At 41.7% G+C, this 112,856-nt stretch overlaps 4 protein-coding genes and 1 pseudogene across 15 annotated transcripts in view; 3 read left to right on the forward strand and 2 right to left on the reverse strand.

Annotated features, from left to right (window-relative positions):
- LOC125176692 (glycine N-phenylacetyltransferase-like) overlaps nt 1-5,233 on the reverse strand; it is an 18,235-nt gene extending 13,002 nt beyond the window's left edge. The window contains exon 1 of the mRNA XM_047878483.1: nt 5,109-5,233. The gene's annotated coding sequence lies outside the window, so the exon portion shown is untranslated. The remainder of the gene's footprint in view (nt 1-5,108) is intronic.
- Nucleotides 5,234-9,366: 4,133 nt separating this feature from the next.
- LOC125146581 (beta-enolase-like) lies at nt 9,367-52,011 on the forward strand (annotated as a pseudogene).
- Nucleotides 15,163-85,424, reverse strand: GLYATL2 (glycine-N-acyltransferase like 2). 4 transcript variants are annotated; one of them, XM_047878479.1, is made up of 7 exons: nt 85,046-85,424; nt 24,957-25,252; nt 22,971-23,088; nt 21,735-21,842; nt 19,395-19,521; nt 19,130-19,301; nt 15,163-15,858 (listed from the first exon to the last, which is right to left on the reverse strand). In XM_047878479.1, the coding sequence occupies exons 3-7, from the start codon at nt 23,046-23,048 to the stop codon at nt 15,450-15,452; spliced, it is 894 nt and encodes a 297-aa protein (XP_047734435.1). In that variant the 5' UTR covers nt 23,049-23,088; nt 24,957-25,252; nt 85,046-85,424; the 3' UTR covers nt 15,163-15,449. The 4 variants fall into 4 exon arrangements, with proteins under 4 accessions (XP_047734435.1, XP_047734437.1, XP_047734438.1 ...); XM_047878481.1 differs by lacking the exon at nt 24,957-25,252; XM_047878482.1 differs by lacking the exon at nt 21,735-21,842.
- On the forward strand, nt 64,789-74,795 carry FAM111B (FAM111 trypsin like peptidase B). The gene is made up of 3 exons (XM_047878477.1): nt 64,789-65,560; nt 66,733-66,899; nt 72,505-74,795. Exons 2-3 carry the CDS (start codon nt 66,819-66,821, stop codon nt 74,641-74,643), a joined length of 2,220 nt encoding a protein of 739 aa, XP_047734433.1. The 5' UTR covers nt 64,789-65,560; nt 66,733-66,818; the 3' UTR covers nt 74,644-74,795.
- A 5,355-nt stretch (nt 85,425-90,779) lies between the features above and the next one.
- On the forward strand, nt 90,780-103,427 carry FAM111A (FAM111 trypsin like peptidase A). Of its 9 annotated transcripts, none has more exons than XM_047878891.1 (6): nt 90,780-91,320; nt 91,882-93,047; nt 94,188-94,211; nt 95,601-95,690; nt 96,203-96,357; nt 98,694-103,427. In XM_047878891.1, the coding sequence occupies exons 5-6, from the start codon at nt 96,277-96,279 to the stop codon at nt 100,422-100,424; spliced, it is 1,812 nt and encodes a 603-aa protein (XP_047734847.1). In that variant the 5' UTR covers nt 90,780-91,320; nt 91,882-93,047; nt 94,188-94,211; nt 95,601-95,690; nt 96,203-96,276; the 3' UTR covers nt 100,425-103,427. The 9 variants fall into 9 exon arrangements, with proteins under 9 accessions (XP_047734847.1, XP_047734849.1, XP_047734852.1 ...); XM_047878893.1 differs by having other exon boundaries at nt 92,693-93,047; XM_047878896.1 differs by having other exon boundaries at nt 92,693-92,751.
- Nucleotides 103,428-112,856: the final 9,429 nt, after the last annotated feature.

Consider the following 112,856-nt stretch of genomic DNA (forward strand, 5'->3'; position numbering starts at 1 on the left):
ACTGTTGGTAGGAATGCAAACTGGTGCAGCCACTTTGGAAAGCAGTATGGAGGTTACTCAAAAAGTTAAAAATAGAACTACCCTATAATCCATTAATTGCACTACTAGATATTTACCAAAGAAAACAAAAATAATAATTCAAAGTGATATATGTATCCCGATGTTTATAACAACATAGCCAAATTATGGAAACAGCCCAAATGTCCATTGACTGTTGAATGGATAAAGAAGATGTGGTGTGTATATATATATATGTATATATATATATATATATATATATATGTATATGTGTGTATATATATATGTGTGTGTGTTTGTACACACACACACACACACACACACACACATATATGTAATGGAACATTAATCAGCCATAAAAAAGAATGAAATCTTGTCATTTGCAACAATGTAGATGGAACTAGAGAGTATTATGCTAAGTGAAATAAGTCAATCAAAGAAACACAAATGCCATATGATTTCACTCGTGAAATTTAAGAAACAAAACAAATGAACAAAGGGGGAAAAAGAGGGAGTGAAAGAAAAATCAAGAAACAGACTCTTAACTGTAGAGAACAAACTGATGGTTACCAGAAGGGAGGTGTGGGGGTGGGGGATGATGGGTGAAATAGGTGTTGGGGATTAAGGAATGCATTATTGTTATGAGCACTGGCTGTCGTATGGAACTGTTGAATCCCTATATTGTACAACTGAAACTAATATTACAGTGTATGTTAACTAACTGGAATTAAAATATTGTTTTTAATGTTTATCTTTATTTTTGAGACAAAGAGATACAGAGCATGAGCAGGGAGAGGCAGAGAGAGAGGGAGACACAGAATCAGAAGCAGGCTCCAGGCTGTGAGCTGTCAGCACAGAGCCCAAGGTAGGGCTCGAACTCGTCAACTGCAAGATCACGACTTGAGCCAAAGTTGGACGCTCAACAGACTGAGCCACCCAGGCACCCCTTAACTAACTGGAATTTAAATAAAAACTTGAACACACACACATAATACCCTTCAAGTGTGTAAAGCAAGAAGATGTGTAGAGGTAATTCTCAAGGCAGGCCAAGAGACTGAGATCAAAATGTATTTCAATAAATACAAATCTCTGAGGGACTTACAAAATGGTGTTTTACCCAAGTCCTTGTTATACTGGAAAACAGCAACAGCTGAAGAAATCCTTCCACCTACTTTGTGTTTCTGGAATGGCTAACTGCAAGGAATCTTCCTTCGTCCCATCTGCTTTAATAACATGGATTGATGCCCCACTTGTTTACCTATGACAAAGCCAGACACTGACCCTCCAAATTCCCAGTATTTGCTCTGTAAATGATTAGCTGAATTCTGAATCCCCACTGATAAATCAAAACAAGCCAAATGTTGGTTAAACTTCTCTTCCTCCTGTAGGCTGAGTCAATATGTAACCCCTTCTTAACAGCCCCTACAAAGAATAGGCTGAACTCAGTGTAAAACATTCTCTGAGCTATATTGGTCCTGCCTCTTCTACATCCCTCTTCCCCAGATTGGATTTTCTCCTGCCCTGTTTACTCTTCATAAATGGTTGGGTTGACTGTTTATCCCTACTAATCCTTCAGAACAGTTGACTAAACTTCAGTTAAGCTTCTTCCCTTAACATAGGAATCTGGACTTTGACCCACCCTCAGCCTGAGCCATCATCTGCTTGCAGAAAAACACTCCATGAACTTTGCTTACTCCTCTCTATAAAAGAATATCCCTTCTCTGCTTGACCTTTCATCCATTTGTAGATATTGTGGCCTGAGGATTCTCCCTGTTCAAATTGATCTATTATTCATCCATTCATTTATTCAAGATTTATTCATTAAATCTTGATCAAAAGCTCACTCTAGTGGCTTTGTAGGGCAGTCGCCTGACCTAGGCTGAACTGCCTTTCCTGGAATTCCCTGCCTTGCATATTGCCCTCTAGAGTGGGCCACATGAGAGTTCCTAGGGGAGATTTGTAGGGCAGAATTGAAGCATCGGGCATTTAGTTGCTAACTTCATGACATGAGGCTGCAGCTGGGCTGGCAAATGTTTCACTGTCCCCTGGGTTTACCTTCAGTTTCTCTGTCATCTGGGCCAGGGTGTTTAACTTCCTAATGAAGGAATCTGTCCTTCAGGACATTCAATCTACCAAGGCCAGAGTCGGCAAGAACTAATAAGATTCCTGTCTCTCTGAGCTTCAGCTTTAACATGGTGAGTAATAACGTTTTGGTTTTTTCATATGTGCTCCTTTTCCCCAGATTCTTGTCAGCTATTTGGATTTTTGCCAGTGAAACAGTCCTTTCACTTAACTTAAAGAATTCCTTTTGTGATTTGAAGGGAGAGTCTTGACCAGAACCACTAAGGCAGTGGTTGTATCTTTGTTTTTTCTTTTTTTCCCCTCAGCTTTACTGAAATATAATTGACACTAACATTGTGTACATTTAATGTGTGCAATGTGATTATTTGATACACAGATAACTTGTGAAATGATTACCACGATAATGTTGGTTAACACCTCCATTATATCACCTAATTACCTCTCTTTGTTGTAAGGACATTTAAGATCCACTTTATTAACAACTTTCAAGTATATAATACAATATTAGTTATAGTCCCCATACTGCACATTAGATCCCCAGAACTTATTTATCTTTTTCTAATTTTGTTTTTGTTTATTTATTTGTTTTGAGAGAAAGAGTGAGAGAGTTCATGTGAGCAGGGGAGGGACTTCATGTGACAGAGAGGGAGAGAGAGAATCCTAAGCAGGCCCCACACTGTCAGTGCAGAGCCTGACTCAGGGATTTATCTCACAAACCATGAGATCATGACCTGAGCAGAAACCAAGAGTCAGACACTCAACTGACTGAGCCACCCAGGTGCCCCTATCTTACAACTGGAAGTCCGTACCATTTGACCAACATCTTCCCATTACCTCCAACCCCCAGTCCTGGCAACCACTATTCTATTCTGTTTCTTTCATTTTGGCTTTTTTTAGATTCTACACATTACTGAGATCGTACAGTGTCTTTCTCTATCTGACTTATCTCACTTAGCATAATGCCCTCAAAGTCCATCCATGTTGTCACAAATGGCAAGATTTCCTTCTTTCTCATAACTGGATAATATCCCATTGTCTTTGTATACCACATTTTCTGTATCCATTCATCTATCTCTGGACACTTAGGCTGTTTCCACATCTTGGTTATTGTCTATAATGCTGCAGTAAACATGTGGGTACAGATATCTCTTTGATATTGTGATTTCATCACCTTCAGATATATACCCAGAAGTGGGTTTGCTGGGTCATATACGGTAGTTCTATTTTTGATTTTTTGAGGAACCTGCATACTGTTTTCCATAGTGTTTTTACAACATCTGAGACATAGTAAGGACTCAGTAAATGTCTGTTGAATGATTGAGTGTATGAAGTATTTATATCAACATAACCATCTAATTAGTCTCTCCACTTACCAGGGGCAAAGACTCATTTATTCATTCAGCAGGTACCTATAGACGGCCTACTATGTTCTGGGCATGCAAGCTTGTACCAGATGCTTCTTTGAAAAAAGCCTCAGGCCAGAATAGATGCAGCCATGCCGTATCTTGGAAGCTATCAAGGCAGTAGAAATATAACATTTCTGAAGATTAATCTGACGCTAGATAGAAGCAGCTCACAAGGGGCACCTGGGAGGCTCAGTCAGTTAAGTGGATGGCTCTTGATTTCGGCTCAGGTCATAATCTCATAGTTTGTGGGCTTGAACCCTGCATCGGGTCTGTGCTGAGGGCATGGAGCCTGCTTGGGATTCTCTCTCTCCCTCTCTCTCTGCCCCTTCCAGCTCATGTTTTTTCTCTCTTTCAAAATAAATAAACATTAAAAAAAAATTTTTTTAAAGAAGCAGCTCACAAAAAGATCACATGTCACTACGAAACCAAGTTGAATTTGATGCCAGATTACTGAGGATATAATATTAATGCCCAATACTTTTGTGACAACCTTCAGCGCACACACACACACACACACACACACACACACACACACTAAAAACACATATGATGTGCAACAAATGCATTTGACTGAAACTGAGGAGATTCAAGGGCACTGGCACATTTTAGTGGTTGCCAGCACTGATAATGGACAAAGTCCTATAAAGGACACTTTGAAACCTTTGATGAAACCATTCCAATATTTGGAATTTATCCAAAGAAAACAACTCAAATGAAGAAAAATTCCCTATCAAAAATTTTCTAAAGCCATACCAACTTGTGGAGAAGTACCAGACACAATCTCAGACAATTTACATAAATAATTGTCTATTATTACTTTACTACTCTAAGACTCATTAACATAGAAGTTATGATATATATGCTGCTATATGAAGACTTAAGACAAACACAAAAAAGGCAGAAAATGACAATATATAAATTCTAATCAGATATGTAAAGTCTTTTTATGTGTGTGTTTATATGTCACATATATAATATGAAAATATAGATGGAAACACCAAATAATATCATAGGAGTGTTACAGCTGAGACTTTTTTTAAATTACATTTTTTATGGTTTTAAATTTACAATTAATCTCATCTGTATTACAGTCCCCTTACTACAATCTACCTTGTCCCTTTGCACCTCTAAGCAGGGCACTTAATTTCCTTGGTCATCATTTATCCAAGGCAAAAAATTTGACTACCTTACAATGTTACTAGGGGGTTAAATAGGATAATGTTTACATAGTGCATCTATAAATTGTGTTATATGTCATCCAAACCGGCAGATTCCTTCTAAAGGCTGTTAGATTTTCTGTCATCCCTCTACCAAGAGCAAGCTCCCAGATCTCTTCACAGTTATTTACCAATTCAAAACAAGAACCTGGTTTTACCCTGTCAAGAATTTCTCTCAGAAGTAGGATATTGCCCTATGCACAGTAGGTGCCTGATACATGTTTCTGAAATGAAAGAGCTTCTTTTTTGTCTGGCATAATTCTCAACACAAACAAGTTGAGAAATTCTTATTTACATCCAACAGTAGCATTTTGATTCATTCTACTTCTGTGGGGAAGCAAAAGGAGATGAGGGGTCCCAGAGCAATGATTCTCCTCTTTCTTACCTGCAAAGCTGTCAATCTTAGTCTCTGGAGAGATCCCAAAGAAAAGACAAGAGGCTGTAGGCTATTCTAGAAGATTAAATATACTATCTGTACAAACTTCTGGCAACAGGGTATGAAATGCAGTCCTCTCATGTTCAGAGAGGCGGCTCCCTAATGTTGATAGGTTGGCAGTATGCCTCCTGAGTCTCTTTCCCCAGAAAGTTCAACTGCTTTCTGGTGGTAAAGTTCCTGTCACTCAGGGCCATGAAACCAGCTGGCCAAACACAGGGAAGTAGGTGGACCTCTGTAAGAAATAACTCTTTCCTTCCCTCCCCTTTCACAAGCACCAACAAGATGAGACTGCTATTGTTCAGAGTTGATGTATAGAATCAGAGTTCTTAACTGTAAATAAAGAAATTCTTTATTTGGAAAGACTAAAGGATTTAGGATGCTCCCCTTTTAGAATAAGCTCAGTGAAAGTCAAGCAAGATAAACAGAAAGAAAAACACACCCAGACACATGATGATTAAACTACTGAAAACCCCGTATAAAGAGACAACCTTAAAAGCAACCAGAGAAAAAAAAGATGTATTACACATAGGGCAATAAAATTACAAATAACAGCTGATTTTTGGAAGATGCATAATATGAAAGAAAAATAACTCTCAACCTAAAATTCCATATCAAACAAAACGTCCTTTCAAAATGAAGTCAAAATATAAACATTTTCAGATAAATGAGGCAGAGCTGCCAAACAAAAGAGAAAGTCTGTAGGCTAGAAGGAAATGAACTTCCACAACATTTTCGGAACTACAGTTAGGAAGGGGGAGCACTGAAAATATTCCATGACTTAAAACCTGTATTTCTTTCTTTTCTTAAATTCCTTAAAAACAATTCAGTATTTTTAATTCAGATATAATAACTGTATAATAACAGCATAAAATATTTAACAATGGCACCAGTGGGGACAAATGGAATTATACTGTTTTTAAATTCAGGCATCGTATGTGAAGGGGTGTAACATTAACTCAAGTGAAAAAATGTGATAAGTTGGGAATGCATATTCATAATTATTAGAGAGCCACTCATTTAAGCCACGAGAGCGTGACTTTCCCCTGGAAAGTACACGTCTAATGGGATTTTCCCTGTCTGTGTCTCTCTTGCTGCATGTTAACAAGGCCCTCTACTGGCAGCCAAATCACAGTCATAAGAAGAAACAACCCTAGGATGAAAGCCATGGTAATCAGACAAAGAGAAAAAACCCAGCTCCTTGATAACACCATTGAGCCTTAAACCAGATTTGGACTGAATTTGGACTCTCAGTTTTGTGGGATAACAAATTTTCTCATTACTAAAGCCATTTTGAATCAGGGTTGTGGGTTTTTTTTCCTTGCTTGAAGCCAAAAGCATCTAAATTAATATATGATGTGACAATATCATGGAGTCATTTGAATTGCGCTTATCAAAAGACTTAAATAATATGAAAAATATATAAGTTGCAACAAGAAGTATTAAAAAGTTGAATATAAAATGTTAATACTTTTCTTCTGAGGGTTTGAGAAACCAAGGAATCTAATATTATTTCATAAGCTTCTAATATATGTCATTAGGCATTGTGCATGTTAAGCTAACATATATCCTTTCTTATTTCATCTTAACAACTACCCCATGAAGTTTCATTAATTCATTTATTTTTATTTATTAATTTATTATATATATTCATTCATTATCCATTTGTTCAGCAGGTATTAACTGATAAGTTCCTGGCTAGGTCTTTGAGCTAAAGTTTCAATATATTTTTGCAGCCTTGAATTTTTCTTTCCAGTGTTGAGGAGAGAGCAAGCATTTAACACATAATTGTACAAGTATTTAATTGTATTTGGGACAAGTTATAGAAGGAGAACTACACGGTTCTAAGAGAACATGCATCGGGGAAAATGGATCTAGGTGAGGTATTAATGGTGGGTGAGTCATGGGAAACTTCCCTCTGGAAGTCACCCATAAATCCATATCTGAAGGCTGCACAGGGGCTTTTCAGGGATTGGGTAATAGCAGTTTTAGAGAACCAGAGGAAAAACCTAAGGGGATTGGAGCAGATAGTTTCTGAGGTCTGTTCCCAGTGCAGACATCCTATGATGTGTCTTAATCATTTCTAAGCTCTGACCTGCACATAATTGGTCTCATTAACTTAGTAGACAAAAGGAAGGGGAAGATGTGATCAAGGTATGTAATAAATATTTTTTAATTCCAAAATATTAGGATGCTTTGGGCCCACCAGTTGGGATGACCTAATCAGGGGCACATTTCCACTGATGCCAGGCTTGGGAAGCAATTCAGAAACCTGAGTGTTTTACGATCCTTAGGGTTTGTTCAACTTCCTCTGCCTCATGTCCATAAAATGGGATGCCTTGCTGAATGAAGTGTTTCACCATGTGTCCTGTGACCTGCCCTGAGAAACTGTGAAGGTGGATACTGGATGGGTAAAAGCCATTCTCCCTTCTCAGGACTGCTGTGTTGCACTCCAGGAGATGTGTATCTCTCAGTAGAACAGAAAGCACTGGGTTCAGCACTAGTTAATACTCAGACTCCATTCATTCTGACCAAATTTTCAGTTACTATTCACCAACCCTGCATGGGAGACCATTAGCAAAGACATTTTGAAGTCCATGTCTGCTCTGCAAAGAAAAATTTTCAAATGAGAACCATATCATACAGACATGAAGAAAGAACACTTGGATTCTGGCTCATTCTGCCAGATGTCCTGCATGTAATACACTGGATGTTAATCCCTGCCATACTGACCCTCAAAAAGGAAGAAATGTAGGCTAGGCATTAATTTCAGGTCCTTCTCTGTCTCCTATCCCACATACCCGTACATCTTTTTATGGGCCAAGAATTTAGTTTTAGCCTATCTTGAAACTTAAAGACAAAGTTCAGTCCAATTCTGCCAACTTACTATAACTGCTTACGACTATCCATCACACCTCAAATACATGTCTATTTGTTCTTTTCCTCTCTTCTTGTCTTAATAAAGACAGTTAAGTATGTGTGTAGGTGGAAAGGTGTTCAGTACACTAAGACAGGACTAGTAGTGGCAAAAATTCAAAATATTTTCGTTTTCTTTGGTATTATCCCTTTCAGTGCTCTTCTCCTAACTCATCCTCTGGGAAACCATCCTCTCCCTTCCTCCTGCTACTTTCTCAGAAATAATTTCTGTCTATTCCCTCATGGTGCACTGTGTCCATATTCCAAGTGTTTCCTACTTATCTCAAATCCCTTTTGTGCTAGGTGTTAGGAATGCAAGCTATGTACATCACACTCTTACAGCAGACTGAGATACAGACCAGCTGTTTGTATTTCGCTAATTGACTCACCTGCACCTCTCCCCCCATTCCTTCTCTTCTCACCAGCTGCCACTTTTAACTATGGCTTTCAATGTTCTTTGGGGAAGATTTTGTTGCTTTGTTGGTTTGTTGGTTTCATTTGGCTTCTGTTATTAGAGAAAGAGATGATCAGACACAGCAAACCCACAAAACCTATCCATTTTGATTTTCTTCCTGGAGTCCCTATACTCTCAGTCATTTTGTGCTTTTGAATATTAGGTCCCTCTGGCCAGCTTGTAAAACAAAACTAGTAGGAAAGAGGAGGAGGCTTCTTGAGGGGCCTCAACTTCTCCCATCTCCCAGCATACACTTTTTTAAAAAATTTTTATTTATTTGTTTTGAGAGAAAGAGACAGAATGAGCAAGTGGTGTAGGGGTAGAGAGAGAGAGAAGGAGAGAGAGAATCCCAAGCAGGTTCCGTACTGTCAGTGTGGACCTGATACAGGGCTTGAACCCACAAATCTCTGAGATCATGACCTGAGCAGAAACCAAGAGTTGGATGCTTAACTGACTGAGCCACCCAGGCGCCCCACCCAGCATACACTTTCTGAAACCCTGGCCCACAAGTGGTTGGTCTGCTCTACTGACATAATCCTCACTATTTTCATGTATACAAATTAATGTTTATGCCAAATTACTGTGCAATTTAATGAGCAACATACATACTTTAAAATGCATGTCCTACTTTTTTGTTGTAGTTATATCTCAACATTAAGCTCCACACACTGTCAGCCTTTACAGTCTATGGCAGGTGGCAATCCACTCACAATCCACAATTTGAGCAAACCCCAAGATGGAGCTGGAGGACTCTTCTTCATCCATCCATCTGGTTACCCTGCATTTGGAAGCTTGTTTCAGATGACGACCCTGTGAGAATCCAGGATTTACTGGAGTTTCCAGGATGCCCTGATGAAGATGTGGTAGGTGTTGGTGTAGAAATTTAAATGATCTGTCATCTCCTGAATGATGTGGAGAATAGAGCAGGGGAAGTGTGAAGTAACTGTCACTTCTCCCTCACTCCACATCTATGGATCCAGACCTGTCCTTGTCCATTAGGTCACAGAGCCAGGATTTCAAACAAAATGAATATGAGGAGATTAAAGAGAAAAGGCTCTGTTCATGGAGGCAGTGTGTCCACTCTTAAGCCCAGAGAGCCTAAAACACTGCTTGGCACATAGTAGGCATGCAACAGGTGTTTGTTTTAAAAAAACTTGAAACATTTGCACTAATAATAGTGCATTGAGTGCTTGTTATGTACTAGGCACTGTGCTGAGCAAACAATGTCTGGAGGAGGCTGATTCCCATTTCACATCTGAGAAAATTGAGACACAGAGGGATTTAAAGTACTAGCCCAGGGCTCATAAATATGTCTAAAACCCACTGGTCTGACTAGAACTCTCCTCAATACTGCTATTTCCATGTCAGCTCTGGGAGCTGATTTCCTTCCATCTCTTGAAACAAACTCCTTCCATTCTTTCCATGAGAAACATCTCTTCTCTCATGGTTGCCTGTTCTTCCCAACATCTTTTCCTCTAATTATTTTCTAATTTCCAAGTAATGTTGAATTTCCTGAAACTGTCCTATAAATGCCTTAACCCTGGGTTTGTCCATTCAAGGGGATTTTTAATAATGGGCCATTTTCACTGTGTGCACGGGCTTTGGAGCTTGGCCATCACATAAATTGTGATAGAGATTTTCACTAAAACTATAGTTAACACCACTGTATGGTATAGGAGAAAGTTGTTAAGATAGTAAACACTAAAATTTCTCATCACAAGGAAAATTACATCCTTTTCTTTACCTTTTTCTTTTTGTATCTCTGTGAGATGACGGATGTTACTAAAACTTACTGTGGTAATCATTTCACAATATAGGTAAGCCATTCATTTTATACACACCCTAAACTCATATGGTACTGTGAGTTAATTATATCTCAAAAAAACTAGGGGAAAAAAGTTAAACAGAACTACTGAAGATCCAGCAGTTTCACTTCTAGTATGAACCCATACCTCAGCTCATTTGTCAGTGTTTATTAAGTCTTAGCCATTTGTTATATACCCCAAAGAACTGAAAGCAGGAATTCAAGCAGATAATTTGTAACACCCATGTTCACAGCAGCATGAGTCACAATGGCCAAAAGGTGCAAACAACCCAAATAAATAACCGTCAACAGATGAATGATAAACAAAATGTGGTATATACATACAATGGAATATCATATAGGCATAAAAAGAATGAAGTTTTGATGGATGCTACAACATGGATAGACTTTGAGAGCATTGTTAAGTAAAATAAGGCAGACACGGAAGGACAGATGTTGTACAATTCCACTTATATGTGGTATCTAGAACAGGCAAATTAATAAAGACTGAAAGTAGAATAAAGTTTACCAGGAGCTGGGGGACAAGGAAATGGGATGTTATTGTTTAATGGGTCCAGAGCTCGTGATGAAGATGATGAAAAATTTTGGTGTAGGTAGTGGTGATGGTTAACATTGTGACTATATTTAAGGCCACTGCATACTTTCCAATTACAGATAAGAAAACAGACAGCGGACAGGAATCCATATGTCAGCTTATTTGTCAGTGTTTATTAAGCCTTAGCCATTTGTCATAGGTGATAGCCCAGAGGTTAAGAGTACCAGCTTGGGAGCCACACAAACTCAATTCAGTTCCTGAGTTGGCTATTATAGTTGGGTGGCCTGGGCCTTAGACAAAGATGTAACACTCTCTAGTGTGGTTTTCTCTTCTGATCCTGTCAATCGATGCAGAAAAGGCCTTCGACAAAATCCAGCACCCTTTCTTAATAAAAACCCTTGAGAAATTCGGGATAGAAGGAACATACTTAAAGATCATAAAAGCCATTTATGAAAAGCCCACAGCTAACATCATCCTCAACGGGGAAAAACTGAGAGCTTTTTCCCTGAGATCAGGAACACGACAAGGATGCCCACTCTCACCGCTGCTGTTTAACATAGTGCTGGAAGTTCTAGCATCAGCAATCAGACAACAAAAGGAAATCAAAGGCATCAAAATTGGCAAAGATGAAGTCAAGCTTTCGCTTTTTGCAGATGACATGATATTATACATGGAAAATCCGATAGACTCCACCAAAAATCTGCTAGAACTGATACATGAATTCAGCAAAGTTGCAGGATACAAAATCAATGTACAGAAATCAGTTGCAGTCTTATACACTAACAATGAAGCAACAGAAAGACAAATAAAGAAACTGATCCCATTCACAATTGCACCAAGAAGCATAAAATACCTAGGAATAAATCTAACCAAAGATGTAAAGGATCTGTATGCTGAAAACTATAGAAAGTTTATGAAGGAAATTGAAGAAGATTTAAAGAAATTGAAAGACATTCCCTGCTCATGGATTGGAAAAATAAATATTGTCAAAATGTCAATACTACCCAAAGCTATCTACACATTCAATGCAATCCCAATCAAAATTGCACCAGCATTCTTCTCGAAACTAGAAGAAGCAATCCTAAAATTTGTATGGAACCACAAAAGGCCCCGAATAGCCAAAGGAATTTTGAAGAAGAAGACCAAAGCAGGAGGCATCACAATCCCAGACTTTAGCCTCTACTACAAAGCTGTCATCATCAAGACAGCATGGTATTGGCACAAAAACAGACACATAGACCAATGGAATAGAATAGAAACCCCAGAACTAGACCCACAAACGTATGGCCAACTCATCTTTAACAAAGCAGGAAAGAACATCCAATGGAAAAAAGACAGCCTCTTTAACAAATGGTGCTGGGAGAACTGGACAGCAACATGCAGAAGGTTGAAACTAGACCACTTTCTCACACCATTCACAAAAATAAACTCAAAATGGATAAAGGACCTACATGTGAGACAGGAAACCATCAAAACCTTAGAGGAGAAAGCAGGAAAAGACCTCTCTGACCTCAGCCGTAGCAATCTCTTACTCGACACATCCCCAAAGGCAAGGGAATTAAAAGCAAAAGTGAATTACTGGGACCTTATGAAGATGAAAAGCTTCTGCACAGCAAAGGAAACAACCAACAAAACTAAAAGGCAACCAACGGAATGGGAAAAGATATTCGCAAATGACATATCGGACAAAGGGCTAGTATCCAAAATCTATAAAGAGCTCACCAAACTCCACACCCGAAAAACAAATAACCCAGTGAAGAAATGGGCAGAAAACATGAATAGACACTTCTCTAAAGAAGACATCCGGATGGCCAACAGGCACATGAAAAGATGTTCAGCGTCGCTCCTTATCAGGGAAATACAAATCAAAACCACACTCAGGTATCACCTCATGCCAGTCAGAGTGGCCAAAATGAACAAATCAGGAGACTATAGATGCTGGAGAGGATGTGGAGAAATGGGAACCCTCTTGCACTGTTGGTGGGACTGCAAATTGGTGCAGCCGCTCTGGAAAGCAGTGTGGAGGTTCCTCAGAAAATTAAAAATAGACCTACCCTATGACCCAGCAATAGCACTGCTAGGAATTTATCCAAGGGATACAGGAGTACTGATGCATAGGGGCACTTGTACCCCAATGTTCATAGCAGTACTCTCAACAATAGCCAAATTATGGAAAGAGCCTAAATGTCCATCAACTGATGAATGCATAAAGAAATTGTGGTTTATATACACAATGGAATATTACGTGGCAATGAGAAAAAATGAAATATGGCCTTTTGTAGCAAGGTGGATGGAACTGGAGAGTGTGATGCTAAGTGAAATAAGCCATACAGAGAAAGACAGATATCATATGGTTTCACTCTTATGTGGATCCTGATAAACTTAACAGGAACCCATGGGGGAGGGAAAGGAAAAAAAAAAAAGAGGTTAGAATGGGAGAGAGCCAAAGCATAAGAGACTGTTAAAACTGAGGGTTGATGGGGGGTGGGAGGGAGGAGAGGGTGGGTGATGGGTATTGAGGAGGGCACCTTTTGGGATGAGCACTGGGTGTTGTTTGGAAACCAATTTGTCAATAAATTTCATAAAAAAATAATAAAATAAAAAAATAAAAAATAAATAAAATAAAAAAAATTAAAAAAAAATTTTTTTTTTAGTTTTGGAGGGGGAGGGGCAGAGAGAGAGAGAGGGAGAGAGAGAGAATCCCAAGCAGGCTCCATGCTGTCAGTGCAGAGCCCAACGTGGGGTTGATCACATGAACTGCGAACACTTAACCAACTGAGCTACCCAGGCGCCCCCTGCTTTTCTCTTCTGCAGTAACCATGCCTGCCTCTCAGAGCAGTTGTGAGCTCCAAGTGAGTTAAAGTGTGCCAAGCACGTAGAATGCAGCCTGGAACCTGTTAAGTAGGATCTAGATATAAGCTATTATTAACATGTGCCCTTTCTCCCTCATTTTATTGTGTCTCTGATTCCTTTGACACTGTCTTGAATAAGAGCTTTCTACTTTCTGTTCTACAGCCAAGATGAGTTGTGGCTGCCACAGAGATTGATTACAAGGAAGGACCCAGTCAGTTCTGGAGTGTAAATTAGGGCAGGAAAAGTGGTGTCCAGAAGGAATCTGAATTCCTAAGGTGTTACCTTAGTGTATAGGTAGGGTGGCTGGAAGCCTATCTCTGCTCAGAGAATGCTGCTCATGGAGTCACAGGGCTGTTAAGGCCTTTGTCTATTGTTAATGTGTGACTCTATGATTTTTTACCAACCTGGGTGGGCATCTATTTTCAAGCACTAAGGGCATTTTCAAGATGAAGATGTTGGTTCTTTTTTACTTAGATTTAAGTAAACATTATCTGTGGTGCCTTTGTCCCCAAATCCCTTATATGAATGGGCCCTCCATATCAATGTTTGTACATGGCCTTGACCTCTAAGTCATAGTTGATAGAATTTTTGATAGACACAGGGTTCAAACTAGAGTAAGTTCTCCCATGAATATGGACCTAAGATATACAAATGCTAGTCAGTCTCTGACTGAGAACATATGAGTTCTGAACGTATGTGGTGACTTTGCTCATAGAGTAACATAGACCTGACACTCATATATGGTAGACTGGATAATGGCCCCCAATGATAGCAGCTCCTAATGCCTAGAAGCTTCAAATGTTAAATTATATTGTAATAAGGACTTTGCTGATGTGATCAAATAAAGATCTTGAGATGGGAAGACTATCCTGACTTACCCAAGTGGGTTCTGAGTTTACTGACAAGTGTCCTTGTGAGAGGGACATGGAAAGAGATGAAGGGTACAGGGGGAAAACAGAAATAGTGGGAGCAAAGGGATGCCGGACCACAGCCAAGGCATGAGGGCAGCTTATTCAAGCTGGAAAAGACCAGAAAATGGATTCTCCCCTCCAAACTCCAGAAGGTACTGACCTTGCTGACACTTCGATTTCCCAACAACAATAGGAAACCATACAGAACAGAAAAGTCATATTGAAAATATGAAGTTAAGACACACAAGTCAACCTACCCAGCCCCTGTGATTAAAAGCCAATCAGAAAACCAAATGTTCACTGATGGCTACATAATTTAATTCAGTAAAATATCTCAAAACTCTTGAGAGGGCATGCAGGATCAAAAGCTGAGGGCTTTTCAAGGGTCCTTTGGAAAATTTTGTCAGAGGAGGAAGAGAATACCAGAGGACACACTTCTCAAAACAGTCTTTTTATTCTTAAACATAGAAGCATGAAAAAGTAGTAGACTTTCATGAAAGAAGACTTCAAAGAGGAAAATGTTGCTCTGAAAGGGTTATCTTGGCACTAATGATTGACATTGGATGATTTTAATTCTGAAATGTCTGTCACCATAAAGGAAAAACCTAACACGGAAAGTTCAAGCTTCTAGTTCTCTGTAATGTGGAGGAAGACAAAAATGTTGTACAAGCGTGGGTTAAGTAATGCACGGAACCAAAATAATTGGATGTTTTTGTGCTAATACAAATTATCATGATTGTATGTGAACTAATACTTTTTTTCACTGATGAGGAAGGCTTGCAATAGAAAATGGCACTAATCAACAATATTTCTCAGGACTGCATTTCCACTGATGCCAACCACAAGAAGCAGCCTTAAACTTCAGATCCCTCAGTGCCTGATTGTATTCTTCTTTATGTTCTGACACATGAAAATAACATGGCACTTTTTTCTGAATAACATAATTCATAAGGTGAACACTGGTTTTCTTCATATAGCCGTGCTTTCGGTATTCAGGGACAGTGTAGCCCATTCTCATCTCACAGGACTGTTCCATCACAATCCAAGAGATAAGGCGCCCCTCTGGACCCAGCACACCAAATCCTGGAAAATTCTGGAGGCAGCGTTCAATATATTTCAAGCTCCTATCATTTTTCCCGAATGCCCACTGTTCATTCACAAGCCCTGCATGGGAGGGATCCAAGGAAATGTTCTGAAAGCTTCCTTTCCTGTAAAGAAAAAAAATGTGCATTTATTCAGCCAACATTTACAAAACACCAGGATTGTAGAAAATGAATATGACACCAATCCTTTCCTTGAGGATCCCACAGCCTAGAAGAGGAAACAGGTGGACAAAAAACTAATTCTTTGTCCCCTTGAAAATGTTCCCAAATAATTAAGAGGGCTATCATCCTATGTACTTAATGATACATTTCATAACAGAGAGTTAGCATCATATAGTACAGTACATCTCAGAAAAGTCTAACCATTTATCCCAAGGAAGAAGATAAGCATATGTCTTAAAAGAGGAAGGCTATAGATACACCAGAGCAGTCCTCAATTTTGTTCAAAGATGCATGTGTGAAATATGTAGTTTGAATTCTCTCCCACAAAATATCTAAAGACACAAGGTAATACTTCTTTCAACAGATATTTCCAAAAAACGTGTATCACCGGAAGATGAGAGCCATGTTGATCTTAAGCTTCATGTGTCCCAAAGCCCATCACCACATACCTCTAGGAAAGTACCAAAAATGAAATTTAACAAGCACCAATACAGGAAAAGAATATCAGATTTTTTGGTGATAACAATAGGATTTCATCCTGATTCTCTCACTGGACAAGTTATCTGAGACTGAGTCTTCTCATCTGCAAAATCAGAATCACATCCTCTGTGGGTAGGGGAGGTTGGGACAGATGGAAGAGCCCAAAGAAGTTTCAACTATCTGCTCCCCGGGAGAAAGAGTTTTCAGGAATTCATCAGTTTTAAGGTCACTTTATGTCTGCCAGTAAGTGGGGTTGCTGCACACTAAATTGTCCACACATGGGTGGGGCCTTCTTTTCTCTTTGCCTGCCTGACCTTTCCTGGCCCTGCTTCTTCAGAGATCTCAAGCATCTCACCTGACCTTGTCTTGTGGCAGAGCCAAACTGAGGCTGGCAAGATATCAAGATATGCATTTGGGTTTAGAGGAAAGAAAGATCACCTTAGGGCAGGTACTCCATTCCAGATTTTCAGAGTTACAGTATTATTGAATCCCCATTTACCACTTTTCCCTATGCATATGTTTCTTCTAAGATTCTCATGGGAACACAGCTGGGCCACAGCAAGATTTGAATATTGTTGGCTCTCCTGGCTAAATTTTTTTTTTTAATTTTTTTTTTCAACGTTTATTTATTTTTGGGACAGAGAGAGACAGAACATGAATGGGGGAGGGGCAGAGAGAGAGGGAGACACAGAATCGGAAACAGGCTCCAGGCTCTGAGCCATCAGCCCAGAGCCTGACGCGGGGCTCAAACTCACGGACCGCGAGATCGTGACCTGGCTGAAGTCGGACGCTTAACCGACTGCGCCACCCAGGCGCCCCAATCTCCTGGCTAAATTAGTTGCATGTGTGAGCATATGTTTTGATTTTATTTTATTTTTTGAATTAGCAATATAATTATACAGCATAAATGGATATTAATGAAAAATAATTCTTTCTTTTTTCTTTGATCTCCTATTATCCAGTTACCTTCTCTAAAGTCTACCAGGAATGCAATATATTTATGTAACCTTCCAGAGTTGTTTGATGCAATTTAAGATGTTTACATACTATGATAGCATACTGTATATATTATTCTATTTGTTGTGTTTTTTACTTAGCATTATATTTTGGAATTCTTTCCATATTAGTTCCTATAGAGCTGATTCCTTCTTGTTAATGGCTGCATATTATTCTTTTGTCTGGATTATACCATAATGAATTGACCTGCATTCCTATTGATGGACACTTTGGTTGTTTCTACGTTATGCTATCACATATTGATTTTATCAAAGTCTTGGGGCGCCTGCATGGCTCAGTCAGTTAAGCATCCGATTTCAGCTCAGGTCATCACCTCTCAGGTTCATGAGTTCAAGCCCTGCATTGGGCTCTGTGCTGACAGCTCAGAGCCTGGAGCCTGCTTCGGATTCTGTCTCCCTCTCTCTCTCTGCCCCTCCCCTGCTCACACTCTCCCTGGCTCTCAAAATGAATAAACATTAAAAAAATTTTTAAATAAATGTATCAAAGTCTTAAAATCCAATTTGAGAATATCTTCCATTTAATATATACATTATGTCACCCAACAATTCCAACTCCAGGATTTATCTTTCAGAAATATTTATACAACTTGTGCAATGATCTGTTTACGAAGACATTTCTTGTAGAATTTTTGTTATTAGGAAGAACTGGAGATAAATCAAAAGTGTGTTAATATGGGAATACATAATTGTGCATCTCCCTCTTATGGAAATCTATGCAGCTGCCAAAATACATGAAGATGCCCATATGAGCTTACATGAAAGGTTTATATAACATATTGAATGAGAAAGGTTGCAGTACAATAATTTCCTATGTTGTAAAAACAAAAGAAAAAGGAAAACAACAAAACCAATTCATACACACAAAGTACTAAAAGCATACACACTAATATTAAGAATATTTACACCTGGGGGCGCCTGGGTGGCTCAGTCAGTTAAGCATCTGACTTCGGCTCAGGTCATGATCTCATAGTTCATGAGTTCAAGTCCCATGTTGGGCTCTGCACTGACACTGCAGAGCCTGCTTGGAATTCTCTCTCTTTACCTCTCTCTCTGCCCATCCCCTGTTCTTGCTCACTCTCTCAAAATAAATAAATAAACTTAAAGAAAAAATTTACACCTGAAAGAAAGATTGCAGAGAATCTAAGTGGGCAAACTTTCACTTTTTACTTTGAATGCTTGTATACTGGGTATAGTATGCAGTATTTTTTTTAATGTTTATTTATTATTTTTGAGAGAGGGAGAGAGACAGAGACAGAGAGACAGAGCACAAGCAGGGGAGGGGCAGAGAAAGGGAGACACAGAATCTGAAGCAGGCTCCAGGCTCCGAGCTGTCAGCACACAGCCCAACACTGGGCTTGAACCCATGAACCTGAACCAAAGTCTGATGCCTAACTGACTGAGCCACCCAGGCACCCCTAGCATGTAGTATTTTTGCAAGAAATTGAAAATAATCTCAGTAAAGATTCTCTATGTCACCATGATGTCCTGTACCCTCCCAGGAAGGCTCCAAGTGAGTTAAATATATATATAGAAATAACCTCATCTAATGAAGACCCTGCCCATGCTCAGCAAACCTCAGCTAATATAGTTCCCTCCCTTTACCCCTACAACTGTGTACCCCATAATTTAGTTTCAAATCTTGCCTTTCCAAGTCTGGCCCTTACGACAACTCAATGATTTCTTATCAGGAATTTGGGAAGCAAAAAGCAAAATCTCACTTGGTATCATCATCCACTTTGGGCATTTTAAATGACTCCATCACATCCACCTGGTCATCATTGGGTTCCACCGGCATTTCTGTCATAATGAGTATCGTCTTCACGTAATCCACCCGCACTGATTTTGAAGCCGAAATCTTTCTTATTGCCTCTTGCAAGCTCTCTTGGCAACCTGGAGAGAAGAGAAAGACAGCCACTGTCTGCCCCCTTCCACATCTGCTGTGAATGAACCAGAGGTCTTTGCTTCTTAACTCAGATCAGTTACCTTGGATCTGGAAGACTTGGTCCCAATTGATAAGCTGGGGCTGTGCCAGGACTTCCTCTAACTTGTCAGGAGCTTTGGTGAAGATTTGGTAAGTGTTGGTATAATGATCCAGGTCATCCTTCATCTCCTGATACAACAAACGGTCAACCTTATTTACACAGCAGTACAATTTACAAAATGCTCTTGCATATGCCCAGAACGCTGGAGACTCCATTGTTTGATACCCTCTGTTTTTCCCAGAGATGTGGGCAGAAAATGGCCTTGGAATCCCTTGAGAAATGAACCACTATTCACAGATTTATGCTGGTCGCTTTTGGATGGTACCCTGAAGGCACCTGCTCTTGGGATGGTGCTTAAGGACCTTTCTTGCCTGGGATGGGAGGTGCACCAGCAGGGTGTGTTAAGGGTCTAAAAGAGAGAGTGTCTACCTTATAGGGAGAAATAATGGGAGCAGGGTTGGAGTCAAGACTGTGGGTCTGTGAGAAAGCCATGCCTGGGCTAATTCTGACTCAGCACTCTGGTGCTAGCATGGTGACTGGCCCTTGCTGTGCAAGTGAACAGAGAGGACTTTTAGAAAGAGCCATCACAGCGGGTTCACAGCAACACCTGGAGGGGAGAGCCCAGTCTCTCACTGCCCTGCATTCTTGCTCACCTTCTGCAGCAGATACTCCCCTGGGGGTTTTTACAGGTAAGGTTGGGTTCTAATTCTCCTGATAACTATGTAAATGGAGAAGTGTGGGAGGAGTGGTTAAAATATCTGGGATATTTTTAAAAATTTTTAAATTAAAAAAAATTTTTTGAGAGAGACAGAGACAGAGCTTGAGCGGGGGAGAGGCAGAGAGAGAGAGGGAGACACAGAATCTGAAACAGGCTCCAGGCTCTGAGCTGTCAGCACAGAGCCTGACACAGGGCTTGAACCCACGAACTGTGAGATCATGACCTGAGCTGAAGTTGGATGCCCAACTGACTGAGCCCCCCAGGCACCGCTAAATTTTTTTTTAATGTTTATTTTTGAGACACAGAGAGACAGAGCATGAACGGGGGAGGGTCAGAGAGAGGGAGACACAGAATCTGAAGCAGGCTCCAGGCTCCAAGCTGTCAGCACAGAGCCCCACACGGGGCTTGAATTCACAGACTGCGAGATCACGAGCTGAGCTGAAGTTGGATGCTTAACCGACTGAGCCACCCAGGCGCCCCTATCTGGGATATTTTAACTCTGGGATGGAAGGGATTCAATACTTACACTCCCCAAATCTGAAAGATGGGAAAGACATTTTTATTAAATAGACAGTTGGCTCTACAACACAGGTTTGAACTGCATGAGTTCACTTTCAAGCATTTTTTTTTAATTCGGTAAGTGTATTTTCTTTATGATTTTAAGGACATTTTCTTTTGTCTAGCTTACTTTGTTGTAACAATACATATATAATACATGTAACATACAAAATATGTGTTAATAGACTATGCTATCATAAAGTCTTCTAGTCAACAGTAGTCTATTAGTAGTTAAGTTTTAGAGGAAGTCAAGAAATATATGCAGATTTTTGACTGAATGGGGGCTGGCGCCCCTAACATCTGCATTGTTCAAGGGTCAACTGTACATGATGTATCTGTAGTTTAACAATACTCTGACATAGTAATTTCTGTCAACTTCACTTTTTATAGTGAAGAAAGCAGCAGTCTTTCCATGCTCACACAACTTGACAGATTTAGATCTCAAACCCAGTACTGATTCAAATGTTATTGGATTATGTTCATTCAGATCCAAGGAAAACAAAACATTTCCTAACCATTTCCAGCCACAAACATCTTGAGGTATATGCCTGTGATTAGAATCTCAATGGAAAAGAACTGACCAGGGCCACCTGCATGGCTCAGTTGGTTGAGCGACCAACTCTTGATTTCAGCTCAAGTCATGATCTCACACTTTGCAAGACTGAGCCCTAAGTCTGGCACCTCTATGAGTGTAGAGCCTGCTTTAGAACTCTCTCTTCCCTCTCTCTGTCTCTCTGTCTCTCTCTCTCCCTCTGCCCTTCTCCCATGTGCTCACTCACTCTAAATAATAAAATAAAAATAAAATAAAATAAAATAAAATAAAATAAAATAAAATAAAATAAAATAAAATAATTGACCAGATGGGATCCCAATGTTATTAATAAGCCCTGCATCACTGGCCATTTGGTTTATACCCATGCCTTATTTCACTGCAGCCATCCAAGCAGCCATTCCAAAATCTATATGTATCGGGGATGCCAAGATTCTCAGCTTCAGCCCCCTCATTTACACACAGAGAACATCCTGAACATGACTGGCTTGGCATTCAGTAACTAGTGCTCTCACCTCTCTCTGAGGCCAAGTAATGACTATCTGATAATCTGGCCAGGCATCCACCAGCACCTCCATGTTGAATGGATTTTTATTTTTAATGTTGAAAATGGCACCATATACCTACAAGAGCAACAGATCAAAACAGGAGGAGATGAAGTTTTTCTTTGAGGTAGGGTCTTGGAGGTGGTATGGGCAATAAAGCCAGGAGACAGGAGAACTTGACAAGATCAATCTAGTGCTTTCAGGATGGCTCACTGAACTATCCATCAGGAAGTATGCTGCAAAAAAGCCCAGGAAGGGTCCACAAAAATCTAAGTTAATCAGTGAATCATTAGGAAATGGCTCATCTGACATTTTTTCATTCATTTTTTAAAAATTCATACCATCTTTTTCATTTCATACTATACCATTTTTGGCACATATTATGTGTCAGATTTGTGTCAAGTGTGGAAAATCCAAAGGTGAGTATGATATGGCCACTGCCTTCAAGTTTACAAGGATGGGGAAGTATATAGTTTGATCATAATAAGACACATATTCTGATAGATGCATGCATATGGTTGTGTGGGATCTCAGAGAGGAAAGTCACTACCTCTCTAGGAGTGGTAGGAAACTTACAGATAAAGTAATATTTGAATTCGGTCTTCAGAGATAAGTAAAATATTTTCCTGGCAAAGCAGAGAAGAAAGGCAAGTAATTCCAGGTGAGAGAAAAAGCATGCATGAGTGCTTGAAGTTGTGGCAGATTATATCATCCCTGATGAGCTTTGAGGGCTGGGTGATTGTAGCATGTGGTATATGGAAGAGGCATGTTGGGAGATTAAGCGGAAGAGGCTGGGACATTTTGTGATAAACCTCAGAATTAAGGAGTGTGGACTTTTGTGCCTTGGACATGGACCACTACTGAAAGTTTAAAACAAGGGAGTGGTATGGTCATATTTGTGTCAGATAGATGACTCCAGTTACCAAGTGTAGGTAAGCTAGTAATATTGTAGAAAGGCAGATATTGTAATAGCCTGGAGCAGATAAGGAATTCCACTAGAGATAGCAGTAGAATGGATTCAAACAATGTATAAAAGAGGAGAAGGAGAAGGAGTAAAGTAAGTGTCTGGATATGGGTATTAAGATCATCCTTGCCAAAGGAGTCTGACTTTAGACTTGTATTTCCATCTGCCTGGAAGGTTCTGAGCCCTGAACCTATATCCCCACACTTTACCCCTCTCTCCCAGATTTCTCCCTACTCTCTAACCTTCAAGGACTCAGGGATGCTCTTTTCCAGGGATTCATACAGAATATGCAGCTTCTGGGATTCATGAAGCACAAACATATTGTATAGCACCTGAGCCTCCTTCTCCCAGGAAGATGACCTAAGGAAACAAACATACAAACAAAAATACCTGGAAAGATGAGACAGGTGTCCAGCAAGAGGAGAAAGGAAAAATCACCTAGGACATCATACACTGCCAAAAATAAAGGGCTTTAGAAATTTTCAAGTCCAAACCTTTCATTTTGCAAGTGAGAAACTAAAGCCTGGAACTGCAGCTAGACTCAGGGTTCATTGGTGATCTTTCTACAATTCCATGGAAAGTACCGTAACATATTTGGTGAAACAAATATGATTTGAGAGAGATTTGATTTTATTTGATTTGATTCAAATCAGGCCAAGAATCTGAGGAGCAAATGTCTTCAGCTGTCCAGATACAAATGAAGAACAACGAATCTTTTCAGAAAAACTATCCCAAGGGACCCTGAGATCCCTGGGCATTGAAACACTTGTGCTAATGTTGTCATAGGATCAGTAGTATTTTCAGACATCATGAAAGAATGCAATCTTCCGGAAAAGGTCCTAGAGACTATATTGAGTATAGTCACTTTTTCCTAAGGAACAAAATCATAGGAAGGAAAATTTTGTTGATCAGGAATGAAATTACCCAAGTATAAATTGGCAAAATCTAGAAACTTGAATTATACCCTAGAAATCTTAAAAATAGAGCAAACCCTTTTATTCAACAATTCTGCTTTTAAAAACTCATCCCAAGGAAGCAATAATAGATATCTATAGATATGTAAATATAAGGAAATTCACTGCAGTATTATGATACTATAAATTTAGAAATTATTCCAAAATGGGGTGTTTTCTGTCTCAGTCAGAAAAACATGTGACTGTTGATCTCGGAATCATGAGTTCATACCCCATGTTGGGTGTAGAGATTACTTAAATAAGTAAAACTTTAAAAAGTAGAAATGATCCAAATCCATTATAGAGGAATGCTTAAGTTAACGATGGCATATCTAAATTATGGATCACTGGGCAGACATGAAAGTAATGTCTACAAAGTGTGCTTAATGACAGAGGAAAAAGTCTGTGTTAGAAAGTCAGGAAAATATCTAATATAATGCCATGTGGGTAATATAAAGATGGATAGGTAAAATGGTTAGCCATGTATGTGTATGTGTGTGTATATTCACCTCGAAGTCTTTCTGAAATAAAGTAGTATATAAATAAGATACACATAGGAATTTTTTTCCATTCTTATACCCATGAATATGTATATATATTTATATTACATATACCCGATCGAAGTATATATGATACTTAAAGACATTTATAAGAGTAGCCATATTTTCTAAAAACTAACAAAAAAAAAACCTCAGAGCAATTTTGATGGCTTATAGAGGAGCCATCATTTTTTTTTAAATCATAACTATCCTGGAAAAATCTAGCACCTATCATATGGTATTGGTGTATGTAGCCAAAATCAAACCAAAAGGAAGTACAGCGATTAAGAACATGGTCTTTGGAGTCAAACAGACCAGGACCCAAACCTTGGCTCCTCTACTTGCTAGCTGGGTCACTTTAGGTATATTACTTTACTTGAAACTTTCTGAGATTTACTTTCTTCATCTATAAAATGGGGATAATCATACCTACTTTGTGGGTTGTCCTAAGGATGACATCATGAAATGTATATGTATATGAAGGGCTTAGTGTTCTGTTGGATGGTGTACAGATGTGCTTCTGAGGGAAATTGTGAATACCTGAAAACCCAATCAAGGGGACCATTCTATTGGACAGGAGCATAACCAAACAAAGCTTCAAATATGGCACTAAATATAAGTTCTCTAAGTAAATCTGTTAGCACGAAAACCAAACAAAAGACATCTTGAGGCAAATCACAGCTCTAGAACAAGCCAGTATATTTCTGGCCCTGTCTAGGACAATGGACATACTAACCAAATGGCAGATTATTCTGCTCATTCTTCAGGCCTTTTGTAGCAAATTTCTCCAGAAGAGTGTAATCTCCTTGGAAAGTAGGACCATCTCTTATTCTTCCTTACAGTTCAAGCATCAAGCACAGCACTTGGCATAGTATAGCCACCAATGAACTTTTTGTTCAGTGAATGAATGGAATCAGTGAGGCATAGAGAGGGGACTCTTGGGATATTTTTTGGGGAAGACTGAGCAACAATTTTCTTCACTCTCCAAGCTTTCAACTCCAGCTCTGAAGACAATGTGGCTGCTAATGGAAGCTTTCAAATAAAGAAGAAAATGTTCAATGATGAGTTGGTTTTAGTACCTTATGTCAGATATATAAGATGTAGGGGGATGCATTAAGAAGGGATGGGAGAATGGTTGTGCATAACTTCCGTTCCCTGCTGCCACATCCCATCATTCACAGCACATGCTCTTCCATTTCTGTGCCATGTTACAGCCAAGTGCCCTTCAGGGCAAGACCCTTGCTTGGCTCCCACCAGTTGGAGACATCTATTTCCAATTCACTCTGGGGCCTCCAGGTGATAGAATCCTTCTGACTTAACCTAATCCAATAGACACTCTGTTATGATCATCCATAAAAATATGTAGAAGAACATAGATGTTTAATGAAATTAGGAAGGTTCCAACAGAGGAGATTGGGGGAAAGTGGCCAAAGAAGAGTGTGAAAAATAAGATGAGAGGCATCTCAGAAGTCAAAAGAGGAGAAAATTTATTTAAAGGTGGGAGTGATTAGAAGAGTCAAATGCTGCTGGGAAACTAAGAGATGAGTACTAAAAATGCCACTGCAATATGGAGTTGGGAATTGATTACTGATCTGGAGAGAGATAGACCAGGAAATGATGGAGAAGAAATCAGGTGAAGAGAATTAGAGACTAAATGAACCATGAGGAAGTGAAGATAAGTCTTTAAAGAGCTTGGCCACAAAAGGAAGGAGAAGAATACAGGAGTATAGAGGGAGGAAGGAGACTGTGGGAGCTCAAAGGAAGAAATTTCTTATTAGATGAGAGTCGTAAGCATATTTATGCTAACTACATAAATCCAGGTATGATGGAGAGTAACTGGATAGGCCCATGGATAAAACAGGAGGTGGAAAGAGGAAAGAAAAATAGCTAAATCCACTGACCAGGCACTGTTCCAAATCCTTTGTGTTTATTAGTTCATCTAATTTGTAACCTTATCTCTAAGAGTAGGTGTTGGGATTAGTTTTGGGTGGGAAGAATACCTCTTCCACTGAGGTGGAAGAGAAAGCTTTTAGTTCAGGCGTATGCACGTGCATGTGTGTGCATTTACTTGGGGTGAGACAAAAGAGCAGGAAGGTGACAAGTTATCTTTGTCCATCTTCTGGAAGAAATAGAATGACAAGTCTTTCTTTGGAAGTGAGTAAGGTGGGAGAGTGTGCCAGGAAAGCATAGAGAAAAAATAGTAAGTTTTTATGGGAAATGATTAGGGATTGAATGGCATCTGATGTTAGCAGGAGAAAGCACAGACAATGAATACATACAGGGATCTCCAGGCATTGCTTTGGACTAGGTGCAGAGGGAAAACCACTATTTGGGAGTGATATTCATCCACACTTATGAGCTCACCACCCAGAGAGTAGAAGCAGAGAAAACAAATTGAAATGAACCAGGCTAGAGCAGAAAATAAATAAATAAATAAATAAATAAATAAATAAATAAATAAAGGAGGCGAAATATTTGAGAACAAGGAAATAAATTTAAATTGTAGGATTTAGAAGAGAGAAGGAAGGAAAGAAGGTAGGATAGAGACCAATCAAGGGGGACAAGATGGAGAGAGCACACTTTATAAGGTCAAAGAATAGCAATGGTGATAGGGAAAATGTATGCAGACTACATGAGAGCAGAGTCAGAAATTAGGCTGTCAGAGGTTAGGATTTCAGAGGTAGATTAGTTCTGGATATATGGCTGTTGGCTCCAACTTCAAGTCAATAGAGTAGGAGCCAGTAAGGGACTAGGAGTATCATGTATGATAGGCATCACCATGATGTGGCAGGAGTTTGATGAGAGAAAAGTCAGATGCTAAATGCATCCATGAATGGAGAGAAATTTGACAGAAAGCAACAGGAAAGAGGAAGACTTCATCTTAGCCATCTGGCACAGCCCTCAAAGGTTTTTCTATTCAAATGGACAAGTAACACTTTAGAAGATGGGTTAGAGGCCAGGAGAATGCTGATTCTTGTCAAATACTTGATCATGGTATTTTTGTGGATGTCTGGAGAGTGCAGGGACAGGCATATATATCAGTAATTTATGGTTCAAGGAAAGCATTTCTACGGCTTACCAGTTCAAAATAACACAACACTAGCATGGGCAGATTCTTAAGGTATTTTCCAGGTTCAGAGACCTACAATATTTTCGAGATTTGGTTCTCAACATTGGGACTTGTGAGCGCTCCTTCCAAGGATTTGCATGTGGCAGGGGGCAGGGGGGAGTCAATTAACAAAATACTAATTATTTAGAACCAGGATTCTGATTAATTGAAAGGCTTAGAAAAAAAACTTTGGCTGTCCAAAATAATTCTGCTTACCTGAAGTTTCTTTGTAAACGTGTATACACACCACCTTCTGTCGTTGCTTAATGTGGCAGTGGAGAGGCTTCCGTAGCTACTAACTTACAGTCATCCACACTAAAACTTGAACTGACTCATGTTGTCACTGGTCAGCATAAAGCTCCAAGAAGCTGTGGGTTCCAGTAAAGCACACTGGAGGTTCTGTTCTTTGACATTAAGTCAGACGCTTTGTGTGGACCAGAGGAAGACCAGGAATATGTTCTGTATGAGCAATTTCTATGATTGTAAGAAGTTTCCCGCTGAAGTTTTTTATTTATATGCTATCACTTATAGCTGATTGGCTATTTCCAAGCAATAATGATGAGGCAACTTTAGAGTTAGCAGAAATGGCTCAGCTCCAGCATTATTCAGGTAGTATCATTAGGGCAAACAAAAGATGTAGAAAATTTGGCTTCACTGCAAACCTCCTGGTTTAATGTCTTCAACCTGGAAAAGCTAGAATACCCCTGGGCATTTGCTGTTAGTATAAGAACTGAGCTCATACACCTTGTCCTTTGTATTGTTTACAGTGAAAAGGACAAGTGAGGGGGGTATAGTAACACAAGAAGAATAAACAGCTACCAGACAGAAGCATGGATGGGGCTGGAATTCATTTTGGAGAAGAATGGTGGTAAAATGGTTTCTCAAAGCACTCTCCTCACACCGTCAAGATCATCTGTGCTTGCTTGTTAAAAATACAGGAACTTTTCCAAATCAGTTGAATCATGGCCTCCCAGAACACTTGGGAGTCTGTATTTTATAATAAGCTACCTAAAAGATTCTGGTCTGCATTAACATTTGGAAACATTGAGAGAGAGGAGAGGGTAAAAAAGCTTTCAAAATTTTACCGACTTTCTGAAACGGTGTGGAACAACTTCAAAAATTTTAATCATTCATGAAGTGAGAAAAGCAAGAGGTATTTTCACACTAATCAGGAAGATGGTGTTGAGAGAGAATGAATGCCTTCCACAAAGTCACAAAACTAGCCAACAGCAATGCCTCAACTGAAGCCAAAGACCAGATTCTTTTAATGACACCATGATTCTTCAATGAGTCATTCCTTACCCTTGGCCAGTTTCTGTCTTCTTACAAACATACTTCATTCATTTAGATAACATTTTAAATCCCACAGATGAGGATTTAGCACTATGCATGTGCTTGTTATATAAGGCCTTAAAGTTTTAGTAATTCCATTTTTTGAACCAAAAAAATTTGACATACTTGTAGTGTTTTATGATTAATTTGTTCACAAAATTACATTAGTTACAATATGTTGATTCATCCTCTTTTTTACATATGTTGACCTATTTCCTGCCAATAAAAGTATACTTTCTTTGATAGTTGAGATCATATTGTGGATAGTCGAGATCATACAATTTTTATGTCCCACACTGAGTATCACATAAGTGATTTCTCAAGCCATTAAAATTTTTTTCTAAAGATAGTTTATAATGGTTGCACAATTGAATTGCCCACTTAAGAAAGAATTTTATTTCATGATATTTGGACTCTCCTAGAAACTCAGTATGTAAGAGACATAATTACTAACATTAGGTTCCTGGATGCCCTCTCCTTACTTCTATAGAACTGTATGGACAGTCACTTTTTCTTTCTTATTGTTTGTTCTACCAAATATTCCTACCCCAAATAGAATCACTGTTATTACTTGTGCCTTTACGCAACCTGGACACTTTGGGATCTTTTATATGCAAATTGTCAGTCACCTATAAATGTGTAGAGAAAGAAAGTTGAAAACAGAAAGGGGGGAAGCCAGATGGTAGAGTAGTATAATGAGAGATCTTGTCATTGAGATATTGAAAAGATAAGTGTATCAGTCAGGGCAGGCCACTCCAAAATTTCAGTGACTTAACATACAAGTAAAGAAAAGTTTTACTTCTTCCCTACATCACAGTGCCATATGAGGTTACCCCGTCCCACACAGTCCTATCAGCACGCAGGCTTTTAAAATTTTTTTAAATTCCAGTTAGTTAACATACAGTGTATTTTTAGTTTCAGGTGTACAGTATAGTGATTCATACATTGCCCTGTGCTCATCACAACAATGCCCTCCCTAATCCCTTTCACTGATTTAACCCATCCCTCTACCCCCTCCCATCTGGTAAGGATCAGTTTGTTCTCTGCAGTTAAGAGTCTGTTTCTTGGTTTGCCTCACTTTCTTTAGGATGCAGGCTTTTTTCCATATTGTTATTCTGTCTTCCTCTAAGACTTCAGAGTTCTCTCTGGTCAGCTCATAGTGAAAGAGAGGAAGGGCCAGCCACAGAAATGGTGCCATCACTTCACTAAAATTTCACTAGCCATAATTCAGGCACACAACTATACTTAGCTACAACTGATATTGGACAATAGTCTCTAGCTGTTGTCTCAAGATAAAAAAGAGAGAATACGGTATTGATGAGCACATGCAGAACCTACCACCATAAAGGAAAATAACCCATTGTGATAAGGAAGGAAGCTGGGAAATGAATCAAGAAGCCCAGTGGAGAAGGCAATCAACATCTTCCAAATCCTAAAATCAGAAAGGCGTTGGTGCATGGATGGAAAACCAAACACAAGGAAATATGTGTTCCCTACAACAGACTTCAGTGATGCTATCTTAGGGAAAATGGAAAGGAAAGAAGTAGTGATTCTGTCCAGGGAAAGGCAAATAGAAATAACTGCCTTAAGTCCTTTAGTGAACATGGCTAGATACAACAAACCATTCACTTGCCATTCCTTTACTTATCACAAATACTAGTTGAATACCTACTCTGTTACACTGTCCTAGACTGTGAGGTTCAAGACAGCCAGCCAACTGAAGGAGAGTAGGGATGTTGAAGTTGATGAAGACCATACTCCAGATAGAGGGACAGTATCTGTGACTTCTCAGAGCAAGAGAGAATAGAGCACTTTGGAAGATGTACTTGAAGAACTCAGGTAAGACTGGAGCACAGATGGGAGGGTGAAAGAGAGTGCCAGAGGGAAAGGCACTAATCAGCCCTGTTAAGAAGGACTTTCTAATTCATCCCAAAGGTGATGGAAGGCCATTGGAAAGTCAAGACTGGAGAAACATGGCTGGGAGGGGGATGTCTATTGGTGGGATGCACACAGAGGTGATGGCCACCTGAGCTGATACACTAGCCATTGTCATGGAAAGAGGTGGGTTGTTTTGAGATAATTCAAATGTAAAACTGAAAGTATTTAGTGACTGATTGAGAAGGAGGAAAAAGCAAAAGATGACAGAAGGATCTGTGGACTGATCTAATGGAAGCATCAATAATCTTAATTATTTTAAAGGAAAAATATGTGAGTAAGAAACAATCTTACTTCACTTGAACTCTGTATTATGGTTTTTGAACAACTATAAAAACAAATCTTTCTCTGTATTTATGAATGTCCTTACTTTGGGTAGGGCTTTCATGGTATCAAACCTTCTAAATCCAGTTTCCTCCACCCCATTCTTTCCATGAGACCACACGTTTCTCCACAACAGATTCTGCAGTAGAGGTTATCAGATGCCCAGCCACCTATCCACCCTCCCATCATGCTTCATGAGGAAGGATTTGCTATTTACCAAGGGAACCTTTTAAATCTGCTTATGGACATTCCATTAGAGAACAGTGAGAATGTAAACAACATAAATTTAAAGATGTTCAAGAGTTTCCAGGAATTGCCAGGACTGTAGGTTTAGAATAATAATGGTTAACATTGATCAATTAACAAAATACCAAGCACATTCTAACTGATTAACATACTGTTTTATTTGATCCTCACCTATGAGGTAAGCATTACTAATTTTACTATCACACAGAATGGAAATAGCTGAGCCAGAACTCAGATCTAGATAGTTTGGTTCCAGAGCCTAACACCCCAAAACCTTTGCTAACAGCCTCCAATGAGATGTGGAGGTAAACCTCATTATTGTGCTTCTGATTGCCACCAGCTATTTGAGACCGCATTACCTGCCAGTTTCCTCAGGGATGTGGAAAAGGCAAAGATATCCAGAAAGGCATCAAAAAGGTAAAAATAGATAAATAACTATTCAGAGATTTGTTTGACTAGTCTTATTGAAAGTGAATTGCCAAAGGGATAAGACAGCACTTGTCTCAAGAATATTCTCAGATCAAAGTAGGTTAGAGTAAAGGTATCAAGGTCCACAATGTTCAGGGGTGAGTATTTGGGGGATATTGGCAAGTAAGCCAGAAGGAACTTGGGCCAGAGGCTACTGTATCCTCCTTTTCCTTTGAGTCTCCCCCACCCACTATTGGTAGAGATGCAATACAAAATAACAGTTAAAACTGGGAGTTTTTGGTCATTGGGCCTAGGTTCTCAAGCAGATCCTGCAACTTAGCATCTATGTGACTTTAAGCAAGACATTTAAACTCCCACAGCCTCAATATACAGAGCAGTGACATTTAAACAATGATACTATCTACCTCACAGAGTTATTGATGATAAAATAATTCATGGGGTGCACTAAGCACACTTTCTGGAACCTACTGCGTGTTTTTAAATCATGGTTATCTCCCCCATGATGCCAGTGTCCTGGTATTTATGGTTTTATCTGGTTGCCTAGTGCCCATCCTCTTTTCCTAATAATGTCACATTCTTAATTCAAGAAAACATTCTGTTCCTCCGAGCCTCTGGTATGGATGCAACGTCAGCATCCCAGGTACTTTCACTGGGGATGTTGAATCCTGAGTGGATGGTGCAAGGCAGATACGTGCTAATCAAAGGGCTGCTTGTGGGAGAATGCTGCTGTACTTCTTTCTTCCTGGGCCTCCGGAACTTTCCTTAGTTACTCTCTATTCCCAAGGCTGGTTCTAAGGTCTCTTCCACCACTATGAATTCCTTGTTAGCTTGTAACCAATAACCCTTATGATGAGGCACCTGTATGTGATAGTGGTACATTTGATATTCATTCATATGTTATACATTCATTTGATTCAGCATAATTTGTACATGTTTTCAAGAATTCCACTCATGTCGTCATTTACTCAAACCCAGTTTTAGCTCTGCCATTTACTGAGCTGTGTGGCTCCAGGCAAAGTGACCTAAATCTCAGCTTCTTTCTCTAAAGTATGGATAATTAGACCAGCCCTGAATGGTTGCTTGCAGGATTTCCAACTATATGAATATATGTAATTTTTAAATACCATGACAATAGTATTAACTTGAGCTTCCATACGTTTGGGAGAGAAAAGTCTTTTTTTTTTTTTTAGAAAAACAATGCCATGAAGAAGAAAGAATTAATGTTTAGTTTCTTTTTCTCAAGCATAGGACTATGTAGCAAAGCTTTTTTTCTTTCCCCCCTCTTTATCATCTCAAAAATAAAGCTGAAAGACTCCTCAGAGACATCTTCCGTTCTGTTTACGGCATCAAATCCTATGATGTGCTGCCCTGTGGGAGAAAATAGGATGACAATGAAGACACCTCTGGGCCCGCCAGGCCTGTGAGAATAAAGGAAGAATGAGGTGCAGGGGGAAGCCAGCCATCAGACCTGTGATTTTTTCCCTAACGGGCTTTTGCTTTGGAGAAGGGACAGGGGGTGTTGAGGAGGAAGGATAATATCACAGGTGAGGGATTCTTGGCTCCACTTCCACGGTTGGTACCTGGGAAGGTCACGTTGTGGGATTCCCTGTACAACCTTGGGAACAGACCATGACAGTGCAGTTGGTGTTGCATCAAAATCACAGGGAGGCCTTGAAGCTAATTGTATCTGCACAAAAGAAGCCCCTGGCCTGGGCACCATACTTCATTTAGAGAGATCAGCATATCACCACCATTCACAAAAATATTAGTTTACTCAAGACCACATAGGCTCCTTCACTACTTGGGATCCAGTTCTGAGTGCTGACATATTTCCCCCTATAAATTTAAACACCCGTCCTTGTGACTAACACTATTCAGTCCCTGGGGAAATGCTTCTCTGCATTTCTAGAACAAAAGGGTACCAATCCAAATGCCATGAAGGATAGTAGGTTGTGCTGTTACTGAAACATTACAAGAAAAATGACTTAATTTACATTGCTTATTACTTAACTTACCAAGTCCTCTTCTAAAAGAGCCTAAATACAATATATGATGACATAAGGTAGCCCCTGTTGCCCATTTTCTTTGCACTCCAAGTCATGGGTCTATAGGTTCTAATGCATTAGTTAAGTATCTATAATAGTTGCATAAAGGAGATAAGGGATATTTTGCAATATTAAGTAATTAATATTGCTCTTCAATTTGTATTCATGTCAATGTAGAAATAATATGCATGAATTGTGACATCAATTCTTTATATTGTTTTAAGGATCCAGGTGTTGCTTTAAGAGATGATAAAAATAATTATGTAAGTGATTGGGATATATATATATATATATATATATATATATATATACATATACATATACATATATATATATACACATATATATATATATACTGAAATTAAAATAATTTGGAGTATTTCTACAATAATAATATCTTACATGACTACCTTATTACAGAATCTGAACATAATATATAAAATTCATGGTTTATTTCTGAATTTAGGAACTACTTTAAGAATTTTAATACCAGTTGCTATTGCCTCAGCAGAGCAAGGTTTGATTGATAAAAATAAATCTCGGAGCTATAATGATTCAAGAAAGCTTATCTAATTTATCAATTGTCAAAAGAGCAAAAATTATGTGAAAATTGTTCGTAAAACATATTTTGTAATTTTGATTAAATGAAAGTAAGGGAAATAAATTTTATTGAATAAGTTTGTAGTAACTTATAAATCATATAGCTCCTTATTGTATCAATCACTTAAATATCACTACTCCATGATACAGGACACCCAAAGATATCCAATGTAAACAAATCCAGGTATCTTTGATACATTGTCAACTTTTAGTCATCTTAAAATGTATTTACTAGGGTTCTTTTTATTGTGTCATTATGCAAGTATATTTGTCAAGGTGGGAGCACAAAATGTTACTTAATAGTTTGATTACTGACTTATAAAATATAAATATTTAGACATAGACATACATATTTACACAGTTAGGCATGTGGTCCTCCATCTGTCCCCTTGCCCTCAGTCCTATAAGCGTGGGGGTGTGCCTGCTTGAAGCTTACCCCTCCCCAGCGGTGTTCAGTTTTTGCGCAGCAGGGATACTGAGTTGATTAAGACAGGACTGGTGGAGTCTTCTAGGTAAGAGCAGGTAGAAGAAGGACATAGGGGCAACTATAGGGTCTGCAGCCAAGCAGATGATGCAGGAGGCACCAAATCAGTAAGAAGGAGGTTGCCAGTATTCCCAAGGAGCATTGCATGAGTCAAATAATGGCCTACCAGTTCCCCATATAGTAATGCCAGAAGGGAAAGAAGCTACCAGATAGATGGGGTCTAGAAAATCATGAAACTGCCAGCCCAAAAACTCTGTCTTAAGTTGCAAAAAGCTACTCTCCTCCTCCTGTACACTGAGACAGCATCTTGTAAAATTTCAGGAAGAGTTGAAAAAAATTAGAGACTGAATAACCTAACCTTATACCTAAAAATTAGAGACTGACAACCTAACCTTATACCTAAAGTAGCTGGAAAAAGAACAGTAGGTAAAGCCCAAAACCAGCAGAAGAAAGGAAATAAAGATTAGAGCAGAAATCAATTATATAAAAAAGAAAAACAAAAACAAAAAAACAGTGGAGCAGATCAACGAGACTAGGAGCTGGTTCTTTGAAAGAACTAACAAAATTGATAAACCCCTAGCCAGATTTATCAAAAAACAAGAGGAAAGTACCCAAATTAAAACAACAACAACAACAACAACAACAACACGAATCACAAAGAGGAGAGATCACAACCAACACTGCAGAAATATAAACAATAACAAGACAATAGTATGAGCAATTTTATGCCAACAAATTGGGCAATCTGGAAAAAATGGACAAATTCCTAGAAACATACAAACTACCAAAACTGAAAGAGGAAGAAATAGAAAATGTGAATGGACCCATAAGCAGTAAAGAAATTTAATCAGTAATCAAAAATCCCCCAACAAACAAGAGTCCAGGGCCAGGTGGCTTCCCAGGGGAATTCTACCAAACATTTAAAGAAGAGTTAATACCTATTCTTTTGAAAGTGTTCCAAAAAATATAAATAGAAGAATACCTTCCAAACTCATTCTACAAGGCCAACATTAATTACCTTGATTGCAAAACCAAAGGCACCCTAAAAAGAATTACAGACCAATTTCCCTGATGAACATGGATACAAAAATTCTCAACAGGATACTAGCAAATTGAATCCAACAATACCTTAAAAGAATTATTCACCATGGTCAAGTGGCTGCAGGGCTGGTTCAATATTTGCAAATCAATCAATGTGATACATCACATTAATAAAAGAAAGGATAAGAACCATGTGATCCTCTCAATAGATGCAGAAAAAGCATTTGAAAGAATACAGCATCCTTTCTTGATAAAAACTCTCAACAAAGTAGGGATAGAAGGAACATAAAAGCCATATACAAAAGACCCACAGCTAATACCATCCTCAATAGGGAAAACCTGGGAGCTTTCCCCCTAAGGTCAGGAACATGACAGGGATGTCCACTCTCACCACGGTTGCTCAATATAGTACTAGAAATTGGCCGTGGCAATCAGACAACAAAAGGAAATTAAAGACATACAAATTGGCAAGAAAGAAATCAAACTTCCACTGTTTACAGATGACATGGTACTCTACATGGAAAACCTGAAAGATTCCACCAAAAAACTGCTAGAACTGATACGTGAATTCAGCAAAGTCATAGGATATAAAATCAATGCACAGAAATCAGTTGCATTTCTATAAACCAATAATGAAGCACCAGAAAGAGAAATCGAAGAATTGATCCCAATTACAATTGCACCGTAAGATACCTGGGAATAAACCTAACGAAAGACGTAAAAGATCTGTACACTGAAAACTACGGAAAGCTTATGAAAGAAATTGAAGAAGACACAAAGAAATGGAAAAACATTCCATGCTCATTGATTGGATAAGCTTTCTGTTTTGATTCGCAAGCTAGATGCATCAGAGAAGTTGATTTGAAGTCCTTCAAAGAGACTACTTTCTATGAGATAGTAGATGTTCTGAAGAAAAGAAGCATAAGGATCTGGAAGCCCTAGCCCTCTGTACCCCATAAGCCTAGGCTGAGCTCCAGAGACTCCAGAGATGATTGTAAGGGCTAGTGCAAAGAAGACTGGTCTGGCCAAATGGCCAAAAGGAACTGGAAAATTCTGCAGCCCTGCAAACAGTGTGGGAGCCCATAAGGAAGTTATTCTCCTGGCCAAGTGCCTGAGATACTGTATTCAAGAAACTCAGGCAGCCTTGAGGCAGATAGGAGCTAATGCTGGGGTTGGAAATACACAAGATGGTGCAGATCTTGTTACCACCACTGTCTTAATCAAATGACCTTGAACAATTCACCATTTGAGATTTGGTTTTCTCATCTGTAAAATGAGAATAACTTGAACTATAAAGAATATTAAAGAAGATATTGTATGCAAAGGTTACTAACACATAGCAGAGGCTGAATAAAGGCTGGCTCTTACATGTTTCTAGAACAAAATATTAACTACTTGTGATTCCCAATTTCCATTCTTGAAATGTAATTAATCTAAGGAAATAACTGTGGCTATTTACAAAGATTTGGAAGTATGGAAGATTAATTACACAGATATTTGGGAAAACGAAAACCCAGAAAAGTATTTAAATGCCCAACCATGCGGAGGTGGTCAAATAAGTTTTGTTGTACTCATCAGTAGTATTAAGTAAAAAGTGCTCGATGTCAAGAGCCTATGTTTTTGAAAATACTGTTAAACGAAGAAAGCAGACTGCAAAACAATATGGAGAGCATATCATTCTTACAAAAATGTTACCTATGTGAGTTTTGTTTCTCTTCAAGGACCCCTGTCTGGATCCTGTCCCAAGCCCAACACATTGCCCCTTTACCAAAATTAGGAAGCTGCCCAGACACATCTGGACCCCACAAGTACATATGCTTCCTGGTCACACCTCTGCCCTATTGCTGAGATCGATCTGTGGACAAGTCCGTGTCTCCCGCTGGAGGACACCCTAACATTTGTGGCACTCAGGACAAAAATATAGGTGCAAATATAGATACCATGTAAGGTACTCTAAATATTCAGGCTCTTAGTGTCAACCTTGACAGTTTTATTTTCTTTTTTGTAATGCAAGTGTCTGACCTAAGCTTTGATTGCTGAGGCATCCATTTCAAAGAGGCATCCACTTGAAAGAAGGCTATTTTGAATATACACATTGCCCTGCCACACATCTAGATAAAGAGCCAGGCCACCTACCCTCACTGCATTTCCTTCATTTTAGAGATCCTGGTTGATTTTGATAACTGACCTTTTGAGCCACTTGCTTTTTCTCTTCTTGTGCTTTAAATTCCTGCTCTTCCCCAAAAACTTAACTAATAGCCTACTATTGACTGGAAGCCTTACCAATAATACAAACAATTAATAGATATTTTATTGCATGATATGTGTAATGTATATTGTATTTTTTACAATAAAGGAGACTAGAGAAAATAAAATGCTATTAAGAAAGATCACAAAGAAAATACATTTACAGAAAAAAATTCCTGCTCTTACATTATAAATTCACCAATGAAGAGTGAGATCCTTAATTCCCAAGCCCCCAAACCTTAACCCCTCAAAAAAGCAGAACCCCAGGCATCTGTTCTCTCTCTCTCTATCTCTCTCTCTCTCTCTCTCTCTCTCCACCTTGACCTCAAGTTGTGGCCCCCAGTGTGTAATTCCCAGGTCCATGAATAATAAGACTCTACTTCTTTCAAAGTTCCTTGATGGTTATGGCCGAGGGCATCTTGGAATCATAATAGGAACCACAAAGGCCGGTCCAACCACAATATTGGTTATTGATAGGCTGATACCGGCACAAAACAAGGCTACAGAAAAACCCTGAAAACTGTTAAATAAAATGTCTCTCCCCTATCTTGACAAATATACCTTCATAACTAAAGTATCAATCATGGACAATAACACTGGAATAACGTACATCACAGTGTTCGCAGTAGCTGTCTCTAGATAGTGGGGCTGTGAGTGGTGTATTGGTCCCACAATTGCCATATTGTGTGAGGAACTTGACACCCAAGAGGTCACATGGCCATTGTGCAAAACAGTATGGTGATTCCTTGAAACCTTTAAAATAGAATGACCATATGATCCAGCAATTCTACTCCTAGGTATATACCCAAAAGAATTGATAGCAGGGACTCAAATACATACTTGTACACCAATATTCCTAACAACACTCTTTATAATAGGCAAAAGGTGGTAGTAACCCAATGTCCATCAAGAGGTGGATGGTATGGGGCACCTGGGTGGCGCAGTCGGTTAAGCGTCCAACTTCAGCCAGGTCACGATCTCGCGGTTCGTGAGTTCGAGCCCCGCGTCAGGCTCTGGGCTGATGGCTGAGAGCCTGGAGCCTGTTTCCGATTCTGTGTCTCCCTCTCTCTCTGCCCCTCCCCCGTTCATGCTCTGTCTCTCTCTGTCCCAAAAATAAATAAACGTTGAAAAAAAAATTTTTTTTTAAAAAGAGGTGAATGGTAAAAAAAATGTGTGTGTGTGTGTGTGTGTGTGTATTCATACATGAATACACACACACACACACAATGGGACTTTTCTCCACCTTAAAAAGAAATGAAATTTTGAATGAAATTTTGAAATGAAAACATGGGTGAATTTTGAGAGCATTATGCTAAGTGAGATAAGCCAGACACAAAAGGATAAATGCTACATGCTTGCAGTTATATGAGGTATGGAGAGTAAGCAAGATCATGGAGACTGAAATAGAAGAGAGCTTACCAGAGGTTGGGGGAGGAGGAATGGGAATTATTGCTGAATGGGCACAGAGTTTCTTTTGGGGATGATGCAAAAATTCTGGAAATGGATAGTCATGATGTGGTTGTACCACACTGTCAATGTCCTTAACATGGCTGAACTATAATATATCCTTAAAACTTGTTAAAGAGATGACTTTTATATTAGGTATATTTTACCACAATAAAAATAGAGAGTTTAGAAAAGGGTCTACTCAGGGGTGCCCGGGTGGCTCAATCAGTTAAGTGTCCAACTTCAGCTCAGGTCATGATCTCACGGTTCGTGGGTTCAAGCCCCACATCAGGGTCTGTGCTGACAACTCAGAGCCTGAAACCTGCTTTGGATTCTGTGTCTTCCTCTCTCTGTGCCTCCCATTTGCCCTCTGTCTCTCTCTCTCTCTCTCTCAAAAATAAATAAATGTTTAAAACATTAAAAAGAAAAGAAAAGGGTCTACTCAGATTTTTCAGCAGTTTTCTTATTTAGAAAGAAAAATCTGATGGTGAAGCTCAAGAAAACTTGTATTTGGGTAAATGTTGGAGGCAGAACCAATGTGAGGAGGTAAAGGGTATATCTGATGTAAGGAGGAGGCTCTGGACTGAGGCCAGCCAGGACAGAGTGTGACGGAAGGAGAGGGTATGCAGGGCATCGTGGAGGAGGACATAACTGCTGACAGATGTGTGTGGGGAATAACGCTCTGTTCTCCAGTGTCAGCAGGGGCCACCATGTTCTCGGCACAAATGGAACCACAAGTTCTTTTTGCAGGCTGCACAAGCATGATGGACCTGGAATTAAAACTTCTAAAACCTTGGGGCGCCTGGGTGGCTTGGTCGGTTAAGCGTCCGACTTCAGCTCAGGTCACGATCTCATGGTCCGTGAGTTCGAGCCCCGCATCGGGCTCTGTGCTGACAGCTCAGGGCCTGGAGCCTGTTTCCGATTCTGTGTCTCCCTCTCTCTCTGCCCCTCCCCTGTTCATGCTCTGTCTCTCTCTGTCTCAAAAATAAATAAACGTTAAAAAAAATAAAAAAAATAAAAACTTCTAAAACCTTAACCGAAAGTTAGAAGGAGAAACTAATAGCGAAAGACATGGGACTGGGCAATTTTAGATAAATTGAGGGGGAAACGGAGCGAGAAAAGTTCATGGTGGTGGAAAATAAAGTAGCTTTTTCCAACAGCTACAAGAACAGCGTAGGAAATTTGGTTCAAGCATTCTGAAATTCTGAGGTCCAGCAACAGGATGTGTTTGTTTAGAGATTGCTTCATCAAGCCACAGCGTATACCACAACCTTAGCCCCAGGGGAGGCAAGGTATATTTAATCTTGCTGGTCTGTTAACACATATTTGTTAACTATTTCACCTCCAAGACTGAAACATTTTTAAACATCTATATTAGCTAGTTGGCTAGTGATTGCTTTACATATCTGGTCCCTGGGCTCTTTCTCTTATGTTGAGTAACTTAATAAGTTTCTCACATTTTTAACAGTTCTTCGCATTACTGAATATAAATGCTGACTCTATAAATTAGCATGTTGATGATGTAATCAATGCAAGGATATAACATATGTTAGTTACCAGGCATAATGCTAAGCATTTTACATGCGCTGCATCGTGTAATACCATACTTCTGAAAAGCCTGCACTCTCATTTTTGGTTTACTGATTAGAAAACATTTTGAGACTCTGATTGGTTAGGCAACAAAATCTGAACCCATCTTGAACCACCCTCAGTTACGCCAGTGGCCTTCTCCAAGTAATTACTAAATTGTTGGCATGTTTCCGACAACTGTGAATGTCATTTCAACCGAACTTCATAGATAAGGGTCAAAATTTGTCCTTGTATGTAAAATATTGTCATGGAACAGGCAACTTCTGAAATGGCCACTAGGCCTTAAATATTTACTAGCTGGACCTTTCAGCAAATGTTTGCTAACCCTAAGTTTTCCTTTCTCACCTGCCCATGGAAAGCTGACATTCTCTATTCCCAATAAAAGAAGGCTTGTTAGACATCGGGGACCCAGTTATAGGAAAGGGGTTATGGAGGTGGCAGAGGGTTCTGTTGTGGGCATTTGGGAACCTCATAGAACATTTAATGCTCCCTTTTAATATTCACTCCTTTAGGGAGGAAGAGCGTGGGTTTCAGTCGTTCATACGTGGTCTCAAAATCTGCCTCTGCCCCTTCTTTCTGGATGAACTGAAGGAAGTTGCTGGGTATCTCTGAGCTGTGGTGTCTTCAAAATGAGGATGATAACAGCCTCATGAGGGTTACTTGGTGGGTATGTGTCAAGTGCAGTCTTCAGTCCCTGAACACTCTCCCTTTACTTACCTTGTCAGAGTTTCGCCTTGAAGAGCTCAGACTGAAGCATCCATCCCACAAAGTGCTTCTGCTGCATGATTCCCAGAAGCTGTTGACCTCATGCAAATTCCTGGCCAGAAGCATCCCATAGTCCCCAAAGGTGAGGCAGTGGTGGGAGGTCGGGGTGTTGAAGTGTGATATTGAGGGTCAGAAAGTAGCAGGCTTATAATTCTGGTCCTTCCCCACTGCCTTTCTGCAGAGGGTTGGAGCTGCTAAGAGGATGGTGGGGGAGGCCCATCTAGACCTAATGCTGCCTCTCAGCGCATTCTCCCAGTTCTGTCATTCACCTGGGGAAGCAGCGGAGGATGACGGCTAAGGGCATGGGTTTTGGAGCCAGACTGAATGGATATGCATCCCAAGTCTGCCACCTTCCGATTGGGTGGTTTTGGGTGTGTTACTTTACTTTCCTGTGCCTTGCTCTCTTCCCATGTGAAATGGGAATAAAATTAGCCCCTTCCTCTTAAAGTTGTTACGAGCACTACAGTCTGTAGGATATAAGTACTAAGAGCCTAGCAAATGCCTGCTCAGCGCACACTGGCTGTTCATGATCATGAAGATGCCTGTGAGTTCTTCGACCTGCTTGCTGGTAACTTCACTTCCATCAGTGTGGTCCTGGAGACACGGCTCATCTGTCCTGTCACTGACTTGGTCCCAGGACCCTCTCCTGACCTCTGTGTCTCCCTCACTCATCACATCCAGGCCCCCATGTCTGAGGATGCCAGTGCTACCTTCCCAACCCCTCCTATTCCCTTCTGCTCCTCCAGGCATATGGCTCTGTTTATCACATCAGCCATGGAAATCCCTTCAACTTGGATGTGCTGGTGGACTCCTGGCCTGAGTATCAGATGGTCATCATCCAGCCTCAGAAACAGGTAGATGCACCAACCAGGACAGGTGGGGAACTGGTCAGCATCAAAAGGCTGGAAGAGCCAACCCCAGTTCAGACTCACCATGGCTGCTTGTAACATTGAAGAGAAGTTGGAGTGTCTTAAAGACACTTCATCAATGCTTGGAACCTTGGATGAGTGCCACATCCCCATGCTTCCTGTCATGGCATAGAACTCATCTAAGCAATGGTAGGATGTGAGGAGAAGAAGGAGGAAGAGAAGGAGGAGGAGGAGGACGAGGAGGAGGAGGAGGAGACCGGCACTGGAAGGTCACCTCTAATCTGATGGAAATTTGGGACTTACTGAGTAGCAGGTGTCAGTGACAGGGGCTGAGACAAGGCCAATCTAAAGGGAAAGGTGGATGTCCAGGATATCAGAACAGTGACTTGGAAACAAACACCAGGCAGAAGTCCACTACTAAAAAACTGTCTCTCAGAAGCCAGAGACAAGACTCATAATGACTGCTGTCAATTATGTGGAGACACTTCTCGTGTTAGTGGGTGTCATCCTCAGGACAACCTTGGAAAGTGAGCCTTAATATCTCTAATTTAGAAAGAGAAAACAATGCCAAGGGAGGGGGTGTCAAGTCACATGGCTGCGGGAGACCATGTGTTAAAGCATGGTCTTTGGCTTTGTCTAGTGTGACCTGAATTCAAATTTGAATGCCGATTTTACTAGGTCTGCCACCACAGGTGCAAATTTTTCTGAGCCTCAATTTCATCCTCTATAAAATGGAGATAGTAATTTCACAGAATTGAGTAGTTTAAGTGAGAGACCGTATATCAAAAACTTAAGTCTATGGCGTATGCTGGTAAATATTATTAGTGGTACTGGCTGAGGACCCACAAGGAGCAAATCATTACACTGACGTGCAAACCTACATCGGCTTTTGTCTGAAAGCCTCTGAACTTCGCCAGACATGCAGTCAGTGAACTGACACTTCAAGGCCAGCTGACTTTATTGTGGGTGCAGAAGTTGGGCCCCCAAATATTAATAATCTAAGCCAGGTCGAGCTGACCTTGCAAACCAGGTTGGGCCTGGGATGCCGAAGGCAATGAAACTGTCCCAGCTTGAGGACACCAGGGAAGCAGACTGGATCAGGTGTTCTCCACATCCTCTTTGTTACTTCTTTCCCTAGTGCTGTGCCTTTGGTCTCCTGCTTCCTGATAGTATGGGTTTGGAGACTGACACTCAGTTTAGTACATTCCATAGCCCAATTCCTTCAGAGTGTGAAGGGTTCCTATTCGTTTTTATTTCAATAATTTCATATTTGGGATGTGTATTAGAGCAATAGAACTATGGCATCAAACCCATGCTTTCACTAGAACTATGGCATCAAACCCATGCTTTCACATCTACGTTGCTTTGGGCGAGGCCAGTTTTTAAAAAGTGAGTCAATAGGGGCGCCTGGGTGGCGCAGTCGGTTAAGCGTCCGACTTCAGCCAGGTCATGATCTCGCGGTCTGTGAGTTCAAGCCCCGCGTCAGGCTCTGGGCTGATGGCTCAGAGCCTGGAGCCTGTTTCCGATTCTGTGTCTCCCTCTCTCTGACCCTCCCCCGTTCATGCTCTGTCTCTTTCTGTCCCAAAAATAAATAAACGTTGAAAAAAAAATTTAAAAAAAAAAGTGAGTCAATAAATAACAATACTGAATATGTGCAAGTGCCATGATACACACATGTGACAAAAATTGAGAAGATTCTAAGACAATACAATTTATTTTGAAATCCATTTGCCTAGCCTAATTCCATGACATATGATGTTCCTTTTGGTATTAAAAGTCAACCCAATTGTCATGAGATTATGACCAATTTTTTATTTTTATTTATTATTTTTTTAATGTTTTATTTATTTTTTGAGAGCGAGAGACAGAGTGTGAGTGGGGGAGGGGCAGAGAGAGAGGGAGACACAGAATCCCAAGCAGGCTCCAGGCTCTGAGCTGTCAGTGCAGAGCCCGCCGCGGGGCTGGAACTCATGAACCACGAGATTGTGACCTGACTGGAGCCGAAGTCGAATGCTTAACTGACTGAGCCACCCAGGTGCCCCAAGACCATCTTTCTTTATTCACTGGGCCAAATTCCTTTTACTTTATGGTGTTCTAAAAATTCAAATTTACATGCAGAGGCGCCTGGGTGGCTCAGTCGGTTAAGCATCAGACTTCGGCTCAGGTCATGATCTCGCGGTGCGTGAGTCTGAGCCCCGTGTGGGGCTCTGTGCTGACAGCTCAGAGCCTGGAGCCTGCTTCAGATTCTGTGTCTCCCTCTCTCTCTGTGCCCCTCCCCTGATCACACTCTGTCTCTCTGTCTCTCTCTCTCTCTCAAAAATAAATAAACATTGAAAAAAAATTACATGCAGATACCTTACTCAGACTATCAGAGGACGTGTCCCACAAATGTTAGTGGTGTTATCCAAAAGAAGATCAAAATCCTGTTAAACACTGAAGTACTTAAGGATGAAATCATCCATTGGAGGGTCCAGATGAAACAAGGTTGGTCCTAGGTTGCTAATCACTGAAGCTGGGTCATGGGTTCATGGGGGTTTATTACACTTTTTTATTTTTGTCTCACTTCCACATTTTCTATTAAAAAATGTAAAAAAAAAAATTAAAAGAACCAAAAAATCTGTTAACTTCCTCACCACTTTGGAACAGTAGCCAGAAGAGCAGAACTAACCCTGGTCCAGTCCTCCCTCTAAGTTGGCCACTCACTTACTAGTTGACCCTGGGAATCTTTCCACTACACAATCTTGTTACTGACCTTCCTTCAGTCTTTCATTTGAAAAACAGGGGGTCCTCGCCACATCTGAATCCAGTGAGATGCTAATTTAAGCTACAGGTTTTGAAGTCTTCCCCAGATGTAATGACTAAGAAGCTTTAGAGAGGCGGGATGCAGCAGAATTCATGTAGATAAGGTTCCAATTTTTCCTTTGTTAATCTTTTTTTTAAGTTTATTTATTTATTCTGAGAGAGAGATGGACAGGGAGGGAGGGAGAGAGAGAGAGAGAGAGAGAGAGAGAGAGAGAGAGAGAGAATCCCAAGCAGGTTCCATGCTATCATTGCAGAGCTGGATGCAGGGCTCAGTCTCACAAACCGTGAAATCATGACCTGAGCCGAAATCTAGAGTCACATGCTTAACCCACTGACCCACCCAGGCGCCCCACTTTTGTTAATCTTTAATCACAAAGATAATGTATGCTGATTATACAAGAGGGACAATCCTGTATTGCTTTAAGAAGCTACTCTCTGACCTCTTCTCTTCCCCTCCTTTCCTACTCCCTGAGGTAATCAGTGCCCTACCTCATTCCAACACACATGGGGGTATTGTTATCTCTTCTGCCAAAACTTTCTGGTTTGTATTTAACTCAGCATGCACATCCCTCCAAGTCAATCAATGCAATAGTAATTCTTTTCAATAACTATGTAATATTCTGAAGAGTGAATGCACTGTCATTAAGTCAGCCATCCTATTGCTTCAAATTGCCCATGGTTCTTTGCCACTACAAACTGTGTTTCAACAAACATCCTTGTACCTGTATCTTTACATCCTGAAAATCATTTCCTCAGTAGAACTGATTCCTGAAAGTGGTCAAAAGGTATGTGTATTTCAAAGTCTAGTAAGTGCTTCCTGATTACTTTCCCAAAAGATTGCTGCTCTTTAATTTTGTTAACCATGACTAGAAGAACTGTTTCCCCAGCACTGGATGTTACCCTCTTTTTAATTTAGGCCAAATTCGTGGATGAAAAATAGCGTGTTATCATAGTTTGCATATCATATCATAATTTGCATTTCCCTAATGAGATCGGACATATTCTCATATGTTTATCAGTCATTTGGGGGTTACTTCTGAATTGTCTGTTCATATCTTTTGAGCATTTTTACACTGAGTTTTTGTGTCTTTCTTAAAATTCTGTAAGAATTTTTAAAAGTTAAGGGTACTAACATTAACGGTGTATGCCACAAATTATTTCCCAATGTATCATTATTTTTATTTTATCAATGGGGCTTTTCATTCCAAACTTTGTGAATTTTCATGTCATCAAATACACTTTCCTTTCGCTATGAGTTCTGAGGTATTTTTTTTTAATGAAAAGGATTTTTCCTACTCTAAAGTTATACAAATATTTAAAATGTTTTTCTTACTGTAGGCTTCTTTTTACATCTTATGTTCCAATCTTTATTTCATCCAGAATATATTTTTGAATAGCATTAATTAAGTTTCTGCTACATCTTTCTTCCATATGGCTAACTAATGATGCTAGTACTATGTATTAAATAAATCATCCCACTGAAACTTAAATATCTCTTTTTCCCTATAACAGATTTGTATATTTTGTATCTATTCTTGTACTGGAGTTTAATCTTTTGTTATGCTGTGTCAGTGGCTTTATGGTAAGTTGTAATATCTCATCAAGGACATCTCTTTTCACCATTCTTTTCCTTTATTTTCTTTGTTTTTTCTTATGGATTTATGTTCTGTGTGAACTTAAATTGAGTTTTCCAGTTTCCCACCAACTATTCCAACTACCTACTGCAATTGTCATTGGCACTGGACTCATTTGTTAAAATAATTTTGGGAGGATTCAGATTTTCATGACACTAAATCTTTTCATCTAGAAACATGATATGTATTTCAATTTTCTGTTTCTGTTTTAATACCATTTGGCAAAATTTAGTGTTTTCCTACAGTAAGCCAAATGAAATAAAACCCATTCGGGGCACCTGGGTGGCTCAGTAGGTTAAGCATCCAACTTCAGCTCAGGTCATGATCTCACAGGTGGTCAGTTTGAGCCCCGGCACTGGGCTCTTTGCTGACAGCTCAGAGACTGAGACTGCTTCAGATTCTGTGTCTCCCTGTCTCTGCCCCTCCCCTGCTCATGTTCTGTCGCTCTCTCCCTCTCAAAAATAAATAAACATTAAAAAAAAACACATTCAGTTTACTCTTGGGTATTTTATGCTTGTCACAACTGTTGGTGGAATTATTTGCCTTTTCCATTTCTGAGTACTATTACTTTGCTATTGATTTTTATTTCTGTTCTTAATTTCTAAACATGCCTCACAAGATTCTTTAAGATCCTGTTTATTTGTTTTTGGTTGGAGTCTCTTGGACTTTGTAAACACATAATACTGTAATATGCAAATACAGATCATTTGCTTCCCTTTTCCTATATAGTATTGGTTTTCTAGTTTCTTGCCTAATTATTACATGTGCAGAACCTAGCAAAATAATACCAATTAAGAGCAGCAATATCTCCATCCTTGTCTCATTCCTGGCTTTAATGTGATGGCTTTAATAATTCACATTTGTAATTATATTTGGTCTGTCTTTACATGGTTAGAGTATTTTCCTACTATTCTTATTTTCTTATAATTTATATTTGGAATAGCGACTGAAATTTTATGGGTTTTTTGGTATATGTTTCTTTCTATGAGAAAGTTTCTTTTTGGCAATTGATACACTCACACAATTTTTCATCCTTTAACTTAGACTACACTGAAAGATCTTCTGAGTCTTTGCCATTCTTGCCTTTCTAAAATAAACTCTATTTGCTCCTATCTACTATTCTTCTGATTTACTCCTGGATATTTTATTCAGAATGCTTGCATCTGTATTCATAAGTGAAAAGGTTCAATAAATATCTTTTATTCCTTTTTTTTATCAGATTTTGGATTGGGGTGGGGGGGGGGTCTTTCCAGCTGTTACCATGGCTTAATATTTAAATTGTGTGTTAATTTTTGGTTTAGGTAGAAGTTAAATATAAAAGAATCTGATTTGGGCCACTTTTTAAATGGTAAATATTTCCAGTTATTTCTATCAGTCAGCTGAGGTTATTTATTTCTTTGAAGATTAGTTTTGAACATGGAGGGAAATTATCTATTTCTTTTATTGGTAAACATGTTGCCTAGAGTCACATCTAAACTTCTTTTATATTTCTCTTGTTCCCTTTGCTATCTCCTTCCTCATCTCTAGCACTGTCTGCTTTTTGCTTTTGTTTCTCTTGTTTTTTCCGTAAAATGTCTTTTTTTTGCCATTTAAATTTTTTTTTTCAACATTTATTTATTTTTGGGACAGAGAGAGACAGAGCATGAACGGGGGAGGGGCAGAGAGAGAGGGAGACACAGACTCGGAAACAGGCTCCAGGCTCTGAGCCATCAGCCCAGAGCCCGACGCGGGGCTCCAACTCACGGACCGCGAGATCGTGACCTGGCTGAAGTTGGACACTTAACCGACTGCGCCACCCAGGCGCCCCTTTTTTTTGCCATTTAAAAAGGAGTTTATGGGGGCGCCTGGGTGGCGCAGTCGGTTGAGCGTCCAACTTCAGCCAGGTCACGATCTTGCGGTCCGTGGGTTCGAGCCCCGCGGCGGGCTCTGGGCTGATGGCTCAGAGCCTGGAGCCTGTTTCTGATTCTGTGTCTCCCTCTCTCTCTGCCCTTCCCCCGTTCATGCTCTGTCTCTCTCTGTCCCAAAAATAAATAAACGTTGAAAAAAAATTTAAAAAAAAAAGGAGTTTATGGTTTTGTCTATTCTTTGTTCTATGTCTCATTTTCCACTTCATTATTTTCAGCTTTGATTTTTATGAACTGTTCCCTTTGCTTTCTTCTGGTTCACTTTGATATTCTCTTTACAATCCCTTGAATACTTTGTCTATCTCCAGTCATTCTTTCAAAATGAGGTTTCTTAACACATCTACTATTCTGAATATATCAAGGTTTTGCTTTGAGCCACACTGAGGAATCTGCATTTATTTCTACTAGCACCCCCCAATTCTTGAAGGATTATTTTTTAATGTTTATTTATTTTTGAGAGAGAGAGGGAGGGAGCACAACAGCAGGGGGAAGGGAATGGAGAGAGGGAGACAGAGAATCCCAAGCAGGCTCCATGCTGTCAGCACAGAGCCAGACACGGGGCTTGAACTCACGAACCATGAGATCATGACCTGATGACCTGAGACAAAATCAAGAATTGGATGCTTAGCTGACTGAGCCACCCAGGCACCCCTTGAATGATTCTTTAAAATTAGTTACACTACTTTATGTTTCAGTTTTCAGCAATATACTTTTCAACAAAATATACTTCCAGCTGAAACTCTCAGCCTTACTGTTGATATTTACTTTCAGAAACAAATATTATCTTTCCATGGAAGCTGTGGCTTGCAAGAATGGGATTCCAAGTCTCTTTCTTCCAAGTCCATGAGAAAAATATGACAGCAAACCACCTAGAGTGCTACCAAAACTCCTGATGACCTTATTCCTCTACTTCTGGCTTTGAATGAGGTGTTCCTGTTCTCATAGGTTGATAGTCCTTTCTTTGACTCTGGGCAAGGGTGATGTCTTTGGGCAAGGGTAATGTCTCATTCAGGTTTATTTTCGCTAAAGCATCTTGCCCATGCTTTAGACACTGTAGATTCTCAGTACATGAAAGCTGAAGAAAAAGTTCAAGGTCATGAACTGACCTTTCACCATCCCATACAGGAGCTGACATAGATACTTCATGTTCTCCAAAGAGCCTCAATAATTATAAGAAGTTCTGAAAAATTATGAAGTCATCGGCCTGAAGATGCTCCAAAGCCATGGCAACTAGTCAGAGGCAATGGGTATCTGCATTGGTGACCCAAAGTGGGTTCCCAAGAAACAACATCAGCAGCACCTGAGATCTTGTTTAAAAATGCCAATTCTCAGGCTTCCTGAATCAGAAACCCTGGGAACCAGAAGGGGAACCGTAATCTTTGGTATAGGGAGTGCTCCATTGGATTCTGATACAAGCTCAAGATTGAGAGCTACCAAGCACCTGTAGTGAGTTACTAAACAGGTGGAAGCTGAAGAAGCAGAGAGCTCTGAATCACTGACAGGGCTGCTTTCTTACCTTTCTTCCCAGGTTGTCAGGAAAGTTTGGGTGAGGAGACAAGAACTTTTATATTATCAAAGTCAATGACAGTGAAGGGCACTGTTCCAGCTGCCATCTAGACTCAGAGCTCACCCTAACCCCCCAGTGAAGACATCCCAGCTATGGCCATGCAGAAAATCTTTACCTGGGAAATCCTGGACTCCAGGGACAACCCCATGGTAGATGTGGTCCTACACATGGCCAGGGGCCAATTCCAAGCAGCTGTGCCCAGAAGAGCCTCCACAGGCATCTATGAAACTCTGAAACTGAGAGATGGAGACAAATCCTGCTCCCTTAGGAAAGGGATTCTGAAGGCTGTGGGACACATCAATAAGACCCTGGGCCCCACTCTGCTGTAAAATAAACTAAGCATTGTGGATCAAGAAAAAGTTGACAAATATATGATTGAGCTGGATGGGACTGAGAATATGTCCATGTTTGGGGTCACTGCCATCCTGGGTGTATCCTTGGCTGTGTGCAAGGCTGGTGCAGCCAAGAAGGGGGTCATGCTCTACTGGCACATCACAGACCTCGCTGGGAACCCAGACTTGGTCCTCCCAGTCCCTGCCTTTGATGTGATCAATAGGGGCTCCCATGGTGGAAACAAGCTGGCCACACAGGAGTTCATTTTTCTGCCCATGGGAGCCAGTTCCTTCAAAGAAGCCATGCACATTGGCACTGACGTCTACCACCACCTCAAGGTGGTCATCAAGGCCAAGAATGGGAAGGATGCCACCAATCTGGGCAATGAGAGCAGCTTTGCACCCAACATCCTGGAGAACAGTGAAGCCCTGGAGCTACTGAAGACAGCCATCCAGGAAGCTGGTTACCCAGACAAGGTGGTGATTGGCATGGATGGGACAGCATCTGAGTTCTGTTGCAATGGGAAGTACGATTTTGACTTCAAGTCACCTGATGACTGCACTGCACACCACTGGGGAGATGCTGGGGGAACAGTATAAGAGTTTCATCAAGAATCACCCTGTGGTCTTCATCAAGGACCCCTTTAGCTAGGGTGACTGGGTCACCTGTATCTCATTCCTCTTGGGGACTGACATCCAGATCATTGGGGATGACCTCACAGTCACCAACCCCAAGAGGATTGCCCAAGCCATTGAGAAAAAGGCCTGCAACTGGTGCTGCTGAAGGTCAACCAGATTGGCTCAGTGACCGAGTCCATCCAGGCCTGCAAACTGGCCTAATCTAATGGCAGGGGTGATGGTGAGACACCACTCCGGGGAGACTGAGGATGCATTCATTGTTGACCTCATGGTAGGGTTCTGCATGGGATAGATGAAGACTGATGCCTCCTGCTGCTCAGAGCACCTGGTCAAATACAACCAGCTCATGTAGATTGAGGAGGCTCTTGGGGACAAGGCTGTCTTTGCTAGACACAAGGCCCCAAGACCCCACAGGACAGATTTGACCTTCAAGCCCCTCCCCTGGAAATAAATACTGGTGCCAACCAAAACCAACCAGCAGGAGGGAGCCAAGATGGTGTAACAGCATGGAAGTTTTTTGTGTGTCTCACATCCATGAAATACAACCAGACCAACACTAAACCATCCTGCACACCTAGAAAACTGATCTGAGGATTAACACAACAATATGCACAACCTGAATCACAGAATTCAGCAGGTATGTGGCATGGAGAGGTGAACTTGGAGAGAAAGTAGCTGTGGAGGGCAGGAAGCCGCTTTTGCAGGCAGAGAGAGGACAGAGACAGCAGGGGCTGGGGTGGGTGGAGAATACAGGAAAAGCACCCCTCCCCAAAAGCAGCTGGAGAGAAAGTGGAAAATTGGAAACAGCTGCAGGGACTGAACTAAAAAGGGAGAAAGGAGAAAGGAGAGGGTTTAAATTCCATTAAGACTGTAAACAGGGGGAATGCAGAGAGTCTGCAACTCCACAGCTCGATACCTGGCAGTGCTCTGGTGGGAAGGGCAAATCCCCAAGAGAAGAGTGGGGTCCGGGAGTTCTTGGGCCATACCAGGAGAAGTGGTTCCACTGCTGGAAGGATACTTGATAGAGGCTGTGAGGCAACCTGAGCCCAGCAGACCCCAGAGAACGGCCACATTCGCTGGTGCTGGAACAAGGTCATTAAGAGTGAAGCCTGGTGCCAGATATGTGTTGTGATTTTCCATAATCCCTGAAACGCTGATGCTACACTATCTCACGAACTTTTTCTGGGGCGGGCTATCACCTGGCCACAGTCTCTGGACATCAGCATCAGCACGGTCCCTTGAACCTTCCTGAGTATGGCTGGCATTCAGCCATTGCTCGGTGAGACCCTCGGCACAAGGGTGGAACAGGTCAAAGCCGCAGTCCCTCAGAAGTAAGAGGCCGGGGAAAACAGCCGCATCTGAGACAAAACTCGGGAGAGAGGTACTGCCTGGGGCCTGGTCATGGACAGTGTAAAAGCAGGGAGCAGACAAAAGCTGAATACAAAGGATGGATGTGTGATTGCTGATTGGGGAGAATAGATCTGGATACTAGAGACTGGGTAGCTGAGTGCTGCTATTTTCACCACTCCCACGCATGCGCATGAGCACCTACAAGCGCCACAACAATCCATCCCAGTAAGCTAGCAGCGCCATCTAGTGGAGAACAGAGCCGTTACACTAGGCCCCACCCAACTGGGCCAACCGCGCTCTTCAAGAACGCAAGTCTAACCGCCTACTTAGTTTATAGACTATAAAGCACTTCATAGTCTGACTCCTAGGGGAAAACAAAGTAATTTCAGTCTGGTAGCAAGTCCATCTATTCAATAGTTTTTCTTTTCTTCTTTTTTTCTTTTTCACTTATTTTCTTTTTCTTGAATACAGAAGAGAAAAATTCATTTTTATTTTCAATTTTTATTAAAAATATTTTTCTTTAATTTTTTACTATGTTTTTTTATTTTTGTGTGAATTTTTTCAAATTCTAGCTTACTTCCATCATTTCATTTTAGTCTACTTCACTGTATTCATTTTTTCAAATTTTCAAATGGTTTCCTTTTTTTTTTCTTCTTTCCCCTTTTTTCTCTAGTCTGTCAAGACACTTTCAACACCCAGACCAAAACACATTTAGGATCTAGCATCATTTATTCGATATGTGTGTGTGTGTGTGTGTGTTTAATTTTTTAATCTTAATGTTTTTTTATTTTAATTTTTTCTAGCTCATTAATTCCTTTTCTCCCTTCAAAAGGACGAAATGAAGGAGTTCACCCCAAAAGAAAGGGCAGGAAGAAATGACAGCCAGGGACTTAACCAACACAGAAACAAGCAAGATGTCTGAACCAGAATTTAGAATCATGATAACAAGAATATTAGCTGAAATTGAAAATAGATTAGAATACCTGTCTGCAGAGATAAAAGAAGTAAAAACTAGTCAGAATGAAATAAAAAATGTTATAACTGAGCTGCAATCACATGGATGCCGAAGCATCAAGGATGGATGAGGCACAACAGAGAATCAGTGATATAGAGGAGAAACTTTTGGAGAATAATGAAGCATAAAAAAAGAGGGAGATTAAGGCAAAAGAGCATGATTTAAGAATTAGAGAAATCAGTGACTCATTAAAATGCAATAACATCAGAATCATAGGGGTCCCAGAAGAGGAAAAGAGAGAAATAGGGGTAAAAGGGTTATATGAGCAAATCATAGTGGAAAAACTTTCCTAACCTAGGGAAAGACACAGACATGAAAATCCAGCAAGCATACAGGACTCCCATTAGATTCAACAAAAACCGACCATCAACAAGGCATATCATAGTCAAATTCACAAAATACTCAGGCAAGGAGAGAATCATAAAAACAGCAAGGAGAAAAAAAAGGTCCTTAACCAACAAGGGAAGACAGATCAGGTTTGCAGCAGACCTATCCACAGAAACTTGACAGGCCAGAAAGAAGTGGCAGAATATATTCAATGTGCTGAATCAGAAAAATATGCAGCCAAGAATTCTTTATCCAGCAAGGCTGTCATTCAAAATAGAAGAAGAGATAAAAAGTTTCCCAGACAAACAAAAATTAAAGGAGTTTGTAATCACTAAACCATCCCTGCAAGAAACTTGAAGCAGGACTCTCTGAGGGGAGAAAAGATGAAAATATAAATAAATGAATAAATGAAGACCAAAAGCAACAAATATTAGAAAGGACCAGAGAACACCACCAGAAACTCCAACTCTACAAGCATATAATGGCAATAAATTCATATCTTTCAGTACTTGCTATAAACGTCAATGGACTCAATACTCCAATCAAAAGACATAGGGTAACAGAATGGATAAGAAAACAACACCCATCTATATGCTGTTTACAAGAGACCCACTTTAGACCTAAAGACACCTTCAGATTGAAAGTAAGGGGAGGGAGAACCATCTATCATGCTAATGGTCAACAAAAGAAAGCCAGAGTAGCCATACTTAAATCAGACAATCTAGACTTTAAAATAAAGACTGTATCAAGAGATGAAGAAAGGCATTATATCATAATTAAGGGGTCTATCCACCAAGAAGACCTAACAATTGTAAACATTTATGCTTCAAATGTGAAAGCACCCAAATACATAAATCACTTAATCACAAACATAAAGAAACTCATTGATAGTAATACCATAATAGTAGGAGACTTCAACAACTCACTCATAGCAATGGACAGATCATCTAATCAAAAAATCAACAAGGAAACAATGGCTTTGAGTGACACACTGGACTAGATGGACTTAACAGATATATTCAGAACATTTCATCCTAAAGCCGTGGAATATATATTCTTATCCAGGGCACATGGAAAGTTCTCCACAATAGACCACATACTGAGATACAAATCAGCTCTCAGCAAGTACAAAAAGACCGAGATCATACTGTGCATATTTTCAGACCACAGTGCTATGAAACTCGAAATCAACCACAAGAAAAAATTTGGAAAGGTAGCAAATACTTGGAGACTGAAGGACATCCTACTAAAGAATGAATGGACTAACCAAAAAGTTAAAGAGGAAATTAAAACGTATATGGAAGTCAATGAAAACGATAACACCACAACCCAAAACCTCTGGGACACAGCAAAGGCGGTCATAAGAGGAAACTACATAGCAATCCAGGCCTTCCTAAAGAAGGAAGAAAGATCTCAGATACACAACTTAACCTTATGCCTTAAAGAGCTGGAAAAAGAACAGCAAATAAAACCCCAAACCAGCAGAAGACAGGAAATAATAAAGATTAGAGCAGAAATTAATACTGTCGAAACAAAGAAAACCAGAACAGATCAATGAAACACAGAAGCTGGTTCTTTGAAAGAATTAACAAAATTGATAAACCACTAGCCAGTTTGATCAAGAAGAAAACGGAAAGGACCCAAATAACTAAAATCAAGAATGAAAGAGGAGATATCACAACCAACACAACAGAAATAAAAATAATAATAAGAGAATATTATGAGCAATTATATGCCAATAAAATGGGCAATCTGGAAAAAATGGACAAATTGCTAGAAACATATACACTACCAAAACTGAAACAGGAAGAAATAGAAAATTTCTTTTTCTAATTGAATTAGTAATCAAAAATCTCCCAAAAAACAAGAGACGAGGGCCAGATGGCTTTCCAGGGGAATTCTACCAAACATTTAAGGAAGAGTTAACACCTATTCTCTTGAAGCTGTTCCAAAAAATAGAAATGGTAAGAAAACTTTCAAACTCATTCTGTGAAGCCAACATTACCTTGATTCCAAAACCAGACAGAGACCCCACTAAAAAGGAGAACTATAGACCAATTTCTTTAATGAACATGGATGCAAAAATCCTCAACAAGATATTAGCCAACCGGATCCAACAATACATTAAAAGTTATTCACTACGACCTAGTGGAATTTATACCTGGGATGCAGGGCTAGTTCAACGTCCACAAAACAATTAACATGATTCATCACATCAATAAAAGAAAGGACAAGAACCATATGATCCTCTCAATAGATGCAGAGAAAGCATTTGACAAAATACAGCATCCTTTCTTGATAAAAACCCTCAAGAAAGTAGGGATAGAAGGAGCATACCTCAAGATCATAAAAGCCATATATGAACGACCCAACGCTAATATCATCCTCAATGGGGAAAAACTGAGAGCTTTCCCCCTAAGGTCAGGAACAAGACAGGGATTTCCACTCTTGCCACTGTTATTCAACATAGTATTGGAAGTCTTAGCCTCTGCAATCAGACAACAGAAGGAAGTAAAAGGCATCCAAATCGTCCAGGAGGAGGTCAAACTTCCACTCTTCACAGATGACATGATACTCTATATGGAAAACCCTAAAGATACCACCAAAAAACTGCTATAACTGATACATGAATTCAGCAAAGTTGCAGGATATAAAATCAACACACAGAAATTGGTTGAATTCCTATACACCAACAATGAAGCAACAGAAAGAGAAATCAGGGAATCGATCCCATTTATAATTGCACCCAAAACCATAAAATACCTAGGAATAAATCTAACCAAAGAGGTGAAATATCTATACATGGAAAACTATAGGAAGCTTATGAAAGAAATTGAAGAATACACCAAAAGATGGAAAAAGATTCCATGCTTCTGGATAGGAAGAACAAATATTGTTAAAATGTCGATACTACCCAAAGCAATCTACATATTGAATGCAATCCCTATCAAAATAACACCAGCATTCTTCACAGTGCTAGAACAAATAATCCTGTATGGATTTTTCCATACAGGAAAATTTGTATGGAACCAGAAAAGACCCCGAATAGCCAAAACAATCTTGAAAAAGAAAACCAAAGCAGGAGACATCACAACCCCAGACTTCAAGCTATACTACAAAGTTGTAATCATCAAGACAGTATGGTACTGGCACAAGAACAGACACTCAGATCAATGGAACAGAATAAAGAACCCAGAAACGTATGGCCAACTAATCTGTGACAAAGCAGGAAAGAATATCCAATGGAATAAAGACAGTCTCTTCAGCAAGTGGTGCTGGGAAACCTGGACAGTGACATGCAGAAGAATGAACCTGGACCACTTTCTTACACCATACACAAAAATAAACTCAAAATGGATGAAAGACCTCAATGTAAGACAGGAAGCCATCAAAATCCTCGAGGAGAAAGCAGGCAAAAACCTCTTTGATCTTGGCCCCAGCCACTTCTTACTCAACACGTCTCTGGAGGCAAGGGAAACAAAAGCAAACATGAACTACTGGGACCTCATCAAAATAAAAAGCTTCTGCACAGCAAAGGAAACAATCAGCAAAACTAAAAGGCAACTGACAGATTTGGAGAAGATATTTGTAAATGACATATCAGATAAAGGGTTAGTATCCAAAACCTATACAGAACTTATCAAACTCAACACCCAAAAAAACAAAGAATCCAGTGAAGAAATGGGCAAGAGACATGAATAGACACTTCTCCAAAGAAGACATCCAGATGGCAAACCGACACATAAAAAATGCTCCACATCATTCATCATCAGGGAACTACAAATCAAAACCACAATGAGATACCACCTTACACCTGTCAGAGTGGCTAATATTAACAACTCAGGCAACAACATGTTGGCAAGGATGTGGAGAAAGAGGATTTCTTTTGCATTATTGGTGCTAATGCAAGCTGATGCAGCCACTCTGGAAAACAGTATGGAGTTTCCTCAAAAAACTAAGACTATAACTACCCTATGTCCAAGCAATTACACTACTAGGTAGTTATCCAAGGGATAAAGATGTGCTGTATCCCCATCCCCGAACTTGAATGTTTTTTTTAAATATAATTTATTATCAAGTTGGCTAACATACAGTGTATACAGTGTGCTCTTGGTTTGGGGGGTAAATTCCCATTATTCATTGCTCGCATACAACACCCAGTGCACATACTTGTTGAAGTACCCTCCTCAATGCCCATCACCCATTTCCCCTCTCCCCTGCCCCATCAACCCTCAGTTTGTTCTCTGTATTTAAGAGTCTCTCATGGTTTGCCTTTGAAAGTTTTTTTTACAGTTTCTTTCTCCACAGCAGGTCTGCCCCCTCACGTGTTTTGACCTGGGGTTTTCCTGCAGGTTCATCTGTCTACTCAAAATCTCTGGCCCAGTGACAGCACATTTTGTTTTCCTTTGCTCTGCTGTTGCAGATTTATTCTGGCTTTATTTCCTTTTATTTTTTCCATGATCGAATACAGCTATTAGTATGAAGAAGACAAGCACGTGTAACTTGGTTCACCACCTTGATTCCCCTCTCCACCTGGGACGCTGTCCTCACCCCTTCTCCCAGGCAGACCCCAGTCCCCACGTCGCACCAGCGCCCTCATGTGTACCTCAAGTAGTTGCCCTTGCCGGCCCATGAACCTGGGCGCATCCTGCTTTCCCGTGGACACTAAACTCCCCTGAAATAGTACCCGAGTCTCAGGCTTTGCATCTGAGTCTTCCCTTGACACAGCAAGCCATTTTTTCTCTTATCTTCGTGGAGGCCTGGCTTCAGGAACAGGGGCAGCCCTACCATTGATCCCAGTGGGCTGTCACTCAAGGTAAACTTGCTGTGCTGTGTTTAGGGTACAGAGGAGAGGCAGTAAGTGAGGAGGGACCATTTCTCCCCCCACTCTTCCTTACCTGAAGGAGCCCTCTTCTCACAGGAAAAACCTAGGGATTCCAGCAGAAGCCCCTGGCAACCAAGCCTTGCCTTGTCATCATGGGAAGAGTAGCCTGTGTGCTCAAGGGTGAGATTTTTACAGTGATGGGGCTCCTGGGTGGCTCAGTCAGCTAAGCGTTCAACTCTTGGTTTTGGCTCAGGTCATGATCTCACAGTTCATGAGTTCAAGCCCTGCGTTGGGCTCTGTGCTGACAGTGCAGAGCCTGCTTGGGATTCTCTCTCTCTCTCCTCTCTCTGCCTCTCCCTCCACCTATAAAAATAAATAAACTTAAAAAAAATTTTTTTTAATTTAACAGTAATGCCCAGGAGTGAGAATAAAAATATTTAAAAAACAGTAAAGGCACCAACCCTTCAGACCAGTTTGTCTTTCCAAGGTCCTACACCAGATCTGGAGACCATAGCACCTCCCTTGCCACCCTCGGGCTTCCATTTGTCCCTCCACTCCAACATACACACACACAGACCCCTCTACCATCCTCTTTGGCCCCTGATTTCATCTAGATTTAATCCAAATCTTTATCTTCCTGTTCTCCAAACCCATGTGCTGTAGAACACTCGTGAACCCCCTTTTGAGCATCCTCACAGACCTTTCAAAACCTATCCATGAGAAATGTATCTCAGATAAAATTTTCACTTCAAGCCAGATCCACCAGTTTTCTTATGCATGAACATTGAGCTTCTTTGTTGCTGTGAAAATACATTGAAAATGAGTTCTTATGCTTGTGCCATCACAGATTATCTCTGGAAAGGTAGAGCATCTAGAGAATGGGATGAAAATTTATTTCCCTTGTAGAGGTTTTTTTTTTCTTTTAAAAAGTATACCCTGTAGTATTCAAAAGACAACATTTTTCAAAGGTGATATTGCCTCCACTAAAGAATCTTAATTTACTTATCATCATAGTCCCTTTTTAACTTTGTATTGATCACTAATATTTTTCCTAGTATCATAACTGAATGCAAATTTCTCTTCTACTGTAGGAAACAAAGTACCAGGTCTTCTCCCTGTGCTTCCCACGGACCCCAATAAGATGGTGTCTTTCACGAAGATTCATTCCCTATCCTCCTTCCTCATCACACCCAGAGGAGTGAGTGAGATGGCTGAGACCAAACACCTCACTCCTCCAACCCTTCTGGCCCAGAGCACAACTGTGGGTGGCTCAGGCAAGATATGGTAGACCTCTCTTGTTGTTAGTCATTTCCAGAGAGTCTATCATGGTCAGTGAGATTTAACCATCTACATAAAATTGGCCACCTGGGTGGCTCAGTCGGTTAAGTGTCCAACTTCAGCTCAGGTCATGATCTTGTGGTTTGTGAGTTTGAGCCCCGCGTTAGGCTCTATGCTGACAGTTTGGAGCCTGCTTTGGATTCTGTGTCTCCCTCTCTCTCTCTGCCCCTCCCCCGTTTATGCTCTGTCTCTGTCTCTCTCTCAATAAATAAAACATAAAAAAATAAAACAAAAATAAAATAAAATTGGCCAGACCTTTTTTGCTCACCACTGTTTCCTGTCTTTGTTATTTGCTCCTGTCTGAGGTCTGTGTTCCTATTTACTTACTGTTAGGTTACAATTCTTCCTCCAGTATTTTCTACACATGAGTATGTCAGTAATAGGATTTCTGAAATCTCCCAAAACCACAAATATCTTTCTCTGATCCTCAGAGGACTGACACCCTGGGACCCCACGTGTGAGGCTGATGACATTGTATTTCTTCCTTCTTAGATGTGACGAACCTGAGGCTCAAAGAAAGAAGGTAACTTCTTCAAGGTCATTCAGCTAATAAGAAGTGGATGACTAATAATGGGGAGTTTCGGACTGTGATTAACAGTCAAAAGCAGAAGATCAAGTAGGGCTTAGCCCAATATTGACTTTATGGTGATGTAAGCCTGGACAGAGGCGACAGAATGTATCCCTCTTCAGCAGTGCTGGGATGACCTCAGGAGTGTGGGGGAAGCTTCTAGGCCCACCCACAGCAAGAGGTGCTATGTCACAGAGGAGCCAGTGCATATCTGTGCTCAACTTTTTCCCTGGCTAGCTATGCTAGCTCTTCAGGGATGTATGACTGGTTCCCACTGATTATAAATCATATAATAACCTCTATACCCTGTGTAGATTTCTCAGGATGTTCTCCATACATCGCACTGAAACCGGCACACTCGCAAGATTCGTTCATCATTAGTTCAGGACACAGTTTGGGTAAGAACTTCAATTCAGGGTCAACTCTCAGATGTCCTTGGCTCCTGTATAGGGAGTAGGTCAGCTAATGTGAGGACAGGCTATTCAATCACGCTGTGTAATCTTTCTTTCTTCAGGGGCAAATCCGGGCAGAGATTACATCTTCTGGCTCCCATCCCAGAACACTTTGTACAAGCACCTTAACACAGAAGATGCTGAGAGAGACAACAACAGAATTTTTCTTGGAACTATAACTGAGTCTTCCTGGAAGTACCTGTGTATGGGGCATCCACATTTCCTACTGTGGGGTAGGGGCTGAAAAATCAGGGAGAAGAGGAAGAGACTGCTGTTAACGGGGCCAGAGGGAAGAGTTAGGTGCCCCTGGCCCTGACAATTTCAAGAATGGAGGAGACAAATGGGGCATGAACGAAGAGTCTCCCATCTTCCCTGTTCTCCCACCTCAGCCCCAGGGTTTCTGGAACCTCCACCTCCCACCCTTCTGCTCTGTTGCTTTCCTCCCACAGTCACCAGCACTGAGGACTCCTTCTTGTTCTTCTAGAAGCTAGATTCTGATGCAAGGAGGCAAAACTAACCAAGCAAAGTAATCCTGTCTATTATACATCGAGATATAATATATGAAAAAATAAAGCAGAATAAGGAGACAGAAAAAAACAGAGGGGGAGAAGGTCATATTCTATAGGAAGTAGTCAGAGAAGGACACCCTGAAAACCTGGTGGTGTTCTGAAGAAAGAAGACAGCCAGGCACATAATCAGGGTAGAAGTTTCCAGACTGAGGAAGCAATTCAGGATGTGTGTGACTGAGATGGTCCTTTGGGGTGAACGAAGAATCTATTTGAACCTCCATTTATATTTTTACCTAAAACACAAAAATCACATGTGCCTAACATTTAATGTTAATTATTAAAATATATTAGGGGTCTGGGTGGCCCAGTGGGTTAAGCATCTGACTCTTGATCTTGGCTCAGGTCATGATCTCACGGTTCGTGAGATTTATCCCGGAGTCTGGCTCTGCATTGACTGTGATGATCCTGCTTGGGATTCTCTCTCTCCCTTTTTGCCCCTCACCCCCCTCTCTCTTGCTCTCAAATAAATACATTTTTAAAAATTAAATAAAATAGATAAGGTAAATAAAAATAGATGGGGCGAATACTCAATTTTTAAAAATTACAGGAACGGGAAAATAAAAGTTCAAAGATTACTACAGCCTAAGGCAATGATCTGGAACACCAGGGTAGATTTTCTCCCTCATATTATTTGGAACAAAACAGGTATCAACATGCTGTGTATATCTCTTTTTCTTGTAATTTACAGCACAGTTCCTATTCCTCTGTATTTTCAATAGCAACTAGACCCATGGCGTGTAGATGGGTCCCTAATAAATGAATAGATGAACGAATGGATAGAAAGATGAATGAGGGTGGAGCGGTGATTCACTGGACCTTCGTGCATTGAAATGCCACAAAGGCAGCCTGGGCACAATAAAGGACCTCAGCTTTGGCGTCTGACACGAGTTAAAATCATTCAAGGACTACTCTTGGATGATTTATTTACCTCGTTTTCTAACCTGTGAAATTGAAAATGAATTAAATAGAAAGATGAAATGAGACAATCCTCCAGACAATTTCGAAAACACAGCGCCCGATGTTCAGTGGAGGCTTCCCACCTGTTTTCTCCACTCTGCTCTCCTGACCCCCACTCCCACTCAGCCCACTCCCCATTATCAGCACCCGGAAATACTTATTTGCTAAGGCAATGAGGCACCATGCTGGCTTTGCCCCCTCGATTACTGTTACAAAAACTCCAAGGACCCAAGAGTGATGGACAGACAAATGCACGGAGAGACAGGTTAAGTGGGCCTTAGTTAACTGAGAGCAAGGTAAATTGGAAAAAGGGGGTTAAGCCAGCCCGAGTTAGAGCAACCCTGGACGTACACGTGTACCTTCAGGGAGCACGTGACGCGGCATAGGCCACTCCCACCTGTCTGTTCGGTCCCACAAATGCACCCCTTAAAGGAGTGGGAAGATCGTGGGCGCCAGAAAACGGAATAGTGGGCAAACCAACATCGCGCTGCCTTTGGCCATAATGAGTGTCAATCCTCACTCGCTTTCCCCGCCTCCTTTTCCCTCCCTTTTCCATCAGGCACGTCCTCTGGCGCCATCTGCAGGCCGCGCGCGGAACTCCGTCCGCGGTGGAAGATCCTTTGCCCGCAGCGAGTATCCGCTGTTCTAGAAGACTGGGCTGTTCCTAGTGGCTCTGTTCACCTGCCTGGGCGATCCTGCCAGGGGATTGTCCGTACTGACCCCATTCCCAAGAGCTGCGTCTAAGAAAGCCCTGGAGCGCAGAGGGAGGGACACAGAGATACTGGTAACGGCGATGGGGAGCGCAACTGGAGGGGAGCGGGGCTGGAAAGGGCTGGAGTGTGCTGGGGTCGTGGAGACTGATTGGAACAACAGTGGAGAAGCAATGGGTAGTGGTTCAGGACACCTTGCCTGCCTGTTTGGGTCGTAATCCTAGCCTTGCCGATAGCTGTTTGTCTTCAGGCCAATTGCTTGCTCTCTGTGGCCACAATTTCTTTTGAAATGGGGATAACGGCAGCTGCCTCCTATGGTTGTTAGAGGATAAAACTAGTTAACGTTTGTAAATGCTCAGAGTACTTTTTGGTCAATGAAATTAACAATTGGACTTAAAGATGGCCACCAGCAGCACTGACAGTACCTTTTGAGAAATGCAAATCACCGGGCCACATTCCAGCCTTACCGAGCCAGGATCTCTAACAGAGGGAGCTCAGAAATGTATTTCGACAAGCTCACCAGAGGATCCTGATGCATCATCAACTTTGAGAAGCATTGGTCTGAGTGTCCGCGGGTTTTAAAGCTACCCAAGTGATGTTTGGACACGAATGGACGGTGAATCACAAATGGCCAGATCCGTTTAAGTTACAAATTGGTAATCAAGACCCCCGTGAGGGGAGTGAACTTCCCTGTCTCTCTGCAAGAAGCTGTGAGGCTCTAAGGTTAAAACTACTCGCGGACACCGCCGCCCCCAACTAGTCCCGTGGTCTTGCGCAAACTATCCCGTGAAATGGGTGCAAAAGTCGCACCTAACTCAAGAGGTGACTGCCAAGATCAAATGAGACCCAAATAAGTCTACTACCAAACACCACCCCGCTGGGAATAGGGGCTGAACTAAAGTGTACATCCATCTCCAGGCGCAGAGCTGGAAATGCCTACAGGCCCCTGGGACCCCGCTGGGCGGATTCCCCTCTAAGAGGGATGAAATCGGGCTCTTCGGAACCGCGAGTCACAGGGGAGGGGACTGGGGGAGAGGGTTCGATCTCTGGGCTTCTTGGTTTGGTCTGAGTGTGTGCATTAGTCTCTCGGCGAGGTTGGCTCATTTGCTGGGGGCGCCAAGTCCCGCTAGACCGGAAGCAGGAGCGCCGCTGCCCGCTTTGGGCCCTTTCGTCCGCTGGAAGCCGGTGCGGCGCCCGCCCGGACGCCCGCGGGTGTTGGCGGGGCCTCTGTCCGATCCCGGCCAGCTCTGCAGCGGCCGCCGCGTCGCGCCCGGGATGCTCCTCGCGCCGTCGCCGCCGCCGCCCACCTGGCAGGAAGGCCGTTCGTCCCGCTGCTCCCGACGCTGGGCGCGCAGCTCCAGCCGCGCGAGAGCGCCAACCTCCGGCTCCTCCCACTCCCGCGCTGGCTCGAGGCACTCCCCCCCGACGGCCGCGGCGCCGAGGCTCTAGGGAGGGAGGGCGGGAGGAGACTGCCCAGTGGGTCCCGGAACAAGATGCTGACCGTCGGCCAGTGTGGAGAGTACGTGCCTGGGAGGGACTGACCGCATCACCAGCTCCGGGATGGCGCGCACGCGGGCACATTCGGAGAATCCCGCCTTGGGACTCGCCAGCCCCCTGGACTGGGTCAAAGCCCAGCCTTGCCCGCCCGCCCGCTAGGTGGCCGGACTCGGCCAATCGGTTCCCGAAGTGAATGAGTTACTGGCCAATGAATGAGCACAGCCAGCCTCCGCCCCCTGGCCTCCTGGTGGCTGGGCGCAGAGCGCGGGAGGGCGGACTTGCACTTCCCGGAGGGAAGAGGTCCGGAAGAGAGGCCGCTGAACCCAGTGCTTTGTAGCTCTTGCGAATCCCAGACAGCGGTACCCGCACCGTTGGACAGATTCTTCGCATCCGTGAGTAGCGCTCTGGTCCTGAGTCGGACGTGGAGCCCTTAGGGGGTGGTTGTCAAGGGCACTAGGCAGAAGGACCTTGATCCGGAGCCAAAGAGGTTTTGAGGGTGGGGGGATAGGCAGCCTCCCATTGTGGGAACCCACTTTCCGTCCCCCAGCTTCAGAGGTCAAGAGTTTTACTCCTGGAAAGACACATTGAGATCAGCTAGGAAGCTGCTTCCGCCACCGAGTGTTGTGCGGGGGTGTTGGGGGGGGGGGCGGTGTTAAAGCGCAGATTCTGTAACTGAATCCTGATCTTTGAGGGTGGGATGTGGTATCTTCCTTTTTAACAAGCCCAGAGGGGGTAATTCACAGGAACAATAAAAGTTTGGTTTACACCAGATTCCTTAATTTACAAACGAGGAAACCGAGATCCCCAGGAGGGGTGTAGGGAGAGGGTTTGACGTTTTGGGGTGGTTCTTTCCTGGCCTTATCTGGTTTCTAACATTGCTGCTCTGATCAGTTCTCACCCGAATGCCTGAGGGGAACCCTCTTCCTGTATCCAGAGTTCTGTCTGTGTGGGTCTTTCCCTTCTGTGTCCTGTGAACGTGAACACGTGCCAACTTCCTCTCTCTCTCTCTCCCTCATATCAGGGATTACACCTGGCTCTGCCTTTTGCAGCGTCCCCTGCACCCTGGCCTGCGATCTCTCAAGCAGTCAGCCGCAGTAATCCTAGGGTGTACTGTATTTGTCAATGTCCTCAGTTACAGGAGGTCAGAATTATTCCATCTTTTCCCTTTAGGTGATTCTTCCCCTGGCTTCTGAAAGCTTCATCAGCACGTATGCACTGACTGATATTTGGCTGAAATGTCAAGGGGTACCCACTGCAGATCTCGGATTCTCTGGGTAGCTGTCGCTCTCTTCTCTCTAGTACTCTGCCCCACAAACTCCAGCCACATAGCCTCCCATGACCCTGAGTTTGTCTTCTCAACTCAAGGGAAACTGCCAGGCTCCATTGTGTGTCCCTTCCCTGAGAGATGGTCTGGAAACACCCCCCAGGTGGAAAGCTAGACGGCCATAAGGATTACCTCATTTGGTTTCTCTCTCTGAAGGATGGGAAATCACTGTTCTGCACTGCCTGGTGCCCAGTGTTTGAAAGTTGTTTCACATACTGTATTCTTTGTTTTTTTTTTTAGTCATTGTAAGTGGGAAGGTAAATCCAGTCCTTGTTTCTGTAACTTGGCCGGAAGCAGAAGTGAGTCATATTTTCTGTGAACGCATCATGAATTCCATGAAGCCTGAAGAGAACCAGTCATCCAGTGCTACAGAAAATGGCCAGAGTACCAGACCTGAAGTTTCAAAGGTATGTCCACTTTTTTTTTTTTAATTTTTTTTTCAACGTTTATTTTTTGGGGGACAGAGAGAGACAGAGCATGAACGGGGGAGGGGCAGAGAGAGAGGGAGACACAGAATCGGAAACAGGCTCCAGGCTCTGAGCCATCAGCCCAGAGCCCGACGCGGGGCTCGAACTCACCGACCGCGAGATCGTGACCTGGCCGAAGTCGGACGCTTAACCGACTGCGCCACCCAGGCGCCCCGGTATGTCCACTTTTTAACAACTCTTTGCTAGAGCAGCATACCTAACCATAGCATGCTATCAGGATTCTGGAAGGGGATACGCTCATAGAGGATGGCAGTTATAAACCCTTCCGTGTTGTGAAAAATATATTTGGGGAGACACACATATAAGTGTTTGTGTAAAGCCAAGTGATAGTGTATGAATCAACAATGCAAAGTGTGCCGTTTTAGACAACAGGATCACTGACAAACAGTGTAGACACTTGATATCAGAAGGGCAGACAGGCAAAAAACAAGAAATACAGTTCATGCTTACTGAGAAATTAGTGTGTACCTGGAATTATTTTTGTCACTTCCTATGGATTATCTCATTTGACATTTAATAAAACAGTACATGGTGTTATCATCCCTATTTTACTTTTTAAAGATTTATTTATTTTTGAGAGAGAGAGAGAGAATGCGTGGGGGAAGTGCAGAGAGAGAGGAAGATAGAGGATCCAAAGTGGGCTCCACGATGGCAGCAGCGAGCCCAGTGAAGGGCTCGAACCCACAAACCCTTGAGATCATGACCTGAGCCAAAGTAAGATTCAGCCGACTGAGCCACCCAGGCACCCCTCTCATCCCTATTTTAAAAATGAAGAAACTGAAACCCAACTTTCTTAAAGTTGCAAAAATAATGAACGCTAGGGCAAGGATTTGAATCCGGGTGTTCAGACTTCACGGCCAGTTTTTGACCAACACAAAATATGCAAATCGTTAATACCAAATCAAGATATAAACAAGCGCTTTTGGAGTGCGGAGAGAAGAGTGCTTAATTCACACTCAAGAAGTTAAGGCAGGATCATATGAGACTTGCTCTTAGTGAATAGAATTTCACCAGGTAAGTGTATCCCGCGTGAGGGAAGAGTGTGAGTAAAGTCATATACACATAAAAACATATTTGGGAGCAGTATAGTTAGATTTGATCGTATGTAAGAATTCGAGAATGTCGGCTAATAGTGCTGGAGAGGTATTTTGGTAGAAGATTATAGTGGGCTTTATTTCCATTAGAACTTTTATTTTGTCATAAAGAATCCTCTACTTGTGAAATAATAAAATGGTTTCATTGGATTAAAATTAAATAAAATTTAAAATTAATTTCCTCTGTTCACTAGCCACATTTCAAGGGCCCAGTAGCCATATGTGGGTAATGGCTGCCGTACTAGACAAGCAGATATAGAACATTTTCATCATTGCAGAAAGTTCCATTGGACAGTGCTGTTCTAGATTAGGGACCTCTGTGGCCTTGCTGTTCCAGGTGTGGTCCACACACAGCAGCAACAGCATTGCTATCTCCTGAGACCTCTCTGTGATCTGCATTTTCACAAGACCCCCCGGGTGATTCTTAGGCACGTTAAAATTTGAGAAATACTGATCTGAGATACCCTGAAGATTCGGTACGGTGAAATCTATCATTGTTATTAGCATTATTTGCTAATATTTACTTCGCTTGTACAGTATCGTTTCAAAAGAGGAAACGTTTAGCCCTGGGAGAAAATAAAACGGATTCATTGGTTCATCTGTCTGACAAGTGCAGAGTTCAGCGGAGCTTTAATGCAGCAGTACACCTCGCTTTAAGGACTCCTTTGTTTCCAATCTCTGGGCTCTGCTCTTTGTTATTGGCCTCTGTCTGGCCTTCTGCATAGTGACGACAGAACTCCAGTAAGTTCAGAGTGCATACCTGCATTGGCTACCATTCAGATAATGAGTCCATCCTGGTACCCTGAGAAGACTTCCTTTTGCATCTAACCCTCCCACGCTACATAGCTCAGCCATTCCTGCACAAAACCGTGTGATTGAGGAGGCACTTCCGGCAAGCGAGGCCTGTCCCTGAGCTGGCGCAAATTTACTTTTGTACACATGTATGGCTGCGACAAAACGGGAGAGAGGTGCAGTGGCTTTCTGGAAAAGAGCTGCGGTATCTTCCTCTTCTTTGAACCCCATGCTTAAGTATTTGGGTTTCATTCTGTAAGTGAAGGAGAACTTATATACAGGTTTTATCCTTGTATCTTTAAGGAGGAGATTTAATTTAAACTCTAAGCTAAATATTCATGTTAAAGGGCTACACTGTTCACTATGGTAGCCACTAGCCGCATGTGGCTATCTAAATTTACATTCAACTTATCTAAAGTTAAATAATGAAGAAAGTGAAGAATTCCGACCCTTGCTCACACTAAGCATACTTCCCCTGAGGCTGCCATATCCGGAAGGATAGATGTTGGAGATCTCCATCACTGCAGAACGTTCCACTGAACAGCACTAGTCTAAGGCATCCACTTCTACAACAAAACTACAATGTAAAGTTTCCAAACTATTTGGAGGGAAAGTGAAAGGCGGAGGGGGAAAAAATCTAAAAGAAGACAAGAGAGGAGAATATAAGTAAATCTGGGAAAAGCTGGAAAAGGAGAAAATAACTAAAAAGATAACAAATGAATAAAAAAAGATTGGTTATCTTACTGGTTGTGTGAAAGACTTTAACTTTTATCACTACTTTCAACCTATTTATTATATATGCAGTAGAATTAAATCTTTTCCACATATAGTTCTCTGGCCTATGACAGTTACCTGTGGTCTTGTAATCATGACCAGAATCAAGATGCAACAGAGTTCCATCAGCTTAAATAATTCCCTTGTGTGTGTCAAGGGGGACACTCACCTTGACCCCCTGGTGATCAACAATGTGTTCTCCAAGCGTTGCCTTTTCCAGAATGTCATGTAAATAGAGAGGGGCCAAGATGGCAGAGCAGCATGGAAGCTTTTTGCTTCTCTAGTTCTTGAATGCAGCTAGATCAACACCAAACCATCTTACACACCTAGAAAACTGATCTGAGGATTAACACAACAATCTGCACAACTTGAACTGCAGAACTCGGCAGGTATGCAGCATGGAGAGGTGAACTGTGGGAGAGAGAAGCCACGGAGGGTAGGAAGCTGTTTTGCAGAGAGAGGATGGAGAGAAAGAATGGAAACACCCATAAGGGACTTAACAAGAAAGGGAGAAAGAAGAAAAAGGATAGGGTTTAAATACCATGAAGACTCTATAAACAGAGGAGTGCAGAGCTGAAAGAATCATGTAAATAGAATCATATGCTGAATCAAACCTTTTGGGTCTGGCTTCTTTCACATATAACATGGCATTTGAGATTCATCCAGGTGGTTAGATGTATCAGTAGCTTTTTCTTCTTATTGCTGGGTAGTATTCCACAGTACGAATATATGAGAGTTTATCCATTCACCCATTGAAGGATGTTTGGGTTTTTTCCCCAGTTTTGGCTTTTTTATATATATATTTATTTTGAGAGAGAGAACAAGAGAGAGGGAGAGAGAAAATCCCAAATAGGCTGCACACTTTCAGCACAGAGCCAGACATTGGGCTCGAACTCACTAGCAGTGAGATCATGACCCAAGCCGAAACCAAGAGCCAGAGACGATCAATCAGCTGAGCCACCCATTTGTGTCTTGTATAAGTAAAGCTGCCTTGAGGATTTGTATACAAGTTTTTGTATGAATATCATTTTCATTGCTTTTGAGTTCTTGCCTATAGGTAGAATTGCCAAGTTATAGGGTAAGTCTATGTTTAGCTTTATAGGAAACTGCCAAAATATTTTCAAAATGGCTCTATCATTTTGTATCCTCACCACAAATGTATGAGTCCCAGCTGCTTCACATTCTTGCCAACATACAGTTTTGAAAGTTTTCCTGATTTTACTCATTCGAATAAGTGTGTAATAGAGAAGTATGTAATGGTCTCACCTTGTAGTATAAATGCATTTCACTAATGACTAATGATATTGCATATCTTTTCATGTTCTATATAGCATTTATGTATCTTCTTCAGTGAGGTGTCTGTTAAAATCTTTGGCCTGTTTTTATATTGGTCTTTCTGGTTTTTTGTTGTTGAGTTTTGGTAGTGTTTTATATATTTTGGAAATGAGCCCTTTGTCAGATTGCTTTTTTTGTAATCTTTGTGGATAATTTATCTCAGTTTGTGGCTTATCTCTTTATTTGCTGAATACTATCTTTTGGCGGGGGGCAGTTACTGACTTTAAAGAAGTGCATTTTAACATTTTTTTCTTTTTTGGATTATGCTTTTGGTTGTATCATCAGAGAACTCTTTCCAAACCTAAGATCACAAAAATTTTCTTGTGAGTTTTCATCAAGAACCCTTACAGTTTTAGGTTTGTCTGTGACCCATTTTGCACTAATTTTGTGTGTATGGTGAAGTATGTGGATCATAAAATAGTAATAGGAAACAGTGGTTAATTACTTAGTTCATTTGTTTGTTCATTTTGTATATGGCATCTGGCACAGTTTGTTGAAACATCTACCCTTTCTCCACTGAATTGCCTTTATACCTTTGTTAAAAATTGAGCAAAACTTGATTGGATCTGTCTTCCAGATTCACTGTTATTTTTTTTTTCTAATGTTTATTTTTTTTAATTTTTTGATGTTTGTTTATTTTTGAGAGAGACAGAGACAGAACATGAGTGGGGGAGGGGTAGAGAGAGAGGGAGACAGAATCCAAAGCAGGCTCCAGGCTCTGAGCTGTCAGCACAGAGCCTGACTCAGGGCTCGAACTCACAGATCTAAGTACAGCTCTACTAGTAAGTAAGTAATGCAAATTTACAAAAGCAGTCAAATTAAATGGCATTTCATCTATCAGTTGGAAGACATTTAAAATAACAGTACTGAAATCTCTGAAGGAGCCAACCATACGGTTGGTCTCTGGGCATCAAGGGGAAAAGGAGCAGCATGAGTTGACACAATTTTTCTGGAAAGCAGCTGGGCAGCATATATGTTGTGAAATACATTTATAACCTTAGTGTCTGTATTTCTACAGCTGGGAATCTGGCCTAAGGAAATATCCAGATGTTCAGCCAAAATGTTTTACGTATAGAAATGTTTGTCCTATAAAAATTTGAGACAATCTAAGTATCCAGCTACAGAAGAATGAGTTAGAAATTATTGTACAGTGAACTATATCCTATGGCCCCCAAAATTGTGTTCCAAAGGTTGTTTGATGGCATGTAATGTCATTAAATTTAAATGTTTAATGACATGTCAGCCAATGGCAGATTGCTTGGCGAAGAATAAACTCATGCAGCTTAGCACAACTTCAGAAACCTAAGGTTTGTATCTGCACGTAAAGTAAAAGAAATGAATAAAACAAAATGTAGAATGGTTATCTCTGGTGATGGAATAATGATGGGTAATTTTTCTCCACTATTCATTATCCAGTATATTACTCAATTTTTATTCAGAATATCTACTAGTTTTATAATTAGACAAACATGAAATATTATTATTAAAGGAGATTCTCATTATGTTTTTAATCTTTCCTTTTTTCTAAGGATATGGCCATCAAGCAGACCTGCCCTAGAAGACTTGCTATTCATCTTCTACCTGACATAAACGAGTGTGGCGGGACCAGTAAGCTTAAAAGTGAAGTCAAGCATGAAGTATCTGTGGAAATCCAGAACCCAGACTGGGACACCCATAAAAAATGTTATTTTACTTTTACTTTGAATGAAAACTCGAGGAAATCTGACCGTAGTATGTTTAAAGCATATGGTAAACCCCATGAGAGTATCTACTCAGCTCTGAGAGCTAATGACAATTTCAGTGAAAGGATGGAGAATCATTTGAATAAGCACATTCTTGTTTTTGAAGAAAAAACAATAGAAGGATATATAAATTTAGGAATGCCTCTCAAGTGCCTACCTATAGGGTCCCACTTCAAAATAAAATTTAGTCAAAGAAAGGGTAACCAGGAAGGTGATCAGATCTTGCGCCAGTGTGAAAATCCATACGTGGAATGCGTTCTTTTTCACATTGTTGCTGTTGGGAAGAGGATAAAGAAGATTCTTAAGATCAAGGAACTGCATGAAAGAGGAACTACACTTTGTATCTATGCCCTAAAGGGTGAGACTATCGAAGAAGCTCTAAGCAAGGATGGCCGATTTCGGTCTGACCTGGATGAATTTAAATGGAAAATAATAGAAGATCATAAGATAATTCATGGAAAACATTCCCTGGTGGATGATGTGTCTGGAAAAACCTTAGAAATGGACATTTTTAAGAAAAACCTTGCCAGGAAAGGTACCCATAAGAAAATTAAACAGGAGAATGAAAATACCACTGAAGAAATCTGTCCCTGGGATCTGATACAGTCTGAGATCAGGGAACACGAACCAGAGGAAGATGGGGAGACTGAAGATGCAGAATACAACAGAGAAAAAATTCTCCCAGCTCGGAATCTAGGGCATGATATTGAAAGTAAAAAACAACGGACAATTTCCAGAATTAGTAAGTATTACAATAATAGTTTCAACAGAAAATACAGGAGAAACAACTCACAGGTTAGGCAAAGGCCCTGTCCAGGTATGGAACATGTTAATCAATATATCCAAAGGACGGCAACTAACCTCTGGCTGAAGAATTTCCAAAGGTTGGACAAAGTGATAATGGATCAGTATCCGAATTTTAATGAAGAGACTCTCTGGATGAGAAAGTATTTTCAGGATGAACAGAAGAAAACCAAACTGCTACCATTTCAACAATTCAACATTTATAAAAAATACTTTGGAAAAGTGACTGAAAATTCTACTTCAGTTGCAATCTGTGAAGATCTTATTCATCTTAGTAAGTCAGTTGGGTTCATGAAATGGGACAATAATGGAAACACAGGCAACGCTACTTGCTTTGTCTTCAATCATGGTTATATTTTCACCTGTCGACATATAATACATCTTATGGTGGGAGAAGGCACAGATCCAAGTTTGTGGCCATATATAATAAGCAAATGTGCAAAGGTAACTTTTGCTTATAAAAAGTTCTGTCCTATGGATGTTGATTGGTTTTCCATTGAGCCGTGGTTTGAAGTGTCTGATGGAACTCTAGATTATGCCATTTTAAAGTTAAGAAAAAACGTAAATGGATTTCCTCCAGGCCTGTTTGGACAGATTTCCTCTCAACCACCTAGTGGTTTGATTTATTTAATTGGTCACCCAGAAGGCCAGGTCAAGAAAATAGATGGCTGTGCTGTGATTCCTCTAAATCAGCGGTTAGAGAGGTACCCAGAGCATCATCAAGATGGGGTGGTAGATCATCAAGATGGGATGGTAGGTCCCCATGCTGCCACTTATAATGCTTTCTCTATGTTTTCCCAACGAAGTTTCCTATCAGAGGTTTGGAGCACAGATACACTTAGCTATGATACTTGTTTTTCCAGCGGGTCCTCTGGCTCCCCAGTGTTTAATGCATCTGGCAAGTTGGTTGCTATACATACCATTGGGCATTTTTATAAACGTGGAGATAAAGTATATGCCCTTATTGAATTTGGCTATTCTATGGAGTCAATTCTTTGTGATGTTAAACAGAAAAATGAGAGTTTATATAAATTATTAAACGAAGAGAAAAACGAGAACCATGATGAAGACCAAAATAACAAGTCATTTCAAGATCATCAGATTGAACCCATGGAACATTAGGAAAAAGATGTTTTCAAGAAAATATGCTAATAATTTAGAGTATTCAGGGCTGTTTCCATAAACTATAATGAATATTCTTTTTTTAATTAGAAAATGATGTGGATGTTCAAAAAATATATAAGAGTTCAAATAAATTCTGATTTTTTTGGTCATTGGCTTTTTTCTTATTTGAAACAATCTCAAACCTCACTTAAAATACTTAGCTCTGTTCTATACATACAACAAATTTGGTATTTGCCATTCTAAGTACATCGGATGATACATCTATCCCATCTTCCTAACTGGTGAGGTGACCCCTGTTCTCTGAATAACAAAATAATGGGGAAATACACTTTTAGAGTGAACAAAATAAGATGTTCCTCTAAAACTCAAAATTCTTTGGTTGTTAGGGCCCCTGGGTGGCTCAGTTGTTAAGCGTCTGACTCTTGATTTCAGCTCAGGTCATGATCTCATGGTTCATGGGATCAAGCCATGCATCGAGCTCTGCACTGACAGTGGAAAGCCTGCCTGGGATTCTCTCTCTCTCTCTCTCTCTCTCTCTCTCTCTCTGCCTCCCCCTCTCAAAGTAAATAAATAAACATTTTAAAAAAATTATTTGGTTATCTTAATTTTTCCCTTTTGTGCCCCCTGTAACATCAGCCCTTATTGCAAATGACAAAAGAAAAGTCCAACTTTTCTGTTCTTTCCACTAGTTCTGCCCTTCTGTGAAAGATAGAAGCATGACTTAGTCCCTATCCCCACCCTCTTATATCCAGAGTCTAGAAAGCTAAAGGCTACGTATCTCTGTCTAGTTTGCAACTAAGAATCGGTATAAATCAGATGCCTCAAAATAGATTCACTTGCCTGTTATTTGGAAGATAGAAATAAGGTGGAGACCATCTTTCTTCTGCTCCTGGAAAATGCTTAAACACTGAGAATAAATTGAGGGTTGATAGGGGTGGGGGGGAGGGGAAAGTGGGTGATGGGCATTGAGGAGGGCACCTGTTGGGATGAGCACTGGGTGTTGTATGGAAACCAATTTGACAATAAATTTCATATTAAAAAATAAAATAGTAAACTTTGGTAAAATTTTTAAAAAATAATTGGATGCCTAAGAATAAATAAAACAAAAAAAAAAAGGAAAAGAAAAATTAGTGTCTAGAGTCACATCTAGTCCTTAGCTTCATGTGGATGGAGAGGTGATTGCAAGCAGTAGCAGCAAAATCTGCATTGCAGGGCCTAGTCATCTGCTTTGATAATGTCAAGAGGCATTTGTAACAGCTTCCTCATCCAGCTTCCTGATTCCTGGTTTGCAGCTGAATAGGTGTGGGGTTTTTTTTTTTCATTTTAAAAATGTCTAAATTGACCCAATATATGTATGTATGTATGTTTATTTATTATTTTTTAAATATATATAAATATAAATATTGTCAAGTTGGCTAACACACAGTGTATGCAGTGTGCTCTTGGCTTTGGGAGTAGATTCCCATAACTCATCGCTTACATACAACACCCAGTGCTCATCCCAACAAGTGCCCTCCTCAATGACCATCACCCATTTTCCCCTTCCCCCCACCTCCCCCATCAACCCTCTGTTCTCTGTATTTAAGAGTCTCCTGTGGTTTGCCTCTGAGAGGGTGTGTTCTTGAACTCAATTGCAATATTGGCCCTTTGAATCCCTCCCATTGCTTCTATCATCCTAAAGATGTTCTGGCACTTAATCCCCTCCACTGAATCTCTTTTACCTGCATGGAATACCCTCCTTACCAACTAGCAGTTGATCGGATTGATCAAATATGTGATCGTCTCTCAGTTGTGCAAAAGCCATAAATCTCACCCAGAGAAATTGTTGGTTCAGAAACTCTAGACATGTATGTCTATTAGGAACAACTGCTAAATTCCAAAAATAAAGTAGCAGCGTGAATGAGGGGAAGTTATTTCTTTCTCATGTAATATCTAAATGTACAGCCCTCTGTGGTTGTGGGAGTTCAGGGTGTCATGGTATTAGGTTTTCTCAGTCAGGTCCAAGGTGGTTACTAAACTTCTAGCCCATGCACCTACACCACAGGCAGGGCCAAGAGAAAAATGTGCAAAAGAGGTGTACACCTCTTCTTAACACCATCTAAGGGGTGCCTGAGTGGCTCGGTTGAATGTCTGACTCTTGGTTTTGGCTCAAGTCATGATCTCAGGGTCATGGGATCAAGCCCCAAGTCAGGCACCACACTCAGCATGGAACCTGCTTGGGATTCTCTCTCACCTTCTCTCTGCCCCTCCCCTGTTCACATGGCTTCTCTTTCAATTTTTCTCTCTCTCTCTCCCTTTCTCCCTCTCTCAAAATAAATAAATAAACATTTAAAAAAGAACCCCATCTAGAAACTGCATATATCACAGTTGCTGGTACCCATTGTCTACAACTTGGTCACATAGCTCACTTAACTGAAAATCAAGCTGTGAATGTAGTGTTTATTTTGGATGACCAGATGCCCAGCCTAAATTCTATTACTTTGGAAAAAAGGGAAAATGATATTGGATGAACTAATCATTTCAACCACAGTCCCACTCATATAGCCTCTATAGTGTCCAAATACACTCTAGTTTCCACGCACGAAGCATACTTAACCCACTCCCCAAGACAGTCCAGAATTCTGGGTGTTGTGCAAGTGTCTTTATCACGTTTGGATGTAGCTTTCATGGCCCAGAGATGTGTCTGCCTGTTTCTTTCACCCTACTTACACACCCAATACACCCTATGGAGTATGGCCAGAATCCAACCACTTAAACTCGTATTCAGAAGAGGCAATGGAAGATAAAACAGTCATTGTTCCATAGCAGTGATCAAATTCTGTTGTGCAGGAAGTGCCAGGATGCCCAGCTCCGCAGGGAGCACAATCGTGGGTTAGCCCACTGCAGCTGTCCGTCACTCACTGCTCATGGCAGCTGGAAATGCTTTGACCATTGTCCTTCAAAACCTCAGATTTTGACCTTCAGGGTGTTCTTTTCTGTCCATTGTTTTCTATGGCCATTTCCCTTCTGTAAGTTAGGATTTATGTTTAGTGAAATACATCCTTTTTGGTATACAGGTCTATGAATTCTGACAAACACACATACCAGAGTAACTACTACCACAATCAAAAAAAGGGAAGCAACACTTTTTATAAAATATACAGTGCAGTCAGCACGCTTACAGAAATTTAATGATAATTTTAGTCAGTGTATAGCTTTCCCTAACTTCTGAACTTGCTGTCCTTTCAGAGGAGCAATCTGAAGCATCCTCCAGGGCGAGATGATATACTTGCTGTTAATGTTTTTTTATTTTGCATCTGGAACATTCAGATCAGAATCCAAACAAAGGCTATACATAGTGTTGGGTTGTAGGAGCCTCTTCAGTCCCTTTTAATGTGTAAATTCCCCCTTTATCTTTTCCCTGGCATGTATTTATTGAAGAAAGTGGATCCTAATTGTCCGGCAGAGAATTCTACATTCTGTTCTTTGCAATTCTATCTTGGCAGTGTCATTGAATATGGACCCCTGTATGTCCTATAAATGGGTGGTTACATCTAAAGACTTGATTATTCTCAGTTTAGGCTTTTTCCAAGAAGACTTCGTAGGTGGTGCCTTGGGATGTCTGGCCTTCCAGTTGCATTTACTGTGGGCTAATATCTGAGCCTTGTTTTCACTAGTGGCATGAAATTTAGGGTAAAACTCACTGGCTTCCTAAAATGGAGTGTTGTTGAATGAGAATCTCTGGAGAGTTCACCACTTCAAAGAACTAAGCCAAAATAATTTCCCATCTTCTTTTATTAAGAACCTTTACACTCCACTCCCACAAATATTCCCTGGGTTTTGATGTCAAGGTCTAGAACTTCAGAAAGTTCTCTTTGCATGAAACTTCTTTCCCACACATTCTGCAAATCGCCCGTCAGATCATCACAGTAAGTTTAAATCTGGTGTGAAGCTTAGTGTCATGTGTCAATGTGGCCCAGCTCCAGGGTGACCAGATACTTGGTCAAACATTATTTTAGGTGTTTCTGTGAGGGTGTTTTTGGATGAGATTAACATTTAAGTTGGTAGACTAAATACTGCAGTTTGCTCTCCCTAATGTGGGTGGGCCTCATGTAGTCAGTTGAAAGCCCAAAGAGAACAAAAAGATTTACTTTGGGAGGCCTCAGGTAACAAAGTATGCTTCCTGTATGACTGTCTTTGAACTGGGACATTGACTCTGTCCTGCCTTCATACTTGAACTGAAACATTGGCTCTTTCTGGGGTCTCGAGCCTGCTGGGTCCTCAGACTTTCTGACTCCAACTAGAACTTCACCCTCAGCTCTTCTGGGGCTCCAGCTTACTGACTCACCCTGCAGATCTAGGGACTTTCCAGCACCCCTAATCACATGAACCCATTACCTACAATAAGTTAAATTATATTGTCTTATGTATATTTATGGGTATTGTTTTAAAAGAACCCTAATACATAGGATGTCAGGACCACTATAGCGAAGCATTGTGCATGAGGGAAATGTTTTATCTTTCTCCTACCAGAAGACAAAAGAGAAGCAGCAAAGAGAATACGTCATTCAAGTTTAGGGGTTGATACTTTCCATGTCTTAGAAGTCTCCCAAATAGCATAACTCCAATTCTAAGAAACTTACCGTTTGTAAATAAATGTCTTAAATTTCACAAACAGGACAGGAAAATTTGTGAATGCAATTGCCATTGGAACTTAGTAACATTAAAAAAATCAATCTCAGAGTTCTGTAATGATGGGATGGGTATTTCAGACCAAACCTTCCCTCCCATCCCACACCCCCCCCCACACACACACACAAAGGCACACTGAACAACCAGAAAATCTAGAAGAAAAACAGGAAACACCTGTGTGAAGGTATCAAAACGCTACCAAAGCAGCTAGGAAGTACTGGGCCAGTATCCCAGTGAGGAGGGAAGCCCAAAGGGGTCAGCTCTGTAAGTAGTGCTGCTTTTACCTCATAGGCACCTGCCAATTCTGGAGGAGATGAGAAGCTGAGTGGCTGACCAGACACTTGAAGAGAATCATGAAGCTGACGAGGCACAAGAGTTAGAGCTGAAGGCCTATCAAGTAGTAGGGGTTACAGAAATGGACCCACAAACATATGGCCAACTAATCTTTGACAAAGCAGGAAAGAATATCCAATGGAATAAAGACAGTCTCTTCAACAAGTGATGCTGGGAAAACTGGACAGCGACATGCAGAAGAATGAACCTAGACCACTTTCTTACACCAGACAAAAAAATAATCTCAAAATGGATGAAAGACCTAAACATAAGACAGGAAGCTATCAAAATCCTCGAGGAGAAAGCATGCAAAAATCTCTTTGACCTTGGCCCCAGCAACTTCTTACTCAACACATCTCCAGAGGCAAGGGAAACAAAAGCAAAAATGAACTACAGGGACCTCATCAAAATGAAAAGCTCCTGCACAACGAAGGAAACAATCGGCAAAACTGAAAGGCAACTGACAGAATGGGAGAAGATGTTTGCAAATGACATATCAGATAAAGGGTTAGTATCCAAAATCTATAAAGAACTTATCAAACTCAACACCCAAAAAACAAATCATCCAGTGAAGAAATGGGCAAAAGACATGAATAGACACTTCTTCAAAGAAGACATCCAGATGGCCAACTGACACATGAAAAAATGTTCAACATCACTCATCATCAGGGAAATACAAATCAAAACCACCATGAGATACCACCTTACACCTGTCAGAATGGCTAACATTAACAACTCAGGCAACAACAGATGTTGGCGAGGATGCGGAGAGAGGTTCTCTTTTGCATTGTTGGTGGGAATGCAAGCTAGTGCGGCCACTCTGGAAAACAGTATGGAGGTTCCTCAAAAAACCAAAAATAGAACTACCCTGTGACCCAGCAATTGCACTACTAGGTTTTTATCCAAGGGATACAGGTGTGCTGTTTTGGAGGGACACATGCACCCCCATGTTTATAGCAGCACTATCAACAATAGCCAAAGTATGGAAAGAGCCCAAATGTCCATCGATGGATGAATGGATGAAGAAGATGTGGGATATATATACAATGGAGTATTACTTGGCAATCAAAAAGAATGAAATCTTGCCATTTGTAACTACATGGATGGAACTAGAGGGTATTATGCTAAGTGAAATTAGTCAGAGAAAGCCAAAGATCATATGACTTCACTCATATGAAGACTTTAAGAAACAAAACAGATGAACATAAGGGAAGGGAAACAAAAAGAATATAAAAACAGGGAGGGGGACAAAACAGAAGAGACTCATAAATATGGAGAACAAACAGAGGGTTACTGGAGGGGTTGTGGGAGGGGGATGGGGTAAGGAATCTACTCCTGAAATCATTGTTGCACTATATGCTAACTAATTTGGATGTAAATTAAAAAAAATTTAATTTAATTTAAAAAAGTAGTAGGAGTTCTAGTAAACACAGGATTTTGAATGCAAACAAAGCGTTGCACCCATAAATAATTTTGTCTGGGAAATACCTCAGCTTTCACAGGGACACAAGGCAGTTTGAAATCACCTCAACACAAATTAGGTTAAGGTGTTCTGGGATTGCTAGTGACACCAGCCCAGCCACCTCCCAGAATGAACTGTAAAGTCCTTTCCTATCCTCCTTGAACCTCATATGTCTTCTACAAGACAAAATTTGTGACATCAAAATGAAACCGTAGACTTTAAAAACAAGGTAAGAGACTCATATTGGTGAGATAGATTAAGAGAAATGGCGGAGATGTAGCCCGAATGAGAAGGATGTGGTTGTATTGTATCCAATAGTAACATGAGAAATGTATACTGCATTATGATTATTTAGTTATACGCCAACTGAAGGGACAAGGTGCTTATTCGAGAGACAGAACTTCTTTCTTGATTACTACCCGAATAATGGGGAAGTAAGTTCTACTGTCAGCATTTGACTCTCACTTCCCTACCAGACCACGGGGACTAACATTTCCTGTTTATTTACCGAAACTAGAAGATGGAGTCCTGCAACAAAAGGTGAGGTATCACCATGACCAAAAAGACAACTTTAGACACGTTCACAAAGCTGTGGGCCCTCTTGTCAGATACTGGGAGCCCAGGACTCCTCCTGCTTCACCACACACCTGCTGCTGTGACTAAATGTCCCCTGAAATGTCTTCATGGCAGCTCCTAACTGGGGGAATGTAGACCCTTAGCCCGCAGGGGAAGTCTGCCCCTGTCAGTGCCAACCCTGAGAGCCTAACCACAGGCCACTGCTTGAGCTTGCCTGCCGCTCGATCTCTGCTCCGTCCCTCTGAACCAAATATGGGTCCAACCAGATGCCCAGCAGGTGGTAGTTCCAAGTGCTTATAGTAAACATGCATTTTCCACCAATATTTTCCTTAAAGCTCATCACTGAGATGTGCAAGAGTCAGACGCACAGACCCTGGGATTTTGCCACAACAAGCATCTCTGAATGTGGGATCTACAGCTCAAATGTGACCGCCTCTGTGCTACCATCCCCGAAGCCTCCGGTGACACCACACCTCCTCCTCGTTTCTGTATTTATAGCACATGAGTTGTAACCCTTTTCTTACCTTTCACCTACTAGATTGCAGCTCATTTGGTGATTAGGACAATGTTACATTCCTTTTTGTATCCACAGTCCTTACACTATTTTTTGGCGCACACATAAAGCTCCAGTTCCTCCAAAAAGAGTGAATACATTTTTTAAAAAGATGGGTTTAGATTTGTGTTTCTTTGACAGGTCAATGAGAGATGAGTGAAGACTGTCCCATAGAGGGTACTCATGGAACTTCTACCCCAACAGATATATTTGTCCTGGAACCACACAAATCAGTTAACAATGAGGCTCCAAGGGTCCCACTCATCCAGCATTTCTGACTTTGCTGCATGGTCCTCACCGGCTTCACCCAACCTTGCAAAGGGCAGCCAAGAAGAGAAAATCGGAGGCTGGTCCACACCTCCATGGGGAGGTGACTGGTGGATCTACCCCCATAGAACGTTGGCTTTGGCCTGGATTTCTTTTGTTCTTGTTTATCGTGAAGGTCAGGTATACAATTAAAGTGGAACTAAAAAAAAAAAAGAAAACAAAAACAAACAAACAAAACCCAACCAACCACTCAAGAGGAAATCTGATTAGTGCTACTTGTGGTCAGTCTTATCATGTTGTCCAACCACTTTCCTAGTTGCCAGCAAAGGAGGTGAGGACAGGTACATAAATTAATTGTTTACCAGGAAACAGAAAGCTGCTGCAATGTGGCAATGTGAATTACAGAGTGTTTTTGTTGTTGTTGCTGCTGCTATAAAAAGGCTAGGGAAGAAACCTCAGGTTGAGGAATTAAACTTCCTAATATGTTATATATCGCTTAACCCAAGAAAAATATATAACGTAAATATATTTTAAAAATCTTTTTTTTAAAAAAAATTTTAATGTTTATTTTTGAGAGAGGGAGAGAGACAGTGTGAGCAGGGGAGGGGCAGAGAGAGAGAGGGAGACACAGAATCCGAAGCAGGCTCCAGGCCCTGAGCTGTCAGCAAAGAGCCCCACGCGGGGCTCGAACCCACAAACCACCAGATCGTGACCTGAGCCAAAGTCCCACTCTTAACCGACTGAGCCACCCAGGTGCCCCTGTAATGTAAAATATAGTTTTAAATCCGGCCTGCTTTCTCCTTTTTTCAGGGCCAGAAATACCTGGCAGCTAATTTAATTAAAACAGACTCCTTATCCCTGCGCCAAGAATCCCTTTACATGTTTACAATACATCCAGGGTATCATGAGTGATGGAGAAAACGGCACTTGTTTCCCAGCAAGGTGAAGACAGTCAATAGTAAACTAAAGACGCGGCGAGGCAGCCCCAACAGGCCAAGCCGACTTCAGTTCTGGCACCGTTAGGCCAACAGAAGGATCTAGGAGGAGCACGTGAGAGGACATCCAGCTCCCCAGCTTCCCAACTGTCCGCTAACCTCCCCGGCTAGTCCAGCATTCTGCGAAGGAAAAGCAGCTTCCGAAAAACCTCAAGCACTGCCCCAGGGAACTGAGGGTTTGGTAAACCGCCTCCGTATTGTGCTGCCATTGGGCAGGAGGGATGTCAATTATCGTCCCGGCTCCACCCACTTCGCCCAGGCTCCACCCACTTCCTCTTTCCCGCAGGCTCCTTCTCTGGCGCCACCTGCAGGCGGCGCCCGGGACTCCGCTCGCGGTGAGGTAACGCCCTTGCTGGACTGGGTGCTTAAGGACTTCGCTTGCTCTGCAGGTACTGTCCAGGGAAGGGGGCTGCCGGCGCCAATCTCAGGCCCCGGAGCGCCGAGTCTAAGAGCACCGCGGGAGCCGCGAGAGGGTCCTGGAGGAACAGGTGGGGGCGGCGGGACGCGGGGAGAGCCCGGCGGGAAAGAGCTGGGGTGGGGAAGTGGAGTCACGGAGACCCATCTAACAATGGAAAGGAAGCAAATCCTAGAGCCTAAAGTCTTGGAACCAGCTTTCTCCTCCTCAAAATGAGGTGATAAAAACTGTGCCCATTTCGCAGAGGTGTTGTGATGACTTAACATTTGTAAAGTGCGTAGAACACTTTGCCAGGCCCAGAGTGTGCGATGTTTGTTAATTAACAATCGGCTTTAAAGATCATCTAAGCCAAAGTCTCTCACCAGCGTGATTTTGTAAAGAGGCAGCTGACTGAGTCCACTCGCTCCGGATCTGATGAACCATAACATATTGGGCTGGCTCCAAGAATCTGCATTTTTTTAAAACTTTTTTCAACGTTTATTTATATTTGGGGGGGGGACAGAGAGAGACAGAGCATGAACGGGGGAGGGGCAGAGAGAGAGGGAGACACAGAATCGGAAACAGGCTCCAGGCTCCGTGCCATCAGCCCAGAGCCTGACGCGGGGCTCAAACTCCCGGACCGCGAGATCGTGACCTGGCTGAAGACGGACGCTTAACCGACTGCGCCACCCAGGCGCCCCAAGAATCTGCATTTTTAAAAGACTGCCCCAAATATTTCTTCTAGACACTAAAGTTGGGGGATCACTCATCTGGGCCAACCTCTTTGACTTGCAAATGAATGAACTGGGAAGTGCCCAGAGTCTCTGCAGAGCCCTAAAAGGCTGTAAGGCCCTAAGACTAAAATCCTACCATACAGCCCTCTTTCCGTCCAACTGGTTACGTGGCCCCTAGCAAATTTACTGTTTCTAAGCTGTGAAATGGGGGCAAAGTCACACCCACTGCCAAAAAGGGGGATGTGAGGATTAAATAAGACCCAGGTGCGCCAAGCACAACCCTAACGGGTGACAAGTGATAAATGAACGTGAGAGTTCCACCCTACCCCACCCGATTTTATGAGGTGCAAAGGACGGTCCCAGCCAGGATGCCCCAAGGATGGGCGTTTCCTTACCACCCACCTTCCCCAGTACCTCCTCCTGTGACTGGCACGTCCAAGACGTGCTGTTGGGGCTCAGTCCAGCCCAGCCAGGTCTGGAGCTGCTGGTACGGCAGGAGAGACCTGCACCGGGTCTCTACACCGCTCCGTAGGAGGAGGGGCAGAAGCCACTCCAGCCCGCGCGTCCCTGCGCGTCGTCGCGCCAGGACTGTGCCGCGCGCGGCGCTGATATCCCTCTTCCTGGAGAGAGGAAGAACCCTGCGTGCAGGTACCTCCTCCTGGTGTCTCTGCCATCGGGCGGTGCAGGCACCCTCCTAAAAGTCTAAGCAGAGGCTCCTGATGAGAGTGTTACCTCCTGGTCTTGGGCGGATCCGGAGTTTCCGTGATCTGGCTCTGACTTTAGGAATCCCGGTCGCTCAACATTTAGGACCTCAAGATGAAATGAGTATCACTTCGTCCTGCTGGTGGAAGAGTAATTTGGTACATCCTTTCTGTATAGTAATTTGGCAGTATTCCCCCAAACGTAGAAATCATGTGCAACTTTTGACCTAGTGCACACGGCCTTCTAGACAGGCATACAGCAAAGAGTAACATGATGGCCATAAAAGAAGTAACAAAGACAGCGACTATCGTTTACGGAGCATTGGTGCCTGGTGTGTTTGGACAGCCATTACCTGCGCTGCCTCGCTGAAGCCTGGCCACTTCACGAGGCAGTACTAGCAGGATGGCAGAAACCAAAGAAAGACCCAGTGACACCCAAGGCCAAGCTCAGCAAGTTTTGGTTCTGCACACGTTCTGCTGTCTAAAGCAAATCAGGTGGCTAAGCCTGACATTAATGAGACGGGAGGGACTGCAAAGTCACAGGGCGAAAGGTGTGTATACAGGGAAGGGCGAAGATTTGACAACAATTTCTCACACCCCGCACATCTGGTTCTTCCAGTTCTGCAAAGACTTCTCAAAATAGAATAGAATTAGGGCTCCCCTAATTCCCAAAAAATCAAAATAAATGTTTTCCAAGGCAAAATTACATAAAGCTTTACAAAACTTTAAACAGCAAACACGTATAGTGTGTCCTGGAAAAGTACCGTGCTTAGAACTATATTGTATTGAAGTGCTCTTAGGGCACCTGGTGGCTCAGTTCATTAAGTGGCCAGCCGACTCTTAGTTTTGGCTCAGGTCATGATCTCATGGGTTTGTGGGTTTGTGAGTTTGAGCCCCGTGTTAGGCTCTGCACTGATAGCAAGAGCCTGTTTGGGATTCTCTCCTCTCTCTCCGCTGCCCCTCCCTCTCTCTCAAAATTAAATAAATAAACATAAAAAATAAATAAACTGCTCGGAGTCCATGAATGTGAGCAACGTATTCGTTCAACTCTGTATCCCTAACAGCCAGTACAATATCTGGAAGCAGGAAATCTACATTAAAAAATTTTTTTTTTACTTTTAGATTTATATCCGAATTAACTAGCATATATGGTGCAACAATGATTTCAGGAGTAGATTCCTTAGTGCCCCTTACCCATTTAGCCCATCCCCCCTCCCACAACCCCTCCAGCAACCCTCGGCTTGTTCTCCATATTTATGAGTCTCTGTTTTGTCCCCCTCCCTGTTTTTATATTCTTTTTGTTGCCCTTCCCTTATGTTCATCTGTTTTGTCTCTTAAAGTCCTCATATGAGTGAAGTCATATGATTTTTGTCTTTCTCTAATTTCGCATAGCATAATACCCTCCGGTTCCATCCACATATTTGCAAATGGCAAGATTTCATTCTTCTTGATTGCTGAGTAATACTCCATTGTATAGGTATCCCACATCTTCTTTATCCATTCATCCATCGATGGGCATTTGAGCTCTTTCCATACTTTGGCTATTGTTGATAGTGTTGCTATAAACATAGGGGTGCATGTGTCCCTTCGAAACAGCACACCTGTATCCCGTGGATAAATGCCTAGTAGTGCAATTGCTGGGTCATAGGGTAGTTCTATTTTTAGTTTTTTGAGGAACCTCCATACTGTTTTCCAGGGTGGCTGCACCAGCTTGCATTCCCATCTACATGTGTTTTAAATGAATGAAACCATGTTGGAAATTCTATTACGTGTGTACCTTTTCCTTCTTCCCAATTTGAGGGCAGGACTCTTCTCAACATTTCACCCTTTATAGAATCCAGAATTGGGTCTTATAACTTGTAACTGGAAATTTATGTGTTGAAGAAAGGCTTGCATAAATGAAAAAATACGCAGGAAGAGGTGAGCCACTGTGCCCTTGGCCTTTAAATACTAAAGGCAACCATAGTTCAACAGGAAGAGTTTAGCCTTGGTTTCAAATCCTTACAAGAATGTTTCTGGGCGAATACTTGCTAAACATTTGATTTGTGAATCCAGGAAGATGACCACATCTTCCGTACAGGGTTATTGAGCATATTAATTGAAACAAGCAAATACATGTGTCAGGCAGAGAGTAGGAGCTCAGACCAGTCGCCCAGCAGATTTTGTTTGCCTGTACACCCTCTTGACTCCTTCCATGGGCAGACATAAGTGTAGCCCATCAGCCAAAGCAAACAGCCTGGCTGACCTTTGCCAAGGAATCCCACACCCCTCTCTCAGTTTACAAATTACTACAAAAGTAATTACAACAAAATTGTATACACCACCAACAATTTATTTTTAACTTGATCACATATCTTGGATTATTGAAACAGGTATTTATTTACAGTGCCTTCAATAATAAAGAATGAGTTAGGGCAACAAACAAAAAAACTTGTATCAACTAGGACGAACCTGGAATTTTTGTTTATTTACTTTTTTGGTTTTTGTTTGTGTTTTGTGGAGCAGCCAAGGCTTTTAAAATAAATCCTGAAGGAAAAATGGAAAACAAGGCATCTTCATGTATGATATAATCTTTTCCTACAAGAAGACCTTGCAAAAAAAAATTAATAACCAAAACTGCAGATGAAGTTATACTTTTACAGGTTTTATGTAATACCTTAATAGGAACATTATCTAATTAAGATTTTCTAGTAAGGATTCAAGAGTTGCTGTAAACATTCTCCAAACAGACCAGTTATTACAGCATAATGATACCCATGCATATTATTGTTGTATCTATTCATATCTGTTTCCCATAATAAAATTAGAATATATGAGTGATTTATTAAAATTAATGTTTATAGGGGCACCTGGGTGGCTCAGTCGGTTAAGCGGCCAACTTCGGCTCAGGTCATGATCTCGGGGTCCATGAGTTCGAGCCCCACGTCGGACTCTGTGCTGACGGCTCAGAACCTGGAGCCTGTTTCAGATTCTGTGTCTCCCTCTCTCAGACCCTCCCCCGTTCATGCTCCGTCTCTCTCTGTCTCAAAAATAAATAAACGTTAAAAAAAATTAAATAAATAAATAAAAGTAATGTTTATAGACCACAGTACCATCCAAACCTATAAAAAGCCACAATAGAGTTATTTTTACATGTTTCCAAAAAGTCAGAGTAGTATAAGTTTTGAATATAATAACAGGGTTAATTTCTGTAGCAGAATAAACACACCCAGGAACTAACCATAAAAATGATGCTGTGTTAAGTCCATTTGCTCTTAACCATCTAGCCACATAAAAGAAAGAGGCAAGAAATAAAATGGTGTTTATGTTTATGGAAGAAAACTCATTCCATTCTGTTACCTTTATAGTTGACCTCACATGTAAAAATTAATTCCTTCCCATCAAGGAGAAAGGTCCTTCCCCCACCCCCAAACTATGTACTGACTACAAGTTAATTATGGAAGAAAAAATTCTTTGGGGCTAGTGATGGGAAAGAGTTGTCCTCTGTATCTATAATCTAGGAATTAAGAAATAGCCTGTTTGATTAAGCACTGACAAGGAATACAGCTATTTTTCTTTCTTTCTTTTTTTCTTTTTTTAGTTTTCTGGTAATTCTAAGAACTCTGGTCTTTAGCAGACAAAAGAAAAAAAAGAGGACGCTTTCATAAATAAGTTTAATGGTCAAATAGCTTTTTAAAACTTTTTTTGGTTTCTAGTCTTGACAATGTGAATTTTATTTGGTTTAGTGCTCACTCGCTCTATTTTGTAACTTTGAAAGTACAACTTCATTTTTTTCTGAAATTGGAAGAAAAAAAATACAGTAACCAAAAGATGTAGGGATTATGAAGGGGAAAAAATGTAACAGTAATCTTTTATCCAAAAAATGTTTATTTTCCTATTACCTTAAGGCAAAATATATTTTATTGCAAATATATCTAAGGTTTAGGAAATATTTGTTACTTAATGCCCTTTCCCCAAGAAGCCAACACATAACTTACCAAGCCAGAAATGTTTTAAAAATACTGTTAAAACTATACAAAATAATAGAAATATTTAAGAAAAAAGTGACATATCTTGCCACATAGTAGGTATAGTTTCACAGATATTGCACATATAGGAACATATTTTATATTTCAACTTTTCATTATCTTCTTGTGCACTAATATTTCATAGAAACAAAATGTTGAATTCTTAACATCCATGTTTTAGAAAGTGTTGTTAAGCCTGTTGCCTACTAAGTCACTACTTTGTTTCAACACTGAAATGTACAAAAGGCAAAAAATGGAAGGAGGGAAGGAAAGAGAAAAAGACACAGAAAATGATTCACATCTACATAAATACATTCTCAGTGGACTGTCTAGATTTTTCTGTCGTTATAGGTTTTCTTACTCAATAGTATCTGCACATACAGTGGCTTCAATAATACCAAAAAAAAAACAACATCACTCTTCTTCATAGTTCAGATCCCCCTTTCTTAGTTTCCAGACAATATCTCAAAAGCCTGGTCAGCTGGAATAATGGACCAGGAGGTTGCTGGTCAATGTTGGTAAGTCACCAGGATAGCTCTCCAAAACCGGATAGATCCGGTTGGGCAATTTCAACTCCGTATTTTTATCACCTCTTGCTTGTCACTGAAGTTTTTACTTCTTCAGAATCTACAATGAATTAAAAAAAGAAAGGATCGGCCAAAGTTAATTCTTTGGTGATTACTGCATGCATTACTCTCAGGAGCATAGAAACTTGTAATGAGTCAGAGAAGATATTTAGTGGTGAAACTTTCGTACAATCTGGGTTTTCTGTTTCTTTTTGGCTTTTAAAAAGCTACTCCAACCAAACCCTAGAGAACCCACAGAAGAGGAAGCAGTAACTGAAGCTACATTGGATGCACTGTATGCACATTAAATCCAGTTCCCCCAAATTATCACATATATTGTTGTTACTAACACGCTTGTCAACCCTATCCTTCTGCACACATCATCTATTCCTCTGTCAATTGCAGAAAAGTTATCACGGTTGTAACCGTGGTTCCTTTTCAAATACAGCACGGAATACGTGCACATCTGCTTTTGATGGTAGATCCGTAAACAGCAGGCTGTCTACAAGCCCTACCCTACTGAAGCTGTCAGCTCTGAGATTCATATTCCCAAAGTCCATACCGTTTTCTTCATCAAGATTGTAAACTCCTGCATATATGGATGGATGGACGTTTAGAGAATCGATTTACGACAAAGTCGTTCACTCCAACTCCATTCGCGGCTTCTTCCTAACTGTCATAGTCTTGGGACCTGTCCCCTCTGCTGGGAATGCCAGAGCCTCCCAAGTCCTCCGCCTCTTCACCCACCAGCAGCTCGTCCAGCGCGCTGGAGCTTGTGACAAGCTGCAGAACCCTGGCTAGTGCCTCCGCCTCCACCCCCAACAGGATATGCAGGAGGGGACAGCTGTGCATCCGGAAGCCGCGTTTCCACCCACCCACTTCCACTGCGGGTTCCCTCGCACAGGCCTGGGGCCGCCTCAGTGGCTCGCGCCCAGTGTCCTGCCTCCCGCCCCGCGCCCTCTTAAGCCCCTCCCCCCTCCCCAGGGAGTGTCTCGAGGATTTGGGGCTAGGGAAAGGAGGGGGATGAAGCCGGCAGTGACGGCAGTGAGGCAGATCTAGCTCACCGCGACTAGGAACGCTTAGGGAGGGAGGGTGCGCAGACTCCCGCGCCCCAGACCCCTGCCGGGCTTGCGGACGCTCATTGGCCGCGCATCGTTCACACACTTTCGCGCCCTCCACGGGGAGGCTAGAGCGCGACCAATAGGCTTCCGCAGTAAGAGAGCTGCTGCCCAATGAGACCAAAGGGACTCGGGACCTCTCGTTCATTGGCCAGAAGGGCAGAGACCACTTGCCCAGAGACCATTTTTGCCCCGAAAGCGGAATTCCTGGCTGGAGGCAAAGATCACCCCAAAGTCGCAAGTTCCTGTGAGTGACTGGTGACTGACGGCGGAATTTGGGACGAACTCTTTTATTCGGTGAGTCACCCCTTTGGTCATGGAGCTGATTTAGAGGTTTGAGAAAATCCACTGACAGGGACACGATACAGAAAAATTTCAGGCTGGGAAAGATGGGGCATAAAAAACCCGTAAGGCTGGATAGTATCATCCTGAAAGGACTGAGGTTTGTCCCTGGAAACTAAAAAAAAAAAAAGATGTGCATTTCTTCTGCAGTGCCCAAGGGGAGAGCATGTTCTAATTTTTAAAACTGATGTGTTTTATAAGACCCAACGTTAATGTTACGAAAATGTTTTCTAATAAGTTCAGCCTCTCCGTGTCTGAATTCTGTGTGTAGCAAACCATGTCAAATGTGTTTTCCTGAGTGAGCTGAGCTGCTTTCCACGGTAAAATAAGTGACACGTGGTGATTATGTTCTCCATCGTGTTCATCATTAAGAGCACTGAAGCCATCTACATTCACATAGCTTGCCAACTACATTAATATGATTTATCTACTGTTTTCATCAAAATAAATTTACTCTCCCAGCAAAGTTTTGCCCAGGAACATGAAAGTTGCAAATATCTTTATTGTTTATTCCAGGAACTTCCTCAAAGACCCAAGCACTCTTCAGTTGAAATCCTCAAAGTACAGTTGGCATCCCAAACCTTGAAAATCCTTGCCTTGTTACCCACCAATTCCAAACTGTCACCCAGTGCTTACTCTATCCTAAGCAATTCCCCACATTAAAGACTTGATTTAAGCCAGACGTCAAAATCTCAATAAATAGCCCAACCTTGCTCTCCTCCTTCTGAAATGCTACCAAAGTTCTGTGAAGCTATTTCTTCCCCAAACCTCAAGAAGCAAGTAAGCTTAGCTTTGTCTTATCAACAGGTAGTTCTGCTGAGATTTCTGGGAGCCAGCATTTGACATCCTTTGAAGCCCCAGCAAACACCTAGTCAGTTTCTGCTGCCACAACTCCGGATCTGTGTAGTCCTGAGGTCCCATTAACTTTCTCTCCAGCGCTCTCTGAACTCAAAGATGAGAACAGCGGAGCGTGAGGTTCAGCCCCAGCTTGCTTTTTGTTGAAGGTCCCCCAAGGGCTGAGTTTATTTTGTCCCTGGGAGTAAAGAAATCTTTTAAGGAATCCTCGTGATTATCTGGCCTAAACTTTAGAAGGTCTACGCTTGAAAATCCGCCTTATTAACAATACAGTTGGTCTCTACCGCCGTCAGTTGTGGCTGTACTTGTGTCAGAGAAAAGTTCATAGGGAAGAGAATAGGCGCTGACTCCCCTAAGTCTGGCCCCTCCACTGGCAGTGGGGATGAAGTTCGGAAGGTTTCCTTACAGGCTGGAGGGACTGAGACAAACACGCTTTCTAATAGTTTATTCTGGGGGCCCCCACCCCCAACAGCCAGGCCCGTTTCCGGGGTGTCCAAAGAAGCGAAGTCGCAGAGACGGCGGTGGAAAGAGGTGGGTGCAGGCAGAGGCAGAGGCTGTTAGAAGCCGGGCGGACATAAAAGAGTAAAGAACCCAGCAGTGGGCGGAGCAGCGGGTCGCGAAAGGCGGGAAAAGTTCTAGAACCTCAGCCCTGCCTCCCGCGGGTAGAGCCCGCCGAGCTATCCCTGGCGCCCCTCCCCGGCGGGCTTCCAGCCGAAGCTCCTAGGCCTTGGTTTCCTCCAATAAGCACCGATCGCGGAAGGGCGCTGGATTCGGGTGCCGAAGGCCTGCGGAGGGGCAGGAAAGCGGAAGCGCACGCGCGCCTGCAGGTCTGGGCGGGACACAGCCGCCCACGCGCGGAGCGCGGGGGAGGCTTTTATTTTCGTGGCGGGTGCTGGTCACTCACTGTGCGGGAGGGGGCGGGGAGCGGGGTGGTGGCCTAGGGTCCGCCGAGACCCGATCGATCCTTTTCTTGTCTGGCTCAGATCAGTGCACTTGCTCCAGGGTAAAGGGGGAGGGGGGAGGAGGAGTTCGTGATGAGACAGAGGAGATGGGGAGGGGAGGAAGCTGGAGGAGAGGGGAGGAAGATGGGGCGAGCGAGGGAGAGCGAAAGAGAGAGACGAGTGCGGGAAGAATTCCAAGAGAGAGCCTCTGGGTGGGCAGGAGATGTCCCTGTCTTTCTTAATCACCTTACTGGAGGACATTGGGCAAGTCGTTCAGGTCAGCAGAGCCTTCTCCAACTCTAAGACCGGGCTGGAGTATGAGAGCTAGCTAAGGACACTTCACATTTGCTGTAATATGGTTCCAGCTGGATACTGGAAGTGATGTTGGGGGCAGGAGGTGGATATTGGGGTGTTTTCTTAACCTCTTGTCTCTTTCCACTGTGAATGTTCCAGTTCACCCCCGTATAGTTCAAAAGTCACGTTTCTTTCTGTCCACTTTATATATACACATATATATACATACATACATACATATACATATATATATGTATATGCACACATATGTATATATATATATTTTTTTTTCTTCTTTTGGTCCATATGTAATAATCACTGCTAAATCACCTGGGTCCTGTCTCAAAGTCCGCCAGTTGGGGTCATCCTCAACAGCACACTGAACCCCCAGATTCTCTTTTTTAAAAAAATTTTTTTTTCAACGTTTTTATTTATTTTTGGGACAGAGAGAGACAGAGCATGAACGGGGGAGGGGCAGAGAGAGAGGGAGACACAGAATCAGAAACAGGCTCCAGGCTCTGAGCCATCAGCCCAGAGCCTGACGCGGGGCTCGACCTCACGGACCGTGAGATCGTGACCTGGCCGAAGTCGGACGCTTAACCGACTGCGCCACCCAGGCGCCCCTTTGAACCCCCAGATTCTCTTAACTATCGGGCAGTAAGTTCTTGCCTTCAAGGATCTTACAACATAGCCCCACTGCTCCATGATATGTATCTGTTTCTGTTTCCCCAGGTTCTCTGCCATTTAACAATTGTGGTAAGTATATTGATATTGATAATAGTGATAGTAGTAATATTTACTGGGCAGCCTGTTATGTTCCAGGAACTGTTCTAAAGGCTTTATATGAATTGTATTTTTTAATCTCCACAAGCAGAGAGACAGATTCCACCACTCCTCCCGTCTTAGAGATGTGGACAAGGAGATAGACAGTGCTTAATTAGTAGGCCCAAGGTCATGCAGCTAGTAAGTGGTAACCAGATATTTGAATCCAGGTGGTCTTGTAAAAACTAACATTGATGCAGCAACTTCATATTCTTTACCTCATTTAGAATTGTGGCCTCGTTTTACAAATAGGAGAGTTAGGCTCAGAGACGCTGGAGTTTCCTGGGTAGCTCATAACCAGTAAAGAATGAAGCCCAGGCTCCTGCTCCACAGTGAAATGGTTAAGGGCACAGTCTTTGAGAACTTCCACTTGACAAGAAACAGACAGGCTAGAGCATAAGTTAAACAACGAGAAGGAACCCAGCTGAGCTGGCAGCACAGAGCCTGATGCTGGGCTGGAACCCACAAACCACAAGATCGTGACCTGAGCCAAAGTTGGACGTTTAACCAACTGAGCCACCCAGGCACCCTGGGTTTTATTTAAGTTTTTATTTTTAAGTAATCTCTACACCCAACATGGGGCTCGAACTTACGACCCCGAGATTGAGTTGTATGCTTTTCCGACTGAGCCAGCCAGGCACCCCAAGAGACACAATTAAAGACAGGCTTGTGTACCTCAGTTGGATCTTGGTCTAAACAAATCAGTATTGTAATTATACAAGAAAAAGTTCTTCATTTGTAGAGCTGGAAAGATAATTAGGGATAAAATGTCACGATGTATCTAAGTGTAAAATAATCTAGTAAAATAAAAAGATGATGCAAATTTGGCAAAAAATGAACAATCACTAGGCATATGAGATCATGACCTGAGCCCAAATCAAGAGTCAGACGCTTGACTTGAGCCCAAATCAATCATTATACTATTCTCTTTTTTTGTTGTCGTTCCTATTTGAAATGTTCGTAATCAAAAGTATGCTGGAGCTTTGTAACCTTGAGTAAATAGTTTAGTCTCTCCGGATCTCAAGATTTTTATTCACAAAATAGAACTAAGAATGCCTATCTCACAGAATGGGAGAATTAAATGAGATCATTTATAAAGAGCTCTTAGGATAGGGAATAGCATATCATGTGCAGACTCCATTCCTTCATTGGATCTTTATAAATGTGTCTGTATTGAGAGCTCACCACGTGCCGGCATCATGGTACATGTTGGGATACTGAAAACAGAGGGCTTTTGCCCTCTATGGCTTTTGTTCTATTTACTACTAATGAAAATTGCACTGTTTTATTTACATTGTTCATTCTCTTCTGTGGGGTCATGAGAAGAAAGATAGAAGGAAAAATACCCCTTTAAACAAACAGACAAACAAAACCAACAGACGAGCAGAAACGAAACTTCCTGACTCTTCCCAGGTAAACTCTCATTCCAAGATTATTTTGTCTTTATGGTCCTTTTCCCATCCATTCCTCTGTAATTACACCATCCCTGTGCTACCCCCACCTTAAGTGGGGGCCAGATTTTGACATCAGTGGAACTAGAACATACTTCTGCATTCTCAAACTGCAGAACTACCCTTCTGTAAGGCATTTATACCTGCGTTTGAATTGCATCTCTGCCACGTAGCTCTGGCCTTGAGGGTCACCTGCCTGATCTGAGTTATACGTTCCTCATCTGCAAAAAGCAAATATACCTGCTTTGCACGGTATCTGGGGGGATTGGCAATTAGAGATAATTTTTGTAAAGTAGTGTGGTATCTAACGTGCGGTGCTGTATAGAAGGGACCTTGTATTGTTGAGGTGATTATAGTCATTGGTAAAGGGTCTGTTGCTAGGTTAACATCTTTGAAGAGAGGGTGCTAGAGCCCACGGGGGAAGCGTGGGATGTGGGGTCCCTGTTAACATTATCCTCTATACAATGAACACAGCTCTGAAGACACAACTCTTGAACCTTTGGGAAACTAGTGTTTTGGCTGAACTGTCGATTCATCTTTAAGCCACCATGAGCCCTACAAAGCGCAGATCACAGAAGATTGCATTTGATGAAAAGCGTAATATGAAAATTGATCACTATTTTCATCAGGTATGTTTGTAAATACTATTTATGGAATATACCGATACGAGACACAGCTCTCCTTGACACTGGGTGCCATAGTTCTCTCTTCCAAGAAATTACCTCATGGTAGGTTGAGGATATTAAGTTAAAATCTTTCTTGGGGCACCTGGGTGGCTCAGTCGGTTAAGCATCCGACTTCAGCTCAGGTCATGATCTCATGGTTCGTGAGTTTGAGCCCCGCGTTGGGCTCTGTGCCAACAGCTCAGAGCCTGGAGCCTGCTTCGGATTCTGTGTCTCCTTCTCTCTCTCTGCCCCTGCCCTGCTTGTACTCTGTCTCTCTCTCTCTCTCTCTCTCTCAAAAGTAAATGAAACATTAAAAAATTTTTTAAAAATCTTTCTTATCCATTTGTTCTATTTTATAGTTTTAGTATAGTTTTTTAAATTTTATTTATTTATTTTGAGAGAGAGTGAGTGAGGGAGGGACAGAGAGGTAAAGAGAGAGAATCCCAAGCCGGTTGTGCACCATTAGCCTGGAGCCTAATGTGGGGCTCAAACTCATGAACCCTGAGATCATGACCTGAGCCCAAATCAAGAGTCAGACGCTTGACTTGAGCCCAAATCAAGAGTCAAATGCTCAACCTATTAAGCCACCCAGGCACCCCAGTTTTAATATAAATCTTGGCCATATCAAAGCAGCCTTTGGTAAAAACTATTGTAACACTTCCTGAACAACAACAACAAAAAGTACAATATCATGTATTATAGTCAACTATGGAATAAAAACAACACCATTTCATAGCATGAAACTATATGCTATCCCAAATATGGCTCATGTATTTGATCACAACAATAACCTACATTTATATTGTGCATTCTGGTCTACAAAACACATTTTAAAATAATGATCCTCCAGGCACCTGGGTGGCTCAGTTGAGCATCCCACTCGTGATTTCAGCTTAGGTCATGAACTCACAGTCATGAGTTCAAGCCCTGCATCAGGTTCCATGCTAGGCCTGGAGCCTGCTTGAGATTCTTTCTCTCTCTCCCTTGCTCGCATGGTCTCTCTCTCTCAAAAAAAAAAAAAAAGTAAAACATAATAATGTTTATCATAACCTTGTTAGGGAGGGAGGGAGGGAGGATTTTATTATGTTTATGGGGAGAGAGAAATGACTTCTTGCTTGAGACAGAAGTGGGGTGAAGACTTGGACTTATTTATTGACATTAAGTCAGGGCTCTTTCTAATAACAGGGCTCTGTGATCATATCAAACCATCATATTCTATCCTGAGTCTGAAATGCTCCTTGAAATTATCAAGAAGAAGGCTGAGAATTTTGAGAATTTGGGGATGCAACATAAAAGCTTTCATTTGTTTTCTTTTATCCTGGTTGTAGCTAGAATATCCAAATATCTAGGGAAGCCAAGACAAGCCTAGTTATGTTTCTTTTGGTTCTACTTCATGACAGAGTGAGCTAATAGCCACATACTACCCAGTTCCCTTTCTTAAATTTTTTATTTTATTTATTTATTTTTTAAATGTTTCTTTTTGAGAGAGAAAGAGAGAGAGTGTGAGCTAGAGAGGGGCAGAGAGAGGGGGACAGAGGATCTGAAGCAGACTCAGTGCTGACAGCAGAATCCAGTGCAGGACTCGAATTCATGACCTGTGAAACCATGACTTGAGCCAAAGTCGGACACTTAACTGAGCCACCCAGATGCCCCTCTTTCTTATGTTTTTAAAAAAATTTTTAAGTAGGCTCCACACCAACGCACAGCTCGACCTCAAAACTGTGAGATCAAGACCTGAGCTGAGATCAAGAGTTGGACACTTCACCAACTGAGCCACCCAGACACCCCGTTGTTCCCTCTTTGAAAATGTCTGTATCTGCCCAAGAATCTTTGGAAATCCATTACACCGTCCCCATAGGGTGTGTGACAAGGATGTTTCCGACAGGATGGGGCTGAAGAGATGGTCTTTGAGAGTTTGTATGTTATGTGCAGCGTAAAGTTATATTACCTTATGTTCCTTTTTTTTTTTTTTTTCCTGATCCAGAATATTAGCAGCATCACGAAAGGAAAATAAAAGTTAACGCATTAATGTGCTGGTCATTGTGTTAGGTATTGTCACACATGACATTACATTGAATCTTTACAACAATCCTGCCATTGTCATTCCCATTATCAGCAAGTGGCGTTGCTGCCATATAAACTTGTGTCTGTTGACCCCTAGGCCCCGATGCATAGAACACGTATCATTTAGATACAGAAATCAAATGCTCTTAATTTTTCATTAAATTTCTGCTATTTGATTAACCCTCCTTGTGTAAGGTTGTAATCGGAGTTTTAAAATATTTCACATTTATTTTTAGGTCAATAAAGAACAAGAGAGTCATTCCAGTATTTCTCCAATGAAGAGGGGCTCTAAAAAAGGTCCAAAAGATATAACTAACATCCAGGCACTAGGACCCAAAGACCAGACTGTGCCCCCCAACAAGACAATTTACATTACCTTGGCTTTAAACCCCAGGAAACACAAGCTCACACATAGTGAAGAGAAGAGCTTCTATGCGGCCCTCAACACTCTCAAGGCTGTCAAGGAGGAGATAGAAACTCAGCAGGGCAAAGAAATGCTGGCGGTTGGCAAAGAAGGAATTGAAGGGTACATAAATCTTGGAATGCCCCTCAGTTGTTTCCCCGAGAGCTGCCATGTACAAATCACATTTGTCCGAAGTAGAAGTAAGCAGAAAGAAGGGAACCAGGTATTTGGCCGGCATGAAAAGGCATCCGCTGACTGTGTCAAATTTTATATTCACGCAATCGGGAAGAGAAAGAAAAGGATCGTCAAACGCAGGCAGCTTCACAAAGAAGGGTGCAAACTCTGCGTCTATGCTTTTAGAGGAGAAACCATCAAGGATGCTCTGTGCAAGGATGGCAGGTTTCTCTCCTTTCTGGAGAAAGAGGATTGGAGGCTCATCAGAAACCTGGACTCCATTCTAGAAAGCACACAGACCGTGGACGACCTGGAAGGCAAGCTCTTTGAGGTTGAGGTAGAGAAAGGAATGAGCTCCAGGGCAGTAGCCGCTCAAAAGTCGGAATCAGAGAAAGGAAACACCAGTGTGCTGAGAGAAGAAATTGTGGATCAGTACCCCAGTTTGAAAAGAGAAAGCGAAAAAATCAGAGAAAACTTCAAGAAAGAAATGAAAAGTAAAAAGAGCAAAACCTCATTATTTAAGTTACTTAAAGTAAAGTTTGGGAAAATGACGAGAAACTCCACCCCGATCAGAGTGCACAACTTTCTTTCTCTTGTCGGTAACTCAGTGGGGTACCTGTCATGGGACAACAATGGAAATAAGGGTTGTGCCACCTGCTATGTTTTCAAAGAGTTGTACATTTTCACCTGTCGACACGTAGTAAGTGACTTTATGGGGGAAGGAATAGAGCCAAGTAAGTGGGCAGACGTGATTGGTCAATGCGCAAGGGTGACATTTCGTTATAACAGCTTCCCCGAGAAAGATGAGAACTGCTTTTTCCTTGAACCGTGGTTTGAGATATCTGATGCCACCCTTGATTATGCTGTTCTGAAACTGAAGGCAAATGGACAACAAGTACCTTTGGGACTCTATAGTAGAATTGCTTGTGCACCATCTGCTGGGTTGATATACATCATTGGCCATCCAAATGGAGAGGAAAAGTCTAGTGATGCTTGTACAGTGATCTCTCAGGGTCAGCGAAAAAAGAAATATGAGGAATATCTTCAGGCTGGAAAGGGAGAGGGTTGCAGTTATGGGATGCAATACATCCATATGTGCACTCGAAAAACCTTCGAGGAAATAGCTCACAGCCCTGATGTGATTACCTATGACACCTCTTTTTACTTTGGGGCTTCTGGCTCCCCAGTGCTTGATTCAGAAGGTTCATTGGTGGCCATGCATACTGCTGGCTTCACTTGTGATAACGAAATTGGGTTATCATCTCATGTCATTGAATTTGGCTCTACTCTGGAATCCATCCTCCTTGATATTAAGGAAAATCACAGACAGTGGTATACAGAAGTATGCGTAAGTCCGCAAGATGTAGAAATGGTGAGCGATGAGGATTGAGGATGGTGAGAATTAAGTTTGTTTACTAGCTTTAAGTTTGTTTAAGCTTTAGCCACTTTTCTAAGCACGTGAAGACTAATCCTAACAGGTGGGCCATTATCCCTATTTTAAAGTCAAGTAACATGAATGACGATGAGATTATGACACTAACTCTAGTGTAACTGCTGTGGGGTTTTCCCCCCCATTTCTGTGTCTTCCTGTAAGTTCAGTTGCTTGAAGGAAGGACATTCAATTATGAGTGTTCATCTCATTATCCCCAGTGTCTGGAAGAGGCAAGTAAGTGCTTAGAAAACGTGTGGGTCCGTCAGTAGCACAACTTAGGGCTACTGTTAATCTTAAGTAAGGAACTAAATGCTTGATTGGAAATAATTTCAAACAAAATCTTTAGAATTTCCAAAATCCTCGTATTACTGAAACTCAGGATATATGTGTTCTGAAACTCACAGGGTAATATCCACTCTTTTTATAGGCTATTAGGGCAAAGAGACTATCTGAAAGATCATATTGCTTTATTCGTATGCCCTTAGTTTTTACCTAATGACCTTTTTTGTTTTAGGATCGCATGCGTGTTGCATTTAGTTGTTAGGTCTCCTAAGGCTCCTTCCTTGTGGCTGTTGCAGGTTCTCAGGCTTTGACCAGTGACCTTGACAGTTAGTAAGAGTACTGGTCAGGTATTTTTGTGGGATGTCCTTCTATTGGAATTTGTCTGGTAATTAGGCTGTGGTTGTGGGGTTTGGAGAGTAAAACCAGTGGGGCAAAGTACTTTTTCACTATATTGTATCAAGGGTACATAGTATCCACCTGAGTTATGATTTGGTGTTGCCTTTGATAACCCTAGCCAAGATAATGTTTATCAGGTTTCTCTACTGTAAATTTACTCCTTTCCCCTCCTTTCTATAATGTACTTTTTGGAAGGAAGTTTTATTCACAGCCCACACCTAAGGAGTGGGGCATCCTTCTTCTCTTCCTTATGTAGGGAACTCCTGGAGTCTCTACATAATTTATTCAGCATGGGAGATTTGCTTCTTCTTTCCTATTTATTGTACCAGTGTGGACTCATAGATACATGTTGAGTTATAATCCAAATTACTTTGTTGTATTTCTCAGATTGTTCCTGCTTTGGTCATTGGGAGCACTTTCATTTGGCTCTGGTGCCCTCTTTGACATATTCCCAAGAGTGTGTTGTGTTTGTTTCCTGGGTTTTCTAAGCACTTTTTTATGTTGTGGTCCTACGAGATGCTCTGGGCTCCTCTTGTGTATTACCTGACCCAGTCGCATCATCAGCCATTTCTCCTAGGAGCCTTTGGTTACTTTTATTGGAGAAGTGTATTTTAAATCAAGATCTGGGCACTAGGTATGCTTTTGCGAGTGGGATATTATTTCTTCTACGCCTGCTCAGCAGACAAAGCAAAGGAATATGTGTGTGTATATTAACTCCTGTATAGTCAGGCTCCCCAGCTTATTCTTGGTTTCACTTTCTGGGGCTTCAGTTACCTGGGGTCAACGGCAGTCAAGAAACCAATGATCTTCCTTCTGACTTATCGCCAGAAGGTCAATGGTAGCCTAATGCTGCATCACAATGCCTATGCCATCCACCTCCCTTCGTCTCGTCAGGTAGGCATTTTACATCATCATAACGAGAAGAGGGAAGAGTACAGTACAATAAGGGTATTTTGAAAGATAGACAGTATTTACATAGCTTTTATTATAGTACATTGTTATAATTATTCTATTTTATTATCAGTTATTGTTAATCTCTTACTGTGCCTAATTTATAAATTAAACTTTATCATAGGTAGGTGTGTACAGGAAAAAGCGTATCTATATAGGGTTTGGTACCGTCCCCTAGGGGATCGTGGGATATATACCCTGCAGATGAGGGGTGGGAGGAACCACTGCATATATGCACATCTACAAACATTTCTTTAAAACAATTTTTTTTAATGTTTATTCATTTTTGAGAGAAAGAGACAGAGTATGAGTTGGGGAGGGACACAGAGAGAGAAGGAGACACAGAACCTGAAGCAGGCCCCAGGCTCTGAGTTGTCAGCACAGAGCCCAACGTGGGGCTCGAACTCATGCCCTGTGAGATCATGACCTGAGCCAAAGTCGGATGCTCAACCAACTGAGCCCCCTAGGTGCCTTTCTACAAACATTTCTGTATGTAACTGCCTGTATGTACAGTAAGTTAAACATTCTTACCGATGTCTCCAACTCCAGTACCACCTGGATCATTTTTGCCTCCTACCTTGGCCATCTATGAAGTCCTAGTCCAACAGTGAGAAACGTGGCTCCTACCATCCCCCACCCATTTACTTAATTGCTTAATTCAGTTTTCATGCATAGCGGTATCAGAGTTGTTCACCTGCAGCAGGACAGGAAAAAAGTACAGTGTGTGTTTAGTCTTACAGACCCACTTCCAAAGTTCCTGGGGTCAGCACCTTTTCTGCCACGCCCTTCAGTGAGGTGTTTTTGTACATTTGTAGTGCAGTTAGATTCTCTTGTCAAAGTCTCCATTCTTTCATCTCTCAACCTAAGTGACTTTTAAAATTTGCATACATTAAGGTTCACTCTTCATGCTGTATGTTCTGTGGGTCTTAACAAGTGCATAATGTCATGTATCCAGCATTATGATATTATACAGAATCATTTTACCATCCTAAAAGTCCCCTTTGCTTCAGCTGCTCAACCCTGCCACTCCCCTGAACCAGTGGTGATCACTGATCCTTTTACTGTCTTTATAGGTTTGCCTTTGCCAGAATGTCACTTAAGTGGAATCAGATAGTATGTAGCCTTTTCAGCTTGACTTCTTGCACTGAACAATATTCCACTAAGCTTCCTCTGCATCTTTTCGTGGCTTGATAGCTCATTTATTTTTTTGCCACTGGATAATATTCTGTTCTATGGATATACCACAGGTTGTGTATTCATTCACCTTTTGAAAGATACCTTTTGCTTCAGTGTTTGGTGTATATGAATAAAGCTGCTGTAAGTATTTGTGTACAAATGTTTGTGTGAACATAAGTTCTCAACTCCATTGGGTAAATACTTCAGAGTGTGATTACTGGACTGTATGGTAAAATTATGTTTAACTTTGTAAGTATCTGCCAAACTATCTTCCAATGTGGCCGGACCGTTTGGCATTCCCACCAGCAGTGAATGCAAGTTCACATCGCTTCACATCCTCACTAGCATTTTGTGTTATCAGTTTTTTTTAATTAAAAAAAAAATTAGTGTTTATTTTTGAGAGAGAGAGAAAGAGACAGCAAGAGTGGGGGAGGGGCAGAGAGAGGAGACACAGAATCCCAAGCAGGCTCCAGGCTGCACAGAGCCCCACGCAGTGCTGGAACTCCCCAACCGTGAGATCATGAGATTGTTACCTGAGCCGAAGTTGGATGCCTAACCAACTGAGCTACCCAGGTGCCCCTGTTCGTACCTTTAGTATCAGTCTGGGTTCTGTCAGCAGAATAATGCCACTGAATTATCCTCATAGTACTTATGAGCTCTGAACTTCTGAAATCGAGAGAGGAGACCAGAAACATAGGGAAATATGAACCAGGACTCTTTTGTGGGAAGAAATATATTGATATTTAAGTGACATAACAGAAAAAGAAGCTGGAGGGGCTTGAACTGTGTTTCCCAAAAAGATATGTCCAACTCCTAACTGCTGGTAACTTTAGGATCTCTAGGTGAGACCATCCTGGATTTAGGGTGGACTGGAAAACCAATGACTGAGGTCCATATAAGGGAAAGGAGAGAGAGGTTTCATGTACACCAGAAAGAAGGCTGTGTGGGGCAAAAAAGGAGGAGCAGGAGGTGGTGGAGGAGAAGAAGGAAAGGAAGACGTGCTGATCTGAAAAGCCCCGGATGGGACAGTTGGGGTGGTGGGCCAAAGGAATGAGGGGAAAGAAGCATCAAGCCGATCAGTTTCCCTCCAGGCTGCAGCCCATTTCAGAGCCCTTTCTCTTTTGCCTTCACCTCCCTCACTCCTTACCCAGCAGGGGCCGACTTTGTCACGTGTTTGCCAGCCCCCAGGTCTCTCCGGTTCCTTCACTGCGTCCACTCAACACCCCCGGACTCTGTCCAGGATGCTCACTGCAACTAGCTTCGGGAACAACTAACACATTAAAAGTTTATTTGGTCCACCCAAACCACCGGCAGCTACTGAAAACAAATTTAGAAGCATATAGTGACTCTCCTCTCCCTCCTCACCCCTGACGCTTTTCCTCTCTACCAAAACCTCAGCTGATTTTGGAGAAATCATTGGAGATGGAGCTGAGCTCACCCTGCCCCCAAGGGGGACCAAAGTCCATATACACGTGTGTGAATCCGGGAGGGAGGACCCAAATTCATGGCCCTGTTGAACTCAGGTGCCCAAATCACCAAACTACCCTGTCCCGGAAGAGGAAAAGGTTCTGGGCACAGGAGTGATTAAAGGCCCCAAGGACTGATTGGTGGAGCTCAGGCAGCTTGCGTAGGGGCAGAAAGTGGTCCCTGGGCCTTGATGCTCATCAGGCACTGAGAGGTACAGGGAGAGGACCTAGCTCCAGGGTTTAGGTGCTGACTTTGGAGCGAGAAGAAAGAAGGGAAAAAGACTGACAGCTGTTCGTTCTCTCCTCCTTCCCCATCCTCCCTAGTGTGACCCCCGATCACCACCCTGAGCTTCCCTGGGCTCCTGCATGGAACCTTTGCTTTTCATTGCACTTGTATGGGAAGAAAGGCACTCTAATTCAAGTAATGGGGTTTAGGAAAGATTGAGGTGGGGAAGGAAAGCTGAAGTGATTCTGTGGATGGTTACTTTGGGTGGATTCAATGATTGCTGTTGTAGAGTTGATGTGTTGTGGAATGATGGACTTCCCATCTCCGAAGTGCCACGGAAGATTCTCCTGTTAAGGAGCTGCTTCGTGTTGGACATATAGCCTGTCCCCAAACCACTTCCCTGTCCCCTCCGAATATTCCAGCAAAAATAATATAAAACTTCCAAAGAAGAAAGGAAAATCCCAATTTGGGTTAAAAACAGGCAACTGGAGCACTCAGAAAAGCCACTTCCTGGTACAACGTCGCCACCTGCTGGACGCAGCCACTAGCGCACCCCTTCTAAACAAAGGCTGCCATTGACCTGTTTGCTAAACCAACCTGCATGGAAACTGACCTCAGGAGTCAGGAGGTCTTTTTCATCTGGCATCTCCTTTTTAAGGCAGTTCCACTCAGACTCATTTACTAACAAAGCAAGGATCCAAAGGCCTTGGAAGTCAAATACTAATGGTATGTATATTCAGGAGCTTAGCCAGCCTGGCTTAGGCATCATCCTTGCATTTTACATGAAAAAGTAGAAATTGCATTATCACCTACGTATCACCTGGATTTTGTTGTTTTCCTCCAGGGGGTCTCCCTAGCTTCTGACAGAATGCAATCAGATCATCTAAACGTGGTCAGGGACAAAAGTGACTGCAGACCGAGTCACAGAAGTCTGTCTACCTCTGGTGTGCACCACTTCCAGAACGTTCTCCGAGTGTCCCAGCTAGCAGCTAGGGATGTTTACTAGTGCTGTGTCCCGTATCAAATCCTGAAGTCCAACTCGTACCTCATCAGCACTATAAGTTTTTAGGGAACCCTGTCCCCATTTTTCATTGATGTACAGGGGGCATGAAAATAAATTAGTGCGTGGGGACCCTGGGTGGCTCGGTCGGTTGAGCGTCTGACTCTTGAATTCGGCTCAGGTCATGATCCCAGGGTGGTGGGATCCAGCCTGCATTGGGCTCCACACTGAACATGGAGCCTGCTTAAGATTCTCTCTTTCTTTCCCTTTGCCCCTCTTCCCAGGTTGTGCGCCCTCCCTCTCTCTCTCTCTCTCTCTCCAATAAAAAAAAAATTTAAATAAGTAAGTAAATAAATAAATGTGACCCTTAAGGATCTGAAGAATATAGAAATAAAGGCCTTATCATACATATGTTTAATTTATCAGTTGACCCCTGTGGGAAGCTAGTGAGTCTGAAGGACAGCGGTTGACAGCTGCCAAGTCAAACCGAGTGAGTGGTAGGCCCAGTTGCAGCCACAGTGCCACGTGTGGTATCTTTGCTAGAGTAAATCAGCACTGCCCCAAGTACCTGGTATTTGGCCATTGACTGGATTAATGTGCTCTTTTGTGCCACTATCAGAAAAGGGCATCATAAGCCGTTCAACTCACATGGACTAGACAATGGCATGTTTTTTCAGTTTTGCCCAAGACTATATTAGCACTCTGTTTGATACAATATAGATAGGAAAAGTCTGGACTGTTTGTGCGTCCTGCTGACCATCACATCAATCCACTCTGTCAATGACATCATGCTAATCAGGCCAGAGGAGCAACAAGTAGCCAACGGAGATCGACTCTATGAAGAATCAGCAGCCCACTAAATCAGGGATGTGCCAGGACATCTCACCCAAAGTAAGAGATAAACTGTTGAATTCTGTGTGCCTCACTATGAAGAAGGAGATACACTGCCTCTTTGGTTTCTGAAGGTAGCATGGTCCATACCTGGGTATACTGCTTTAGCCCATTTATAGGGTGACAGGTGCCGGCTTTAAATCAGGCTCAGATTACAAAAAGGTTCTGCAGGGGCTCCTGGCTGGCTCATTCAGTAGAGTGTATGACTCTTGATCTTGGGGTTGTGGGTTCAAGCCCCACGTTGGATGTAGAGATTACTTAAAAAAAAAATAAGGTGGCTTGGTCGGTTAAGTGCCCCGACTCTTGGTTTCAGCTCAAGTCATGATCTCAGGGTTTGTGAGTTTGAGCCCTCAAAGTTTGATCCCCTGCGTCGGGATCCTTACTGACAGCATGGAGTCTGCTTGGGATTCTCTCTCTCCTTCTCAGTCTGTCCCTCCCCTGCTCTTGCTCTCATGTGCTCTCTAAATAAATAAATAAATAATAAATAAATAAATAAATAAATAAAGGTTCTGTAGACTCTGGTTATGGAAAAACAAAACAAAAGCAAACAAAGGAAAACAGTGCTGTCACTTGGATGGTGCATCCTCCTGGCTGACTCTATATCACAAGTGTCAGATGAGGGCAGAGATACCGTGTTGAGTCGGAGTGCCTGGCCGGTTCAATCGGTTAGCCATCCAGCTCTTGATATCAGCTCAGGTCGTGACCTCAACGGTCATGGGATCAACCACGCTCAGCGTGGAGCCTGCCTAGGATTCTTTCTCTCCCTCTCCCTCTGCCCCTCCCCACTCTTATTCGAATGCACTCTCTAAATAAATAAATAAACATTTTTTAAAAAGATACCATGTGGCGTTTATGGCAAACCCAAGTGGGAGAATCACAATGCAGACTCCTGGGGTTCTGAAGCCATATCATGCCATGTGCAGTGCAAAATTGTATGCCTTTTGCATAGCAAATCCTGGTGTGTTACTGGCCCCCATTAACAATGGAACACCCGATCTTGAGATATCAGGTGACCATGCATCCAGAAAACTGCCCGTTATGTGGTGGGTTCTCTTGGATTTCCGAAGTCACAATGTCGGCTGCAGCCAAACACTGTCTCTTATAAGACACTGTCTCTTATAGAAGTGATGCACCCAGGACAGTATGAGCAGGACAAAAGATCACAAGTGAGTCACATGGACAATGTGGACAGCATCCGTACAAAGACATCCACATCCTAATTCCTGGACCCTGTGAGTACGTTAAATTACATGGCAAAGGGCAAAGGTGGGCCATCTCTAATTGGCCATTTTAGCTTCTGAGCTCCCTGTTGGCCAAAACTGTTACAGGGCACAAGTTCAGGAGGTCTCAAAGACTGCCTTCAGGTTCAGTAATTTTGTAAAAGATTCACAGAAGTCAGAAAACTTATGTTCGTGGTTTTGGTTTCTTACGGTGAAAAAAATAGGAATTAAAATCAGCAGAGGGGATTTATTCTAGGCATCCAAGGCTGATTCAACCTTAAAAAATTATTTGATATAATTTATTGATGTAATGACACATGAGCAGGGTAAAGAATAAAAGCGACATGATTATATCAACAGATGCAGAAAAAACATTCGACAAATTCCAACACCCACTTATAAAAATTCTCAGCAAACTAGGAATAGAGGAGAACTTCCGCAGGTTGATAAAGAACATCTACAAAACCTACAGCTAATATCATACTTCACGGTGAGAAACTGGATGCTTCCCTGCTAGGATCAGAAACAAAGCAAGGATGTTTGCTCTCACCTATTTATTATCATAATGAAAATCCTAGCTAATGCAATTTGACAAAAAAAAAGGTGCAAAAGTGATACTAATTAAGAAGAAAGATATAACATTGTCTTTATTCACAGATGACATGATTATCTATGTACTATGTGTAAAATTCCAAAGAATCAACAACAGCAAACCACCTGGAAGGAATAAGAAATTGTAACAGGTTGCAAGGCACACAATTACTATACAGAAGTCACCTGCTTTCTTATCATCTTATACAAATTGAAATTTGAAATTTAAAACATAATACAGTTCACTAATAAACTGGAGAATTCTACCAAACATTTAAAAAAGAATTAACATCAATACTACAAAATGTTTTCTGGAAAATAAGAGAGAGTTCATTTCATAAAGCTAGTATTATTTTGATACCAAAACCATATAAAGATAGTAGAGAGAGAGAGAGAGAGAGAGAAGTACAAACCAATATCTTTCATAATTTTATACCTCCAAAGCCTCAAACTATTAACAATTAGAATCCAGCAATATTTTAAAAAATTACACCTGATGACTAAGTGGAGTTTATTTCAGGGATATAAATCTGGTTCATTATTTGAAAATCAATCAATGCAATCTTCCATATTAACAGACTAAGGAAGACAAATCACATGATCATACCAATTAATGCAGAAAAAGCATTTGGTAAAAATAAATGTTCATGACAAAAAAAGTCTCAGAAAATTAGGAATAGAAGAACTTGGTAAATAACACTTGAAATAAACCACTATAGCTGATATATTTAATGATGAAAGACTAAATGCTATCTCCCTATGATCAGGAACAAGGCAAGAATGCCCATTCTCACTACCATATTCAACACAGCACTGGAAATTCTAAGAATTATTCTATGGCAAGAAAGGGAAATAAAAAGCATAAAGATCAGAAAGGAGGAAGGTCACCTGGGTGGCTCAATCAGTTAAGCATCTGGCTTCAGCTCAGGTCATAATCTCTTGGTGAATTCAAGCCCCCTGTCAGGCTCTGTGCAGACAGTTCGGAGCTGGAAGCCTGCTTTGGATTCTGTGTCTCCCTCCTCTCTGCCCCTCGCTCACTCACACTCTGTCTCTCAAAATACATAAACATGAAAAAAAAATTTTAAGGAATAAAAAAAAAAGGATATATAGATGCCAAAAAAACCCTAAACGTATGACCTTACAATTGTACTCCTGGGCATTTATCACAAAGAAAAGTAAACTTTACATTCATGCAAAAACTGGTATATGAATGCTCACAGCAGCTATATTTGTAAAAGCCCAAACTAGAAACAACTCTATGTCCTGCAGTGGGTGGGCAATACAGTACATTTGTACTGTGGAATACAAGGAACAAACTCTTGGTATACACAACAATCTGGATGAATCTTTAGAGAATCACACTGAGTAGAAAAAGCTAGTCCCCAAAGGTTACGTAGTCTATGATTCCATTTACATAACATTCCTGAAATGACAAAATTATAGATATGGAGAATCTATTAGTGATTTCTAGGGGTTAAGGAGAGGATGGGAGGGGAAGGATCGGTTATGGCTATAAAAGGACCACATCGTGGAACCTGTGGTAATAGAAATATGTGTTGTTTACACTTGTATACAAAGTGTATCTTGTATGATATATGATACAGTGCTACTGTATCAATAAAGGAGCAGAATCACAATTATTCCTTATTTTGACTGTGTCAATGTCAGTAGTGATACTGTACAATACTTTTGCAAGTATAGTTTTATAAGCTGTTACCATTGGGTAACATGGAGGAAAAGGGTACAGGAGATCTCTCTGGATTCTTACAACTACCTGTGAACCTACAATTATTTGAAAATAAAAAACGTAATTTAAAGAGAAGGTGATGCAGCTTCTGTCTGACTCTTTCTGTTGGGTCACACGCATTTGGAACCGAACCTCCATGCTATGAAGAAGCCACTTGTAGGTGCTTGTAGGTGCCACTTGTAGGACAACATAGTCCACTTGTAGGTGCGTGGGTGGATAGCCCTACCTGAGTTCCCAGCTGACAGCCAGCATCAAACGCTAGACAAGTGAATGAACAAGCCTGCACGTGATTTCAGCCCCCAGCCATCCTTCACCCTCCCAGAGCAGACACTAGCTGTCCTCATCAAGCCTTCGCCAAGCTGCAGATCCATGTGCAACATAAATCCTTGTTGCCATTTTCAGCCACTAATTTTAGGATGTTTGATACAGAGCAATAGGTAACTGGAAAAAAGAACAACTTTGCCTCTGAACATGTCACAGACAAGGAGTATGTCTTTTCCCTTGAACCTTGGTGTCAAGTGATGATTGGCATTTTTTTTTTTTTGAAGTATCATCAAATTAAACCTTTGAACAATTCAGACTGGCTTCATTCCAATCAGTCTCAATTGGTGAGGTTTTATTATACCTGCCATCTTCCAAATCACAAATTAGGCACCTCACTTGGTTAGAGATTATTATGCCACTTATGGATGTAGCTTATCAAAAATACACAACTGTAATTGATTACTAACATCAGCTGATCTGTATCTTGGCTTCCTCTTACACATGAATCAGGCTACGTACAAACCCTCTCTTATGTCATCAGGCATTTTTTGTCCTGTTGTACAGACACAAGAAGACCAGATACAGGACCAAGCTGGACATAGGTAAGAGCAAGTGTTTTCCTACTTCGTATTCATCTTTCAAACAACCGTTCATCTTTCAAACGGCCAGTCTAACATTTGGTGATAGCCCTCTTCTCTGGTTTGGGCTTTTTCCACTTGAGAATGCCTGGTTGGGCTGGTCAGGTGCTGTTTTCTCCCCGGTACTTTCAGCATTCTCTTAGATCATTACTGACAGTTTCTGGATCCGTACTTACCCAGACCACAAGGAAGTTTCCAGAGTCTTCGAACTCTTGGTCTTATGATTGGAAATAAAAATAGCTCAATAAAGCTCTAGGTTCCTTTTACTTCACCTCTACCTTTGTTCTTCCAGAACACCCTATCCTCGTGTTCTCCCTTCCCTTCTTTCACATTGAGGCACTTTTATTTATTTATTTGCCACATACCTTGATTCTTACTACACTACCCCCTTGTCACATAACATGTATGACGCAATAGGCTTTTTTTCTTTGTCTTTTTCTTTTCTTTTCTTTTTTCTTTTTTTTTTTTAAATGGGAATAACAATGGCTCATGGTAGGATAAATTGAGATATCCTTTACTCCTTTCTCTTTCGTCCTTGAAACCCTGAAATTTGATGTCTTAATGAAGGTGTTGACTGAGTTGGATTGGGAGACTGGCCTTAGGGAGAGACTAACCGGATCTCCAGAAGTCATGCTAGGGAGATTTTGGCGCGGGGGCATCATCAAGAGTGAAGCTCAGAGGCAGCCCGCATCTTAGACCTTTTTGGAGGCTGGACGAAGAACATACATGATTGGTTTTTTCTTTTGCTTCTTATCTAGAACCCTGTGAACAGGGAGACGAGGGAAGAAGGATGAAGAAGAAATGGAAAATGCTAACGATAGAACAGGTGGCTGTAATTCAAGAGGGAGCAAGAGAGGGAAAGCAAATCTTCCGAAACAAAAGACAAAGTTCATGACATTATGAAAGAAAATGGTTATTTCAAAGAGTTTCATAATCCCAGCCCCTAACACAAACTGTTTTTATTTCTGTATCGTATCCTGGATCTTCCTGATCATAAGAATTCATGTATGCGGTCGCCAGCCACCTCAGCAAAACGAAGTTAGCGTTCTCTGGCAAAATTACCGTGAAATCCTGATGTTAATCTGCCCTTCTAGGTTATTTTCCATATTAACGAGCGATGACGAAAACAGCCAAGTCTAGCTCTTGTCTGTCCTACTCTCCCAATATTTTGGTCCCAGAAACCCTGCAGAATAACTCAATTTAGCCTGTATCTCCCGGACTACAGTAACGTTGAAGCAGACCAGAAAAAAACACATTTGCCCTCTAGGCGGACGATATAAACCCACCACCCTCCAAATCGCCGCAACCCTTTGCACCGGGTCTCAGGAGCAGAGGTTAGAGGCGAGCGGCCGTGCGTGGCCACTGGCCCGCACGCGTCGCCCCGGGCCAGCAGGGGGCGTGTGAGCCGCGGGCGCCCCCCTCCGGGGCCCGGGCCGCCGGGGGCGTGGCTCCGCATCCTTGACGGACAGCTGAGGATGCGGGCGAAGATGAGGTAATAGGAGCCGGAGCAAGGAGGGCGTGGGGGTGCGGGCGCGCGAGTGT

This window comes from Prionailurus viverrinus, chromosome D1 (genome assembly GCF_022837055.1).
Source record: "Prionailurus viverrinus isolate Anna chromosome D1, UM_Priviv_1.0, whole genome shotgun sequence".
NCBI classification, from domain to species: Eukaryota; Metazoa; Chordata; class Mammalia; order Carnivora; family Felidae; genus Prionailurus; species Prionailurus viverrinus.

Coding starts and splice junctions, on each gene's coding strand:
- GLYATL2 (XM_047878481.1), bottom strand. CDS start 23,048: ATGTTTGTGCTTCATGAATCCCAGAAGCTGCATATTCTGTATGAATCC. Junction 19,522..21,734: donor TTACTTGGCCTCAGAGAGAG/GTGAGAGCACTA, acceptor TTGTTGTATCAG/GAGATGAAGGATGACCTGGA. Junction 19,302..19,394: donor CCAAGTCTTCCAGATCCAAG/GTAACTGATCTG, acceptor TCTTCTCTCCAG/GTTGCCAAGAGAGCTTGCAA.
- FAM111B (XM_047878477.1), top strand. CDS start 66,819: ATGAATTCCATGAAGCCTGAAGAGAACCAGTCATCCAGTGCTACAGAA. Junction 66,900..72,504: donor CCAGACCTGAAGTTTCAAAG/GTATGTCCACTT, acceptor CTTTTTTCTAAG/GATATGGCCATCAAGCAGAC.
- FAM111A (XM_047878889.1), top strand. CDS start 96,277: ATGAGCCCTACAAAGCGCAGATCACAGAAGATTGCATTTGATGAAAAG. Junction 96,358..98,693: donor TTGATCACTATTTTCATCAG/GTATGTTTGTAA, acceptor ATTTATTTTTAG/GTCAATAAAGAACAAGAGAG.